At 39.1% G+C, this 122,098-nt stretch overlaps 2 protein-coding genes across 2 annotated transcripts; one reads left to right on the top strand and one right to left on the bottom strand.

Annotated features, from left to right (window-relative positions):
• Positions 1-2,636: 2,636 nt before the first annotated feature.
• LOC140238062 (uncharacterized) lies at positions 2,637-23,683 on the top strand. Its single transcript, XM_072317985.1, has 9 exons — positions 2,637-2,911; positions 15,060-15,133; positions 15,862-16,028; positions 16,562-16,692; positions 17,114-20,107; positions 20,350-20,453; positions 20,977-21,142; positions 21,625-21,752; positions 22,480-23,683. The coding sequence occupies exons 1-9, from the start codon at positions 2,793-2,795 to the stop codon at positions 22,689-22,691; spliced, it is 4,095 nt and encodes a 1,364-aa protein (XP_072174086.1). The 5' UTR covers positions 2,637-2,792; the 3' UTR covers positions 22,692-23,683.
• A 3,976-nt stretch (positions 23,684-27,659) lies between these two features.
• Positions 27,660-74,023, bottom strand: LOC140238178 (uncharacterized). The gene is made up of 8 exons (XM_072318115.1): positions 73,908-74,023; positions 50,528-50,610; positions 41,243-41,540; positions 37,018-39,528; positions 30,350-30,459; positions 29,438-29,615; positions 28,597-28,679; positions 27,660-28,000 (listed from the first exon to the last, which is right to left on the bottom strand). Exons 1-8 carry the CDS (start codon positions 74,021-74,023, stop codon positions 27,660-27,662), a joined length of 3,720 nt encoding a protein of 1,239 aa, XP_072174216.1.
• Positions 74,024-122,098: the final 48,075 nt, after the last annotated feature.

Below are 122,098 nucleotides of genomic sequence, written 5' to 3'. Positions count from 1 at the left end.
GCTAAAACGTATTTCAAACTCATTTATGTTTTTAGATTTATGTTGCTGACATCGCGTATCATTCATGCACAAAAAAGGTCCTGAGTTGGCATGTAATCTCATGTGCCAGAATGCTACTTCCTGATCGCGCATAAGTTATAGCTACATCCGGTTTCTGGATTTGTTTACATCAACCAATTTGTTTAGATCAAGAGGTTGAACAAAAGAAAGGCTAGGGAGATCAGGATGACAAAAATAAGTGACTATCTATTAAAAGTAATGAGAATAATAATGGCAAATTTGCCAGAGATGAGACCCGACGATCGACGCATGTTAGATAGAGACAACGAAGTGAAGAGGGTGGAAAAGAATTTAAGCGGATCGTTGAAATCATACTTGTGAGAATAGGAAAAAGAGGAGGCTTTAAAAGACCATGCATTATGAAAACTCAAACGCTTTATAACTTGGCGTACATGGAGTGGAGTGTGGGTAGTCTGACAAAGGAAGTACTAGTCTGACAAAGGGATACCAATGTTCAAACAAAACTAAATTTTGAGAGTATTTAGAAGAGTGGAAACAATTCCAATAAGCAGCGGCTCGCTAGATGATAAAAATAACAATCATCATCATAATCATCATCATTATTATTCTACCATTTTTTCATTGTTATTGTTATAATCATTCTATTATTATTATTATTATCATTATCATTATTACTATTATTATTATTATTATTATTATTATTATTATCATTATTATTATTATTATTATTATTATTATTATTATTATTATTATTGTTATCATTATTATTATTATTGTTACTGTTATCATCATCACCATGATTTTCATTCTTCTTGTTGTTATGACCATACATGACAACTGGTGTGTCATAATCACTTTTGTCTATATATATTTTTATTTGGGGGGGGGGTAGGGGAGGAGAAGGAATGAATCTTTAGATTTCTTTCGCCCACACTGGATGCTTTTAGAGTCAGACTGTCTGTATTATAGGATGGAGCTTGGTAATAAATGGGTCTCACAGGTCAGCGGGTCGCGAAGTGTTCCTTGGATGAGTATTGCGCCGAGTAACTAAAGAAAATAAACAAATCCGACTGCGATCGCTTATCAATAGACTTTTCTCCCATTGTCTTAAGAGGGGATATTTCCTTCTGTCTCAAGTCACAAGGGTTATTTGAGCAGAGAATAAGTTAATCTTTCCCATTTGTCTATCCTCAAGTATCCTGAGTGGTGTATGAAGCAATCGAATAAGCGTGTATAAAGAGATAATAGCCCCAACAGTCTTCATAAGAAACCAAGGGGAAAAAACGTATATAAACAGTCTTCGATTCATATCCCGCCGAAAAGGAAACGAACACACGGAAGTTGGCTAATGGCCCTCTGAATCGAAGATGCGGTATAAATCACTTTCTTCTCTTGGCCTCAGAATATTGAAGCTTCATGTAAGTGCATGTACAGGCCTATCACGAGACAAGCACGTACTCGTCGCACACGCTCTATAATGTGCTGTCTGCTATTATTAACCCGTTGGGGACTATAGTACTGTATTTGTTAGGGCAGGTGTCCGTGGGAGTCGTGCGTTGAAGCAAAATTTGCTGATCTTCAACGGGTTAAAAGCTTAGGGCAACAGGAACTTGACGAAACCATTTAGACATGTGTAGTGGCTTGATTAGATAGCTATTTGGATATGGGTGCTCCAGAATAGTAAACGCCTCGGTCGTTAGACGCAATTGAAAAACTATATTTGGAAATGAATCATAATTTTTGAATGGCAAAACTACGTGTTAGAACGATGCATATCTTAATATACAAAATGAAATAGCAGCAATTGAGTGAGCAATGAAAGCGTACAGTGCACATTCTGAGCTGGCGGCCGGCCACTTCATGATTAAAATTCTGTACGTAAAGCATCTAAAATTGCGCCCTGTTCATTCCTTTTTCTAAATTTAGAGCGGGTGTTAGAGTCAACAAAAGTCAAACAAAAACGAAAACAAAACAACTAGTGGTTACCAGCGACGACAACAAAAAACGAAATAAAGAATTGCCTATGACAATAACAAGCATCAAATCACTCAAAATCTTTATTTACACTCGTACCATATCTACTTAAACAAAATACAGAAATGATGAATAAAGGCAACAAAAAAGTCAAGATGTTCTAATGAAAGTTAGTTTATTTCCTCATCAATCACCACAAGTCCTGGACTCATTTTAGAGTGCAGTGTTTTGGACATGCACTTTCCTTAACTTTGATAAAACCTACTGATTTTCCTTCATCCTTCACTTGAGGACTTGCCAGCCCATATGCGCTGTCATTCATTGAGAAATAAAACAAAACACACACAAAAAAGGAAACGCACTGAAAGCAACGTAAACCAAAGGAACCCCGAGTACTCAGCGTGAATCTTGCGACATAAGCAAGCATAACGAAACAGAAGAAAAAGAAGAAGAAGAAGAAGAAAGATATTAAAGGGTATCACGAAGGAAGAATGACGACATTGGATTGACCGGAACAGTACATATTGAAAGCGGGTTTCTGATTGGCTGGATAACAGATCTCGGCACTGTCTTTCGCGACGCAGTCGATTATTTTCAGGCAACACCACGTTCGATACGAGCTGGGGTCGCAGCAAACGTTGAGTGCGCATGTCCTGTTGTTCTCAGCCAAACAACGAAATCTTGGCCCATTCGCGGGCTAAATGCTTATGTGATCGACATCACTGGAACATCAGCTGTCGTGCTCCATATCCATCAATCTGGATGCATGCTCCTACATCTGTTATCTAGCTCGCACGATGTCGTCCCGTATCACCATGACAACAACGATCTCCCTCTCCATCTTCTGCATAGCCATCATGATTGATGGCGGTCAGTCACAACTTCAGCGCGGCGCCAAAAATGTTTGTGAATACGAGTAAGTACGATAGATTCGTTTCGTTGCTGTACCAAACTCGTAATTGTCCAAGCATTTTCCCCCTTCAAAGCTATATGGACAATATCATGGCCATGATGATAGCATACAGGCCTAGTGAGCACTAAAATGTTATTTCAAAACTTTAAGACTTGCACATCGCATGACCTTCCACAATTCCAGTTTGAAATGGACATTGAAAAGCACATTAAGGTGCAGGGAGTGAATACCTATAGTTTTGGTTTAACCAGGATCTACTTTCGATACAATCAATAATGACCTCTCACAGCCCGAGGTTTGTGCTATACCTTGCGATCCTATCGGTTACGTTTTTACTGAAGTTCTTGACGTATCTAACATGAGAAAATGAAAAGTAAAGAATGTTTTACTTTCACATAAAAATGGAGATGAGCTTTGGTTAAAGTTCCGCACGAAAATTTACAGTGTCCACTTCTTACCGCCGACACATAATTTTGAGGCAGGTTTAGAGCCGACCCGCCGTAAAATCAGTACGTGTGTTGCTCAGCTGACGGATGTAGTTTCTATATAACCTTCATAATATTTTGTAAATGAACGTTTTCGCGTAGTAAGGGACTTGCTTCACTGTTAGAAATTAGCGCATGCCACAACCAACGCAGCATAATACACGTGGACCTTACAGATTGTATGTTCCTCAGCTACCAAGTACAGAGTTGCAGATTAATTGTCTTTTTCACAAAATAAAGAGCGCGCCACAGAATTTCTCACCGACACTGGCCCCGTCGGTATAGATGAAATGGCCGGTCATGTCGTTCAGTCATGGTATGCGCACCATCTGGAACAGACAATGCACTTTTTCGATGACAATAAAATTGGATTTGCGATGTATTTCATCTATTTGGATGAAGACTCATCATGTAAATAAATGTTTGGATCGATTTCATGCAGACGTGAGACAGTATAGACCAATTCGATTTGGGCACTTTTTTTTCATGGTAATTTCTAACGGCGGGCTTGAAGTACGTCCAACAAGAGATAGTTTATGCACTGACAGCAATTAACGCACCTGGCTCATTGCATAGCCCATTGACAGTGTTTTTCTTCTTCTTTGGAAGCCCCCAGTTATGGCCGCCATAAGTTACAGTGCTCTGAAGTCGGATTCATCTATTACAGTGTATTCGGATCCAGCCAATGAGCTGTCCTTGTAAAATTACAAGCAGTCAACGAACCTGTCAATGACAAAAAACAAAACAAAAAACAAACAAACAATTAAAGAAAACCCTCTATGGATTCTAGAAGCATTTGTAAGGGCAAGGTAGATTGAATGTGTCGACTGTTGTATATTGTATATAAAACAAATCAGTACATAACTGAGGAACTATGAATCAGAGCCAAGGGGAAGTGTAAAGAAAGCACTTCCATTGTAAAAGGGAAAAGTCTCGGTGGCAAAAATGATTTTAAAATGTGAGCAAATCACAGGAGGTAAAGGGAGTCTGAGACAAACCTCTGCCTAGCCACGCCTTCTCACAGCGATCACAGAATAGTAGTTAAGAAGGGGGACGGTGAAAAAAAAAAAAAAAAAAGCTTCGCACTGCCATTCATCCATTTTATTCTAGAGACAACAAAACGGCACATGCATTGTAGATCAAACTGCCAAAAGATGGGTAAATAAGACATTATAGCCGTCATTCTTAGGGTCACCTATATCAAAATAAATGATTCTGTCAGTGATTTTAGTGTGTCTTCATATTGTTTCAATTTAGCAGTAGCAGCAGTATTAACAGCAGCAGTGGTAATTTATCATTGGGAATTTATTACACGCTGGTAGTCCGAGGCTGTCATCCCAGTCAAGCACACTGCTTATTAATGACGTACCTCGAAATATGCTAATGTTTGCACGTATATGGCATTATTTCTTTCATGTACCTGTATAAAGATTATCTCTATTATGCCATAAATGAATTTAGTTATCACTAATTTGTCCATATCACAGTTAGATTGTCGTTGATCCATTGCGTTTTTGTTTTGTTTTGTTTTGTTTTTCATTTGTACAAACAGATAAATAAAACAAACTCAACTGAATTAAACTGACCCGAACAACAATTCTGTATTCATCATCCAGCGATCATAAGTTCCAAGGGCAAATTTTGGTTAGGATTCCTCATTAAGATGTCCGGGATGCTAAAAATCATTAACTGGGTGATAAAATGTCCTTTTTTAAAGATCACGCGCTTTAATATGGGCACCGAGTGAATTTGTGTTGTCTTGACGTCTTTAAACAAGAAGGTGATCGAATAGACAGTTTTTGTAAGGTATTACAACCAATGGATGCCTCTTATTCTATAGCCTAGTGACGAAGTATTTATTCATCTGCTCCCTCCCTTTAAGTTCCAAAGGCAGATATTCACTTAGTTGTTGCTAGGTAGGGCAAGTCTGCGGCAAGCTTTGTGGTTGTTAAGGGCAACTTTTGTGAACAAAGCATGCATTTAAAAATCTGCAGCATTACAGAACCTGACTACCGGTATTCAATGGGAGGAAGAGGAAAGGAAGAATTCGTGAATTTGCGTGCACGTTTAAATCCATGTCTTTTTCATTAACTGCTGCATTTTAATGTACTCGAATTCCACACATACTTCAGACACAGAGCAGATGGTTCTCTGATATGACCAGGTGTTTAGGGCGAGTCGTCAGAATTGAACAAACAGGTGACGATTGTCATGTAAATTGGCATCATAGTGGGGAATGTCCCTTGTAAGTTGTAAAATTCATTCAGGGAGGTGTTAGACCCCGTTTACAGTGCGAGGCTCGGCCGCGGCTCGGCCGCGGCCGAGTCCAGCCTCGCTTCAGTGTAAACGCGCAAAAGGCCAAATGCGAGGCCAAAATTGGCCTCGCATTTGGCCTCGCTCTGGAGGTGGTCTCGGCCGCGGCCGAGCCGCGGCCGAGCCCGGCCTTTTCTCAGTGTAAACGCAAACTGGGCCAAATGCGCGGCCAATTTCGCGGCCAATTTTAGTCTGGCTTCCAAACCCTCTGCCTGTATCTTTCGCTATTCAGGATATTAACCCCCTCAACGTCGAAAACCAGTATAGTTTCAGGTGGTTTTGTCCTGCAAAGGATTCTTTCCTTCGGCAAAGGCCTTTGCCCGAACGGCGACTTCGTCGCCACGGAATTCATTTGGCAAAGGGTCTGAAAACCAGACAATACCAAATTGCATTTGTTTACAAGCAGAGCGCCACTACGACAAAATATTGAAAGGTTTGAATCAAAAGCGCGGCCGAGCCCAGCAGTGTAAACGGACAAAATTGCGAGGCTCGGCCGCGCAATTGAGGCCGGGCTCGGCCGCGGCCGAGCCGCGGCCGAGCCCGGCCCCGCACTGTAAACGGGGTCTTACAGAGATGGAGTGGCAACTCTTCGTAATTCATGCAAACACATGTTTGGGTTCAAGGCGTTACAACGGGATGTCTAGCATTCCATTACGCTTTGAAGTCATGTTCGGCACCGCTCTAGTTGCAAGACGAAGTTCGGAGACGAAGAACGCGTTTCACCTTTCGTTGAAGTACAAGCTTTATTTCATCGCAAAATTTTAAATGAAATACTCGAATTGATTTAGGATAGTTTAGGAAAGAATTCAATATTATTAACATGTATTTCTAGTTTCTTTGTAATTCGCAAATCGAAAGGAAATGAAAATTAGGCCCTCTTAAAAACCTATTTTTTTTTTCTATAATGCGCACATTTCCGCATGTTAATTTTCTATCTGTATAATAAGGGATATTTTGATCTTTCAAATAAAGTACTCCGTTAAAGCGTGTTCCAGCGTGTTTTTAAACCATTTGCTGTTAAAATTGTGAGTTTTACACTGCATTTTGATTCGCTGCTCCAATTCAAGGTACACAAATTCATTGTTGCCATCACATTGAAAGAGAGAGCGAATTGCAGTAGGAGCAAATATTTCTAGATGTGAGAGCGCTAGTCCAGATTATTGATGCTCTCTTTTGTCAAAGCACATGGGTAACACCTGTAGTTGAACGCATAACTTCTCGGCGGTGCCGAGCATGACTTCAAAGAGAGCTTTAGTTGCCTCTCCTTCTCTAGCACCTCCCTGGTTCATTTGCCTTCTCACCACGAGACAAAATGCTGTCATAAGTGATTTGCACCCACCCCCCCCCCCACACACTTTTTTTTTCAATGATATTTTATTGATTTCATTCAAATCATTCATAAATCAACCCATTCTGGGTGTACCATGAACATAAAACGGTACAAATGCCATTCAAAACACAAATCCATTTATCAACTTATACTGCCAATCATCCCTCTTCAACATAACAACTCGATTATAAAACAAGCCTACTGACCATTTCTTCACGAGAAAGTATTGACATGTACAAAAAAATATATATATATTTCTTTGACTATACTGAATCATGTTACTCACACTCACAAGGGTATATAAAAAAAGCAACAAAATTTCGGTCTCACACACACACACACACACACACACAACAACAACAACAACAACAACTTTCGGCCACACACACACATACACAAGCACACATAAAATCAAATTAGCATAACATTCACTGTAAATTCATCATCGCTTTTCAAAGAGGAAATTAATTTCGTACACACTTTGAAAACAGTAAAGCTGTTAGTTCAGGCAGACTGCTACCGGTGAGGTGCCAGGTAAAAATGGCAGAGGTAAAAATGGCAGAGGTAAAAATGGCAGAGGTAAAAATGGCAGGGGTAAAAATGGCAGGGGTAAAAATGGCAGGGGTAAAAATGGCAGAGGTAAAAATGGCAGAGGTAAAAATGGCAGGGGTAAAAATGGCAGGGGTAAAAATGGCAGGGGTAAAAATGGCAGGGGTAAAAATGGCAGAGGTAAAAATGGCAGGGGTAAAAATGGCAGGGGTAGAAATGGCAGAGGAAAAAATGGCAGAGGTAAAAATGGCAGAGGTAAAAATGGCAGGGGTAAAAATGGCAGGGGTAAAAATGGCAGGGGTAAAAATGGCAGAGGTAAAAATGGCAGAGGTAAAAATGGCAGGGGTAAAAATGGCAGAGGAAAAAATGGCAGAGGTAATAATGACAGAGGTAAAAATGGCAGAGGTAAAAATGGCAGAGGTAAAAATGGCAGAAGTAAAATGTCAGAAGTAATGAGAGCGATTTCGTCAGATATAAACGTATGAAGAGGTTTTGAATGATAACCTAGCCAGAGCAAACTGTATTTATCGAATTATCAAATCCAAACTGCAGATTTGAAGAATATTGATTGAATTATGTTTTAAAAAGATTAGAGCACTCTCATTATTCTGAGTTTGATTCAAGTGCAGTGGCGTAATCTGTCTGTGTGCAGAGAAATAATAAACCAGCTAAGAGCAAAGTAAGCCTATGGGAAATTATTTTTATTATTTATTATCATTATTATTATTATTATTATTATTATTATTATTATTATTATTATCATTATTATCATTATTATTATTATTATCTATCATTATTAGGGGGTTCCAACAATGCTGCAAAGCCCTTAAACAGTATAATCCTACGTTGTTTCGCCCAATGAAGTTATCACACACACACACACACACACACACACACACACACACGAACCCACTTTTGGTATAAACATATACGCAGATATACATACTCTCACATACACACTCTTACACAAACGAATTCCGCTTACGTCCAGGCTAGTATATTGTCATTATTTTTCATTTTTTGAACTGTTTAGTGTAAAGAAGTGAAGGAGACATAGTCGAAACAAACCGCTAATTTTTCACCTGTTCAATATTATTTTCTCACATTCAGGTTTCGTAGGAGCCTATTTATCTCACAAGGCCTGATCACCACATATGTAATGTAGAAGTAAAAATACAAAACGCAAAAAACAAACTACAGCAGATGTATCGGCAGACATAAGTAAGCTCTTACAAAATATTTTATTACATTGTTCAAGTATCACATGGCGCAAAAACAAATAAGCTCTTGCAAAATATTTTATTACATTGTTCAAGTATCACATGGCGCAAAAACAAATATCTCGAAGTTTAATGAACACTTTGTGGTCACTTTACAAACTTATGCCTATTAAAACTGGAGACGAACTTTAGCAATAAACTGTTCTAGTGAGAGTAAAAACTGATAGTTTGCCATTTAATTTCTTTCAATCATTGTTGAACGAATCCGCAGGAAGAAAAATGTAAATGTTTGATGCCTTTCAAACTTAGCTGTTGCTCAAAAGTCAGATTCCATTATGTTATCAATATGGTGTGTTGCTAAAGAATGGTAGATTCAGCCACCGAAAATAACGTTGTTCCCTCGTTATACAACAACAGTAAGAAAATCCAATCCAATCCCATCCAGGTAGATTGAAATCACCGCCTATGACGTACCATACGATCGCGATTCAATTTACACAGGGATCGCTGTAAAGCTCTGCAAGACTCTCTTTACATGTGCCGCGGGGAGAAATGTAACACTGCCCTATTTCCGATTAAATTTCTCCCAGTGGTAACAGAAACAGTAAAAGATCCCTGCCAATTTTTCATACCTGCATGTCTGTTGTCAAGCAATTTTATTTTCAGAAGTTTGCACACTTTTTAAAATACTTATTAACATAGTATAGGACCTACCAGATCTAAAGTAAGTTTGATATTTTACTGACAAGATACCTGTAGAGCTGTATAGTGGTTAATATGTCCATTTTCAGGTGTACCGAGGCTCATCTTTTTACTGATATAATTACATTGTTGACTGGCCGAGCATTTTTCAAGTTACATGAGTGTCCCATATTTCTCCCCGTGTCCCATTTCTCCCCGGTCTCCCCCGTGCTTTATTTCAGGAGAAGGCACGAAAAGCGCGTATTGCGAGAAAGGTGTCAGAAACATGAAGAAAAAAAAAAATCTCTGTCACTTTTACCTCGTCCTCTTGCATTTCAACGACTAAATTCTTATCAATGGCATCTTTATCTTTAGCATTTTGACCACCGACATTTCGACCACTGACAACTTTACCGCTGACATTTTTACCACATAATTATTTACCTCTGCCATTTTTACCGCTGCCATTTTTACCTCTGCCATTTTTACCTCTGCCATTTTTACCCTTGCCATTTTTACCTCTGCCATTTTTACCCCTGTCATTTTTACCCCTGCCATTTTTGCCTCTGCCATTTTTACCTCTGCCATTTTTACCCCTGCCATTTTTACCCCTGCCATTTTTACCCCTGCCATTTTTACCTCTGCCATTTTTACCCCTGCCATTTTTACCCCTGCCATTTTTACCCCTGGCATTTTTACCTCTGCCATTTTTACCCCTGGCATTTTTACCTCTGCCATTTTTACCTCTGCCATTTTTACCCCTGCCATTTTTACCTCTGCCATTTTTACCTCTGCCATTTTTACCTCTGCCATTATTACCTCTGCCATTTTTACCTCTGCCATTTTTACCCCTGCCATTTTTACCTCTGCCATTTTTACACCGAACCACCGGTGAACATCAGATCGCCGTAAATTATTGTATGAATTGGCTACTATGATATTGATACAATGAAATTTTAGATGACAATATTGGATCGGTCCATGATTGTTGCCTTATAAAATAGTAAATATTCAAGCCAACAGATTAAGTTTGCATGGACAAATTTCTTTGCTTTTAATTTGACATTCGCAGAGACTCCAACCCCCAATTCTCCCGCCTGAAACCCCTAGCAAACGGGGACTCCAAGTTGACGTGCGCGAAGCGCGAAGTTTCTTTCGGCCGGGGTCCAGGGCCCGCTTAAGGGCTCTGGAAGAGATGCTCTCTCGTGCTATCTAGGGCTTATTTTTCAACATACGATGGCAATAAGTAAGAAATCCTTTCCAATGGGAGATACAGAGCCGGGGGGGGGGGGGTGGGAGAAATTAAAACTCAAGCGGGAGAACGGGAGATTTTGCAAAAATGGGCTTTCGGCGGGAGATCTTCCGTCGAAAGCGGGAGAGTTGGAGTCTCTGCATTCGTGTATTTTGAATAAAACGTGATCAGTATTTTAGTTATCCACTTCATGGCATTACTGTCATGTCGATCGAGGTGTATGAGGAGGAGGAATTGTCAAGAAATTATGATAAGCTCCTAACTCGTCAACAGGGTAAAATGCGGGCTGCCAGCATCTTCCAGTTTAGTGCTGTATGGAACAACGGGACTACAGTATTCGTCGGTGCTGAGATGTAGAATGCAGGATTTTGCTAGCAAAGTAATTACTCGAGTTATCGGGGTCCTTGGAGTCGTCTTTGATAGTGAACTCACGTGCATTCACACACAGCCATGACTCGTGGTACTGTCGTCTGCAAAGCGTTCGCTCTGCGGACATCTGTTTCGCGCGCAGCAGCTGTGCGGTCCTCAATAATCATGATAATACGCTTTTCGCCGAGTCGGGAGTTTGATTTGTACATTTGGTTATGTCCTCGCCCCATGGTCAACTCGTTTCTCGTTTCCAGCATCGTATCTGATTAGTCCGCTCCAAGGCGATTTGGTTCGCACCGAATTGGTGGAAAGCAACCAAGAAAGCTACGCAAAATTTCACTCACGCGGGTTTAAACGGGATATGTGATCTGTTTTCATCCCGTGTTATAGACCACACTAGTTGTTTTCTACTGTGTACATTATTTTTGTGTGGAGATGTGCTAAATCAGCGTTATTTACTCCATTAATATCACACCACTATATTCCTGCTTCAATACATCACTTAGCTCCTCTGAAGTCCAATATGTCTATAATTAGTGACACGTTATGTTTGTTTGACACTACTATTTTCATTGCATCATGAATATCAATCTAACTTTCAATGATTTGATCTTGTTGTTATCATTGATATCCCTTTATCAACATTGTTGTGTTTAATTACTTTCATTGTATGACCTATATACTTTTTTTTTAAAGCTGGGGTCGCGAAAGGGGGTATAGAGGCTGTATACCCCTCACCTTGACTATTAAAAATCAGAAAAACAAGTAACAAGTATATAATTATATATATAAATATATATACGACAAAAACTCACAACTTTCCAAGGAAGGGCGGGGGAGGGGTTACCATTGACTTGACCCCCTCCCATCACACATACATACACACTAAAAAGCCTTTCGCGGCCGCTGCTTAGATTTCAGAACAAACGGCTTTTATCCTATACTGTGTTGTTCCTACTTAGAGCTCAATAATAAGCCAGTTCGGAGTTCCACTTTGCGCATGAGCAGAAACAAGGTCATTCGGACCAACAGGCATGTTGGTTTTTAAATTTACTGGGATAAGCGTCTGTGATGTAATGATTATTCATGTAATCCTTATAAATGCTGCTTGCCAGCACATCCACCTGACAGCAAAAGTGGTATTTGGCAATATCAATAGAAAGAGATTGTCAATACATTCAATGCAAAATAATGATATGGATGCTTTCTCAAGTGTGAATTGACAGATCATTCTGCTCATCTGGTCTACACAAGTTTATTCTTTGTTTGAACAGGGTTGGTGAATCCCATAAATTGTTACGTAAAGATTATGCATTATGTCGCTCTGAAAACGAGTGAGGTGCCCCTAACCAACTGAGAAAAAAAGAAGGTCATTCGTACCAATGTGCCCATGAGCTAACTCCGAACTGGCTTATAGTCTGTCCATTGCGTCACGCAATTGCTTCTTCATTGTACAGTCGCGCATCAAGGCCATGCATGATATGTATTGTAATTATTATACACTCTAGCATAGCACATAACTTCCTCCAAGTTAAAACAAGAACAATAATAACACTGCCAGACGTGTCCAGGATTTCGGCATTGGCTGCTTACTCGTAGAGCACCCCTAAGACAACAACAAAACAATAAACCAAATTAAACAAAACGAAGCAGAATTAAACTAAACTGAACAGCATACTAGCATGTAAATTTACCAGAGGCGGGAACATATTTCCCGTGTCGAGACTTGGCGTGGTCACAAAAAGGTTACTGACTCTGTTCAATGAGTCGGATTCAAGAATATCTGTTCTGGAAAGTGATGCTTATTATCTCTCATCCCTTTAAAGAAAATGTTAAATATTTACGCTTTACCAACCACGCAGAGACCCAGGGTTTATTTTCATACGGCAACGCGCCCATATTCCGCCCTGATCTTGGAGAATAAAACGCGGTAAAAAGTCTTTTCAATCTATCATGTGAGTACTTCCGCGCACTTGATCCGCGGTTTCCTAAGTATGTTTGTATGTTTTGTTTTATTTTCTTGTCTGTCTGCTCGCCCATGCAGCCTGGCCCTTTCGGATGTAATGTCTTGGTAATTATTGATTCGCACATCCTTGCTTTTTATTCGCTTTATTCACACCTCGATGATCGAACTCTCACGTAACAATTGGGTTGTTCGAAGTGTCGCCGACCATTACAATGGGTTATTCCAGACTATATAGCTCTTAAGCTAACTCGGACGGTACAGTAACAGTTTAACATTTTTGTCCGAGAGTTTCCCTCATTGACGATTTTCGGTGTTTTTTTTTTCAGTTGAAATGCCATCCTGATTTCACTTTGATAGATAAACTAACAATCTCCCATACTAACCGGTGGAAGTTCTATTGGATTTAGAATCAAATAAGGCCTACATGTAATAAGAAACTTGTCGAATCAAAAGAAACACACACAAAATCATGTTTTCATGGAAAAGTGAAGCAGAGCATAGGTGTATTATCATAATAATATTGGCATGTTTTTCATATCATATGAAATGTCCCACATGTCTGTTTATTCACATCGATTTATTGTTGAGTTCTAATGATATTAAATAATCAAGACTTTCTGAATAAAGGCTGTATTACTGTGATATGTAGAAAAAATACATAATAAAAATACATACAGTTGATATTCTGTCACTGATCTTATTAAAGGTCATACTCTTCTATCCCCCCCCCCTCTCCCCGTCAGTTCCTGGTTAGAAAACATCACCCGATGTAAGCATGAATGGTTCATAGAAACGCGATCGGATTCCGTGACTATGTCAGGAGATGCGCGTCATTCCACACGGTTGGCTCTCTCGGACCAACACCTGCCGTCATCGTGAACTGAAAGCCGCAAACCGACATGACCCCATGCATCCCCTTTTTGTATTTTTGTTATGATTCCTTACTGACGTGTGACATATTTCTGTGGAGGAAGAAAAAGAGCCATGTTGTGAAAGGCGTGTTAAAAATCTACATTTTTTTTTAGTTGTTCATGGTTGTCTGTTTTTTTAATTGTTCATGGTTGTCAAGATGAAATGACAGGAGAACCAATTAGATTCACAAAGTCACGTCAACCGATGTAAACATCAGACGGAATTATGGTCAACTTGAATACAAATGGAGGAGATTTAAAAAAAATCTCTTGACAGGTTCAGTCGGATCTCCAGGTTCATCCACCTGTATTCACCTGTATAGATGGTGATCTGTTTGTATAATTATGATTCTGCAGCGTTATATATGTTCAAGTTTATGATCACACATTAATAACGAACCTGAAGCCCTGTTTTTACAGACCTTATTATCGCGGCAACGTCTCGACAACGTCCGATGAACACAATTCCTCGCATCGGACAATAAAATGGCAGGAGATTACAAAAGCAAAAAGCAAAAGTTAGCGCTATACCGTCCCAGCAACATTTTGCGGGGACCGTTTTAGCAAGTAGAGTTAAAAAAACGATTACCTGGACGCTACCCGGACGTTGTCGCGGCACCTCTAGTTAGAAAGGCTCTGTTAAAACGGGGCTTTAGAAAAACAATGTATATGCAAGCCCCACGACTTGATCCTAGCTGACCAGATAATTCAAAGTTGACGACTTAAATTGCATGCATTCCAACCTTTTTAACATTTCACGTTTGTTTAATTTATGACATGTTGATGAATCATTTGAAAACAAATGTGCCAGAAGTAATAATTGTGTGGGAGTCTTTGTGTGCGTTGAATAACAGTTATATTTCGCAGTGTGAGTGTGTGCGTGTGTGTCTGCGCTCTATTGTTCAATTAACAGTGTTTTATTGATTAATCAAACGATCAGAGAACAACAATAAGAGTTATTCGATTTGAAGAGAGGCTCTTCTAATTCTTGTGATGATGATGATGATGGTGATGACACTTCGCGTTGCTATGACTACGAAAAAAAAAAAGTCTCTGAACCATTCTCGTTGAACAGGAATCCTGACGGCTCAACCACTCTAGACTGTTGTGCAGGCTGGCTGCTGCAGGGTGACAACCGCTGCACCAAAAGTAAGAGCACATGATTATTACCTTCTCCTTTTGCAAGTATTTTTTACATTTTGTTTAAAGCACATTATAGAAATTTTGATTGCAGAAGTAGGATGGAAACTAACACAGTCACTCAGAAGGATCAATTTTTCTTTTTGATGATGATGATAATAATAACAATAACTGCATTTATGATGATGATGATAATAACAATAATGATAATAACAACATTCTTACACTACAAAAATGATAAGAGTGTTTCATTCATTGTTTTTTTTTTTTTTTTTGATCGCTTGTCCCAATATCAAACGATCCTTCGTAATGTCGAGTTGCAGTAGGGCAGATTAGATATAATTTCGTACATAAATTTCGAGAAGCTAGTGAGAATGTTTGATAAAATTAATCAATAATATTCTCCAAGCCTTTTCCAATCAAGCACAGCTTCATTTACATTCCCTTGTTCTGTCTGATTGTCTCTTGTGTGCCAACAACATGAAATGTGGTATCTCAAATAATTAATTTTTTTTCTTTTATAAACAATTTTCTATTGGATATGGTTACACACTAGTACTATACTGTGTAAAACTGGTGTAATGGTTATCTGTTACATGTATGCGTAGCGTTATAAAACTATACCTTGAAACAAAAATACTGACATGAACTCAGTGAAAACGAAATGGCCCATTCTTTTAAAATTGGATATTCCTCTTTGTCATCTACCTTTTACCTTTTTTTTTTTTTCGTTCTAGAATGTCCCAAAAACACTTGGGGAGTAGGGTGTGCGAATCGCTGTGCATGTCGAAATCGGGGGAAGTGCAACCGGGTCACGGGCTCGTGTGCCTGCACCAAGGGCTGGACGGGAGCGGATTGCACTGAACCATGCAGTAACACCACGTACGGTGTCGGCTGTCGACGGGTGGGTATAATTCTATATTGGCATTTTTCTGATAATTTTGTCAAGAAGAGTGTATTGATTAAAAATGAGCAGGAATAGAATACTGCTGAGATAGAATTGTGCGAGCTTGTTAATTATGATGACTAGCAATGGTATGAACTAAAACCGACCATGCGACTTTGACATTGACAATGATAGTGTGAATCCTGCTCTTGGCCCCAACAGAACAACATACCTAGTCGATGAATGTAGTAAGTATAAACACATAACACGAACTTTAAACCACACATCAGTAAACGTTAATATGTACATCACAGTACAAAATTTGTGATCAGAATTATTGTAACTTAACGTGATTAGTATATGCGCAAGTGCAGCATCAAGAAGGGTAAAATTCAGTGAAGTTTTTTTTTTTTCCATCGACTTAGAAATCAACAACAATACAGCTATTTTGAACTAGTGTTTCAAAAAGAAACAACAACGGTTACAACTCCAGCAGCGAAAACAAAAATGCACACTATCTGCTTTCTCCTTACTAATTTGCTCATTTATAGCGATGTGCCTGCGAAAATGGTGCCTCCTGTAATCGCTTCAACGGTCGATGTTCGTGCACAGCTGGCTGGAGCGGGCGTACGTGTTCTTCTCCGTGCTCCTCCCTGTTTTACGGTCGGGGCTGTTCAAAAAGGTGAGAAAACAACAACAACAACAAAACAAATTGAGACAAGCAGAGGTATATATAGGGAGAATCCAACCATTTTGAGTTTGTATATACTTCGTAGTCTTGTTCAGTTTCTTATTACTTCAGCTACATGCAAGTCATACATGTAGTAATGTCATGGAATTGGCGGAAATAACTTTTCAATATCTTCAGTCTAATACTCCCAACCGATCCTCTAGGTCGTTCTGTGCTTTCCTTAACCTTTTGTACGTTACTTTAGAAAACGTTTTATCAAGGAAACAAATTGCATTGATCCGGAACCCCAAAACTTTCCAACTTCTGAGTTTGTCGGAGAAGATATAAATATTGTTTCTTACACAAGAGAATTCAAGATACATCTATTTAAAGCAAAGAGTAAATCGTTCTTGCAACTCTCTACATCATGCAGATGCCGTTGCCAACACGGGGCAGCGTGTGATCGGTTCAATGGTACCTGCACCTGCCCGGCGGGTTACGCGGGGATATACTGTCAAATTGAGTGTGCGTGTGAGAACAACTCTCCGTGCAGACCGGATGGTTCCTGCGAGTGTGCCGCAGGATTGACAGGAGCCAAATGCGACCAGCCGTGCCCTAGCGGCTCTTACGGTCTCGGCTGCTCGCAGAACTGCAGCTGTGTCAACGGAGGTGTATGCGATCCCATGAATGGGACATGCGCATGTCTGCCCGGCTGGACTGGACGGTCTTGCGAGGATAGATGCAAGGAAGGATACTATGGCGCAGACTGCATGGAAATCTGTCAGTGCGAAAATGGAGGATCTTGCGACCACATCACAGGGTCATGTTCTTGCCCACCGGGATGGTCAGGCAACACTTGTTCCACGAAATGTCCCATTGGACTATTTGGAGTCGAATGTCAAGAAAGTTGTCAATGTTTAAATGGAGCCGAGTGTAATCATGTCGATGGGAGCTGCCTTTGCGATCCTGGATGGCAGGGTAGACGGTGTGAGGCCCCATGTGATACGGGATTCTTCGGAAGTAACTGCAGTGATGAATGTCGATGTGAGCATGGAGGACTCTGCGACGTGAAGAATGGGTCATGCACGTGCCTTGCCGGATGGACGGGCGAAGAATGCGCAGAGAATTGTCCACAAGGGACCTTCGGGGTAGGGTGTACGTCCAATTGCCAGTGTGAAAATGCCCTCTCTTGCGACCCTGTCAGTGGCATCTGTCTCTGTAGTCCGGGATGGATCGGAGCAATGTGTGCCAACAAGTGCCCTCCAGGAACATACGGCGCGCATTGCAACGGAACGTGCCAATGTGAGAACAACGGAAACTGTAGCCACATTGATGGTTCCTGCACATGTACAGAAGGCTTTTCTGGACCGCTTTGCGATTTACGATGTCCAGAAGGATATTTTGGACTGAACTGTCAAGAGGAGTGCGAGTGTAGAAACGGAGGATTGTGTCATCACGTTGACGGCTCATGCGCTTGTTCTCCGGGTTGGGTGGGTACAAACTGTGAGAATCCATGTGCCAAAGGGGTCTATGGCGTCGGCTGCCTGGAGGAATGCCGGTGTCAAAATGGCGCCACGTGTAATATGGTCGACGGTGCATGTACGTGCCAACCGGGCTGGACGGGTGAAGTCTGTTCGGAGCCGTGTCTCAATGGTTACTTTGGAGAAGACTGTCTGAATAGATGTGCGTGTGCAAATGACGCCTCTTGCAATCCTGTCAATGGATCGTGTCAGTGCACGCCGGGATGGATGGGGCCCACATGTAATGAACAGTGCACGACTGACTTCTATGGTGAGAATTGCGTCTCCCCTTGTGAATGCAAAAACAACGCCAGCTGCAATCACGTCAACGGTACCTGCACGTGCCAACCAGGCTATTTGGGCGTATTATGTGACACGAGTTGTTCTCCAGGATTTTTCGGCGATCAGTGCGCGTACCATTGCCAGTGTCGTAATGACGGTATGTGCAATCCTGAGACAGGAGATTGCACATGCACTGCTGGGTGGATAGGTAGTACTTGCGAGCAGGAGTGTCCACACGGTCTGTTTGGTCTCGGGTGCCTTAAGCAGTGCCAGTGTCAAAATGGTGCGAGCTGCAGTCGTTTTGATGGCGCTTGCATGTGCGGACCTGGCTGGCAGGGCGATCTCTGCACCGAAGTCTGTCCTGCAGGGATGTTCGGTTTGGACTGTGCACAGAACTGCCTATGTCAGCATAGTGCTGTGTGCGATGCTGTCGACGGTTCCTGCCTCTGTCAACCAGGATGGCAAGGGACGTTTTGCCAGTTCCCCTGTGATGAGGGCTTTTATGGGAATGATTGCAATATGTCCTGCACGTGTCAAAATGGGGCTTTGTGTGATGTCACGAACGGTAGCTGCAATTGTCTTTCAGGGTGGATGGGTATTTCTTGCGAAGCTCCTTGTAGTGACGGTTTCTTTGGAGAACGCTGCAGTGAAGAGTGTATTTGTGAAAACGGCGCAGAATGCAACCACATTAACGGCTCATGCACTTGCACTCCTGGATGGCTTGGCGTTTTCTGTTCCGAAACGTGTCCAGAAGGATTCTATGGTGTGGACTGTCAAACTCGCTGCTCTTGTAATAATGGAGCGGAATGTCATCACGTTCATGGATGCGTATGTCGACCTGGCTGGGAAGGGACGCGCTGTGACCTCCCCTGCCTTGGAAACACGTTTGGGGATAATTGTTCCCACGTGTGTGACTGTCAAAACGGGGGTAGGTGTCACCACATTCACGGTTGCCTCTGCACACCTGGCTGGGTAGGCTCGAGTTGCAATGTACAATGCCCTGAAGGGAGCTACGGAGAAAGCTGTTCCAGTGAATGCAGTAGATGCACAAACAGCGTATCCTGTCATCACGTGGAAGGGTGCATTTGCAAAGCAGGATGGACTGGGTCCAACTGCTTAGAGAGGTGCCCCAAAGGATGGTTCGGCGTGAACTGCTCCAGTGAATGCAATTGTCACTCGAATGGGAGGTGCGACCCAGAGGTTGGGTGTGTGTGCGACAGGGGATGGCAAGGAGCACAGTGCGATGCCCCGTGTGCAAATGACACTTACGGAGACAACTGTTCCGCCGTTTGCGAGTGCACGGATCATGGTGTGTGCCACCACGTCGACGGTTGCGTTTGCGCCGTTGGTTGGACGAACTCCCGTTGCGAACAGCCATGTGAGAATGATACGTATGGACCAGACTGCGCTCAAACTTGTAGTTGCCTGAATGGTGGCAAGTGTGACCACGTCGTCGGGTGTGTTGACTGTGAAGCCGGGTGGATGGGCGTGCACTGCAGCCAACCATGTCCCGATGATACCTACGGAATCGAATGTTCAGGGGTTTGTCCACTGTGTGCCAATGGGGCCAGGTGTCATCCTGCCTTTGGGATCTGTCTTTGCACACCCGGATTTACAGGAGAAAGGTAGATATCTTGTATCATTCTTTGTTCACTGATTTGTAGTCATGACATTAAGATTGCTGTGATATTGTTTTACACGTGTTGTTATACCTTGTAGTATGCTAGGAGACATCATTTCAATGGTTAAGATCATCGATTTGTAGTGACAACATAAACTTGTTCTTAATTTCAAAAGGAAAACAGAAGTGTAAGGTATTGCAAATTTCAGCATACTTGTTTTAACTTTTCTCATCCTTCTCGTTCAGGTGTGAGGATACCTGCAAAGCTGGATACTTTGGGCAAAATTGCAGTCAACCCTGTCAATGCATAATGCATGATATTTGTGACTCAGTTACCGGAGGGTGTCAAGGTAATGTATATCGTTCTAATCGTATTACGAGGTTTCGAATTACGAGGACTTTTGCAAAGGTGTTCAACTTAAATGCATGTCACATAGTTATGAAACAACATATTTACATGGAATGTACGCAATGTACGTGCATATCACTTTCTAGTTCGTGCAGAATGTAATGAAAAAGAAAATAACTTAATTACGTCCACATCAGGAATAATTTGATTTGGCCAGAGGTACTGTCATAAACCCATTTTCTTTGTCTGAATAATATCATGGAATGCTTATCTTGCCGGTCATATCATTATACAAATGCTTTCTGTTTCTTTGAAAAGAAAACCCTTATCATTATTTGTTGAGAGGCAATAACTGTGCCAGTGAGCAGCAGTAAAGAATGAACAGTATGAGGTATGGATTCTTGAAAAGAAGAAAAAAAATGATCTTAATTATGATGCTTTATATAAACTTATGTCCTCTTCTAATTTGGAAGTGCAGAGGGCGGTTAGCCTTTCGATTCAATTAACAATTAAACCTTCGTCAGATCTCGAAGTGGCAGCGGTGGAGAAGCCAAAGACCAAGGCCGAGTTGGACATCGCAGTTGTGGTTGGTTCTGTGATAGGCAGCGTCATTCTTGCCCTCACTCTGGTCTTGCTCCTCATATACGGGGTCAAAGGTATCCGGACGCTGCCACAGCAAGCGACCTACAGGTGGGTGCCAAGAAATGGACTTGTATGAAGGAATTGTGAATTTAATAGTGTGAATGGAGTAGGCCCTACGTGTGATAATCTGCAGCCAGATCACAAATTTTTCTGTCGAATTTTCACAAGCATTCTATGTAAACTCCATCACTCACAAATGCAGTTATATAACAATATATATATATATATATATATATATACATATACATATACATATATATGTGTGTGTGTGCGTGTGAGTGTGTGTGTGTCGTTATATACATGTATATGTATCTATAGAGCTACGTCCGAATCAAATTTGATATTTTTCACCTTATTCATTATGCTTCACAATGAAACACGGCGTACATATATGTTTCGGTCAGGATCGATCTCTCGCAGTTTACTATATAGATGTAATATACATCACATGATGTTATATGAAAGCATCTTAGATTGATGTGTGACTTTATTATTATCATGTTTGACAATTGTGTTATCCTTGTTTCCAGCGTGCCAAAGGCAACTGCGGCTCGCAAAGTCGGTCGCGACGACGACGACGACGACGAGAATAGTGATGACGTGAGCACTCTCAAGCTTTGTAAGGAACCAAAAGAGATCAACCACAATCAGAATGGTGGTAAGTCTGTGTGTGTGTGTGTGTGTGCGCGCGCGCGCGCGCGGACTTTGTGAAATTTTAGTTTACTGCAGGCCTTCATGTCATACTGTTCTTTCACTTGTCTATTTTCTGTGCGATTGAACAGAAGTTTTTCGGTTTAATCACGTTGATCAAGGTGAATATTTTGCATTCATTACATTGTGAAAATTATGGTGACATCAAACGAAATTCGAATAAAAATATCATCAAAAAGTGTGTGTGTGTGTGTGTGTGTGTGTGTGTATGTGCGTGTGCGTTTATCGTCGTGCATACATAACTACAGCCAATCCAATGTTGACCCTGGGTCAGTCGATGCCATCGAAAGTGACATAACGTGCGAATGATTTACATAATAACATTAAAGTGCACACACACTCTCTTTCCCTCTGTGACTTCGATGTGTGGCTGCAATCGGCATCTTCTTGGCAAAGTAAAGAGCACTTATGCACTTCAAACCACTTTGGAGAACTAACGTCAGTGCTCAAACCTTAATAATTTTATATGCTTATATTTACTATGTTTCACTGGGTGCAAAGGTAGATATTTATGGGTGGTGTTTGTAAGTCCAAATTTATTGTTATTGCAATAATGCCAAAAATTTCGCTTGCCCCTTTGTTGATTAAATTTCATTTTTTTTTGTTTTTTTTTTTTGGTAATCTAACTGTGTCCTCCCCCTTCTCTGTGTTCTGTTGTCCATTTGTCTTATAAGATCTGACATCTGACATGCGGACGTCCACGACAACTCAGCCGAATTTATCGCCCTCTATCGACGACTCGTCACTAGAAGACGAAAATGGCGAATGTGACAAGGAAGTCCTTATCGCGACTGAGGGAGGTCCGGAAAATGAATGTGCGGACGGGGAAAACTGCGTTGTAAACGTTAATGACGATGAAGTGAAGGAGAAAGAATCTAGCTTATAGATACGAAGACTTTTGTTTTGTTTTGTAGAATATGTTAAGAAATTAACGTATACCACAGACGAATAACAATTATGTGATAAGCTACATACTGTACATGTAGTAGATTTATTTGTTTGATTGTTTGTTTTTTTGGACTGTGGCTAATATCATTTCGATCGTTTGACGTATGACAGGGTTGATAGCCTTTAAAGAGCTGCAATCCTAGATACAAGTGATTAAAAGTCGTACTTGTCTTTCATGATTAATTGACAGCAATAACAAGACACAACAAAGGGGCAGGATGTTACCGAAAGACCAAAGACGGCTGCTTAGTATGATTGCGAGGATAGTGTATGTATAATGCATTCAAAGATCTCTCAAAATGGTATTTATATAAAGTGTACTCGAATGGAATTTTGAGCAGCTTTTGCCTTGTCTTCCATTTCGTTTTGGCATACTGAATGGATTCGTCAGTTTTCAGATACAGATACATAACTTTATACTCCCATCCACAGCAAGCACTCATATCAAATTGGTGATTATATTTCCACTCGTCGATTTCTCTTCTCGGATGGTCAGTGTAAGCAGGCGTGATACAATTAACTTCTGCTTGGTGTATATATAAATAATGTCCACGAAGAACATGGTATCCTTGCTCTTGCAAAGAGCGTGAAACTTGAAAAATCTTGAAAACTGATGCTAATGGATGCGATATTTAGCTTAGCTGAAGTGTTATTTTGAAGCTTACTTAATTTACAAAGTACAACGTACACGTATGATTTAATCATCAATCGAATACGGCTTCAGACTGTAGCAACATACAATATGAGAATTTATTGAAGAAAATAGAAATATTATGTAAATAGCTGCCAGTATGCCGAAGAAATATTCCGGTATCGGCACGCGATTTTTGTCGTGAACATTAATTGTTTGATAGCAAGAGTAAACGTGAAGGACGTGTGATGGAAACGCCTTTGTTGTGCATTCCCAATTGTGAACGTGTCAACAATTAAATGCAGATGCCACCAACTTACAGTATACAATTGTAGTTGAAGAAAATAGTGACGCTATTTGAAGCTATGATATCAATATTTTACACACCTGAAATAAGTGAATTTACGACAACACCCACAGGGAGACAACAACGGCCGACAAAAATAAACAAACAAACAAACAAACAAACAAACAAACAAAAACAAAAACAAAAAACAAAAGCAAGAACTCTCCAAGACAGTCACATGTCACAGCTGCATTGTGTGTGTTGGCATCTACGCATCGAAATTTATCATTCCGAGTGATGACCATAACTATGCAATACCATATCGCTGGCATTTTGAGCTGGTGAGCCTTATTCCCTCGTGCGGCTAGGTCGATGAAGTGGGAGAGTGAGTTTCAATATTGATAGTATGTATGTATGTATATTATCTACATATATGCATACATGTATATATATATATATATATATATATATATATATATAATTATATATATATATATATATACACGTATACACTGTATACATACATAGGCCTACATATAACAAAATACTTCTGTGCATTACAGATGTCTCGACATTAGCTGTGGCCTGGGACCAATGTCGTCCCACCACATTGGGCACTTGAGATTCACAATGGAATGTTTTCTTTTATTTCGGGCAACCAGAATGTCAAATTTAGATATTTTAGTTGCCCGATCGAATGCCCATCAGAGAAAAAAAGAAAAGTTATAGTTTCGAGCCCTATATATATATTATATATATATTTATATATATAAAATTATATATATATCATGTATATATATATATACACACATATATATATGTATATATATAATTATATAAATATATATATATATATATATATATATATATATATACACACTCTAAAAACGCAAATGTTGAATCAACATTTAAAAGGGCCGAGGAGTGACGGCATTTTTTGAAGTGTTGCATCCAACTTTTAAAATAACATTTTAAATGTTGAATCTAGCAGGAAAACCAACACTTTGAAAATGTTGTCACTCCTCGGCCCTTTTAAATGCTAATTCAACATTTGTGTTTTTAGAGTGTATATATATATATATATATATATATATATATATATATATATATATATATATATATATATATATATACCTATATATATATATATATATGTATGTGTGTGTGTGTGGTGTGTGTGTGTGTGTGAACATAGTTATTTCAAACTATTGCAATTCATGAAAAATGCACACGCAAGAACATTATTCTTATAAAATATTGCATATTTTATTCAGTGAAAATGTTAAATAAGAATCATATGTACATTATATACACTTATGAATAAGGAAGCCATAATAATATTGTATTCACAGCATTTTCACATGAAATAGAAACATTTCTACTTTTATACCGACGTCTGCATCGTTTCAGCTTGAAGCTTTTGCCTCCCGTTGCAGAGGTCCGTCCCTTTCTTATGGCAATTTCCGTAACTATGAGATGGAATACAGGAAAAAACGAAACAAAACAACACATTTTTTTTTTTTTTTTTTTACGTCCCTCATCTACATTGCACTTTTACACTGAAAGTTCATTTTGAACTTGTGATTATTGCATAATACTGCAAAAAGTTAACATAATGCGTATGATAATACGAGGTATGTTTCTAGCTAGGGCACATCAGCATGGCTACTTAAACTCGTAGATAAGATAATTTTCCGAACTTCAAGTGTAGTTCACATAGTGCACTCTATTTTCTTTCTTAACATTGTTACAATGAGGAAACGTTAATTTTTCTAAAACATTACGTTGACGTTAATACAATATAACAATTTCATTGCTTATTGCTCTCTAGAAACTCTTTGCAATAATATGTTCATCTCATCTAAATCTTACTGTTTTCTTGTAATATTTTGCATAGATAAGATAATTGATGAATTCATTCGTAATAATTTCATGACATTTGATATTTCACATTCGTACGAATGTCATATAACTCAGCCGGAAAATCTATCCTTTACAAATATATAACCATCATTACCCTAAATCTGCCGACAATGCCACATGAATAAATGATGTGGGCAGAGAATGCATGAGTTCACACTTTTTTTTTGCAACATCTCGACGTTTCGAAGCATCAAAAGAGGAATACTCTTCTTGATATGAACATTTTTTCAACGTTACCTAGAAATCTTGTCAAATGGTTTTATGCGCATATTGATATTTTACAGTATCTAGAAGCATTTCTTGACTAAACGTTAGCATTTTTTTTTTGTCCTTTCAGAAGAGGACATGAAGGAAATCGTGTTCAAACAGACAAACAGACAAACAAAATCAGACATACATACACAACAAAATAAACAGTGTGCGCGGCACTGTACCGTTAATGAAAAAAAAAAAACACGTTTTCAGCATCTTTTGAAAACAAATTCCATTGTACCAAAGCTTCAGAACTGCTCTTTTGACATTCATAAAGTCAGCACTTTCTTTTTCACTTACTCAGTGGGGAGCACATACATAATAACGCACAAATTGAATTCTGACTTTATATACTGCTACCGGCGTAGGCGAGTATCAAGCGGCCGGGCGTGGATTCCAAACACGCTTTTTTTTTTCCTTGTTAATTTTGCAGTGACTTACTTTTGAATTCCTCTGCTATCTCTTCAATCTTCTAAAGAGGTGTCCTCGGTCACTACTAGTATCCTTCTTGGGCCAGCCCAAGACAATTTTCGAACAAACCAATCAAACTCTGTTAAAACCTACAGGGTCATGTGGTTGCTTTGCGCGTACATGTCAGGACAAAAACTACCAATAGACCAGGGCCCAGTTTCAAAAAGCTGTTCGTAAAGCCAAGTGGGTTTCCTAATCATTCTTAATTTCAATAGCTGAGGTTGAAAAATAATTTGCAGATGATAACGATTATACTCGTTTTAGTTGCAAGTGTATTTTTGCACCAATGTAGATGAAATATTGACATACTGTCGTACTTTGTACAAACGTAATGATAAAAAAAAAAAAAAGAGCACACAGACTGGCACTTCATATTCCAATCGTTCGTAAAGTCATGCGTAACTTTACGAACAGCTTTATGAAACAGGGCCCAGCACTGTTTCTTCTGACGAAATTGACATGATAGGTTTTATTTCAACAGTGATGGGCCAAAGGCACCAGTTGATTAAAAAAAAATGAAGTAAGATTAAATGCCAACATTGCTTATTACAAATCAGAAAGGTACTTCCTTCTGCTTTCTCTTTGTAGGAAAATCATGGAAACACACGTTACTTGGGATGTTGATAGCAAGTTTGGCATTTTCGTGGTAATACAAAATATCCCCAATAAGCATCTCTTTTTTTTCTTACAAAATATGGGAATTTTATCTTTTATGATTTTGTATCTCGTGAAGATAACTTCGCAAGATTCTTACAACGCGTCGAACTGAGACTTGATGAAAACAAACAAATAAAAACAACAGACACATTAATTTGAATAAAAGACACAGTGACTGGAAAAGTATAAATCCTATAACATTCAGTTTAAAACACTGAATTAGTAACGACATTAAGAATATCGCACCGACAACATAACACTTTAATCTTAATAATAAGGTCATGTATCATATACTGTTGTGCACATTCTAGCAGATGACTGACGAATGGTATTGCCTCATTAGGGAAGTTGTGACAAAAGCAACTGAATCCCTACGAGCAATAGATCATTCTTGTAAACGTTGAGGAAGATTTTTTTTTTTTTTTCTGGGATCGTTTAGTCGCTTGTGAATACGATACGATACGCGTGTTACGACCTCAAACTCGTGTTCTTTGAAACCCTGATTCAATGGGAACTCTTCAGCTGATACATTTATACAACACACCTTATACCAAGGGAAAAAATATTGTATTGCAGACAGGTAGATATATCTTTGTCAAATAGCATGACATTCTCAGTCTTTCTCTCCATTTTTTCCTTCTTTTTTGTGTCATTCAGTGTGACTTCCACGCAAAACAGAGAAGAGCTCATCTTGAAACGTGAACATTGTCCAGAGTAACATCGGGAGGTGGTGCCTGTGGCGTATGCTCTGCGACGTCCGTTGTCGCCTTTGTCTCCGACGACGTCCGGTTCGGTGAGGAGACACTGGTGCGGATCTTGCTCGGGTCGCGGGGGATCGGAACCGGTTTCTTGTGCGTACCGGTAGAGGGCGCACTCTTTCGGACATCGTACTCCTCTTCTTCGAGGCATAGTTTGCCGAAGGAGAAGTTGAAGATGGACGATCCGGTGCGCGACTGCCTATCGGACTTGGCGATCAGTGCTGACATACTCCTCCGTCGCTCCTCGGCTACCCGCGTCGCTAAAGCGCCTATACAAGTGAATAAGCATGAACAGAAACCCACGTTATTAGCCGGGTTATAGTATGCCCCTTATCACACAAAATGAGGCACATAAATATACCTGATATGATTTTTCTTCTATGATTCATCGATTTTGTTAATTGATAATAGACATAGAATAGGAAAACCATTGATCCTATCAATTGAGTATCAATTAACAAAAACTCAGTAGTGGCAATGATGTCTATGATAGCTATCAATCTGAAAGGAACAACAACAACAACAACAACAACAACAACAACAGTAGTATTACAACTCCTGTTAATGATTATGGTAATGGCAACAACGACAGCATTTTAACAACTTGTAAAGAATGAAGAAAGCTTTACACTTGGTGATGATTATTAAACACGATGTACACAGTAACCTACAAGACAAATAATTGGACATTATATTGTACAATAAGCCTATCAAATTCAGATCCTGTCGTGTCGTCGTGACATTTTAACGAAAAGTTACTCAAAATAGTTGAAGCATAAAACACAGAAAACTTTGCGTAATAAAAGAACACGTGGAAAAAGAGCACGCGGAGAAAAAAAAAATAAACGGTATTTCACAAACTCACCGTTTGTTTTGGTTCTGTTTCTGTTGACGTCACCATTTTTCACATTACGCGACATATAAAGTTCATCGTGCCGTTCGCCCGTCCTACGAAGTGGAAGAAAAGGAAGAAAAAAACCAAAACCGTGTAAGTTTGTTTTACAACTGAAAGGATACGCAGGTTATGATGGAAAAGTAGAAGAAATAACTGCGTTCTCAATGGAGTCCGATCGAGTCTAGTTTGCAACAGAATAGCCAAAAGGCGCAGTCAATTTGGCTCACACTCTATCTAACATTACAGCCTATTCTTCTGCCTGAAGTTAGGTTATTGCTTTAATTAACGAGCTACGTATATTTCATAGAATTCTATAAATTGGCACATTGCGCTATTTGTGTATGAAAAGGGGTAAAATAAAGCGTGATTAAATATTCGAAAACACTTTGGAATACTGTAATCCTTCTCTATGTTCACCGATAATTTTCCATATCATCACAAACCGTGATAACAGAATTGTGGAATTAAACATTATTTTCAGGTTCATTCTATCGTATTGTTACTTCCTTACAGGGAGTTATAATCACCAAAGATTTACGGAAATTATTGTCTTTGATGGTCCAGAATTACAAATATTAATCCGCTCGTAGAAATACCCTCATTGCAAGTCTTTCGCCTTCAAACGCAATCTCAGCATCAGTATAGTAATCTGCAAAGAACAACATTCTCTTACTTCCAAAATTAGAGAAGTTTAAATTCTTCCCCTTTGTAACGTAGAAACAAAAATGGGGGACAAATGTCTTTCACAATACTCATCAGGCTGTTCGCGTCTACACCATTTAGGAACAGAATAATAGTTATGTTCACTCACTCGTAGGTCCCGTGGTAAATAACCCGAAATCTGTGAGAAGCAACTAGCGTGAAGACGATCAGAACGATGATAGCTAGAGCGCCCCCAGCGATGATTGCATACATGAAGAAGGGGGTTGGCTTGGTATCCCTCAGCTCCTGCGTGTGGACATCACGGTTTGGATCCTTCGTCAAATTATCTCCCAGCAAGGGTTCTGCAAAGTGGTGTAACCAAAGAGATGAACAATTATTGATATGCATCCATCTTACTACAATATCGGAAATACAATTTAACAGTATTGGAAACCTAAATGGTAATGATGAAAATGGTGATTGTAGAGTGTAGTAGCAATATAAATAATATTGCTGCTATGATTGTTCATATTGCTACTATTATAATTACTATTGATACTAATACTGACATGAAGAAGAAGAACAAGACAAAATACAAACGTAAGAATAAGAGAAGACAAGGAAGGACAAACTGTTACAGTAGAGGAATCAAATAATTTATGGCTTTTAGGAAGGTATGAAGACCACGTTTGGCAAAATAATATGAACATAATGAAAGTGAATTCTTGGAGAAGGGGATAGATGGTAAAGAATGGAAATGCAATGTCCTTTTAAATTGAACTGAATTGAATTGAACACGTCGAAAATGGCTAGCAGTACTACGTTTGGAATGAAGGCACCTAATATTGCCTTCTAGTACAAGTTTGTACGACATTGGCGTTACGGAGAACACGTAGTCATAGAATAACAAGTAACTAGAGGCTACCTGTTCATTATGTCAGGGTACGTATGCATGCCTTTTAAAGTGTGGCCTGGTACTGTATTTATGGAGCGGACCACCGAGGATGCCACGTGAATGATTGTACAATGACTGAACAAAATCTAACTATAGCAACCTAATCCCCAGCTTCACTTCCGAGACACTCACTCTCGCAGGCACCTGTCCGCCCATCGCAGCCCTGACCTACGTCGCAGACGCACTCCTGCTTGCAGTCTTGCCCGTAGTAACCCTGTGGGCAGGCCTTCTGACACCTGAGTGGAATTAAAGGGATTTAAAGAAGAAAAAAAAATATGATAAAGGTAGGTTAATGAAGAAGTCATGATAAGTGTATATACAGCTGTATATCAAATTATGCATACATACATACATACATATATATTTGGAGAGAGAGAGAGAAAAAAAAAAGAGAGTAAAATAGTGTGAAACAGAAGACAAACGCTAAAAAAGAACGGATAAATGTATGTAAACTGTTTTAAATCTATGAGCAATGCCAGACTTATGATACCAGGGGTCATTGTCTATTTTGGTTTTTGCAATAACAGCAAACACATGGATTTATATGAGTCGTGTGAGTCACTGCGTCGAGCATTGCCTGATGTATCAGACGGGGACAATGTGTGTCATTCAGAGCCATGCCAGTAGTTCCGCAAGGCAAATAATAACATATACTTGGATCAACAGATGGTAGACAAAAAAAACAAAAAACAAAGCTTTGAATACGTCTTCGTGACAATTTTTTTTCTTGTTTTATCATCACTCTCTTATTGATCTTTCCACAAGCGATTTAAAGTCGGATACGGGATCGTTTATGGTCACTGAAAACGGAGCAAATTGACTCATGTAGAAATTGACCTTTGTCCCTGTGCGCACTTGTCACAGGTTACCAGTTGTCCGTTTAACCCATCCCCAACATGAGATTCCGAAATCGGATTCTGCACACGAATCGTCAGTGGCTGAAGGCAAAGGGTTAACCCTAAAACGGCCGGGGGGGGGGATGAATCAACTCCCCTCGACATTATTTTTCCACGACCATTCCGCCGCGTGATTTTTTTTTTTTTTTTTGACCGCGCCGCTCGCTGACTTTTTACTTTGAAGTCTCGCACAACTTATGACACCATTTTCCCAAAATCGGGTATACCATTCCGACTCTGCGTGACATCTTATACATTCTTGTCAGACCGAAAATGGCTCAAAAACGTGATTTTGTGTATAAAGTTTATGCAAATGGAGTTTTCTCAACTTATCCAAAAAGATATGATTATTTTCACTTTCAATGGCTGAAATCAATTTATTTTAGCATAATTATGCTTGAAATAGGTTCTGTCATAAATTTGGCGGGAAAAATGACAAAGAAAAAGTAGAAAAACAAAGAAATACATAAGACATTCATAAAACATTACAATATATAAGAAATTAATTTTGAAACCAGATTTTTCTTTTTCAAGTCCATTGTTAGGAATGCTACAAGGAAAATCATCCTCCAAATTTGGGATTCTATAGGAAATTTGTGACCGGCGACAACGGTTTCAGGCAAAAGTCGAGCATTTTGAAAATTCATTTTTTCATTGAATCACATTGCCCATTTCCTAAGCTTTGCATTGATATAAAACACTTGCATTCTTTGGCACCATAAGTGAGCATGGAAAGCGAAATAAAATGCACTTTTTAAGTTATTAGCCTGACAAAATTGCGAGAAAACGGGCTTTGAAGATTTACCGCTTTCTCAAAGCAATGTCCGAGCGGCGATGCGAGGTGAGAATCACCCATCCGTACGATGGTGCCAATCGACGTTAAGCTCCGCCTCTAGCAACCACATCGCCTTCTGATTGGCTCACTGAGAGAGTCAAATTTCCCGGGCACCCTTCCTAGGAGCTCAGCGTATGGAGCCGAAAAACAATGCGGTTCGCTCGGGTTTGTTTTAACCATTACGTCTTTCAATATGGCGGATACGATAACTGCACGTATGGTGTACATGTGTATGGGCGCACGCATTACGCAATGGCATCCACACGCCATGACCATGTGCATGTAACAGGAGCGGGTGGCGAATCCACACATTTACAAATCGCGTTTTCATTGTTGTTGATTTGACTTTATCATTGCAGTCAGTCCGCAGCACGTATGCTAATGAGCCGATCCGGCAAGATTTATTCAGCACTCTCGTTGACGATCTTTGCGTTCGAAAGGTGTCTCGTCGTGCGAGATTTTGCGAGAGTTTGACAGGGCTATGGTTTTCACAGTGTAGCGACTTGTACATACATTCATCATGGCTACAAGTCACGGTAAATTGTTGTCAAGACTTTGATCTTTACTTTGATACTAAATTTGCGTATAGTATCGGTTCTTATCATGACGATATAATCAGTTGAATTTGCGTAAATTTTACCTGCTTTTCACGGAAGATTTTGTCGTCTAAAGTTCCTTTTTGGTTCCTGACCGGATTAAGAAACTGTTGTTTTTGATTTTGGCTTTTTCGTATAGAGGAAACTTAGATGCTCATCATATATTGGAGTCAGGGAGACGCAAGCATGATTTATACTAGTTTTTCCGTTTTGAAATGTCTGTAAAATTCACTCCTAAGCCGGAAGTATGCTCCATACAAAGTGTACAGTGGCGCGAAAGATCTCTCTCATTGGACAGTGTTTGCATTCACCGCGCGCTGTACCACTGCTTCTAGCTTCTAGCTTCTGTCCGAAGCACAGAAATCTACACGCGTGCCTATGCAAGCATGCGCTATGCATGCACGTGGCATGAAACCGTAGCAGCGTAATGACGTAATGCAAGCGCTGAATGCAAGCGCTGTCCACCCAATGAGAGAGCTTACTCTTGAGATTGCACGGTTTCAAGCTGACCAGCCCTGACATCGATGTATATTTACTGGTTCCTGACCGGATTAAGAAACAAATTGTCAAGATATTTACATGGATACAAAGATTAAGAGATGGACTACCAAATAATGTATTTTCATTGAGACGCAAGGTGAATTTGGTATTCTTTTGACGTCTTGAACATGTACTGCACCCATTACTTTTTTCATCATTTTTCAAGCTCAAATTACGCTATGATATTTTTCATTTACAATAATTTGAGTAACATGTGACGATAACTTACATATTTTCCTTGAATTTGATACCAAATTTGTGAATACAAGGTGTATTTTTGTTGCCGAAAGCCCAAGGACAAAATCCCCTTACGCAGCTCATTACGTATGCAAGCCTCGATCGGGCTTGCATACGAGTTGAATAAATACGAGCGAATTATCGGGTGCTGCGGTCTGACTGATTGGCGACCCTTTTCTAGGCAGAAAAATGCCAGTGCTGGCAAAGGTTACGCTTCCCGTGTGTTTTGCTTTTACAAGCCGTGCATATGTTGCCTTGTTCGGTGGTGTTAATTATACAGTATTAAAACAAACAAACATGACTCGTTAGTTTCGTGCGATCTTGATGTGTAGTATTTGAATATAACTGGTTTCATGTGACCTCTCCTTTCCTCTCATCTACCTTCCCTTGAGTCAGTCTGCTGTCATAATTTTTACTACATGTACAAGTAGACTATCGTTTTTTCTTTTCACACGATTATGTCGTGCTAAATGATATTTGTTTCACTTCCGTTGTCAAACATTGCGGTAGAATAGTTTGGATAGAAAGCCAAACGAAGAGCACGCACTACAGAGCGAGAACAATGGAGCATGTAATCATGCATGCGTGGACAAAGCATTCCCAAACACTGCAACTGGTGTCTCCGAAAGCCGAATTATGTAAATGTGTGTGACGCACCAGCCAATCGCATGCGAGACCTTGCGCCATAGCAACGCTGGGGATATTGGCGCGGCGTTCGAAAGAAGCTCGAAACTGACAAGTGCGATCCAACATAGGGTGCTTAAAATTCCATTTTCGATAGGAAAAACGTAGTCTTATGCTATAAAATTTAGTGTAGATGTAGAAAACATATCAAAGATTCGATTTCTGCAAAAAAACCCGAATCGACAAAAATAATGGTAAAGATCTTTGTACCCCACCTAGGAGGAAATTTGCTCTTGCGACTTTTGCCTGGAACCGTTGTCGCGGGTCACATTTACTCTCTGATTTAGAGCAAAATTTATTTCACGCACATATCAGCATTACTAATAAAAACAATGAAAATTTCAATTTCATTTTTTTTTAATATAGTTTGGTAAATGGTAATGTATGTGCCAATTTTCTTGGCGATTGCGCAATCGACGGCCGAAATCTGGAGGGGGAAGGGGTTGATTCAACCCTCCCCCTCCGGGCCACAGAACAGCCAAAAAAGTCCGGCCTGGTTAGGGAATAAAACGCATCCACATTTTCTGTTAGTGTATGCAACTGGTTCAGAGAGGATCGCAAACCATTAGCGCCAAAAATGATCTCTGGCGAGCGGAATTGCGTTTCATACATACCCCGTGTATGTCCGTGTGGGAAAGGTGCAGAGGATGTTAAGTCTAGACGCTTTACTAGCGGAAGACAGAGGTAATCGTTTATGCCCCATGATTACATCGACAATTGTCACGCCCTCCTATACCCTCGTAACAAGGGGATTATTCGGATGAAAGTATATTTTGATTGCAACAGTTCGATAGAATAATGTTCCAATGATTTATTCCTTGCATGTGTTCTTATTCGAAACCATTGTCTGGTTAGCGTCCGTGTTTACGGTGTGTGCAGCACTCTATAATGTCAAGCTTTTTACCTTTCCTATTTCTGTCTCTTTACACTCAACGCACTTTCATCTTTGAATTTTGCTTTTCACTCATTGACCTTCTTTCATACTCGGTGTTTATTATTCAACTAAGCTACACTTTAACTTGGTTAGCAATTGTGATGCTAATGTTAACTTTAATATTGAACGACCTTGTGATGACGGTGAGTGAATTCAAACAAGAGATTACTTAACTGAAAATGTAAAACTCAGATTCATATACCTATAGTATATCTATACATGTACATTATGACATCACTTACCACGGCATTGAGTAGTGTTTAAAGTCTTAGTCTTAACTGAGGCGTCTTGTGCAAGAGTCACGTCAACTTCCAAAGATCTGACATATTGGACTTGACGGTCATATGGCTCTCCTTAAAAAGGAGGAACTACGCCAACGAGATCCCGATATTATCAAACGCACATCGAGGAAGCTGCTTTAAGGGTTACGAGCATCTCCTAACGAATTAGCCGCCCTGGACACGGGGGATGCTGAGGGGGAAGTCGGGGGTTCACTTGGAGATCAACAGGATGATAGGACTTGAGATCAACATCATCCAAGTTGAAATATTATAACTCCGGAGATATCTCCATTGCGTTCTACCAGCAGTTAACTGGCCTTTGCATTACTTGAGGTCAATTCATCGACTGCTATTCATTACCATTATCTTTATTCCTTGTAGAGCCAATTTCCTCCTCTCAAATTCAATTTCACGGGGGCGAGCTTTTCGTCTTTTACCTGGCTCTAACAGACGCATTTTTAATTCATGTGTCATCCGAAGAAGCAAATAATAAGGAAATTGTGTAAACGATATGTGTGTGTGTGTGTGCTAGTGTATGCTTAAAATTTTATTACGGTTTTGCGCTTGATCGAGAGATAAAAATCTAAATCAAAAACTATGCTTCTCAGGTAATATCACTCTGCCACTTATCGTAATTCCAAGCAAATTGAGACATTTCACAGAATTTACTTCAGGTGGAGAGTAGTTATGTTGAGTTTAAGAACCAAATGAAAAAAAAAACAAACACAACAACATTGTACCCTATCTAGGCCACCCTGCAAAAAACAAACAAACAAACAAACAAACAAACAAAAACAAAAACAAATGTCAGTGTCAGTCGATTGTTTAATAGGATCTCTTGTGGATACCTCAAATTAGCTATATTGGTCTTGTGACTAAGATATAGTTTACGTTATCCTCCTTGCTTACTTTGTCCGTAATAATGATTTTATAATGATGATAATAATAATATTACAACCATAATAATGTGTATGATAATAACGGGACATTATTTTATATAATTATAATTATTCAAATCGTATGTGGGGGTTTATTCTGTGCCTCAACGGATGTATATGAACGCCCTTTTCACGATAGATCGGGAGGGGAATCATTATGAAAACGTATTTTTTTATTTATTTCTTTTCTTTTTTTTTTAAAAGAAATTGACAAGTTGAAACTTATGTGTGAAAAGGGAGACGACTTTTAGCAACTCGCAAATCCCGTTCGTACATCTCATGAACAGGGTTACCTTCAGATGTTACGCACGCTACAGTGTCAGTCAATTTGCTTTCTTGTTATCAACACTTTTCTTGATTCTGTCAATTATCAGACGGTCTTCTATTCTGTTTGTAACACAAATCTCGACGTACTTGACCTTCTGCAAAAGTAGATTCTCCTCTTGTATTTGCTGTATTAAGGTGACGGGAAGACGCTATAGGCAGTCACTTTAAATAACAGGATATTCAGAACTTCTTGTCTTCGTTTCATTTTTTTTTTTTTCACAGCCAGCCAGTAAATTCCAATAAAATTTGACAGTAATGGCGATCTTCTGACATGTTTTCAACTTTAGAGTTCCAGTCCGGATGTAGATATTTCGCTCACCTGAAATAACGCCGTGCCATCTGTCTATGTTTATTAATTCGACAAGCAGGTAATATCCGTGACAAAATCAATCAGGAAGTGGAAGCAACCTCGATTAACAGTGGATGATCGTTTCTGTGCGTGCGTGTGTATGCGTGTATAATGTGTGTGTATCTGACGGATTGTTTTGTTATCGATGCTCGTTTTGTTATCGATGCATGGACTTACCGACTGCCGTGATATCCAGGTGTGCAGACGCAGTTTCCCGTTACATGATGACAGACGCCGCCATGTTGACAGTCTGGACATTTCCGTAGGCAGCCAGCGCCGTACCATCCACTGCTACAGGTGACGTTGCAGTGCTTTCCCCGCCAGCCCCGTTCACACTGACAGCCATGGACGTGGTGACACGAACCATGTTCACACTGGCACTCCTCGACGCACCTGGCGCCGAATAAACCGCTGGGACAAGTTTCGTTGCAGAATCTGCCTCTCCAGCCAGGTCCACACTGGCACCCTGTGATGGGATCACACGTGCCATTATTCTGACAGTCACACTTCTCTTCGCACCTCTCACCGAAGAAGCCCTCTGGGCACTGGTTCTGACAGTCTACGCCAGTCCAACCTGGGTGACACACGCAGCCAAGCTCGTGGTGGCATTCCCCATTCCCACCACATCTGCACACTTGAGAACATCCTGTGCCGTAGACCCCTTCAAGGCACATGTTTTCACAACGTTGTCCTTCCCATCCAGGCGGGCAGACACATCCGACTGCTGGATGACACTGCCCGTTGTTACGACACTCACAAACATGTTGACAATTGACCCCATAATGTCCCTGCTCGCAAGATCGACTGCAGTTCTCGCCCTGCCAGCCCGCCTTGCAAATGCATCCGATAACGGGATCGCAAATCCCGCCATTCTGGCAGGCGCACTCTTTAGCGCACTTGTCCCCATAATACCCGGAAGGGCACGTTTCGTTGCATATGGCACCGATTAGTCCGCGCGGACATCTGCATGACCCGGTAAAAGGGTCACAGGTGGCGTTATTGAGGCATGCGCACTGCGCTACGCACCCTTCACCGTAATACCCTGTGGGACATCTGTCTTGGCAGAACTGACCAGTCCACCCCGGTGGACATGAGCAAGATCCATCTACAGGATGACAGCGTCCATTATTTTGACACAAACACCTCTCGCTGCAGAAACTTCCGTAGGAATTTTCTGGACAGACATCTTCGCATGTCCTGCCGGTCCACCCTGGACGGCAGACACAGGTGCCGTCTTGAGGCAAACATCTGGCACCGTTCGCGCATGCGCATGTTTCTGTGCAGTTACTCCCAAACCGACCTGGGGGGCAAGGTGAATCACAACGGGAGCCATACCATCCCTGTAAACAATGACATTGTCCGGTGATTTTATCACAAGGAGCACTATTCTGGCATAAACATACATTCTGACAATCTTGTCCGTAGTACCCTTCATCACATATCATTTCACAATGACCTCCTCTGAATCCAGGTGAGCAGGTGCATGCACCATTTACAGGATCGCATGAACCCCCGTTTTGACAAGTGCACGTTTCAGCGCATCCGACGCCATACGTGCCTTCAGAGCAAGGTAACTCGCAGTGACTGCCTTGGTATCCTGCAGTGCAATAGCAGGTACCGTTTCCAGGATCGCAGGTGGCACCATTGTTGCATTCGCACATCTGCGTGCAGCCGTCACCGAAGAAACCTTGATCGCAAGGGTATTGACACCACTGGCCGACCCATCCGGGAGCACACCTACAGCTGCCATTTCTTGGATCGCACCCTGTTGCGTGTAGACATTCACATCGCTGAGCACACTCGTGCCCGTACGTTCCCGCGGGACAAGTTTCGTTACATTCTAGACCCGTCAGTCCCGGTGGACACTTGCATTCGCCTGTCACGTGGTCACAGCGAGCATCCTGCTCACATGGGCATGGCGATAGACAGCTGTTTCCATAGAAACCTTCATCACAAGCCCTACTGCAGGTTTCCCCAACCCATCCCGGTTGACATTCGCAGGCCCCAGTCACTGGGTCGCAGCGGCCACCGTTTTCACAATGGCAAGTATGCGCACAATTCCGGCCGAAAAAGCCTTCGGGACACGGTTGATCGCATCGTTCCCCTATGAATCCATCGAAGCAATTGCATTCCCCAGTCACGTGATCGCATTCACCATTCTCACACCGACATCTTCCCCCACATTCGTCTCCATAAGAGCCTTCCGGACAGGCCAAGTGACAGAAGCGGCCCGTCCATCCCGGAGTACATTGGCACTGTCCAGTCATGTGGTTGCACTGAGCACCGTGCTGGCAAGTGCAGGCCCGCTTACATCCGGGTCCGTAGCGTCCCGCCTGGCACGGCACGTCGCAATGGCGCCCCATCCAACCGGACCTGCAGTAGCAGGAACCATCGATACTACTGCATCCGGCGCCATTCAAGCAGACGCACTCGTTCACGCATCCCAGTCCGTACCAGCCCCAGGGGCACATCTCCGAACAGTCCCGACCTTTCCATCCCGGTCCGCACGTACAAGTCCCGTTGACGGAGTCGCACTGCCCGTTGTGCAGGCAGGTGCATCGCTGGAGGCAGTTCTCACCGAAGAAGCCCTGAGTGCACCTGGTTTCACATCGGTCTCCCGTCCAGCCGGCTGAGCAGCTACACGTGCCGTTTGTTCCTGTGCAACTACCGCCATTTAGACAGTCGCATCTGCAGAAGATAAAGTTGGTAATATTTCAAAACTTACTACACATTTTTTTTTTTTTTTTGTTTCCAAAATTAAGTCGGGAGGTTTGTTTTCCCCTTTATCGTGTCAGAATTACGTTGATAAAGAAAACCCTTTAGGCAGTTTGTCAGGATAATTTATCCTGCAGCTAAGTCATAAAGTACCACATTAAGATTAGTCATTTATAGTCATTCAACCCCATCCTATGAGGAATGGATGAAAGAATCACCTTGTTGACATATTCTTATGCTTTAGAACTCTCAGTCAACTGAACATAACTCCCTCAGATGCATCACTTTCCCCCAAACAGAAACGGAACAGCAATATATCTCTACCCCCCCCCCCCCTTGGGAACATGGAACACATCATAATGATCGACGTCAATGTTGGTAATGACTAAACTGTAATTGAGAAAGCTCAATTATTCTTCTAGCTTTCCAGCTCTTGCATCACACGACCATTCCTTCCGTTCAAAACCTGGCAGCTGGGATATATACAATATCAAACAAACAAACAAAACAAAAATGGTCACAAGACAACACATTATAGTTATGTGCTATGAGATAGTTCTAGAGTATTCGAATTTAATAGATTCAGAATTGCGTGGCTGGTAAACGAAAAAAAAAATGAGTTACCCTTTCACGCATATTATTTACAGTTAGTTCAACGGGACATTGAACTGATATTAAAATTCATTCATGATCACATTCCAAGGTGATGTGTTCCAATCTGGATACCCCATGAGTTGATTTGCGTCATCTCCGAACCATTCCTATTGAACGTCTGCAGCAATGATGGATTATCTCAGCCGGAGTGCCAAGTCGGTCATTAACATCATTCCTTTACCCTGAATCACTGTTACGAGCTTTCATCGCCAGCCAGAAAGTGACCTTGACACTTGATTAAGTACATCTTCTGCTTAAACCATTGCTTGCAGGAAGCGGACGTGTCACGTTTTAGGTCAATTGGAATAACTTTATATCAATGATATTTTTGACGCATCATGTGATGATAAATGTCGGTGTTTCCACTTGTCCCAGAAATGACGTCCGCTTTAAGTATGATTTGATTACATTATTGTTTGCTTTCGTTCTTGTTTGTCTTTTGTTGTGTATTAAGAAACAAACACTTAACAAAAATATGTTTCTGCCCTTAAATGAGACGTAATGGATTCACATCATGAAAAAAAAACTTCGGGGAATCACTTTTCAGTCTTGGCCAGTGATGGTAAATGGTGGCATGCCTTATAACTTGTCTTCAGTTCTACAAAGGGTCATGACAGCCTGCCCGATTGCGGATATGTGGGTGTGACAGAGAGACATATTTTAGCAGAGTCTGTTGGATCGACTATAAAATCTTACTCGCAGGTATACAGCCGGCTTCGGATAAGCAGTGCACTGAAAACCTGAGGCAATATATTTTAAAGCGTCAACGCGTTAGTAATTTTCATGCATCTTCAGAGCAAAGATGCAAGACTTTTAGGGTCTTATCTACAATGTCTTCGCCTAGTTCTGTTTAATTGCCTGTATGATTTGCTTTATTTTGTCCAGTTCTATGACGGGTATTCCTACTTCGTAGAATGTCAGGGAAGAACTTGACAAGTGAAAAGACGAGACATACAATAATGATTCACGCAAGAAGCTATGACCAAGTAGAGATCAACCGGTATAAAGAATTAAGATAATGTAGTAATTGTACCTGATATCGCAGTTATCCCCGACGTAGCCTTGCGGACACTGCACATCACACCGTTCGCCAGTCCACCCTTGCTGACATCGGCATGATCCCGCCACGCTGTCGCAAGTCGCCGCGGCTGGGCAGCGGCATACTCCCGCGCAGTTCTCGCCGTACCGCCCTTCTTCGCACCGGAGCTCGCACCGCGCTCCAGTCTTTCCCGCGGGACAATTGCAAGTTCCCGACACTCGGTCGCACGTCGCTGAGGGTGGACAATTGCATCTACCTTGACACGCCAGACCCCATGTTCCTCTCCAGCAGGCTACAGAGAACAAAGAATGAGAACGATTAAAGGGAGGGAGAGAAGAGGGAGAGGGGGAAGGGAGAGGGGAAAGGTAGTGAGGGAACGTATAGGAGAGGGAATGGCAGAGACGGGAGATTACTTGCTTTTTTTAACTCGTATTTCAGAGGGGAAGCGTGAAATGAACAATCAAACCCGTTTCGAAGTTGACATCATGACTTAATATTATGATCTTGACTTTATTTTCAATCCCACAAGAATAACAATAACAACCTCAAGATAAACGATATAGTAAAACCATAAAAAAAAAAACCAAACAGACAAAAACTCCTGCATCATTGATGGAAAATGTTAACGTCACAAAGAATTTGAACTTTGAACTCTAAAAAATGATTGAACAGGGCATCTAAGACATGTGTTATAACATTTATTGTGGGAACGCCAGCAAACCGTTGCAAAGTATAAGCAACAACAGTTACACACATTTTGTCAAGCTGGAATGACCGACAAAATAGCCAAATCATGGCACAATCTTTGGCGTAATTACTTAATGAGTGCTAATGGACGAAATTAGACATGCCTCCTTGCAGATCGAATTATCAGCTTTTAAATCCGACATATCCATCCAGCCAAATAACCTCAACAAGGTGACGGAAGGGGAAATGTTGGTCGGTAGGGTTAGATTAGTCACAGACACTCGTGCTTGTGGAGTCCAAAAGATGAAAGATATTCAACATTTCTCTACTTGACTGATGTAAAGCAGGCTATTTTAATAGATTTCCAAGTACAGAGGCTACAGTCGATGGAGAACAAAGGGAGGGAAAAATAGAGTTGCTCAGCTGGAACGCCATGTTTTTTTTATTTATTTTTTATTTATATTTCGGAGACATGTTTAAGGTAAGGTTTTGTTCTACCATGGATACTACGATGATGATGAAGAATCTTATTAATTCTAAGAAGTATTATGATACATGTGTTTGAGAAGTGTGTGTGTGTGTGTGTGTGATAGGTAGAGCTTGCACATTATCAGTATTAAAAATATTTGGGCAACACACATCAACATCAAATGACATTAATATAACGATTGATAAGCAATTCAGTTGAAATCGATATTCTATTGCTTCGGTCATGCGCGAAAAGCTAAAAACAAAGGTGAAAGTGAGTAAGGTGTAGAACATTATTCCATAAAAAAAAAAATAGTGTCTTATTCATCATGCTTGGCACATACCAAGATTTGGTAAGCCTGTTATGACTACGTTATAATGTAGTCTTCGATATGATAACGTTGTGGTGTCATGAGACAGTGTTGGCTCGACGCTGAAACTTGAATCATTCTTACTTCCTATCACCTGAGAATATTCCCAATCTGACCAATAACATGTCTATGGTCACGTGGTATCTGTTCTTTATAGTTTATCTGTCCACTGTGAATTTACATGTAATATAAACCGCCAAGGAGGCTTCATTCTTTTTCTCTGGATTTTGTCAGGTTTTTTTTCTTTTTCTTTTTACTTCACACCTTTGGGCGGTCTTCCATCACCTTTCATCAGCTTGACTGTCTATCCGATTTGAGCGAGAAACGATGACCTCATCGGCCACACACACACACACACACTATAATACAAACATATATCCACACACACATAGCCAAACGACGTGATTTCCAATGCTAAAAAAAAAAAAAAAAAAAAACGAAAAAAAAGAAAAGGTCAATGCATTTTGCAATGTGAGGTTAGCCCAATTTTCATTTTCCGTTTCACTACAATGTGGCTTTGTTCTATGCCTAGTGGAATTTCAGAGAGGAAACGCCTAATTTATTTTCTTAGGACTTACAGCCTGCTTGGTGACTGCATACCTGGGCGAATGCTTCGATCAGACCACCAGGTGGCAGTAGAGGGATGCCCACACACAAAAGAGAGAATACAAATTCACAAAATTGACAACAAACACTTTTTATCAAGGTACGAATGACTCATTGGATTGAACCCGACACAACCACGTTTTTCTCTCTCCCTTCATTTTTTGTTATCATTGCCGGGAACGATTAGGATAATGGTCAACTTACGATTGACCTGTGTTCGGACATGCAGACCTACCGCGTTTTTATGACAAATCATGTGCCACTTGTTGACGATAAGCTAGCTAAGCCCCGCGTGGGGTTAAAAGGGCAAAATGTGGGCTACAATGTCATGAGTCACACGGTCACCCCACTCAACCCTTTAGGACCACAAAAATGAGGCTCAGCTCTTGATTTCTCATCATTATCGCACACCTATGTATCTGGCATGCACACAGCTTTCGCTCTAAAACTAGACAAACGGCTGGGATTCCCCTAAAGCCCTGTCGCTGTACAGAAGTCTGCGCACGGCGGGAAGCCGTGCTTCGCACGACGTCTGGTCGGGCTAGGATCCCCCTGAATAGAACGACACTTCCTCTGGTGTATGTTGTGATGCAATCAAATTGCTGAAAGTTTAGAACAGGAACACCTAACGTATATCATACTCATGTCTTTGTCTCGAAGCGCCGTTTTCAACCTAAATTTTATTTCGGGATTCTCTCCATGCATCCCCACCCAACATAATACACACACAATTTCTCACTATACAACGGATCCTCATGACAGCAAGTGATATTTTGGCATTATCATAATCAGAGAGCAGTCTGGCTCCACATAACAATGATTGATGTGAAAATGCAAGGTTTGGAGTTTTGGTTGATTGAGAAGAACTCAGATATAAGATGTTTCAAAGCAAACCGTTTGAGATTTCGATCACACTATTTCCACGAATCTAAATAACTATGGAGTGGTTTAGAAATAAAGATTTTTGGTTGTGTATGGAAAAGTTTTGTATGGTGCTGTGAACGACTCATAAATTGCGGTATATGTCTAATGCGTTACACGCTTGGCAATATCTCTTCTAATCTTGTCTCAAAACTATGTTTATGTAGTAGCCGACCTTTGTTTTTCTTTATTTCTGTAGTATTTTATGAAAACACGGCGAAAAAATATGGAATCATTAGAAAAGCTCAGTCTTCATGAAATTCCGGGCAAACTCGAGCTCTGAGAGATTCAGACCAGAAGGGCTCCTACGCCCCCATCCCTTTGCTATATTTAGTCCGCCGTCAAATCACCGGCTTGGACTAGGGCTGGAAGGAATAAATCTATAATGTCCTGTCACCGATCGTAAACTGTGATCAATTCGGATGATACGCTATACCCCATCCAAACACGGATCCTCTTTTCCTGTTTGTAGCGTGTCTACGCAAATAATGCCAAACTTGACACGACAACACGACTCCTTTCGTCCGATATTTTGCTCGAAGATCGTTCAGTTCTCATTTTGCTCTCCATCATGTATTCTCCCACGACTTCGCCCCATATAGCTTATACACATGTATCTATATTGACATCAGATAAGATATAGCTGAGGAATGCAAAATGGAGCCGCACCTTGTTTTGACAACGAGAAATTACAGAGAAGGAAAAAAAAAACACCAAGAGGGAATGTTCAGGGGTTCCTCTGGAACTTCCTGTTATCTTCCGTTAATACTTCAGTCGACATCCTGTCACGTGATACACATGGAAGCTATTACTCAAACGCCAATTAAGCAAAATATTATGTGTATTACTGTGCGTGCGTTTTCAAGGGGGCACACTGTAATAATAGCTCACAACGATTCTCTCCTGACTCTAGCGTATACCTGGACCGGTTTGTACGCTGCGCCTTGGGCACCCGCCACCCGCCCTTCCATTGATCTCAAGGATACATAGCACAAGCAATGGAGGAAAGGAGCAAGGATTTTGGGAGAATCGTGCCATTTTCTCCATGACCAAATCCATTCGGCTGTGTGGGTGTACTTTCCACACTGATTAGAAATGACATGACATTTCTTGTGTACGTCCTCGGTGGTAGAAGAAAATTAACAGACGACTTTGCAGAGAGTCAACATAGAAGGTCTCACCCCTACTACCAAACAACTTTGTTTGACAACTTTACCATCACTGCTGGAAGCCGTGCTGTGTTTTACATCTCTTCATTGGAAGACATAGCAATGCAATGTTACCAATGGCAACTGCGAAAAATGGTCTCCTCATAAAACATAGACCTGATAGCTACAGGGGCCATATTTGGGCATTACTGAAAAAGTCGAAAAGAGACCAGCATAATGAGACTAACACTGTAAAGGCCTAACTGGCTTATTCATTATCTCGATCGTTTTGATTATCAAACACGCAAAGGCCTACTATCAACATTTAAAGACATCCCATAAAAGGAATTCCAACACATAAACCATCTTTGCCATTGGGAGCAGTGATATAAAATGTTCGAGTTATCACATTTGATGCATGTGTAGGTCAGTTGTGTCACAAAACATCCTACCATATAAAAATGTTGCAATAAACCCTGAAATATAAGGAGATGTCACTATTTTTTATCACTAAATCTTTTACTGTAGATTGTTTATTCTAGAAACAATGTTATTGTAACTATTGTTCACATTTTGTTAATTTAACAATGCTTAACATTGATTATACTGATAACATTTTTGCATTGCTTGTTTCTATCTGTAAATCACATTTTAGAACTATTTCGAAGCACATGAGGAATTTTGCAAATGATAAATAATACTGGTTTTAGAGAACAAGCAAGATGCTCCTTGAAATACACGACACCTATTTTTAAGGGCTTGTGTGTGCATGTGTGTATGTGTTTTCTCAAAACTCCCTCCCTCCCTCGTCCTTCTCCAAACGTTAAGGTATGTGTTGATGCTTCGCTTTATCTTTGCATTCATGTGGATTATGTAACGTTGAGCCCATTGGAAGCCATTTTTATCTGATGGCGTTGGGTGTTTCATCGCTAGTCCTCGAAGGTGATCTTATCTCGCGGTTGGCGGGAGAGAAAAGTGCTGGGGCCAGACATTTTCTTAGCTGCTCCGTTGCGTGTGATGCGAACCGCCAAGAATGCAGACGACCGTGAATGGGGGATTTCCTTATCACCGAATGGCGGCGCATCACCATCAGCACTCACTTTTAGCGCCTAGTGCAACACTTTGCCATACTGAGCGCGTACACACACACACACACGTATAATGGATATACATTAGGGTGACGCTAAAGCCAAAAATCATTAATCTAAAAAAAAAAAAAAAAATCATGGGCACATTTAGCGTGGAAGAAAATGCACAACAATAAAGAGCACGCCACATTGGTTATACAGAAACACACACACAAAAAAACCAAACCAAAGCAAGTTAGCAAGGACAACAGACTATCAGTTTGTTTAATTTTCACTACATCTAACACATCGGCAATAATCTAGCCCTATCACGAGAGTAGCCTATTATGTTTCTTTATGAAAGCATGACCATACTTGAGTTGAGTTTGTAGACTTTGTGTCTGTGTGCAAAGGGCTATTAGATAACTTTTACGATAAATTAAACGCTTGTTAGGAAGCCACAGTTATGACTCCATATTGTTTTCTTCCAATTACCTCCACTAATCATAGATAGGAATAACACTCAATACTGAGAAGGGTAAGAAAGAATTATTCATCATAGCTTTTCATCACAGTCTCCCGAAATATTAGTCATTTGTTCGGGAACAATCATTAGAAGAACCACATAAAATCGTGTTGCGAAACGAGCGCTTAATTTCTCATTACCAGGCATGAAAGGATAATTAGTTGTTTTCACGCATTGCCTTGAAAGAGAGGTTTCGTTCTCTCCAGCATTAATGTGGCCCAGACTACTACAGAATATCCAAGAACAGTCAATTATTATGGGTTCTCGGCATACCATATGTAACTGATAACGTTACGGCCACATCTGCATTTGCAGTCAACTCCAAAAGTGGCTCAAATTGGCGGAAGCGCAATCTGTAATTTTTTCTCGTCAATCAAGATAGCAGATGGTAGTCGATAATGACCGCCATACGTGAACCTCCCGCGCAAAAAAGAGGAATAAAACCCATAATGCATCATGCTGATGACGTAATGACGTAATGGATTCTGAACCACTGATTTTTTTCTCACTCGCATGCACACACACACAAACGCGCGCGCGCACACACACACACACACACACAAATAAATAAATAAACATACAAACAAAGAGACATGCACTAACAAGGAAACATGACAGAGAAAAAAAAGAAAGCAAGAACTATAAAAATACACTTGATAGATTCGCCACTAATTAGATAATTATACGGGTAAGCAATCTAGGCTATAATTAAACGATTTTTTTCTTTTTCTTCTTCTTCTTGGCGGGGGTTTTAATTTTGTTCAAGTTTCTAATGTCAATGCCATTGTCATTACGCGTTTATCGCATTTCATATAATGAAAGTGAAAGAGTCGAAAACGAAGCACGGGGTAGATTATCTCCTAATATTACTTGGTTTGATCCAAGAATATGGATTTCTTGTTTTTTTCTTTTCTTCTTCCTCTTCTTCATTCTGTCTTTTTTTTTTTGGGGGGGGGGGGGCAGATCTTTGATGGAAGCCCTTGGACAAGAACTGTTGGCCATGGGAAAGCGATTAGCATTCTGTCTGCGTGAACGAATTTCCTCGAAGCGCCTTCTCACAAGAAGGGACTGACGCATCTTTCACAGTCAGTTAGTCAGATGTGAGATGTCGCCACGGAACGAATGCATTTCTTTGTAGGGTTGCCGACGATAATCATCATGAGGCAGTCCCCGTTTGTTCTTAGACTGTTTCCCCTGCTATTGCTTCATCAAATCACAACGCACTTGTATTCATCTCATGGAAATGAAACTATTATGTATTTATCAATTCGAGTAGTACATAACATATTACCTAAATCTGTGATTTAATAGTCGTATATTGACCGTCTTTTATCAATTCAATCAGGATGGTGGAAAGAGACCTTTCCACCTCACTGATTCAACGTCTATAGTGTCATAAAATTAATATGAGATAAACATTCCTTGGACAGCAGTAACCAAGCATCCAGTAAATCTACTCCCTAAACAAAAATTAACGAAGAGATAATTTTGATGACTGGAAATGCTCAAGAACCTATTAATATTGCATTTTTTTTTTCCTGAGCGAGACTAAATGAAGGAAGTGGAAACGGAAATGTTTTCACTGGATATCCACGTTTACATTATAGCCACAACATGGCTAGATTCCTTGATCTTTCATTCTCATAGCACAGGCATCATGCGACATATTTCATTCCTCATTGCCTCTTATCCTTATTCATTTGTTGTTGTTGTTGTTGTTTTTTTAATTTGAAAACCGGGTATATCTGTCCATATATCGATACGTATGCGTATGTATACATAATACTTGTATGTCTGTATAATGAATTGCGATAAATTATATGAATTGATACACATGCTGGCATATTTTTTTTTTTTTTCCATGGTGTTCCCGCCGTCGAAACAGCGACTTTGTAGATTACCCAAAAATGTTCGCTACATTAGTGAGACAGGAAGAGGTACAAGAAAGAATTATAGACCTAAAGCCCCCGTTCCACTATCACGATTTGGACCCCGATCTGTCCCGATCTAGCAGATCGGGAGAGAGCGGCAAAAGCGTACGGGGATCGGAAGCATCGTAGCAGCAGCGTGTGGAGGTCGGGGTTGGAGCGGGCATTTTTTTCAGATCGGGAAGAAATTTTGAACCGGTTCAAAATTTCTTCCCGATCTCCCCGATCAAAACTGACATATTTTTAATCGTGGCATACGGCAAGCGGGGAGAGCGTAGTGACAGCGTAAACGCAGCGGGGAGAGCGTAGTGACGGCGTAAACGCAGCGGGATGAGCGTAACAAAGTCTTTCTGAGCGTAGTAACATCGGCACAAGAACGGGAAGTAATTTTAGCTGTAATTTTCGAAGAAGAAGAAGAGATGAAGAAAAAGAAGAGAAGAAAACAGCGAAGCAGCTACCCAAAAGGCGAAGAAAGAGAGACTGCACGTGGTGCTGAAAGAGGAGGAAGAGGACATAGCAGAATTTTGAGGAATATGAAATCATCTACAATTGGAGGAAGCAAGGACATCAAGAAAAAGCCTTGGAAAAGTCAGCACGTCTTTGTTTATACAATATGTATTGTGCATGCAAAAGTACCGTGAGTTGAGGAGCCTCTTCGGGGTCCACAGTATATTTCTTCGGTTCTGCATGCTAATAAGTTGACTGACTGCAGACCGACAGTCGAATCGGGGTACATCGGGGCACATCGGGCACTTTTCAGCTCTCTGAACGGGGTAACAGCGTGATAAGATCGTATAGATCGTTCAGAGCGTAGATACAGCGTGCACTGATCGGATAACATCGGCAACATCGCACTGACAGCGTAGCTACATCGTTCTAAAGCGTACCGGCAGCGGCAGAGATCGTTATGTCTCATTCCCGATCATCGTAGTATGAGCGTAGCAAGCACTTGGTAGTCGTAACTGCAGCGTACTTAGAGCGTTCTAACATCGTACTGTGTCCAGATCGGCTCAGGTTTTACCCGATCCTTCCCGACCTGAGAAAATTGTCAAATCGTAGCGAGAACGGCATAGTGGAACGGGGGCTTTAGTTATGTTACGCCTAAACCTTCATCTTGCATCCTCATTATACCTTAGCGTATCGATGTGCCTGTGTGTGTAGGGTCCTATATGAGAGTGTGTGTGTAAAATTATAATACCGATCGTTATGGTGTGTGTGTATCTATGTGTGTGCGTGTGTGTGCAAATTATGTATGCAAATTGCATCCACTGGGCTCTTTTCCATAAACCTTCAATGTCCTTCCGTCACGACCTCCCCTCCCTCCCCCATGCACTTCGCCTGACCAGTTATACATGTAATGCAGACACGAACTTGCACTCCAGCGTTCATGACGTGACCGCCCTGTTTTCGTCTTCATCAGTTCCCCGTATCCAGCTCTTCCATTTAGCATGATGACAACAGCACATGGTGCAATCCAAATTGGTATCTGTGCTTAGATCATAAAAGATATGTCTGCATGAAACACAGTGTGGCCTGTATGCTGTATGGTTTACTCACGTTTTGGGCATTCGCTCCCTCGCTGTCGCCACCCGGGACAGCATCCATGAACGATCTCTTGTCGGCCGTCGGAACTATTGCGGCTTCAAAGGGTGAAAACAAAATGAATGGAGACAAAGAGTTATTGGTTAACATATAGAGCTGGGAGGAGGGATGATGGGGATGATACGATATCAATTCAAACTTGATACTGAGTCATATTCAAACACAATGTGTACGCATTACAAGATAAACATGTACATGCTGTAGGTGTCAGATGTTTGGTACGTTTGGTACACGTAGTCACTATTTATGCCTTTAATGAACTGATACGCTCATCTCATGTTCATTATTCACTTTTTGTATGGCAGTTTCAAACTGTATGGCCCGTCGGATTGTTAACTTGGATCGGTTTGTGTAATAAATGACTGAACCTGTAATCGCAATATAAAGTTAAAAAAAAATCGTGTCCAATAGTTACTGAAAAGTTGACGAAATCAAAATCAATGATATAATACACGTACACTTCAAGACTTCCGTGAGTAATCTTGTTAAAAAGTATTGAGAATTCTATGAAAATCCTCTGTTATTATTATACAAACCTTTAGAGTCCACGACAGCATAGAAGAAGAAGAAAAAAAAAGAAAAAGAAAAAGAGGGAAGAGCACTTGGTCACAACTAGACACGATTTAGCGCTCAAATAAATGAAATAATATACAGCGACCAAAAATGAATAGATCATTCAGTTTCATTGTGAGTCACCTGGCTGTGAAATCTTATTAGTGTCTCTCTGACCAAAGCAGCAATCGAAAGGTTTCGTGTGTTGTTATTGTTAGGCAGACAAACAACAGGAAACCATGCTCGACGCTGGCAAACAGGTACAATGCGAAGTTCTGCTACCAATGTCAATTTCAGCTCATTGCGGAACATTTCCGTATTGTTTCAAGGTCTGCGTGGAAGGGATGTCGTTGGTGGCGGTAGTCATGCAGTCAAGGTTAAGTAAACACTCCTTTTTTCTTTTCTTTTTTTCATCTCCTTTCTGTTTGTCGCCAACGCTGTCGCTTTGGGCCACTTTCCGTGTTTTTTTTTTCCTTCCTTTTACTGCATTTGTACAAAACTTTGCAGTACACATCTCGTGGATACAACAAACTGTCACCTGCTCAATGAACCCTTGTGCGGATTAGTAACATGATGTAAAGTGTACAAGGGCATTGGGGACGCAGGTTGTTTTTGTTGATCATTACCCCTACTGAATCACTTAATAGTGGGTGTTTATTTAGGCAAAAGTCGATAAAGGGTTATTTGTCAATCAGTTACAACATTACGTCATCTAAAGTTTGCGTATCATGTGGTTGCGACCCATCGTTTTATGATACCATGTTGCATTTTGAATGGAATGAATTTCTCAACTTATGGGGTGCCCTATACCATTCTGCTCTATTTGTATGATTTGACTTTATTCATTCAAATCTATTAAAAAAAAGCAGTGGAATTTGACTTTAAAAGGACTTGTGTCGATTTTGTAATTGATACTTTTAATAATGAGATTGCCATCATCCTGAAGATGATAATGATATCGACGATATAATTGGTAATCCCACACCAACCATTGTCGCTTGTCAGACCTTATCTTAAGCGGAATTTCTGTCTATAAATTACTAATTTCCTCGTGTTTTCTTCTTGAGAAGGAAAAAAATGATACCGCAAAGTGTTTTTCTTTATTATGAAACATGAAGCTGATATCAAACAATGTATAACCTTGGGGATCTTTTGTGGTGTTCTTGTGGGACAATGGCGAGTCCCAGCATGGTTGGGGGGGAAAGTTCAGGGAAGTTTGAGAAGCGTTCATTCTTTGCCGATTGTGTCTTGACAGTCAGGTGGTCGGCGAAAGGGACGCACATCATGAGCTCGACACCCACGAGTCATACAGCCCACGAGTCATGAAGCTCAACATCAACTAAACTAGGCCCACGAGTTATGCGGTCCACGAGTTAGACATTAAGCAAATTGCCCAGATGAGCTCGAGTGTCAAGCTCATGGGTTTGATTTGCATGTTTTACTTAGTGTCTATAGATGGTTAATGGCCCTCTTTCACTTGATGCTACGTGACTCGAGGACATTTTTTTTTTCAATGTCTAGCTCGCGGGCCGTATGACTCGTGGGGGTGTCGAGCTCGTGGGATGATCCCGGTGAATGGTTATTGGACGACGTTGACATCTTACAAGGGCCGATGGTTTAAACAGTTAAAATCTGACAGGAAGAGTGCGGCCTCTTCTGATGTATTTTGACCCATGATGAGGATACGAAGGCTAATTAAGGAGGAATAACTTGTAGACAGTCTCAGGTATTCGCGCAAAGAAAGATCAAAAGAAAAATGAAGACAAAAGAAGGGCAGGTATCAGTGGGACGCTGTGCCACGGATTCTGCCCCCGATAGAGCGTAAACTATTTCGAATCCTGAAAATAATCTCTCTGTCACAGCAGAGTTAAGATTGATTGATACGTATTTTTTTTTAATTCTCTTCTCTCTCTTGATGACGAGTAATGACGGTCAATGGCAAGGTTTGGCCTTGGTGAGCTAAATCTGTCTACATCACCTTAAGTGGCTCTTCCCCTTCCCTAATTTCTTTCCCTTGCTGTTTTGCTTTGTTTTCTCGTGTGTTCTTGTCAGTGCCTGATCATGAACCAGGTGCGCGCACGCATACACCACACTCGCTCACCCACCCACTCACTCACACACCATCTATAATTGTATCTATCCATCTATCTATGCGTTTATCTGCCTATTATATTTGCTTCTCTTCCGCCGAACAGAAATGAAACATTGTCCCCACACCTGAGTAATACACGTCATGATTAGTCACAGAAGAATATAAATGTTATCATGCACGCAATACCAGATTCCATGTAGACCATCTCTCCTCTAGCTCTTTCTCTCTTCGTTTCAGCTTTGTTAAAGTGCCGCATCTTGATCTCCTGTCTATCAAATTCTACACCTGTCTGACAATCAGTGTCATTCTCTTGAACGTGAGGTAATAAGGAAGTACATGTACGTGACGATTCCACAGCAGTGAGTCTGACATCAACAAAAGAAGAGGGAGAATTCTCTAGTCCATGTTGTAGGTATACCTGTTGCAGGTCTTGCAGATCCGTAATAAAGCGTTTAAGAAATAGACCAGATAAACCTACGTATTATACACATATTGCCTCTTTAGGTGAATATGCAATATAAATGTATAATATAACACTTGACATCCCCGCGGGAGTTATATTTGCCCCGTTAGATTATATTTTCCCGAAGCGGGTATATAGCGATAAGGACAAATATGGTCTCGAGGAGAAAATAAAACTCCCCAGGGATTGTCTAGTGTTACATTGCAACGATAGACAAGGCAATATTAATTTGTTATATTATATGGACTTCGTAAACACATCACTTCATTCTAACCCTATTGTTAGCCAGTCAAAGTCTGAAATCATAATATTGCCTGACGTGACGTCAGTGCAGGCAATATAACGATTTCGATCCTTGCAGCATTTGTCACGTGATTGCATTATGACCAATAATCGAACAGTATTTTATGTGGATCACTCAAATTCAGACCTAAAACAACCTACCCTACTCCTGATTTGCAGATTATTGAACTTCAAAACCAACCAGCCAGCCAGCCAAACAAACAAACAAACAAACCCACCAACCTCCATTTGTTCTACCACACATCTGAAAATATTTGCATTTAAGGATACCTTCTCCCTTAAAACTTGTTTAAAATCGAATTGTATACATATTGCACTACAGTATTTGCAAACAAACCAGCCAACTATTGCAAGGACATAATATTATAAATACATGATGGATCATTTAATCATCTTTTGAAACATAACGTAGATTGCTGTCACGACATAATTTCCACTTCCGATACTATAGATATGAAAACTGTCTAGCGATCACATCCTTGTCTTCTCTTGTTTTCGCCCAGCAAAGTTTGTACAACAGGGGCAGTGTTTCACCGCATGGGATCCACTGACGTCACCACGAAGGTTGTTGACTATGTTTATCGCAAACAAAAATATCGATTTTGAGCTCTTCATTAAAGCCTGCATAGAAACACGGTTGACATCGTAGGATCACTAGAAACCAAAAGTGTAATAAGGCCCCGGCTTTACAAACCGACATTCTATTATGATCCCTCAGTACTTCCTATTCGCATTTTTGGTTTCCTCGTAGTATCAGTATTTCCATCCGTTGTACGTTCTTAAAAGTTTGCGGGCTTCACATATAACCTCATTCTAGGTCATCTAATTCTTTTTTCTCCTTATTTTATCTTTTAAGGGGGAAAACTTTAATTGGATTGAACTGAATGGAATTGAATTGGATTGAAAATATCAAAATCATCAAAATACACTTCTTAACATTGACACTAGCTGTAAAAGTAAATGCGATAATGCATGAAGAAGTAAATAACAAAAAAAGGTTAAAAATCTCTTTCAGTAAACTACAGAACCAAAGCTGTAATAAGCCTTGCTCTAACCCTTTAAATTGTGTGTTAACGCAGTATTTTGGGCTGATGTGTTTGTATTGTTACAAGGCATATTATGTTCAGAGGCCGTTGTCCAAGTCAAGCGTTTTGCTTATTGATAACGGTCTCCTCCACCTGTACACTTAAAGATCTGAAATAATATTTATGTATTATTTCACATGATTATATATTTGTAATGCGACATTTAGTTTATATTTTCATGACTTGTAAATAATATGTTCGATATTGTTATACTTATCTTCTGTTTTATACAAGTGGAGAAATAAAACTTACTGAAACTGAAACTGAAAACTGTATGTGTGCTTCCGTCTTCACATCTGTGATCACCGACACTGTTTTCGGATCTTTTATCAATTCAAAGGATGTTTCATCAATTCAAAATTTCACTTGGTGGAAGCATCCATCTTTACCGATTTGTCTGTCATGCCGCTCCAGCAGATATTGTAATGGCAAAGTTTGTTCTATTCTCTGCCGATTAAACCTTTTTCGAGTCAGGGACTCTGGACAGTGTGTGCAACATTTAAGGATTTTTCTGAGCCAATTAGCACTCTAAGCACACAAAGTGTTCAGAAAACAGTCCAAGAGACATAATTACGTACCAACTAAATAAAAAACTGCGCTCAAAACGAAACTGCGCTTTACAATGACAATTACAAGATGCCATATATCCTATCAGCAAAGAGTTAACAGCTTTTTGCCCTGAGCAAATGGTGGTGTCTATTATAGCCCTGGCATATTCGACCACCCGAGAAAAAGGAAAGAAGTTAAAAGAAAAAGGATGGTTCTTAATGTTTTATTTGGCTCGGCACACACGCGGGTTCAAGTCAACTGCATGTCTGCATCGGTAGTGCTGCGCTCTGTTGATGGACATTTCGATTAAGTGCTGTCCCTTTGAGACATGAGAAGGTGCTTAAGGATGAACCATTCAAGTCCGCCTAGAGGAAGGTCCTTTCAGGTCTGCTTGTGACTGGCATGACAAGTTGAACTTCAAAGGATATTCACCCAGACTACCTCATCCGCTGTCATCAGTGCATCTAAATACACCCCCTCCTTTTCTAGTTTTATTCCCCTCTGCTGGGGTCATACTGGATATGCAGCGAGCAAAATTGATGCGATTCCCACCTGGAATATCCCAACATAGTACAGTGAGAGTCTTTGTTCTTGACATTTTTCACTGCGGACAAGGATAAGTCTGCGTGGTATATTACAGTATATACAGACCGACGGAGGCGGTTTTGCGAAAACCTCTCAGCCACGCAGATGTGTTAATCAGCATTGGTCGTCTCGTGATTATACACCGGAGCCGCGGGGCCGAGCCGGGCGGGTGCAGCCCGGCCAGCACAGGAACGAGAATCCCTGTGAATCGCATCAGGTAGAGCCAAGCTACTCTTCGTGGTTACTGAACAGGAAGACAGCGGCAGATCAGGTGCAAGTGACTTTACAGCACCCAGGCGGCGCACCCTATAACCCCCTTCAATTTCAAGTGCACGCTGACAATAGATCCACACAATAAAGATATTTTACTGATAGGGAACCTAGTTATGTGATGTTTGTTGAACTATTTTGAGAATAAATTCAAAAGACCAGATGTCTTTCGAGACTTCGAATTTTCGAATTTTAGACTTCGAAATCACATTGCTCAACATGGCATGCTGCCTCGACGCTACATGCATGAAACAGAGGAAATCAGTCTGAAATAACCAAACAAACAGACATACAAACAAACAAACAAACAAACAAACAAACAAACAAACACCCAAGGAAAGATAACACAATACATAAAAGCACCGATGTCAAGCAATTGAAATCGTGGCCCGCGGGGCCATCAAATTTCCAGAAAGGTTGTCTTCTGGTAGCCCGATTGGGTGACTAGAATTCGAAATGTTTGATACGTTTCCTTTTATTTCGGACCAACGTGCAATTTTTGAAATCTTAAGTGATAGTGTCTCGAAAACGTAACCAGAAAAGAAGTTAGCGTCGGGCTCTATTATTGCATTGACAAGATTGACAAGACTTGCCTTTTTCTTTCATCATGACTTGTGTTGGTTGAAATCTGAAAGTGGTGTCTGGAGCAACAATCCATGACGTGCATTGTGGTTCTTTGTCTAGTCACCAAGATGAGTCAAAATAGTTTCATAATGACTTCACATGCTGCAGGCCAGCTTTCTTATTTCTCTTCATATTGTCCATATGCACTTTTCTGTCACTCCTACAGGGTGTTGAAAAGTTTCGGTGTGTTTTTTTTTTACCCCACGTTACACATTACATCGCACATGACAACATGAATGCTAACTTCATAATAGGTATATGGGGATTAAATTGTGGAGGGTGAAATAAATAATTATCACTCAATATTTTCTACAATAAAGGAAGAAAATAAGCACAAAATAAATGCGCGAATCGATTAAAAGCTAATCAATGCTTCTATCTGCGCTGACCAAATAGTGTTTGTCTTTAGGCAGATTCGTCGGTCTGACCATGGAGGTAGTTCTCTTTTCTACCTCCATGGTCTGACCAAGGAGGTACTAGTACCTCCTTGGTCTGACCATGGAGGTAGAAAAGAGATTACCTCCATGGTCTGACCAAGGAGGTACCAATTTTGACCAGGAAGGTGGGAGCTCACACCTCCCTGGTCTGACATCATGATATATGTGTTTCTGTGTGTGTGTGTGTCTGTGTGTGTGTGCGTGCGTGTGCTCGTGTGTGTGCGTGCGTGTGCTCGTGTGTGTGTGTGTGTGTGTGTGTGTGTGTGTGTTTTATATTTTTAGGACTGCGGGAGGAAGATTCATATTTTTGTGCAATTATGATATACGATTTCTAAAGTTTAATGTACCATTGTTTTATTTAGAAATTTTGAGGGCATGGCAAGAAATGGAGAATAACCGGAATTATCAAGAAGGCAAGATTAATCCAATTTTTTTTGATAATAAGGATTATTTGTGTAAAGGGAAAATGATTTTTTTGTGAAAATTTATATAGGAAGAATATTTATTTAGTGAAGCAAATTATGGAAAGAGATCGTATGAGATCAGCAGTATATTTTCACAGGTTAGGATTAGATAGTGAAAATATAGTTAAAGTTTGGGAAATAGGGGAGGTTGTTGTAAGAAGCCAGAAATTTGAGGGAAATATGTATGATTTTTATTCTGTTGATAAAGAGGAATATAATATTTCTTTGAAAATTTTTGAGAATGTAATTTTATTGAAAGATGTTTTATTTAGAAAGGTGTATGAACTCTTTGTTACAAATTTACAGCAATTGTATGTTTTACGAATGAAAGATGGCCAAAATGATTATTTGTTTTCGAAAAAGGAAATTACACATATATTTTTAAGACCAAGAATGACAACACTTCTAACAAAACTTAGGGAATTTCAGTATAAATTATTAAATGGAGTTGTTTATACAAAGGAAAATCTTTTTGAGTTTGGTTTCGTTGCAAATAACCGGTGTTCTTTTTGTGAGCAATCGGTAGAAACATATAAACATTTATTTTGGGATTGTGTGTATGTTAAGAATTTGTGGCAGGAAGTGATAGATAGGTTTGAGATGGCAGATCTTCGAAATATAGAGTGGAGAGACGTTCATTTTGGTGTTACGGGAAGGGATCCAAAAGTAAAATTTTATAATACAATAATTTTTATTTTGAAATATATCATTTTTAGATCTAGGTCGGAGGGAAAAATTCCTACTTTGGAGGAAATTTGTAAAAGAATAATAAGTTTTCGGGATGAAGAAAAAGAAATTGCTATAAAAAGAAATAAGTTGGGATTACATTTGCTGAAATGGGAAAATGTTTCTGAATTTGGAAGTCGTTTTCATTAGGAAGGAAGGTGGTATCGCTTCGGGTGTGTTTTGTGTGTGAGGTGTATGTGTGTATGTGCGTTTTTGGTGTTGGTGTGTATGTGTGTTGGTGTTTGGGGTGTATGTGTGTGGTGGTTGTGGATATATGTGTTTGGGGTTGTGGTGGGGGTGTGGGATAGGTTTGAGTGCATCGGGGTTGGTGGGGGATGGGGATTTAATTTCAATGAAATGATTTCATTCTAGTTTTGTATAACGTATTTTTGTTGCTTTTTATGTATATACAGTACCCTTGACCTTTACATACTCGATTTATAATCGAGTTGTTATGTTGAAGAGAGATGATGGGCAGTATAAGTATACCATAGTCAAAGATACATATATATATATATATATATACATTTTTTTTTTGTATATGTCAATACTTTCTCGTGAAGAAATGGTCAGTAGGATTGATTTATAATCGAGTTGTTATGTCTGAAGGGAGATGATGGGCAGTATAAGTTGGTAATGGATTTGTCTTTTGAATGGCATTTGTACCGTTTTTATGTTCATGTTACACCCAGAATGGGTTGATTTATGATTAATTTGAATGAAATCAATAAAATATCATTGAAAAACAAAAAAGTGTGTGTTTGTGTGCGCGCGTGCGTGTGCTTGTGTGTGTGTGTGTGTGAATGTGCGCTCACATGAGTTAGTATTTTGATAAGAATAGATCATCATGAAAAACAGAAAAAAAACAAAACCTGACTAACCTTCTATGCTACGACAAACTGTGCATGCAAACCCAACTAGTAATCTAAAGCTTGCAAAGGTATACCTTCGTTGGAGCCTCTGCGATAAGCGTTCCATCTGTTTCGTTGCAACCTTGAATCATATCGTGCATTTTGCAATTTTGGGGCGCAAAAGGGATTTTTTATTTTGTATTGTTTCGTTCTGGTTGGGATTATTTTTGCGAGAGTGACATCGGACCCACCGTGTGGCCAAGCCAACACCCACAGGGCTGAGTATCGTCTCCCACTGAAGTTTTCCCCCAAAAAACTACCACTCAAGTTTGTTATTTTGGAGAAGAAACATGCCTGCCAAATGTCAGATGACCACTTCAACCCTGTTTTTTTTTATTTCGTCTAAAACCTTGAATGAAGATACATAATGAACTAGCAGATTGTTACGATGATACTTTTTTCACAGCAGATTTCCTATCATGTACATTGTATTGTTAATTGATGACACAGTAAATCATGCTAATATCAATCCTTAAGAGCGTGCGTGTATGTCTGTATGTGCGTTATGGTTATTAATATATATATAGCCTATAATGTGCATTGTATGCTTTAGATTATTAAAGAGATACATTGTCCTTTACACTTTGACAGACTCAATAGGTGTTGATCATTAATTTCATTCTGTTATAAGGCCATTGATGCGGGGGTGAAAAAAGAATAAAAGATTACAAAACAGGAAAACGTATCCATAATAATAAAAAAAAATGAGCGTGCGGGTGCTGATCTATTTCATTCACAACACAATGAATCACACCACAGTCTATCGTGAATGTGAAATCAAGTCATTTATTCCCCCCCCCCCCCCAAAAAAAAAAAAAAAATTTGATGGTTTTACCTGACTGGTATCGGTTAGAGCTTACATCAGTAAATTGTATTAAGTATATATATATATATATATATATATATATATATATATATATATATATATATATTTTTTTTTTTTTTTTTTTTTTTTTTTTTTTTTTTGGGCAGAATGGCTGTGATAAAGAGAGCTGTCCTCGTGACACGAAATACTGAAGGGATTCAAAACTGATGAGGAATTTCTTCTCTTTGTCATCATACTTGATCATAGATGCACAATTATTGTTATGTGAATATTATATCTTGGTAGAGGTGGCTGATTCTTGTCCTGATTTTTTGAAACTCTGAGCTGGAAACCGATGACCGGTAAGTCGATGCATGAAAAACAAAAGAGTGACGCTTTCTCTGGTCGTCTCCATTTAGCTTTACTACAATAATTTATTATCACAAGGCGGAAGGGTCATGTTAGGTTAAAGAATGTTCTTTAGACAGGACGGTACAATTACAAGTAATGTACCCTTGCCAAATTGGTTACGCAATACTTTATAGGCTTGATTGATGACGCCAGAAGATATCGTGCAATTATTGCGCGAAATATTTCAACAAGAACGATGACGTGGCATTCAAACGTTAAAGAGATGAATACTTTTGGTCGAAATGGGAGATTTAGATGTTAACTTCTTTGCGAGGTGATTAGAAACCACTTATATGAAATCTTAACAATCATGCAGGTCTAAGAGGAATTCAAAGTTTACTTGACGAAAATCGGTTGTGCACTGGCTTAGATATCCAAAAGCATGTGAAACAAAATGATCCTCATAAAAGGTGGGTCCCACCCTTTTATTAGGATTTCTTTGTTTTTTGACATCTCAGACATTTCAAACACAGTTTTCATCAAATAAACATCAAATAAACTATAAACAGAATATGAAATGAAATGAAATAAAATGAAAGTCCTCCTAGAATATTCATGATCGTTAGTATTCCATATAAGTGGTTTCTAACTAACTCGCAAAAAGTTGAAATCTGAATCGCCACCTCAACAAAAGCTATACCATCCCTTCAAGTTCTTGGGTTTTTCTTTTGTGGTTGATTTAATTTGCCTACTACAAAAACAAAGAGAGAAAGGTGAATTCAGCCTGTGAGAGTATAAAAGCGTCAAAATTTCTTCCGTGCGTATAAGTTCCATATCCACCATACACATTGTTATAGTCGGCTAAATTTGTCGTTTTGGCCTCGATCTAGCGAGTGTCAAACGTGATAATGTAACAGTGAACTTGGCCCGTCATTCACGGCAACGGTAGATTCTCTTAGACCAAAAACCTGCCAGAATAGGCACATTGTCAATCTCCTTTATAGCTGCCCTGCATCACTTGTGCATGGTGGCGTTTGATATGACAGTTGTTTTTGGAACAACCTGTGATGTGGCATCAGATTTGCATTGATGATATTTATGGTCTTGTAACAAAATGCTGTGAAGAACACGCGCACACTCACGCATGCACACAAACATTCAGAAACGCTTGTTGCTTCCCCTATTCCAAAGAGTAACATGTAGGCCTTATATGCCTGAGTTCTTGGGTAGAAAGAAAAACACAGCATCATGTAAACAACAACAACAACAAAAAAGATCAATGTAACAAAGTCATTAAGATCGCAACTGCTGATCTGTAAATTAATTTACAGATCAGCAGTTGCGATCTTAACAAATTTAATTTGTAGAGGGGACAAAGTGAAGAAACTCGCATCTGAACCTTCACCCCTCTGAATAATATCTTTCTTTCAAAGTCATTTACGTTGTACTTTGTGTCGGAAAGGAGCCGCGCAATGACAAATAAACACGCGATTGGCGCGAAAACAATGAGTACGAAGATAGCCAACCTTTCCTAAAGCGAAAAGACAGGTACAAGGTAACCTCATGGCCGAGTTCAGGTCTTTGTTCCGTTTTATTGAATAATTTACTTCGAATTGAATGATACTCGTGTATATTTTTTTCCCCGTCAGCAAAGCAACAGCACTTGTTTAGCGGCTGTTTCGTTCAACTGGTACCCCACATTACAGTCATGTCATGTTGTTGTGTTTCTCCTGTTTTGTTCCGTCCTGTTTTGAACAATTTTGGGTTTAGCATTTTGAATACTCTCATAGATTCTTTGAGTGGTTCACGATGTACAAGCATGCTTTTTAGTGGACCTCTCAGTTCTTTTTTTTCCCTCTAAACATAAATTTCCCCCTTTCCGGTATGCACTTATCATCTTCATTTGTTAACTATCATTAAGTTTCACAGTCAAATGCATAGTTAAGATCATTTATAATTATTTTATACTATGTCTTGTTGAAATAAAAAAAAAAGCAGAATGAATGAATAAATTGAGTGAACGATTGCCGTTATATTATTAGGTGTTGGGTGGTTTTCATATTGAAAAGCGTTATTGATCATTGATCAGAAAGCAAAGACATTTAAGAAATCAAAGGGACGGTACGGTCTCAGTTTAGATGGGGCTACAGGTTTTCAAAGTTTTTTGATGATGATTCTTTGAGATAATGAAAAACCTCTCATGAAATATGAAATAGCATTTCTAAGAAAAAAAAAATCAAAGTTTATTTGATTGATATTGGTTTTGAAATGGCTGAGATATCCAAAACAAAGCAATCCCAATAAAAGTTTATTGGAATCGCTTTGCTTTCGGCCCTACTTTGTTTTTGGATATCTCAACCATTTCAAAACCAATTTTTCAATAAATGGACTTTGAATTCCTCTCAGAATTGAATGCCCTTTAACATGATTCTATCGAGTGGTTCCTGGGTATCTTACAAAAAGTTAAAGGCTGAATCCTCACCTCAGCCAATACTATACCATCCCTTTAAACCCGCTGTCGACGTGTTATTGCTTGCAAATCTTCATTCTTGCCAGACTTGCTACGTGAACAAACGTATGTGACAAATATTATGAGTTCGCATAAAATGTGTATGTGCATGTGTCTGAATCATGAATTCGCCAACTCTCGGCCCCGCCAGGAAATAATGCGCAGAATAAGTCGATCAAGGCAAAGGTGAAATTTAATTGGACGGCTTAATCAATTTGTCGGTAAAAACCCCCACTCTATGATTATAGTGTTATCAACGTGGGTATATCTTGGTCTCAACATGGAACCTTGTCCAGACATTGGCTGAGAAGAACAAAAAGATATGTGATCAGGCTCCTTGATGACGAACAAAGTGAGGGAAGAGATTAGTCCAGAAATGTAACGATCAATATGGAACTTCCCGAACCATCCACACTTCTCACTATTATGTGAGACTTCAGTGTATAGGTATTTGAATCCATGGTTATTGAGGTTGATCACCGCACCTTAAAAAGGAGTCGAAACTCAAATTGGCAGTACGACTTCTGGATCAGCTTGTGTCAGCCAGGCGGGAAATGCATTTTAATGGACTATTTGAAAAAAAAGATTTCGCCTTATCACGCTATCAAGTTGCACCTGACAAAACCGATTAAAAGAATCAAAGCGTAGCGGATATAATTCGATTAGACTCATTACAGTTCATCCCCCGAATGTATTCGCTAATCGCACATACTCCGTCACGTAATTGTCTGGTCTGCTATACAGCAAGGCTAGCCAGCTCTTGTGTTTTCAAAAACACATGAATCACATTTTGCTGCGTCCACAAAAGGCAAGACTTTCATGGACATTTTCAGTTTGTAGGCCTTATACTGTGAGCAGCAACTCTTGAAACGGCAAGGACATGCTTGCCGAAACGTCAAGAGCGGGTTTATAGGCCCTTTTCAGGGCCACATACATACCCAAGAAAGAATACATGGTGCACCGTTAAGCCTTTTACCACCCAACGTAGACCTACTTGCATGTTCCAAATATTAAAAAAAAAAACAAAAAACACAATGGTTTTGCTAACGGAACAAGAAAAAAATAATGTAAAAACCCTCCAAAATATCAAATATAATTAAAAAATAGAGACCACTTTAAAAGGGGAAAAGACTGACATTCATTAAAGATTAGATGAATAATATTTGAGCCTTGAACGCGATAGAAACAACATGGATACGTGATAAAGAACATAATTTATGAATGAAAAGATAAACAGTTTACTTGTTGTTACACCAAGGCAACATTCTCTGTTTCGCTTGAGGCAGAGACTCCAACCCCAAGCACCTTCTGATCTGGAGATTCTCCCGCCCGAAACCCCTAGCAAACGGGAGACTCCAAGTTGATGTGTGCGAAGCGCGAAGTTCCTAAGGTTCTAGATGTTCTCTGGTGCTATGTAAGGCTTATTTTTTCAACATACATAGCAATAAGTAAGAAATCCTTTCCACCGGGACTCGGCGGGAGACACAGAGCCAGGACGGGAGAAATCAAATCTCAAACGGGAGAACGGGAGATTTTGCAAAAATGGGCTTTCGGCGGGAGATCTCCCGTCGAAAACGGGAGAGTTGGAGTCTCTGTTGAGGATTTTACGAGCGAGACATATGAAGGCTTAGTTGTTCCATTCCCGTTCAAATACAATGACTTCATTCATAGTCACGGTGTTTTCCACGCTTTTCGCAGTCTGCTGTTTGTATGTTTAAAGATGCTACTGGATACCGTAGTTTCCGTACTATAATCTCTGCGCGATCCGTATTTGTTGACATTTGCCCGTAATGAAGTGTCAAAACATAACAAACAAAAAGGCACACACAATGAGAAGCCCCAAGTAAAGCGGGTGTCTGTCATCACATCAATACCTCCTGACCAATATTCATACCTTGGATCTCACTTGGTCGAAATGAAAGTCGTCCTGTCATATCATTATACGCATTCGGTTGCCTGTTGATCCAATTATACGGACTGATCTCTAGGACCAGGCTTGGTTGATACAAAAAGATGATTAAAAATCGAATGATGTGACAAAAGCAAATAAAGTGTATTAATGCTTGTTTATTACTGAATCACATAACATGGTATAGGCAAGGGATAAAAAAATGCTACCATCTCTTTTCTCTTCTTTCTTTTCTTCGCTCTTCCTTCCCCTACATAATCTTTTTTTTTTTTAAAGAATAATCTATACGTTGATATCATGTATCAGTAGACACTAGATAATTTTAAATCGCAGTATCATAAATATTTCAAAGAACAGACCATGTTTCCTATTTGCATTGTGCATGTGTGGTTGTTAATAACGCAAGTCAGCAGCGGGATGTACAAGTCTCGAGTGATATATATATATATATATATATATATATATATATATATATATATATATATATATATATATATATATATATATATATATATATATATATATATATATATATATATATATATATATATATATATATATATATATATTTATATATATATATATATATAATACAAAGTACATTATATCTGGGTTTTTTTTCCAGCAATGGAATCGTGGGCAGTGGATCAAGCTCCACAGACGTTTGTCCATAGCGTCAGCAGATGACGTCGATAGCCCGATGGACTCTAGTGAAGGCCTGTACGTCGTTTTAACGGACTTCTAGAGAGCCTATCGTTTGCTTTGCGTTGTATTGTGTCGGTATTTTTTCTTTTGTTTCCCTTGTGAGGTTAACGGTGACGTTAATAACCGTCGAGTTGTCATGATATGTTTCAGCGGGGAGCCTTTGTGCTCCCGGGTGTTTGTGTAGCTTCGGTTTTCCTATCTCCACCCTGCGTGATGAATAGTAGATAATCCGCCAGATCAAAGCAGGGGTGGAAGGGGGGGGGGGAAGGTGGGGGTAGTATTGGGCAGAGATGGATGATTCCCGACAAGGGGGGCATCCCCTATCGGACATGAGTACATGCGACAATGAGTCTCCAACTGGTCGTAGCATGAGGTGCCAAAAAGCGTTGAGGTGCTAACCTGCACTGCTTTATTTAACCCATGTGTGCTTGAGTGCCGATTGGCACATAAAAACTCTAAAGCCTCGTACACCCTGTCCAAAATCCCTCGCACAGAAAAGGGTTAACTTTCTACCATGGTTGTGAAAGTCAGAAAAAAAAAAATCACCGACTTTTATTCACACCTCACGATGACACACAGAGTCATGAGAGAATTCGGCAGTGTTTTGTGACACACCAACATCCAACGTTCCCTTTGCACCGGTAACACTACCCGTGCCAACCACTGAAAAGCTCGGGGGCGACTATCTAATATTGCAACAGACGTTGATGCTTCTTTCACAGCATGTATTCAGCCTATGTTCATTTCCTTTATGCCCTACAGGATTGCGTCGGAAATTGTGATTCACCAAGCAGGTTTCAAGTAAAACTTGCATTCAAATCTCAAGCAGAAAATAAAAAGATACCCATCCACCACAGCCCCATTATTCTGCATTGTTTTGTGCTCGTTTCGTTACATTTGCCGACAGGCGGTGCAAAGCCTGCGATTTCTGTCGTCAACAACGTCAACAACATCAACAACAGTAGCAATAGTAACAACATTATTAAATGTGGCATGAATGATTATGCTCATGAAGTACCTATAGTACTATACTAACTCTCGCTTCGCATCTTAGCGTGCATCCTCTTTCTTGTTTCTTTATTTTGTCTGTCGGGTTTCTTCTTCTTTCTTTCTTTTTTTGTTTTTGTTGTTCATTTTGTTCAGGCTTTCCTTTTTGCAATAAAAAATATCACAACAATGTCAAATTAATCTGATACAGTCTAAAATACATTCAAATGTTCTGTATCACGATATGTATCAGCCGATTCAAAGCAAACGGAGATACTTGTGGCATGATACGATGGTTTATTCTCTTTACATAAAACAAAAGTATGTTAATATGCCATTAACACTATTGTACTACATGATATTCGGCCTGTTTTTTTTTTTTTTTTTTAAGATTGTAGTGTGTGTTCTTGCGCCTTTGGTTTGTTTTGTCTGGTCTTTGGTAATATTTAGTGTTTCCATTGAAGGCTATTTTTTCTTCTTTTTTTCTTCTTTTCCCTCGTTTTCTGTGTATACGATTCTAGAATTATTGGTGTTAACGTGTGTTGGAGACTATAGTCCAAAAAAGGATCAGACGCCTGGTAGTTTTACCATCATTGAATGCTATCAAACTTTTGTTTTGTGATGTCAAAAATGTATTTGTCATATGACCTGTGAAAAAGCACGATGTTTTTCGATCTGATCAATAAAATCCAGAAATACAAAAAATATTCGGCCTGATAGACAAATTGCTATATTACGAAACAGTACATCTCTGTCTCCCTTTCTATATGGACATTTTCTCGTATTTTTATCTCTCTACGTATTCTCTCTTTCCTCCCTTTCACTCATCTCCTAGAACAGGCCATGCATAATCAAAAACAAAAACAAAATAAAAAAGAAACAACTTGAATGTGTATGTGTGTGTGTGTGTGTGTGTGTGTGTGTGCCAGGCGCAGTGAAAGCTTAAATTGCCCTCATGGTTTTACGAAATAATGTTAATTTTGAGATAGTTTTGATTTGAAACTGACTCAAACACTTCCCTCCTCAGCCGTACAGAGACATCAACCATCTCAAAAAGAAAAGTGCAACGAACCTGATGATCGTTTTGAGTTATTAAAAGTTGTGACGCTGAGGTATCGGATGTTTGCTCATTAGGGGTTCTTGATTTAAAACATTGGATTTTGAAACTGCAGTGGTTCGTGTCCAATTATGGGGGGGGGGGGGTTGCTAATTACGGTATCTCACTCCAGTGAGCCTCATTGCATTCGAGCGATGGAAAATACACGTGAGTCACCATCACATGTTGATTTCATGACATGACAACTAATCTATGTAACTCTGTTGCTCAATTTCCACATTTACTGGATATCTGATTGTCTTTGCAACATTATTATTATAGTTTATGCGATCATCGTCTTCACGGAAAACGTCTTCATGAGCACAATATGCCACATCACAAGAAATATAATCGAATCAAACACTTGCATGCTAGGAGCTTTAAAAAAAATCGATCATCGTGCTATTTGTGTTCGGCCAATTTTCAGTCTATGTTTATCAAGTTATGAACTTGTTTACTTTTTTTTTTTGCTTTTTGTTGTTATTGTTGTTATTATTTTACCTGCTTGCACGATGATGTCAAAATATATACATAAAAGAGAAAACTCATAATTATGTGAGGACCCTAAATAGGAGACATACGTTAAATAGGGCAGCAGCCGAGCTTGACACGCAATATCGCCAGTATCCCAAGCTTAGAAACAGACAAAAATCCTCGATGGCTTCTGTCTATTTCGGTCGTGCTTTACCCAACCCTTCCTTCCGTCCCCCCTTTTTTTCTCATTTTACTCATTTCCCCCAAGCATTTTTGCTAGCCTCGTTCTTGCTCTTCTGTCTTCGTCTGTCCGTTTGTCTGTCTATCTATCTCTCGCTCTCTCGTTGGAACTTCATTGTTTCCAATTTTCCTTCATTTATTTATTGTTTATCTGATATGTATTGCATTTTGAGCTTCAACAATGTACCCCTCTTTCTTAATCAGTCGAATGTGTATTATCAATATTTTCAGTTCATTTATTATCTATCTGACAAAGTTAGATGCTATCTGTTTATATCACATGACGCTATACTTTCTACTTCGGTAAACAAAAAATAATATACGCAGGAAAGATATACCTACAATGTAATTACTTTTGTTACTTGTGTCCAGATAATGTTACTTTTTACTGCAGTACCAGTTTCTGATATTGCCTTTGTACTTTTTGAATGGTAATGAATAAACACCGTGTGTGTTTGTGTAAGAGAGATTGTATTTACATGCATGGATTCGTTTGTGGGGTTAAGACAGAGAGAGAGAGAGAGAGAGAGGGAGAGAGAGAGGGAGAGGGAAAGAGTATCGGCTATGGAGTGATTGCCTACATTTTGTCATGCTTCTGGGCTATGAAATAGTGTGGTATTTCCCGTAAATCATTCTGTGTATTCTTGTGTGTATGTTTGTATTTATACATTGACAGAGAAAGAAGAAAAAAAAATAGAGTTCTATGACAACCCCTCCCAAAAACAACAACAAATTAACAAACAAACAAACAGGCATGGAAGTAGATAAAGACTTTCTCAACCACCGACCTCATTTAGTATACCTACAGATTTGCATAAAATGGCAGTATAGGTGTAAGAGCCCCTGGAATTGAAAACAAAACTTAGACTGCTTGGAAATCTGGAAATATCCTGGATTTCCAGGAATCACCTCCCCCTAATCTCATGAAAGATATTAATCGTCGCATGTACAATGCGAGTAAATGACTAAGACTGCGATGTGTCCTTTCAAATGAATAATTGTCCTAATCTAAATGTGTCATTCAGATACTGGTATTCCCTCGGAAAGGAGAAGAAGTGAAACTGATCAGAGTAGTGAATGATCGGTCAAACTTTAACCCTGAAGAATAATCACAGAGATCGCTAGCTATACAAGGGCCAACAGGATACAGCCGTTACAACGCCTACAGAGACAGATATCAATTAAAGCTCAATCAACGGTCGTACAGACGAGGCCGAGGGTTGTCCGATAAGTGGCATTGTCAGTTGTGACGTCATAAGCACTTCGTCACCGACTGAGAGAAACAAAGACGGTAGTCAATTCAAACGGTGATAAGTCATTTTCACCGGTGAAAGCGATTTGTTCTTAATCAGATCTATTCTTCTTCATTTGATCTGCAATAAAATGCCTTTCGAGGTAGGCATTGATACACACGTGTTGATTCAACTCATATTGACCATTTGAATCGATGGCCAAAACTAGTAGTGAAATCCTCTGTAGAATAAGAAAGGGAAAATATGACTGAAATTCGAAATAAGAGTAAATATAGAGCAACGAGGATGCTACCGAAAAAAAAAGAAGTATTAGTTTTGATTACATGACATGAAAATGTTGACGATATTGTCATCGGAGTGACATTAAAGTGTCTTCATAATATTACACTGCACCGGCAAATAAGTTTTGCTGATGGTGAGTTAAGATGATATGACAACTTCACTATTTACACTTTCATTTACCTTTTGCTAGCACTTCGATTCTCGGTATAGTATGGTTTTTAGTTTCTTCCATTTTTTTTTTTGCCAATTCCTCAGAGTGGGAATTATAGCGTCTCCAATGAACGAGATGTAGGTAAAGGAGCGAGATTTTGACAGTTCGAGAGGGTTTCTGTCGGCGACTTATCCAAATCATTTAGCATCCCCCTTCCTACCCCTCTCGGGCATGCTTCAAAAATGTGACAGAGTGGGGAAGGGGAATGCGTAAAAAGAATAACTTTCTTGATACATCTTATATGGAGACAACAAAGGCTTTAGAACTAAAAGTAAATGGGGCCGATTAGAAAGGCACTGGAGTTGCTAACTACAAGGGCATAAACCAACGCAACACCAGCTAGGCATCCTCCATGTTACAGGTGAATTCATCGAACCGAAGGGGTAGGGTCCGGCTGGGAAAGGGGAATGGCGGGAAATGGACTATTTCCTCCCTGCCGTTCCCGCCTCATACTTTCTAACCAATAACTCGTGCACGTCCATTTTCCTGTGACGCGCTTACTTTTCTTTTCTTTTCTTTTGCGTTTCTCGTTTGTTTTGTTTCGCGATAAATTTAATCCCAAGTTACAAAATATTCGAAAGCGTAATTTCCAGTAAAATCTCCAGTGACTGCGTGCAGATGAAGGACAGATGAATATTTCTCGGAGAAAATGTATTGAATCTCTGCAAACAGATGTACAGATTTGTAATTTGCTTTAAAAAGTTTTTTTTTATTCAAATTTTAATATCAATTTCAACTTATTTTTATATTTCTAAATGTCTGACAAATACAAAAAACTTGCAAAGTACAAACAATAAGCGACCCCGTCACCTGGTTTTGATTTAAAAAAAAATCAATCAACAAGTAAGTGGTTTTACGCCACTAGTCTTTGTGGACACCCCCCCCCCCCCTCCGTCTAAATGATAAATATGCCCGCATTGATGATAACAAAAGAAAAATGATACGACGCAAAATAAGCTAGGATTGTGGTATGTGGTGTGGATTGTATCATGCAAGCATTTTTATCAATAAAGATCGTAACGTTCCCGAAATAAGACCATTCTGTTGGTTAGTGTCTCGAGTGGAAACGAATGGTTATCAAAAGTTTCCGAGGTCATCCGATGTATTACCGACAGAAATGGAAACAGGCCAGCATTGAATGTGCCAGCCTGCCCTCAAAGTGGACTGAGTACTCAGTCTGTTTTGCCCTCCACAACCATCCTCCACTTCCCTTTGTATAATGCCTGAAATGATTACAAAATGGGAGATTATAAATTTTGCTTCGTGCTGTTTCACGTTGGTTCAATGTCTTTGAGCACAGGATGTAAATACTTCCTCGTCAAACAGTCAATCATATTACCTACCCAGCTCCCCTCTCTCTCCCTCTCTGTCTGTCTGTCTGTCTCTCTTTCTCTCTCACAAGCACACACACACACACACACACATACACACACACAAACGGAAACATGTTGTCTGCTACACTCGATGTATACAGGCGCCGAAACTAAAGAAGCGCTGGACAAAATATTAACTTAACACATTGTAAGTGGGCCCGTCAACAAGCTACTGCACCCGAATAATATGTTTGTAGTATTCTAGCTCTTTCAATAGATGGATAGAGAGGAGGAGAGAGAGTGAAGGAAAAAAAAAAAACCAACAACAACAACAACCGGAGTAACCTTACACTAATCTTCTGCTCACCAAGGCGCCGCTGCTCTAGCTTATTCAATTAATTCATAAGTGGGTTAACGTTAAGGGCGTAATTTAGTGTATCGAATTTGAAAAGTCCTCCCAATTATATCTATTGTGTGGATGAGTATCGTGTTTGGAAGGATCTGAATGACGTTGGACTAATTAACAAATGAGTTCAATTCGTGAAGGCAGTTCCAAATATTATGCCTTCATCTAGTCTGTTGAATAGTGCGGTATGCCCCCCCCCCCCATTGTCACTGTCCGTCATCCCCGCAGCTTGTATATTCTTTTTATTCTTCCTTGTAATTACTTACTATGTTACAGAGCTTTAATTTCCATTAATATTTATAGGTTTTGTTATCTATCATTCTTTATTTTCTTTTTTTTTAATTTGAAACCAATTGTGTCACAACAAGGCAATAATCTGATAATTTACTTTCTTAAAAAAAAAAAAAATATTATCCCATCTTCCCGTTGCTTTCCGGAAAAAAAAAAAATCCAAAAACAAAAACTAACTTGCTCTCCCCTTTGCCGGCACAGACCTCTACGGACAAATGATATAAATTATGACGTTTCAACCGAATAAATAGATAAACAAACAAGGAAACATAGAACACAACATCAAACCCGAATCGAACCCGAAGTAAAAGAAGAAAAGTCATTCAACGATGTTCATTCATTAGCAAACAACGCTTTTTATTTTATTTTTCTGTTTTGTAAAAAAAGGTCAGAAAAACCCAAATCTAATTGGTTTCGGCATTTAAGAGGTTTTAGGTCGAGAGGAAGTCCTTCTCTAGGGTCCTTGAAAATCGGATTCGCGATAAACCGGTTGACATTAATGGTAATCGCGGTTATACCTTTCGTCAATTGTAGCCCTCAATACTTCCACAATTGGGGGGGGGGGGGGGTGGAGGCAGGGGATCATCAAAGTCGTAGTTTTTTGGCTCATTGACGGTCCATCGTCCCAGTTAACGAAACCCTGATTTATTGTCACGTGGTATTCCAATGTTTTCCTGTCTGATCAGGCTTGTTTACATCACAGAGGATGTGAAAAACCGCAAAAACTAAAAAAAAACAAAAACAAACAAACAAACAAAAACACTACAAACAGAAAAATGACGACATTTAATTTTGTATACTTAAAACCAAATCACAATTGATATACATGCAAACAAACCAAGAAAGTGGAGATTTAGTAATATCATATGCGATGCGATTCTAGGGAAAGTTGCCATCCACGAAAACAACTTTTGAGAAGACTTTGTAAAATCGAGGGAACGACAGCTACTACTATGCATGATGATGCAAGCATCTGATATGCACGCATCACAATTTGCTTCTTGTCTAGTTTTACCACAACTCAAGCGATTGTCGCGCAAAATTCCATCTTCAACCTCGACCACTCGAGACCACCAATTCGGTTGAAATCGACAAAATCCAGAAACTCAATTGAAAATGTATGAAATTATATTAAAAAAAAAACGGTAAAAAGAAGAGACATAATGATGACGATGGAAGAAGCCTCGAGAGAAGTTGCACCTGTAGATAGCAACCATGGTTGGCACAGATACACAGACATCGACGCAAATATAATGGAGGGTCTATACAGTGTAGGTATGTATATATTTAGAGAGAGGCTGGAGAGGGAGAGATAGATAGATATCTAGATAGGTAGGCGGAGAGACTGATGGGGGTGAGAGGGGGAGATAAAATGAAGAGAACATACTGAGCGGTGATGTGGAGGAGGAAGATATAAAGTAAAAATATCCTTCCATACTCACTGAAACTCGCATACGTTGATCCCGGTCGGCGAGAGGCTTCCGACGCCGTAAGCTCCCCCGGCTTGAAGAAGGAGAACCGCTGACAGCGCGATAAGGAAGGACAGTATTCCCGCCATTGACATAGCTGGCAATTATTGGGGTCACTCACAGAGAAGCCAGCTGGAAATTACTGTTCAGTTTCAAAGACTTAAATACCTGAAGGCTGCAGATAGCAGAATATGTTTAATCCTATCCGCGCATTATCACGAGAAGAAGTGACAATGTATGTATCCGTGAAGGTGAGAATGGTATTTTTGTTATGACCCAAATCCTTCAAGCGGGCTTTCTTGTAAATTCAACCAGTGCTCGAGTAGTAGCATGAAAGTGCACACAACAGCGGAACCCGCGCGCTTCGGATGTCAACCGTAGGACTGTGCGAGAGTACCCCCGAAAGTCCGTCGACCGTGTAGAAGAGATTGCGTTCAATGTACGAAAGCGTGGGCCCGAGTGCTCAGTCGGCGCTGATTGGTCAAGATCCGGTGTTGGCTTCAGCGGTGCTCAGTGGTTGAAAGTTTTCGCAGGTATGCGGCTAGCCGGTATTGGCTGCTGCAACAGTAGACGTGTGCTATCTATGCTCAGCCACGTAGTTTCTCTTTTGCTATTCCTTTTCAATCGGTTCCTTATCACAATAGAAGTGGGTCAAAATTTGTAAACTATCTGAGAGGTACTTTAAACAGTAAAGTGAATTTATTGATAAGCTGTGATACGTGAAGTATATAAGCCAGTTCGGAGTTAGCTCATGGGCACATTGGTCCGAATGACCTTTCTTTTTCTCAGTCGGTTAGGGGCATTTCACTCGTTTTAGAGCAACATAATGCGTAAGCTTTACATAACAATTTATGGAATTCGTTGATCCTGTTCAAACAAAGAATGAACTTGCGTAGACCAGATGACCAGAATGATCCATCAGATAACACTTGGGAAAGCATCTTTCATTATTTTGCACTGAATGTATTAACAATCTCTTTCTATTGATATTGCCAAATACCACTTTTGCTGCCAGGTGGATGTGCTGGCAAGCAGCATTTATAAGTATTCATGAATAATCATTACATTACAGATGCTTATCCCAGTGAAATTAAAAACCAATATGCCTGTTGGTCCGAATGACCTTGTTTCTGCTCATGCGCAAAGTGGAACTCCGAACTGGCTTATTGATATCGACATAATAATGAGTATCATGAGTATGATAGTATGAGTAATAATAGTATGAGTTAGCAGTTTTCAGTCTCATCTTGCCAAACCGACTTATTACTGTACTCGGTGCTCCGCAGAGGCAACCGGTTACAAAACATGGCCTTTTGCAAAAATTGTAGGTTTGAGTCTGAATCAACTATGGATAGTCCAGCAACCACCTCTCTCTCTCTCTCTCTCTCTCTCTCTCTCTCTCTCTCTCTCTGCATATTATCAGTGTGTGCTTCCCCATAATGTGGAAATATGATATGCATTATGATATTGACACAACATGACAATTCAGCAATCACCTTTTTTGCCTTTGCTTTAAGAAATATTTCTTAAGACCTTAAATTATAATTTTTTTCTTCCATTGGTTTTGACAGGTATAACATCAATTCTACTGTATGTCACATCATTTTGAGCAAACTGTCTCTTCTATCTCTCGGAAAGAATGTCCTTCAATACAGCTCTCCGCGATACGTGTGAACTGTGATGCCCTTTGCAATCTTATCATCCAAATCAGTGGCGGATCCAGAGGGGGCGCACGGGGCACGCACCCCCTCTTAGTCTTATTTTTTATTTTGGTTAAAACAAAAGAACTGAAAAGAAAAAAAAATAGGGGGAGGGGGCATGTGCCCCATTTTAATTTTGTAAAGACGCCTCCCCTTTACGGAATTCCTGGATCCGCCCTTGCAAATGACGTATATGACATATATGGCATGTCTTGATAGAGATAATGATTCAACTTGTGTATTAATTCGTATATTAAAAAAAGGGGGGGGGCTGTGGCACATCACGTGACAGACAACCTATCATGAGCTCTGCCGATAGGGGGTCATAAGTGCATGGTTCACCGACATAAAGCTTTGTAGATATGTATTGGAAAGAAAGAAGATGCCTGCATCAACTTGCTAGATATACCTTGTACTCATAAAGTTATACCTTATGTATCCCCACCCCCCCCCCCCCCAAAGGTAAGAAGATACAATCGGACTTTCAGCAACGATAGCTTTAACTACTAGTAATCAATCACAATGCAATTTTAAGGTATAAAACTACAACTAAAACTAAAACTAAAACTATAAAACTATAATTACCTATACATCTTACAGAAACCCCATCCGATTTGCTTCAGTGGGCAAAGACAAATGAGGATCTCTGTAGAGCATTCAGGAATCCATTCCCTCCAAGTTTTCTCCGTTGTGCTCACAGTTCCAAGAGCATCCAATTGATGAACTTGGAAGTAACGGACCCATGGCATGCTTTGCGGTGATCCACATTTCTCTGTGACCATTAATCAAATTGAATGGTGGTTGTTTGTTTTTTTTTTTTTGTTGCAAAAATGTAGGTAAGAAGTTTAAGTTTTATTTCCTGAAATAGCAGTTAGATTGTATAATCGTTTTGAAAGTTATCAATGTGGGCATCCGATTATTTTTGGTACTGTTTTGTTTGTATGTATGCTTGTTTGTGGTTGTTGTTGTTTTTTTTTTTTTGGGGGGGGGGTGGGGTGGGGGTAGACATACTGTACTGGCATACGTAGTTCTAAGATTTTTGGGCCAGTATGGTTACATATTATTACATATTATTATCATTTTGGTTAACACCACTTTTTGGAGGGGGGGGGTGGATTTGTCGCTGTGTATGTTTGTCTTTCATTTTAATTCATGATACAACAATGTACGTGTTTTAGTGATTTATTTAACGAGTTATTTGTCATAAAGCTTTGATGTCATAAAGTAACAATTAGTGCCCACAGAAACAGTGGGATGGCCAAAGTTTCGGAAGAATGGTTTGCAATTTTTTTTTCCGAGACACAAAGGATCACCCACAATACTCTGTTCATAGTACTCTCATGCAATACGTATAAAAACCACTCTTGCTATTCCAGTGCGAAACCCAATAATTATGCCCATATACACACTCGTGACAAATCGCAGTCATATAATTTTTTTTTTTTTTTTTTTTGTAACAACCGTACTGCGCCGGATACGAGAGTGGGAAGGGGCTGAGAGGTGATAATATACCCAGACTGAGTCGAGACGGAGGGAAGCTCCTAAAAATGTTCCACTGGCTGACGGGGCTTCCCCCTGAACTGAGATTTCTAACAGCTTCTGAGAGAGATAAAGAGAGGAGGGGGGGGGGGGAGGAGGAGGAGGAGGAGGGGGAGGAGGAGGAGGAGGGGGAGGGGAGAGGGTAAGGTGGGGGTAGAGGGGGGGGGGGAGGAGAGAGGGCCAAAAGAGAGATAGAGAGGGAGAAAGATTTGAAAGTGATCATGATCTGACCGTCTCTCATAACTGCTTAATGATTGCTAAGGTTAAACTTCTCCCTCTCTCCTTTTTTGTATGTATGTATGTATGTATGTATGCAATTTATCCTTCCTTGAGAATTAAAAAAATGACAAAGAGAAAAAAAAAAGCTGATTTTTTCCCCATTTTGTATTTAATTTGTCATACTGAAGTAGGAATTACATATTTATCAGACATTTCAAATGAATTAAACAAAATTTAAAATGCCTTCCAAGAGACTGTCTTCAGTGACTTCAGAATCTCCCAGTGAAGGGATTAAAACAGTCAAACATGTCTGTAGCGGCCACTCAAGGGAAACGAAAAATAGATGCCCTCGAGCATTTTTGTGTTTTTTTTTCATTTTCAAAAATTTTAACAGGTGTTAACAAACAAAGAAAGAATGAGGAAGAAATCGTCTTCACTTAATGCAATTAAGTCTGCATAGAAGTAGATGCCTACATTACTTTTGTGTAACTTTGGGAGGCGATCAACATAAAGAAACTAAATAAATTAAAGCAGATACTACGGTGTATGTCTACGACCTACACCATGTGCGCCGACCATGTGTACTGAATTATGACAAACAAAGTTAAGTAAGTCCAACAAATAAGAAATATACAGGACTGACATGCTATTGATTGTTTGAATGCTCCGGCATCAGAGGTTACTGTACTTTTCCCCGTAAGCTGTTGCTGTTTTTTCACGTCCCCCTTCATCCTTCGTTCATGAGCAACGGCGGTTTTCTCAAGATTGCATTTAAACAAATAATCAACAACAGTCATACGCATATCGACATACACAATCCTTTCTTGTGTATTCTTCAGACGTTCTACTGAGAGCCCCCTACATCAGGTCCGTGCCAACCGTACAGGTTGACGACATGGACGCAGCTGACCCTAGCCCGTGTAGTGATACACTAAATACTTCACCTGTTCTGCTAATTGCCGGGTTCAGTCTGCATAGATTGGTTGTTGAATGGTCGCGCAAACGTGTGATGGGTTTTAGACAATTTCTATGGGCTTATGCCCGCGGTCTTAAAAAAAAAATAGTTTTTTGACCTTCCTAATGAATTGTTCATGAAGTTTGCTAGTGAGTAACGAGAAAATAGTGGAAGCCTATGTACTGATGTTTTTTTTTTTTTTTAATCTCCTTCCCATATAACTTATTTTGTGTAACTAAGTGGGGGGGGGGGGTAATTTCTGCTTCCTTCTTTTCCTTCAAAACTTGCGGACCATATTATATTGCAATGACTAATTAAAACAAACAATATTTTTAAAATTTAAATGTCTGCAATAGGACAGGCGGGTTGAAAAAAAAAAAAACAATAACCACAAAGGAAAAGTTATCATAAAAAAGAAATGATAGATCGAGCCTGGTGTAAATTTGATGATATGGCGTTTTCGTAATATCTGTAACTTGAATTGATATGTCTCAAACGCGAGAGAGTGATATGAGCGAATGACACTGCATAGGAAAACGCTGATCATTCTAGCACAGAGCAATTGAAACAATGTAATTATATTGCTTGTAGTCCAGTCCCTGCCTGTATGTTTTTTGTGAATATTGGTAATGATGATAATCATCGCCTTCTTTATCCAGGGCAGCCCCTTCCATGTTCCCACTGCTCTATCAGAGCCCCCTGCAAATATTATATCATTACCCTAACGTTTGCAAAGGTACAAATTTATACCCCTGGGTCGAGAGGGACATGGTGGGTGATAATAATCATCTTGACCAAGGATGTAGGCATTTGACCGGATTCGAACTCGGGGAACCATGGAAAGTCACGAGTCCTATCCCCTATTTGTTTGTTTGTTTGTTTGCTTGTTTGTTTGTTTGTTTTGGTTTTTCTTTCGCATCTTACCCCACATCCTCGATCTATGTTAAGCAGCTGCTTGTGATCGCGTTCTCCTGTGTTTCTTTTCTTACAATGATTAGGCCTACTACATACATTTTTCCCAAATTCATTAACTCAAAACTCCATTTTTCTCTATTTCTTCTCTTAATTTTTGGTTGTCGTAATGACATAACATATTTTGAATGAATATCAAATCATTATGTAGCTGATTTACAATCGTTATCTCTACGATATCCTTTGAATTCTTTGTAATTATATTACGCTAAACCTTATGCATCGACTAAGGTTATGCTGAAAATGTGTGTACAAAGTATGTATTCTTTTGTCACGTGTGATTTTAAAAAGCAGGAGTAAAACCAACCAACCAAAAAACAAAAAACAAAGAAAGAAAACTGGAGAGTCAGGAAAAAAAAAATGTGATGGGGAATATTTTCAGGACAAACTCTAGTGTCAGGTGATTATTAATAGACCCACACCAAGGTAAATGGGATTCGGCAAAGTAGTATATGTTAGAGCATGGACCTAGGTGACTCAATGTTTTGAGTGAACACAATTTTCGAGCAAAATGATCATGATGATATAGGCTGGTGAGCAACTGACTTGACACCTCTCGGACTCGAGGATCTTGACTAGACTAATATTGTGCAGAGTTGTCAAGCCACGTGGCTGAAAGAAAACACGAAGTGTAGTCTACTTGGCCTACTCACATAGTTATCTACAAAATTTATTTTAATTTACAAACGAGTTGACAATGCTGATTTGCTCAAAGACAGACAATGAATATACGAACAAAGAAAGCCAATGTTTTTATTAGTGAACTTTTTCTCTTTTTCTTTTCCTTTGCGAAGGTTCCACTCAGCCCTACAAACAAAAAAGTAACATACGTAATGTAAATGTAGAGAACGGTTTTTGTTGTGGTTGTAGTTGCTGGTAAGTTCTATATTAGAAGCCCCCTCTCAACCTTACGAACAAAACAAAAAAATATTAGCATAAGTACTATGAAGTCGGAATGTCTCGTGGGAACCAGTACTCCTTTGGAACCGGTTGGTGAATGTACTAAAGAGGGCGCTCTAATAGAAAACCTTTGGCAAACATTGGGCAGACGGTACCGCGCAGGGAAATAAGATTAAATTAAATTAGTGTTGTTGTTGTTGTTGTTGTTGTTGTTGTTGTTGTTGTTATCAGATGAAGGAAGAAGAAAGAAGAAGAAGAAAAAAAAAAAACATTGTTAAATTGACGGAAACAAAAAGATTTGCTATTAAAGGGAACCCAAACCCAATGAGAAATGTGGATTGAGTGAAAGCAGCAACATTAGTAAAACACATTAGTGAAAGTTTTGAGGAAAATCGGACAGTCAATGCAAAAGATATGAATTTTTTAAATTTTGGTGTTGGAACTGCTGGATGAGGAGACTACTAGACGTTATGATGTCACGTGTGGACATCAATATAAAAAATATAAAAGGAATTCCACAAAAATTACCAAAAAAAAAATTGACAAAATTACACATTCCATCAACTGGATACTGACAAGGGTAGTGAATTTTCTTTCTTCCCGGTGTTGTTTATCCCCCTCGAGGTTTATACATTAATTGCGTGGAGAGAAAATAAAAGTACAATCAGAGCCATCCTTCGACCCACCTTGTATTATCATTATCATTATCATTATACTTCTTTTTAAGGGGGGGGGGGGGTAGACGTGTGTGTTTCTCGAGGAGGGAGGACGAAGATTATTTGTAATAATGATTATTTCCAACCATTTCCAACAATTACAAATTATTGTATTATATTGTATTATATACAATTACAAAAATTGTATTTTTGTTCATAGTTTGATTGTTTCACTGCATTGTTGTATCATAATGTGTATTCAAATGTGAGCTGTAATCATATGTGTTGGACATGAAATAAAACGAAACGAATATAAAACATTTTGTAGGCCTACATGCCACGTTATTCGAAAGTTTGTTCCTGACACAGTTTCGTGCATATTTTAGACTCGATCAAATACTGCATTCACTCTGCTGCAAAAATACCGGATCATACTGTGGATTTATATCACTTCAAAGAAAATACTTACAAACTTGCTTCTTCTTTTTAATGAAAATAAAATCTTTTCTTTTTCTTTATTTCCCCTGCATGCACGAATATCAAGGAAATAAATGAATTACACCAAGACCATGTTATTCACTAAACCATACCGAATAAAAGCAATTATCCACATCTTCATGTGTTCACCTTTACGCTCACACACATTAATTTATCTTATCACTCACTAGTTTAAATAATGAATAATTTTATCATTATGGAAGCAAAACGATATAACCAGTAAAAACGACATGAAGCATAGTTACAGCAATAACAGCAATTACTGAGGCATATTTTAGCAAGTGTGATACGTTGGGATGATTATTGAATTACTTTCTAAAAAATACTGGCCAATGCACGTCAGGCTCATAAACGTTTTATATCATATACATACATATTTTGCACACGTCAGAGCTAATTTCAACGCCGTGCCCGATCTAGATAAGCGTAGTTTACTGTTTACAGAACATCGCCCATGATTTGCAGCGTACTGTAGGAGAGTTACAATAATCATATTAAGTGAACGTCACACAGTTATGACTGTCTAGGTTGTCGAACAACTGCCTATTTGTCTAATAAAAAAAAATGATATTCAATTTCAATTCATTTTCATATTTCTCAATGAAAAAATACATCAAATATAACAAAGTAAAAAGTGATGATACATAATATCCAGCTAGGAATGGGATGCAAAATGAATTATTGTAAACATACAGAACATGGTGGTTGGTCTATGAAAGTTTGAATCCAAGTATAATCCAAAAAGAAATATAATTATAGTATGATAAAACCCGGCTTGTTAAGCGTAAGTCCCAGTATTGAACCGAGTGTAAAATTCTTCACTTCATTAAAAGATTTAAAGTATGAATTCTTCTAAGGTAAACATCCCTTATTTTATTATATCATTTCATTATCATTATGCAAAACGATAATGATAAATCACATAGCATTTTTGTTCTCTTTACAGATCAATTAGTGTTAATTTTGATGTCCAAGACGTTGCCAGTCGTAAAACCTAAAGTCACATCTTAATTATTTGACGTCAATATTGACGGACTTCGATTGGAACAGTGTGGTTCATTTAATTTTCATTTGATTGCATTTCTTTAGAAATAAAGTGATTATTCAAGATGGAGACAAGTGCAGCATGGAAGTCGCAGGGATATGAATAAAAAACTGACTTACAAAAATTACATGGTTCAAATACCGTTCTTATACTACTGCTTTACATTATTTTAGTTTTGCCATAGAATACAGAAAATGTTTCTCCTGAACATTTGTCATCATCGAAGCACTCAGAAACGAAACAATTCCTATTTTAAGATCATAATCATGTAACTGAAGAGAAATTAGAAAAAAAGGACTTTGTCTTTTGATCTGATGGATAAGAAACATAATTCCTTGATCTTTACTGAGGCTGAAAGAGAGTAGTATGATAACGATACAGATAATCTCCTTGGACCATGCTGTACAGATTTGTTGGTTTTTTTTTTTTCTCCCAATTCTAAACGATGATTAAAAGTGAATGATGCCCAAGAATGCATGCTTATCGAGTGAGAATGCAGCAATATGAGGAAAACACATTATTCATTGGAAGTTTGAGGAAAATCAGACGCTTCGTTGAAAGGTTAAGATTTTTTAATGTTTCAGTGCAACCACGATGGAAGAGAATACTATAGTTCGTGACGTTACGTATTGGACATGACATATAGAAAATGAAAAGAAAATTCCACATTTTTTTTTTCAGTATGAAAAATACACAATTCCTTGACTTGATAATGACACATTATCAACAATAAGTGCTCTTTCATTATGCTAGAAAGGGGAATATTATGTGGAATTTTCTTTGTATATAATATTTTCTATACATGACGTCGCAAAGTCTCCTCATCTAGCGATGGCAGCACCAAAACTGTTAAAAATCATAAGTTTTTACTGGATTGTCTGACTTTCCTCAAACTTTCACTGACGTCTTCTAATAACATTGTCGCATTCACTCAATCCACGTGAATATTACAGTTTCATTTACCTTTAACGGGTTCCAATTGAGTATATTTCCATACTTTTAAATCTGATTTCAATACTCAATCAATTTAGAATGTACGGGTCAGCACTATAACGTGTTGTTGCTATTGTTAGGCAAGCGTCACACCATCCTCCTGATTGTCAGGAACATCATTTGAACAAAATCTGCCAGTATAGGTATGCTTACTTCAGGATTCAAATAATTTGTTAACAGACCTATTCCAGGGGACGTACGATTGCAATTTGGCAGTTTCTCGAATAATGTAATTAGGTCCATTAAATGAGTGAACAGATATAAGACGAAAGACAACAACAACAACACAAATATACACACAAACGAAGTACTAACCACCAATGGAAAATAGTTTACTTTGCTGTTTCAACTGTTGAAGCAGCAACTTCTCCTGACAAACATGTAAGACTGACAATAATAACGGTAACCAAATTAATAATAAGGACACGGATGATGATGATGATGATGATGATGATGATGATAATGATTCTTATCATCATTATCATTAGTAATAATAGCTTTAATAATAAAAATCATAATAACCTTACTGCTTTCAACAATAGTGTCCATGATAATGGTAACTATAATAATAATAATGAACAACAACAATGATGAAAATATTTACAATACGATGCTGATACGACAAACTTTTCGTGGGGAAAACAAAATAAATATAGAAATTGACATCACGACAAGTATTTGATTTATCTGATTAACATAAACTACAACGTCAGTAGAGACAGTCTGTATCTTGTGATCGACTTGGTAGCAAAGAGAGAATGGTTCTCGCCATCGATATGATAGCTGGTTGAAATTGATGGGGTCTTTTTGAGGAACGACTTCAAAGAATGCACACGAGTAATCTTACTGAGGTTAAATTGATAACTTAAAAACATTTTGAAGTACACATGATAAGTTATCAAGACAATAGATCGGTAATCGAAATACAAAACGTAAAAGTGAAAGGCAAATAACTATCAAACATACGATTGAATTATCATTTGTGACGGCACGAAACTTTTAAAAAGTGACAAGTATAAATCTGAGAAACATTTCAACAATTGTCTACCTACTTTGATTCCAATTGCAATTATTCGCTGCACTGGCACTCTGCATTACTGCCTGCCCCTACTGGAAAGAACACAGTGTCCCACAGTGTGTTCACAGTGTGTTCACATTGTCGACTAAGTGAAAACGCTCGAATTTAACAGTGTGAAGATGATTTCACACTGTGGTGTGGTTTTCACAGAGTGTTCACGTAGTAATGCTTTGTTTAACACTGTGAATTGATGACTCACATAAGTGACATTGCGTTCACACTGTTAAAACGCTCGAATTTAACGAGAATACTGCAGCAGTAACAAATTAAAAAGAAAAAAAAAAAGAACAGGAGAATAGGGATAACACGAGCAAACATTGCCTATATAGAATCATCCCTCAAAAGGAAATACGAATGAAATTGAAAGAACCAGTTATCAATAAGTAACAAATAATTCAGAATAGAAGTGTAGGCCTGGTGCTTCAGACTTGCTGTCAACCTACGAGAGTGGCAGTTTCAATGGATTCAATACAGAATGAAATAATACATTATTAACTTTATTTTTTGTATTAAAACAAGCCTTGATAAAATAACTATCTTTTATGTCTGATTTTGGTGAAATACTGACATACCTATCATCAACACTCCACCAGAAAAAAAGAAAGAGAGTTCATTCGAGTAGACTCCTCTTTGAATAGTATCGGTGTCCTATAGTGCTCGTTAATGCTGGAGCAGGCTAAAGTAAGACGCTCATCATCTGTTGTCTCTAGAAGTCGATCCCAAGTTGCCAATTTGCAGCGGGGTGTATACCGAGACGACGTCTCTGTTGCCAACGTTCAGCAAGGTATACCGAGGGTTTGCCTCTGTCTCTAACGTGTCAATTTCGTAGACACTGTCTCGTTGTAATAATGCCGATTGAGCCTGGGCGCCAATCTCCGAAGGAGCTATGTTCTGGTACTGCTCTTCAGCTTCCTCTCCTATTTCGGACGTAGAGGGGGCATCAACACACGCCGTCTTCCCACTGACGGTGGGGATTATTTCATATTGGAAACTGCTCTCGTATGTACTGATGTCGTCTGTGAGGTTAGTCAAGCAGAAGAAGAAGAAATAAACAAAGCAAACAGGGATACACATAATACACTATTTATGTGTTTTATTCACATTTGAAACCGAGATACATTTCGCACGCATTTAGATTAGTTTTAACCTATGTCGCAGGAGAAATGTATAAACATAGAGTTTCACCCTAACGCAAAGAAATGCTACACAAGTGGGTAAGTACTGGAAAGAAGCGCCACAAGTATGCAGTAATACTGAACCAACGCAAACATGTGTAGTTAATATATTTACTACCTTTGAGCCAGTTAAAAACTGTGATATCCTGCAATCAGATTTACTGCGCATGACAAGCAGATAAAAACCGGCGATGAATACAACTTTATTGCTTAATTCCACTCAGATTTAATTTCCATTAACATATAATTTTTTTTTTCAAATGTATAAAATGTTCACAAAAGTCAATGTAAAACCAAGAATACATACGAACATTTAAGGGTAAAAACGAAATTTGAAAAAAAAAAAAATGCATGATTTGTATCAAACTGTTTGACCAAAGTCATTATGCATTAAATTTTGTTATTGGAAGAGAGAGAGAGTAATTTTAAAGACAGTCTTGTTGTCTGCCGTAATGTGGCGATGTGAGCCACTCAATTAATTAGAAGTAAAAACAAAACAAGTATAACAAAGGGAGCACAAATAAGCGCGCGCGCATTAAACACACACACACACAATCGAAATGACAAAAACAACAACAACAATCACTAACAGTTGACAATACAATTATGAGAAAACCCTCACCACCTCACCTTTTGTTATTCGGACCATTCTTGGATATTCTCTTTGCAATCTGAAAAATGATAAGAACAAAACAGCAACACAAAAATAGGTGACAAAGACAAAACTAAAGACGTGTGGTTGTTGCGTGCCGTGCGTGTGATGACTGTTCACAAAGAGGTTTTCACATTTTATTATTATTTTTTTTACGAATGTTTGAACATTGATTTTGCCTCCTTTACTATAATTCCGTAAGGAGTTACCATACTGGCACATTGTAACAGCATTTTAATACGGGATCTATTTTCTAAAGCTCTCCTAATCTCTCTTTCTCTCTTTAAATTCTGTTTCTTCTCCATCTTCAACGCCTTATCAACGATGGTACACTTCTCCGACCTAGCAATGTTGTTTACCTGTTTGTCGTTTGTCATTGTTTAATCTTTGCAAATGAACATTATTTTGGTATGACAAAGCAATTCCAATATGACTCATCCGTCAGTGTCACCTTGATTTATTTTTGTCCTCTCTTGTACGAAGTTCAGGCTACACCTGTATCAATTAAACAGGCAAAAATCTTCTACAGTGTTCCGAATTCAACTCCAGTTTCTTTGTTGTTGTTTTTTAAAAATTATTATTATATTGGTAAAACGTTTGTATCTACTGAGACGATTGATTATAAGTTCAAAAGGATAGTTTTCAACTTTGAAAACAGTCCGACCTCTGTCATCCAGCCATGTCGGGACTGGCGATTTCAATATTGCAATTTATTTTCATATTTCTCAATGAAAAAACAAAAATACATCAAATATGACAAAGTTTGGACGGATGTGTAAGAAACGATGTTTGCGTACATATGTAATAACCATAGGTCTTATTTATCCAGGGCAGTCTCTTCAGTGTTGCCACTGCTCTACCTGAGGGCCTTGGCATTATTATTACCCCAGTGTTGCCGGATATCATTTATACACCTGGGTCGAGAGGGACATTGTGGGTAAAACATCTTGTCCAAGGACGTAAGCACTGGGCGGGAATCGAACTCGGGTCCTCCGATCGGGAGTCGGAAGTCTTATCCACTATGCCACAGCACCCACACTGAAAAATGGGGGCCATTCCACTAGACCGATACCCATAAGTCATACAGCCCACGAGTTCGACATTGAACACAGGTCCATGAGTAATACAGCTCACGAGTCATGCAGCCCATGAGTTCGATACTAGGCAAATAAAGCCCACGAGTTCGATACTAGGCAAAAACAGCCCACGAGTTCGACAGGTACAACACGGAGTTTAGTGTGTCGGTCTCGTGGGCCTCGTTAGCTTAGTGTCGAACTAATGGGCTGTATGACTCGTGAGCTGTATAACCCATGGGCTGTATGACTTATGAGCTGTATGATTCGTGGGCTATATGACTCATAGGTGTCGGTCTCATGACGTGCACCCTGTAAGATGTAGCTGCCAATCCAGTGGTAGCTAGGTAGGAAGCGTACACAACAACAGTTGTGAAATCTATGCTAGCCTACTTAAAATTATGATCAGATTTTTCTTGAAATTGAAGCATTTAAAAGTGAAATTCATACAATCTATAACATACTTAGCTCAGGAAAATTATAAATAAATTGTGTGAGTTTTGTAGGAGTTTTAATTGAGTTTGAAATCACAATTCGTTTCGTCTCACTTTGTAAACACCTCCGGATGATAGAGAAGTCTGGATGAGAGATGGGTGCACGTCACGAGTTCGACACCCACGAATCACACAGCACTCGTCATACAGCCCATGAGTCATACAGCCCACGAGGTGTTCAGTCATACAGCACATGAGTTCGACACTAAGCAAAGTACAGGGTCAACGAGTCCGACACATGTTAAGCACCGTGTTCTAATGTCGAACTCGTGTGTTGTTTTACCTAACGTCAAACTCATGGACTTTATATTTTGTCTGTTGTCGGACTAGTGGGATACGCGACTCATAGACCTTTTTTTTTTTTCAATGTCAAACTCTTGGGCTGTATGACTCGTAGGTGTTGGTCTCGTGGGGTAACCTCTAAGTGATGGCCTATCTGACATTAGTTGCGAACTTCGTACCTCCTTTTGTATAGCGTCCATCCAACGAATCCAACGATGACCACTATTGCCAGCAGTGCTACTATTCCCGCCATCTCTGCCGGGTGAGCCGCAGCCCAGATGTCTCCTCGAGATTTCTTCATAACGGACACGCCGCCCTCATTCGGTGACCCCAGGTGAGGAAGTCTTGGGCTTTCGCCGAAACTCACGCCCTTGTCGGCGCCACCCCGACCTTGTCCGTGACTTCCTGTTCTCCCTGCTGTTGCCGTTAAAATGGCAGAAATGAAAAGAAATTTTGTGTATAATCATTAAAACAATACACTCGGTTTCACCTTCGCTGCGATGGCACCATGTACATTATGTGTGAATGTGTGTGTCTTTCGGGGGGGGGGGGGGGGGAGGGGGAGGTAGATCCTACAGTAATTGTGATCGGGATAGGTCCATGCATGGTTCAGGTTAGCTAGCAGCTAGACGCAACGATGATTCACGCGTGTAAAGTTCTGAAACACAAGGCAGATCGGGGACAAGGGGTTATGAGACACATGCCAAGCCAGCAGCGTCAGGAGAATGTGACCTATACCACGATTTCCTTGCTTGACTTATTGACGCATTATCTTAAGATATCACTGTCGCTAAGGCACTGCGAGTATAGCCTTGCGTCGAAGAACACTGTCAGTGAGAGCAGTCGTAAAATGTCATCTTCGTTATCTCTAGTACTTTATACTGACCTAAAACTGTGACAATGAAAGAAGCGAGTCTGTAGTGTCGTCACCTTTGCATGCCGAAGATCTAAGAATGGATAAACACGTAGCCACTGTTAAATGTCGAGACAAAATTAATATCGTACAGGCCCGTACTTAGAAGTAAGAAGCTTGGGAGTTGTCCAAACCATACATATTAAAGATCAACATTATGAAGGGAGGGAAGCGCCTGAGAGGCCAATGAGAAATTTGAGTTTGTTTGTTTGTTTTTTTTTTTCGTTATGTGAAATAATCCGAAAACAGGGTATCGGGTACACTCAAGTTACTTATAACTGTGGAGAATGACTTTAATTTGGCTGTTAAGTCCAGCGCTATTTTGAATTCCAAATCAATGTATTTGATGAAGATACAATTTTTATCGACAAGTATGTTACAAATCACCCAAACGAACATGTTGCTTTGATTTCAGGATCTGTTTGATTTTAGCAACAATAATATTTCGTACCTAGAGTGTCTTCCGTGACTTTCTATCGTAACCTGCAGAGGTTATAGGTTCACGTCGTGGGTTCGACACTTACGAATCATAGGGCCTACGAGTCATACAGCCCATGAGTCACACAGCCTACGAGACTCACAAGGCCCATGAGTCAAACAGTCTCTGAGTTCGACACTAAGCAAATGAGGCCCATGAGGTCGACACTAAGCAAACAAGGCTTAGTGTCAAACTCGTGGACCTTGTTTGCCTATTCCCGAAGTCGTTGGTCTTGATTGCCTATTGTCGCACTCATGGGCCTGATTTACTCATACTGAGTCATAGACCCCTCCCCCTTTTTTTTTTCCAAATGTCGAACTCGTGGGCCGTATGACTCGTGGGTGTTAGACTCGAGGGATGACCCCGTCGCTATCGGGTCGCCTGCATTAGTGTGTACATGTATGTATCATGTACATAATGTATCATAGCGTTAAAAAGTCATGAATAATATGTAATATAAAACGTAATTCGATTAATATAGTATAACATATGTGTCAACATTTTGAGATGTTCATAAGATCATGCGCAAAATTCGTTCGTCTCATGGTAAAACAAGCAGCTCATATCGCCAATTACGAAAGGAAATATTAGAATGAGATTTGAATAAAATTGCATTTGGAATATTTGAAAGCATTCTTTCGTTCTACAAGTCTATAGATGTCTGACGTAACTGCACGTCAAAATATTAAACTTGACTTTCAATATCAAGGAAAAGATCTTGATCACAACAATTATTCCGATCTAAAAACGTTCGGTTGCATGACATAATTTATGTCTGGAGTGGGACAGAATGATAGCTCTTGTGGGGGCGCTCTTTAGGTCCCTGGCTACAATCACGGGCACCTGTCCAAATGAGCTGGTGAATGGCCTGAATACATTCACCCTGGAATCTCATCAGCTGTGCTTGGGTATCGCGTCGAACAGAACTTATCGTCTACAGTTACTTTTTTCTTGACGCCAGTTGGACGGCATTTAATTCTGTAATTGGCGCACGTGCAGAATAATATTCATTGACCGGAAACACTATACTGTCGAAATAGACCGATTTACTGACATACTCAAATTCTTATGCCACTGATTCCAAGCATGGACGTGCACTGATAGGGGTCCCAATGTAAATTTAGAATCAAATTATTTCATTCACCCTCACCTGATCCATGCATACATTAGTTGGAATACTTGTTTTAGTTGTTGCTATTTTGGACCTCAAGCAAACTTAATGGTTGTTTATAAATAAGAATTATTATAACCTTTGTTAGTATACAAACCATGCGTATCAAATGAATAATCCACTATGTTCACCATCCGGTCTGGTGTAATATTGGTTGGTATGCTTCCAGGTCATAATGAGAGGAAAAGATGTGAATACAATTATCAATCCGACTTGTTACTCACAAGGCTCCGGCTGTTGTTCTGCTGATTTTCGCCTGAAAGACATACATCACGTGACAACCCAGTTGGCTCAATCACACAGGAGTCACATTTTAACAAGCTCAGGCTGCACTTGTCAGGTGATCTTACGCTAGCACATCAACTTTCATTCTGAACCCCCGTTCGAAGTACTATAGGTATCCGGTGTGTATAATGCCTTAATAGGTGTTGTCTAGTCATGTATAGTAATCTTTTCTCCCTCTCCTTTCTCCATGGATTGATATGTTTACTAACTGAAGTATTCATTTTTTTTCAGTCTGGAGAGGAATTATAGTAAATTGGCGTGCATATTTATTTAGATCGTTGGACAGTGTTAGAAAACTGAATTCGTTGCAACGTCGCGTCGCCGGTACATAAATAGGGAGCTTTAGATTTTGACGCGCGGACGTTCAGAGGGGAAAAAACATGTCCTGAGCATGCGTAGACGCGCGCGTCAAGTCGATCTATTTTTAGTTTGCGTCGCCTGAGTTTTTCACTACGCGTACTGGGCTATTTTTACGTCCGCATAGTTTGCAACGTAGAGAACTACTGTATGCACCGATCATATGGGGGCGCCATTTTATTTTTTATACGTTGCGTCCCAGCGTAATCTACAGCTACTTTTCTAGAACGTCCAGCGCAAGCGTCGTCTCAAACGTCCGCGCGTCAAAATCTAAAGCTCCCTAATATCTCACCTGGATTCTCGGCTCCTCTGGTTCTGGGGCTGCCCCTTGCACTCTTGGTTCCCGAGCTGCCGGGGCCACCTGGCTCGAAAGGCAGAAGAGTAGCCGCAGCCGGTCCGTCTGTTCAAACCAAAACGAGTCCGACAATAGCAAAAACGAAGCCATTACAACAGATTGATTAGGATGCTAAAAATGGTCAGGCCTCTAGTCGAAGACAATTTACCGCTAAGATGATTTTCATCATTCTCCATTGTGACGCTTCCAAGTTTCCTATTAGCAATAATGTGCCCTGATGAAATAATTAGCACCAGTGCTGCATGTGATATAGTGCTCTAATGGAATGATTAGCACCAGTACAGCAATAATGTGCACGAGTGGATCGATAATTAGCACCAGTGCAGCATGGAATAATTAGAACAGGCCCAGCACGTTAAGAAGTAAATTAAATACTCAAAATATACAAATAAAGGTCCTTGAGCTCACTTGTTTTCCAGGACATTCACCTCCGGAAATCAGACACTATTCGATTTTTTGATCGTGAACACTCTCGTGTTTCAAACATTGAAGAAAATATTAAATAGGCGGATGATACTTTTTCATCACTAACTGACATTATCCAAAATAATGTCCATTGTTTGTATTGTCAAATAAACAACGCAACACCGCTTAAAACGTCTAGTTATGATTTGTTTAAAGACCTCGTTGTTAAGACTAAACTCAATGAAAACCTGCATTCATGCATAATGGGTTCCGCTCGCAGAGGTAAACAAAGTATTATAACCTTCATATCTATAATCAAGCAACATCAATTTTGACAATCATCAAACCATGACAAGGAGAACAAAAAATAATCTGTGTGGGTTGAAGGTAATCAAAAAGAATACTTGTCCTCTCTTTGTAAGCATGTAGAATTGGCTTTTAAATTCGAGTTCCTGCAATCTTTTTGACCGATGCCCCTCCCTCCCCCCCCCCCCCCCCCCCGTCGTGCCATTTGTTCTTTGCTCGGTATGTACATCACTGTATTGGGTGTATACAGTACATACAGAAATGCAAGGCAGAGCAGACGCATAGCATGGACCTGTATTGTTAGCTCCATGGGATGCGCATAGAGCAGACAAAATATTATGATGTTTACGGTTGAACGTAGTGTATTTTGCAAGGGAGATGACTGTGTGCATTTCTGCGGCACCATCTTCTCTTCCAGGCGCCACTTTTGTGGTCAGAGTCTTTTTGACACATCCTGAAGAGTGTTATTCAACCGCCTTACGTCGTCAAGACAAACACACGCATGCACATACCCACAAATCATAATGTTGCGGTCATGCAATGATTTTAAGTGTTAACATCAGACTCCTTTATAGCAAAAAAGAAGAAGAAGAAGACATAAACAACAAAAAGACAAGAGAAATAATGATAATAGAAGGATAAAGGTTAATAGTTAACGAAAAAACAAAAATCAAAAACAATGAACAGATATATACATGTATACTTATTTTGAAATCATTAGCCGGGCAAATAGAGAACCCCCCCCCCTCAAAAAAAAAAAAGTTCCCCATGTTTCCAAAGTAAAATAAAAATAAAAAACAAAAACAAAATCAAACAAACAAAACATCAATTAGAAAGAAAAATATCAAAATTTAAAAGAGAGAGCGAGAGAAAAAAAAACCCAAGGTATTTTATCTTATTTGCTTCTCACATTCACAGCTAATAAGGACAGGTATACACAGTAACATCAATCCCGTACGCCGCCCTACGCTTCTGGATGAGTTTGCAACGGGGTAATTTGTCGGCAAAGTTTAGGAAGAGATGCACCCATGTTACATTAAGTACGGACATTACCCCAACGGCCAGTGGAAGGTAGCGAACTCGCCTGCAAATTATCAAAAAATCCCTTACTCATGTAATTACAGATGCTCATGATCTGCGTGCAGGACTGAAAACTCTTGGGCGACTTCTGAGAGTATAAGTTTTATCCACCAACTCGCCGTCTCGAAATGGCTAGAAACAATATTAATTAAAACAAAATATCAGAAAGAGTCATATTTTTATTTCTACATTCAAAATTAGCATCAAGCGAGCCAGGATGGGTGGTGGTAAAGTGCAATGTATTATTTGTATTTGACATGATTTTTTTATTTTTATTTTTTTTTTTTGGCTCTCTCTCCATTTGTTTTATCTATTCTGGTTTTGGGGGACTTTTTTTCTGTTTATTTGCGACATAAATCTTTCAGCGTCTGCGCGGGAAACATTACTATCCCCTAGAATAGTAAATGGGCAATGACCCAGGGGAGGCGGGGGTATAGGGCCTTATATGACAGCATACTGGATGCACATGGATACTTTTCCCACTTGAGTTACACCTGTGCACTCATTGTTGATGACTCAACACTGCATTTCCGTTTATGGAAAAGTTATAAATGTTCCTCTTGTAACAAACAGAGGTTCATAATGATTATGTTGCTCAGTTTTACCTCGGTCCAATCCCGCGGAAATGAAAACTGACATGAGGTGGGGACAAATCATCATTGTTATATAGCTGGTGACTGTTAAAGGTGTTGTTTACCATTGGGAGCAGTGATTTAAGAACTGTTCGAGTTATCACATTTGATATATATATGACTGTGCAGGTCAATGTATCACGAAACATCTTACCATATGAAAAAAAATCGCAATAAGGCCGAACATATAAGGAGATATAATTATCTTTCTCAATAAACCACGACTGTATAAACGGTTTATTCTAGAAACAGTGTTATTATAACTATTGTTAACATTTTTTATATCTAAACGATACTTAACATTAATTATACTGATTAGCATTTTTACATTGGGTGATGACTCAATATTACATTTCCGTTTATGAAAAAGTTATAAATGTTCCCATTGTGACAAACAGAGGTTTATGTTGCTCAGTTTTACCTCGATCCAATCCCGCGGAAATGAAAACTGACATGACGTGGGGAAAAAGGAAAATCATCATTGTTATATATAGCTGGTGACTGTTAAAGGTATTGTTAACCATTGGGAGCAGTGATTTAAGAAATATTCGAGTTATAACATTTGATACGTATGACTGTGCAGGTTAATTGTATCACGAAACATCTTACCATATGAAAAAAAAAAAAAAAAATTGGCAATAAGGCCGAACATGATAAGGAGATATAACTGTCGGTCTCAATAAATCACAAATGTAGACGGTATATTCTAAAAACAGTGTTATTATAATCACATTTGGTATAATAATTTAACAATCATTAACATTGATTATGCTGATTAACATTTTTACATTGGTTGTTTCTATCCGTAACTCACATTTTAGAGCTATTTCGAAGCACTAGAAAGCTGGGTTTTTGTTTCATATATCTACAAATGTTAAATAATGCCTTTAACAGCGTGTGATCCAGGCTGGACAATGGAAGAGGAAGGGGGTGGGGGGGGGCGGTGGGAGTTTATGTGTGTGTGTGTGTGTGTGTGTATGTGTGTGTGGGAGGGGAGGGGATATATTACCTGGTATTGCAGCGGGCACGCAGTGGCCTTCCATGGGCTTCCATCCGGGACAGCAACCCATGTCTAGCTTGTAGATTAGCTTCGTCGCGTCTCGGTAAGCCGTGTGGTACACGACTCTGAACGAAATGATCAAAATAACGATAATGAATAGCTCTGCTTGTTCATAAAAGACTGGAGAGTAGGCCAACATAGATGATGCGACCGGTGATACGTATAAAATAGGGAGAGATTCTATAACAACAACAAAAAAGTTTTGATGAGAAATTGTTAAAAAAAATAGACAGAAAATCCCAAACCAAAAACTACATGCTGGGGTATGGAGGGAAACTCTATCCTGTACGGTTGTGTAAAAACTAAAGGATGTTCTAAAAACAGTGGCTGAGTCTGAAAAGTTGAAGAAGAAGATAAAAAGCAGTGTGTTCCAACTAGCGTGCCAATAATAAGGGGGGACTCTCACAGCAGGCACAGCGATGGAAGTGCGTGACTAAACGGGTTGCATCCTGCCTCGGGGGACACACTCTTTTCGTCTTACTATTCCCGCGTATACATCCCGTCAGTATTCAGCACAAAAATAATGATAGCTTCAACACAAAGAGATACATAATTATACATGAGAAACCCTTCACTGAAGTAGAACTGTACTGTGGTTGACTGCTTAAAAATATATAATGCTACCTTAGCAGCCAAGTACAAAACAGATTTTATAATGTAATCTTAACCCTTACAGTGCCAGGGAAGGTAGACAGTGCATGTGTACATGGATGCTGTTCGTTATTCCGAAGGTTCGTTATTCCGAAGGTTCGCTAATCCGAAACACACAAATTCCCTATACCTAGAGGTTCGTTAATCCGAAAATGAAAAAGGGTTCGTTAATCCGAACATTTGTGGCGTTATTCCGAAGGTGCGTTAATCCGAAAATGAAATAGGGTTCGTTATTCCGAAGGTTCGTTAATCCGAAATGAAATAGGGTCCGTAACGATCCTGACCTTCGGAATAACGAGCTTTGTGTCATTTTCGGATTCACGAACCTTCGGAATAACGAACCTTATTTCATTTTCGGATTGATGAACTTTCGGAATAACAAACCTTATCACATTTTCGGATTAACGAACTTTCGGAATAACGAATCTTCGGAATAACGAACCTTCGAAATAACGAACCTTCGGACTAAAGAACGTTCGGAACAACGAACCTTCGGAATAACGAACTGTAACCGTGTACATACAACGCTATGGGGTTTTCTGTGCCCATCGGCACTCAGAGCACGCAAAAGGTTGGATAGGCGTCATGATACTGTCCCGAAATTGAGCACAAAATTAATGGACACACGATAATGGAGATGTTCAAATTTGGCTTTGATCGTATAAACTTCAGGTCATTGATGAGGACATTTCAAATCATTGTATGAAGTTTCTCAGGATCCGGCACCAACTTCGGCAGCTTTGGATAACAATCATAATAATAATGATAAAAAATAGCCTGAAGATTTTGCGAAGGTTCATCTTTACACTAAAGATTAACATCTTCGTGTTGTCTTCTAGCGTGGTTCGGGTGTCATGTGATCAGCCTTTTGTAGGCATCGTATTTGCATCGGCTGTTAATTGGCTTTTAACCACGTTCGGGGCCAACTTCGTGGGAAATTGAAAATTCCATAGTTGTATGGCCAACTTGTGTCAATTTTTGGACAGTGCGACGTCACCCTCAAAGTCGTTGCCAATATACCTGTAGGAGGAACATCGTGAGGTGCAAAACCAGTCGCAGCAGGTGGCAGTGCGCTTGGTGGTAGACTCGATGAAAGTCTCTCGTATTGTGATCCAGGAGCTGGTTGGTGGACGAGAAAAACAAATTTGGACGAAAGTTAAGTTAAGTGCCTAACACCGTATTGTCACTACCTCACAAGAGAGCTGAGTGCACCACTACATCTTTACTCGATAGAGTGATCAGTGCGATCAAGGGGAATAGAGTCACAACCGTCTAATTTCCTTTGCTAGGTGTTCGATGCCGCCACTCAAACATGATTTGAAGCATTTGCCAAACAGGATCTGCCGCACAGATAGGAAGACAATTGACTCGTGTCTTATTGCATAATCACTAGTCACTTTCTAGGGGAGATACATGTATGTCCTTGTGGTGGTAATTACGGTACTTTTCGCCATCCCTACTTATAAAAGATAGGTGATATAAAAGGGTAGAGACACGGGGATGTGCGAAAGAAATTGCGTTTAAACAAAAAATGCAAATTACTCGACTGGGCATGCCCGAGCACTAATCTGATATATATCAATATAGATTAATATTTCACTGCAAAAACATCATAGATATTAAATCTAACACCGATCAAGTGTCAATAGAGGACCACACCCACAGGTGTAGAAAGTATGTTGTGATGGTGTTGAAAAGTGTTCACCTGGCACTTCGTGGTGTTAATTTGACACTGTAACCAGCTGGTGATATTTTTGACACTGCGCTGGTGTTAATTCAACAATGAAACCGCATGATATTGATTTGATATTGCTGTTGTTAATGTCAACGGTATAACACCCGTCCGTCTTCAATAGGAGACCACACCAACTGGTGCTACTGTGGTTGAAATGTGTTCACACCTTCTTTTTTTAAAAATCAAGTACTTAATCGGAAACTCTTGATCGTCTTGTTGAAGTTCAAAATCAACAAGAGGAACAGTATAAGAAACTATTTAAAAAAAATGAAATGACACCCGGAGGTGTTAATCTAACACCATAAATGAGCACCGGAAATTTAATACCAGCTCAGTGTTTCATATTTAATACCGGACTTTTTGCAGCATTTATTTTTTTTTTTATTTCTGAGAATTAGGTAGAAAAGTGATAAAACCGGATTTCCAGGATGGTACATTTTTAAACACTTTCACATGATACAGCTCTAATTTAAACTTTTGCACAAAGGACGGGATTGACTTTGTTTTATAATAATATGTTTAATTATCAAATGAGATTTCGTTTTATTTAATAAATAAGCAAGCAAAATATAGTCAACATGATGCTAAGATTCAAAATGAATCTTCAGATCGCTCAGCAACACGACGGCATGCAACATCGATCATCAAAGGCACAAAAGCACCTTTTGGATTTTTTTATACATCAATAGACAACTAACAAAAATAATTACAGCCAGTTGGAACTATAACTCTTAAAAATCCTTGGTCACGTGCGACTCGAAGTTTTCATACATTATTGATTTTCTAGAACAGTTGCTCCGATCATGCAATAAATCACAATAACGGTTTGTCTTCTGCTTTCCCCTCTTCTTCTTCTTCTTCTTCTTCTTCTTCTTCTTCTTCTTCTTTTCTTCTTCTTCTTCTTCTTCTTCTTCTTCTTCTTCTTCTTCTTCTTCTTCTTCTTCTTCTTCATCATCATCACCATCTTCTTCTTCTTCCGTTGTTATTTTGTTACAGTCTACCAAATAGCATTCTCAGTAACTAATCGCAAATATCATTACTACATTTGCAAAAGTATGACAATTAAGATCATTAATAAGATCATTACTATTATGAGTAATAGACGATGTAGTAGCAGAAGCATTCTTTTTTTTTTAACTGTTACTACCAGCATTACTCTTTCTAATATGACTGCATCTACCTTTAACAATGGACATCAAGACCGCAGGCTATTACAACAAATGAAAAAAAAAAATATCTGTATGGATTGAGACAATTGGCAAAAACAAACAAACAAACAAATAAAACGGGAAAGACATGTTGATGCAACTCCCCCCCCCCCCGTCCCATCATTATCATTATCATCATCACTATCATTATCATTATCATTATCATTATCATTATCATTATCATCATCATTATTATTATCATTATCATTATCATTATCATTATTATTATCATTATCATCATCATTATTATTATCATTATCATTATCATTATCATCATCATTATTATTATCATTATCATTATCATTACTATTATTATTATCATTATCATTATCATCATCATCACAATCATCAATATCATCACTGACTTACTTTTGTTGTCATGTGAACATGTATAAAGACAATTTCTTCTCTGACAGAAATAACAACAAAGAAAAAAATCGATCACTAAACAACCAAACATCAAAGTCAAAAACAACAGAAAAGAAAGCACAACCTTTATGTAGATGGATAAACAATAGCAGAGCCAAACATTTACAATAGAATCGCGTGTAATAAAGTCAGCTAAATCTAAGGCCTTGCATTAGATGCCGAGAGTAGCCGTTATCCCAAATTGGTTTCACCTCAATGTGACGTCTGCCTTTTCTCCACTGTGAAGGATATCAAGCCCAGACAGTATTATGAGTCACTCACGTTGAAAATCATGAAATCGGGAAGCGAATGCAAACAATATTGTGCGATGGGATGTGAGTCGTATAATTTGGCATCCTTGTAAATTCACTCTCAGTTTGAATGTTCTTTTATTCCTTACAAAAGAGAACAGGAAAGAAAAAATAATCACTCGGTTTTTTTTTTCAGGCTATTACGTAATAATCATGTATGCAAGTAAAGATAATTCATTTTGCCAATGGGCATAGACAACTTCTCTATGCGAGGAAGTTTTATCTCTCAACATTTGCGCTATATGGATATTTATACATTGATACTTTGTCATGGACCAATGTGTTTCCTTCTTTCCCCATGACTCATTTTCACTCTACTTGTCATATTTGTCTTAAAGGGATAGTATAGTTTTGGTTGAGACCTAATTTCAGGTTTCTAACATTTTTTTGGTGAGATAATGAGAAACCTCTTATGAAATATGAAAGAGCATGTAATTCTATGAGGAATTCAACGTTTATTTGATGGAAAATTGGTTTTGAAATGACTGAGATATATATAAAAAAAGAGCGATTGTAATAAAGTGTGTGTGGGTCCCACACTTTATTATACGATCGCTTTGTTTTACTTTGTTTTTGGATGATTCAGTCATGCCAAACCCGATTTTCATCTAATAAACTTTGAATTCCTCTCAGAATGGTATGCTCTGTACTATATCATAAGTGTTTTCTTGGTATCTTGCAAAAAAGTTAAAAGCCCAATTCTCATCTCCTCCAATACTGTACCATCCCTTTAAATCTTTAATCTTCGAATGTTCTTTGGATCTTCCCTGCTAGAAAGAACACAGTGTCCCACAGTGTGTTCTTAATAAAGTCGACTATGTGAAAACGCTCGAATTAAACAGTGTAAAGAAGATTTCACACTGTGGTGTGGTTTTCATAGAGTGTTCACACATAGTAATGCTTTGTTTCACACTGTGAATTGACCACTCACATTGAATTCACAATGTTAAAACGCTCGAATCTTACAGTGTGAAGAGATGAACACAGGTTCACAATGTGTTCACACTGTGGTTCTCACACTGTGTTCTTTCCAGCAGGCTTGTTGCAGAATTGTTAGTTGTCTACGGTAAGCTGTTTGGAGAAATGTTACGCAAGAACAACATTCGCACGTTTGGTATGTGTAGCCAAAAATAACCTTGCCAAAGCTTGTAGAAAACTTCAGTGAAAAAAAAAAAAGGGGAAAAATGAAAAATGAGAAACAAAGAAGGAAAATGAAAAAAAAAAACAGAAAATTGAAAATAAGAACTAAAAACAAATACGATAAGTCCCTTCCCTCTTCAATTCTCCTCTTTCTAGGCTCTTCTCCTGCCAAGCAACGATCCGGATAAGGACTACATACACATGGTATCACCGCAAACCTTTCTCCCTCAAACGAATGTAGAAACGAGTGTAGATATGAAACTTTAAGAAAATAAAAAAGGATAGGAGTGGAGCGTTTGGTTATCAGTTTGTTTGAACTTCTCTTTTAATCTCAACTCTGCATTGGCGCCAGATCGTTGAATATCAAATCTCAAAATGCAAAAGATTCCTCGTGTGAGAGGGGGATACCTCCAGACCCTCCTACTCCCTCCCACTCACCTTTCGCTTCCCCTTTCCTTGCTCCGTCACTGGGCTTAGGTATTCGATTTTCAAATAATTCAAGCAGTAAATGAGAAAATCACATTCATTGTTACAGAATTCAGTTTGCATTTGTTTTCTCTTTGCCTTTTTGATCGTCTTACTTTCTGTTATTATTGTAAACTTTCCAAATATTTCATCCAGTGCACCATGATCGTCGAGTTTTAGTTCTAAAATGCAAAACACTCCTTCCCAAACCCTCCCGAATTTACGGGTTACACTCACGATGCATGGAACATGTTCTGTCTATACCATGTTTTATCTAATTGCATGATTAAGTTGTGCTCGGATCAGATTTAGAAACATGGGGGCACCGCAACCATTCCAACCACTCAGCTTATCGAAGGAAGTTATTCCTCAATTAGTATTTCCGATAGAAAGCGACTCGTTTTTTGAACATGAAATAGTAGAGCCTGGCTTTAAACTGAACGGGTTGCTGCTGAACTTTTCGTTATGTTCAGCCTTGCCGCGAACGATAAGCAAGCTTAAACTTATAAAATGTACATAAAGAAAGTGAAACATCACAAATGGGGCTGATTATTAGGCATTGCAGAAACAAACGAAGGAGTCGCTCTGAATATTACTGACAACATCATAAAAAGAATGGAATCTTCATTCTGAAGGCATTGTAAATGTCTTTTGATAAATCATCATCCGTAACTGACACTTCAAAACATTTCTTCCTGTCGACATTGGTAGAGACAATACAGCTCGAGTGCATTGGAATACACGTGTGTGTGGGGGGGGGGGGGGCGGCTTGCTTGCTTTTACTTCGTATTGTTTATAAGGTATAGAAACCAACTTGTTGAGTACATCCCACAACACGAGCAAAATGGTTTCCCCACAGATAAAGACATGTGTGCGTACGATTGTGTATGGTTGTGTGTGTGTGTGTGTGTGTGTGTGTGTGTGTGTCTGAGCGTGCTCTTCCTGCTTGTCGCAGCCAATGTTCCTATGGCAAACTTTTGATGAGTTTAATGAACAGCTGTCCTTTAAAAACACACATCTACACATACACACACGCACCCTGAGCGAGACATTAAAAACTGAAGAGTTTAGAAACTGTCAGTTTCATAATAAACACTCTAGTATAAAATGGTAGTGACAGAAATGTCAATATTTGCCTGATGAATTATGGTATGCATTATGATTGCACAAAACTTCATTTCATCACCCAATGCATTTACTTTTATAAAAATAAGTTTAAGCTATTTTCTTTCCTTTTCATTTTCAGAGGTGCATTTTTAATGCGCCACTCAATTTGCTTAAATAAATGAATGGAAATCTCAAAGAAAAATACCACTTCGTCTGTACTCACCTGATTGTATTCCAGCACCATCCGGGACCTTGTGCCACTCCATGTGACGTCATCACTCTAGATACGATGAGCAGGAAACACCACCATATTTGTTGCTGAAAGTCCATGATGGATGGCAAGCTCACACTACCCCTAGGGCTCCATTCTCCGTCTGATGGATGTCAGCGACTGACATGAAAAGACATCCACAACAATAAACAAACCACTTAACGTGCAGTAACAGCGCGATTTGTTTTTGTGTCTGTTTTATCTACATCTATGGTTACATTTTTCTATTTTTTTTTATTTTATTTCTAATCTGACAACTTATACAAGCTTGGATTTAATGTACAGTATTTCGTAGAAGAAAAAAAAAAAGCAAACAAAATTGTATATAGGTACCTTATTGAGACCTTATTAAAATGCCAAAGATCAAAAGATCAAAAATAAAAAGAACAGCATAACTTGGTTGTCCTCATATCAAAGCAGTGATGGGGGGGGGGGGGGAATCTGAAAGTAACTGTCATAAAAAAATAAACAAACAAAAAACAAACAAACAAAACCCTACTAACCAAGCACTGCGTTTTACATGACAAAAATAAACAAACAAAAGGAACACAAAACGAATGATGAGACCTGGTCCTCTTCGTGGATCACGCCAGAATGCTAAAATCAGGCAATTGTTATAAAAAGGTTACATTACGTTTCCTAGAGCTGTTACCAGTGTATAAGAGGTCATTGTACTTCCCCGCCTTCTGCAGTATTAGAGGTAATTGCACTTCCTCTGAATAAATGAAAAAAAAAAGATGAAGAATAAATCCATCACAAAAGTGTAATATAGGGCTTAGGTTACCTTATTATCTGATAACTGGGACTTAAATCCTGTTACATGCCATTTTATTTTCTATGACTGTTGCGTTACACTACACCTTTACATAGTTGCGCTCTTAAAAAAAAGGTGGGAAATGAATAAAAACAAAACAAAAAAACACACACACATACACACACACTCGCACACACACACACACACAGTCCAAAATGTATTCACTCACTATCACACAGAGGATGAACTTCTTTCACTCACTCATAATGACGTAACTCAACTTTTTATTTCACATTTTAATATCAGAAGCTTAAATAAAAACTTTGATCAATTTCTTTCTCTTGTGAGCACGTTGAAAACCGAATATAATATTATCGGGCTCAGTGAAACTTGGTTAAAGGAGACATCACCCTCTTCGCTGCTTACAATAGACGGCTTTAGACTCATAACAAATAACAGAACATGGAAGAAAGGAGGAGGAGTCGGATTTTATGTGTCACAGAATTTAGATTGTGTTTTTTTGGAAAAATATAGCGTGATGTCAGAAGTTTTTGAGAGTGTATTTATTGAGGTCAAAACCTTAAATAAAGGTAATATTATAATTGGAGAGATTTATCGACCACCCAGCTCAAACCCTGCTGAATTTTTAGAGTCATTTTGCGGCCTTATTTCAAGCAGTTATTTTGATAGTAAGACATGTTTTGTCATGGGTGACTTTAACCTCAATCTTTTAAATTACAACGATAATCTTATGTGCGCAGATTTTCTGAACCTTATGTTGTCGAAATCATTCATTCCCCTTACAAGAAAACCGACTCGAATAACCGATGATGTATCTACTCTTATTGATAACATTTTTGTAAATGACTTATTTTCTGACATCACATCTGGCATAATAGTTTCTGACGTCACTGATCATTTTCCAACCTATGCCCTTGTGTCAAATTTTATGACTGCTAATGTTTCTCACACCCACAATCCGGGTATTCGTGTAATGTCTGAATCTAACCTTAATAAACTTAGGGAGAAATTAAGTTCAGAAGATTGGTCCACTGTATACTCTCAAAGCGATACTGATTTAGCATTTGAAAATTTTATGAATATTTTGACCACTAACTATGAATCTAGTGTTCCTCTTCAAAGACCTCACCATTCAAATTATAAAAAAGTACCTCGACAACCATGGGTAACAAAATCTCTACTCAAGTCCATTAACCGCAAGAATAGTCTTTTTCATAAATATCGCAAAGATCCATGCCCTCAAAATAAATCAAGATATACTCGATATCGGAATATATTGACATCCTTAATACGTGTTGCTAAGCGGAATTATTTTTCGCGACAGTTTGTTAAATATAAACACGATGTGAAGAGTACGTGGAAGGTGATTAACGAGACACTCAAATACAAAACCAATACTGATCTTCCCAAATATATTTCGGCGGACGGCCGGCAGATTAACGATCCGGTTAGCATGGCGGAATCTTTTAATAATTATTTCGCAAGTCTTGGTCTACATCTTGCCAGTAAAATCCCGAAATCCCCAACTGAATATCATAGATATTTAGGTAATAGGAATCCTCAATCAATATTTTTTGAACCTATTGTTGAAGAAGAAATTGTTGATATCGTCAAGAATCTAAACGATAAAAAAAGTTCAGGATATGATGGAATTACAAATTTTCTTTTAAAAAATGTTTTGAATCAAATCATTTCTCCTTTAACATACATTTTTAATCAATCTCTAGTTAATGGTAAAGTCCCCAATAAAATGAAAGTTGCAAAAGTTGTCCCTATCTTTAAGAAGGGACAGAAAGATTTGGTGAATAATTACCGACCAATTTCTCTATTGACTTCGATCTCTAAAATCCTTGAAAGGTTAGTTTACACGCGATTATTGAAATTTCTCACAAATCATAATATTTTATCAGATTCTCAGTTTGGTTTCAGAAAACATTATAATACAACCCATGCTTTACTCACTTTTATAGACAAGGTAGCTCATGCCATAGATAATTTTGAGCATACAATTGGAGTTTTTCTTGATTTCTCTAAAGCTTTTGATACGATAGATCACGAAATTTTATTTTCTAAACTGTATCATTATGGAATTCGCGGGCCACCTCTCGAATGGTTTAAGAGTTACTTAACTGATAGAAAGCAATTTGTTAACATTAACGGCTATGATTCGCAGTTAAAACTTATTTCATGTGGAGTCCCACAGGGCTCCCTCTTGGGCCCACTTTTATTTATTTTATACATAAATGACCTTCAAAAATCATCGCCAATTTTATCATTTATTTGTTTTGCTGATGACACAAGTTTGTTTTTTTCTCATCGAGACCCTAATACATTAATTGATATGATGAATACTGAGCTTAGGTCTGTGCAATCCTGGATTTATGCCAACAAATTATCCCTGAATATAGAAAAAACTTATTATATGGTATTCAGTAATTCTTTGAATGTTGTCCCACATGAGATCAAAATAAATGATATATGTTTAACGCAGGTCAATAACGCAAAGTTTTTAGGGCTTTGGATTGACCGAGAATTATCCTGGAAAACTCATATCAATTTTGTAAGTAAAATTTTGTCCAGAAATATTGGAATTTTAAACAAGCTTAAACATCTGTTCCCTGTTTATATTTTGCAGAGTATATATTCTTCTTTAATATCTCCACACTTTAATTATGGAATTTTGGCGTGGGGAAATGCAATCAATTTACTATTAGATTCCCTTCTTCGTATTCAAAAGCGTGCAATAAGAATTATAAACCACGCCGGATATTTTGCTCACACCAACTGTTTTTTTTCATCAAAACAGAATTCTGAAAATTCCAGACCTATTTCATTATAATCTTGGAATGTTCATGTATAAACTAACAACTAATGAGTTACCATCCGTTTTTATTCACATGTTCAAAAGAAATCGCTCTATTCATTGCTACCCCACTCGTCAGAGTGACGCTTATCACCTTCCCCGTACTCGCACTATTTTTGCAAAGAAAACAATTATGTTTACTGGACCCAGATACTGGAATGACCTCCCTCAAGATATTACTTCTTCCTTATCCTTATTCACCTTCAAACGCAAACTAAAACGGCTATTACTTAGTGGATACACACTACCCGGCTCTTAGCAACATTTTTTTTTAATACCCCCAGTCTTTTGTCTTTGTCTGCAGCTCCAAGTTATTTGACGATACCGTTATAGCACTTTTTGTGTGAGTGTGTGTGTGTAAACACGGCGAAATATGTACAGTCTCGTTTAAGCGATACTAAAGTATTCATGTGGTTCGATAGTTCGTTTTTAATACTGATTTTGCACTGGTACAATTTAAGTTGGTCGAGATAAACATGTCCGTTCTCCGTATAATTTCACGCCTATAAACTCGGGAACCTACAGTTTTTACAAGCATCTTTGCTTTTATGTAGGCCCCATCATATTTCTGACATTTATTTGTGATATCCTCAGATGAACATGACCATTTATATTTGTGTGTAATGTTTGTTTGTCTTTTTTTTTTCTTCAAACATAAGATATGGTTGTATATGTTTTGTACTTTTGTTTTATTGTCAATCATTTTGTAATCCCATCACTGAGAAATGGAAATATGAAATAAACTTGAAACTAAACTTGAAACATAAATACACGTTGCACAAGTTTGCAAACCCAAAACGTGCTTAATCCACTTTAGACAAAGTGGAGATTGAAAAAGAGAGTTGTTGTTTTTTCACATATTTGCAATTTCTCTAGTGCTGAGTTATTGTAGGACAAGATATATTTGTATCAAATGATCGCTAAACAACCCTTTCACAAAAAAAAAAGTATAGCTTCCACAATATTTTTTTTTTTTTATAATATCGATTTGATTTTTTTTTTTCATTTTGTGGATCTATCTGACTTTGGAAACAAACATGGATTTAGAACATTTTGGAAACAAACAATGAACATCCTGATCAGTATGGAAATCTCGTGAACACAAAATCTTGAGTATCCCTTTGGAGATTTTTTTATCATATACGTAGGTCAGGAATGAACCATGATGAGCAGATGAGATGATTAGATTTTAGGTGAAAGCTATCAAAGGTCAAAGATCAATGACTTTGTCTAAATATGTTATTTTGCACACTTTTATCTTATTATCCCAAGAACCCCTCGGTGGATTTTCATCAAACTTGGTGTACGACTGCACAATAAGAAATATATGAATCAGTAAGATTTCGGGCGAGATTTGCCGAAAGGTAAAAGGTCAATGGTCAATGAACTCTGCAAAAATATACAATTTAACCTTTTTCATCCCGTTATCACAAGAACCCCTAGATGGATTTTCATCAAACTTGGTACATGAGTGCACAATAAAAAGCTTATGAACCAAAAAAATTTTGGGCGAAATCCGCTCGAAAGGTAAAAGGGCAAAGGTCAATGAACTTTGCCTAATATCGTATCTGTCTATTTAACACATCTCAAAAACCTCTGCATTGATTTTCATCAAACTTGGTACAAGGGCGCACAATGAGCAGTATAATATGAACCAATAAAATTTAGGGCGAGATTTGCTGAAGATCAAAGGTCAAAGGTCATTGAAATTTGTCTAGATATTGACTTTTTTACCTTGTTAACGCGATGTCGTAAGAATCCCCGGGTAAATATCAATCAAACTTGTTACAGGGGTGCATCATGACAAGTAAATGAAGTGGTTACATTTGGGAGGAGATCCATTTGAGGTCAGAGGTCAAAGATGAAACTAAGTTTGCCTAATGATGTTCAACTTTGGTAGGGATATTTCTATTCATATGGAGGGATTAGACTTAGGGATTAAAACGACCATGGTCTTAAGGTACTAAAAGCATTATGTACATTGTAGGAATAGTGTGTACTTTTGATCTATTTAAACTTAAGAAAATGCTTTAGTTAACAATTATTTCAGTGTACTAAAAGTATTACTGCTACAGTGAGATGACTGAGTGAAGAAAGAAATTGAAAGTGATTAGTATCCCCGCTTTTATAATACTTCTGTACTAGTAAACCGCCGAGAATAATAAACAGTAACGAATGTGCCTTTACCACGGTGACATACAGGAAAAAACGAAAACAGATCTGCAAGCCTTTTGCCTGATTTTGAAGACATAATGCACTATTACCATGGCAACGTACTTTCCAGAACTGTTGAAACGTGTGAATTGTACAGCCTTACATCAAGCGTTTTTTTTTTTTTTTTATGCGTGCCAATTTTCTTTGAATAGTTTGAAGACTGGAAAAATAGTTCGATATTCAGGTCTTTTACCTGATTTGGGGATATAATGTACTGTTGCCATGACAACATACTTTTTGCAGCTGTTGAATCTGTGTCCTGAAGATCTTCATACTGAACTCAAAATGACTGCCAAGTTCCATATGAATCGTTTGAAAACTGTAGAAGTAATTCCATTTGCAATCTTTTGTATTTTTATTTTGGAGCTATAATGTGCTGTAGGCCTACCACAACAACGCATTTCTGCTGCTGTTGAAAAATGTGTCTGGTGCACCAGATTTCATATTAATCACCTGAAAAATGTAGAAATAGCATTCGATTTGAAATACTTTTACGTGATTTTGAGGATAATGTGCTGTTACCATGGCAACGCACTTCCTGTAGTTGTTTCAAACTTGTTATGCACAGCTTTACATAGAGCAGTGTGCATGCACACACACTCCACCCGGGTCAGTCAAGGATAGGTCATCATGCTGCTTGCTGATTGGTCAGTGGGGGAAGGGGTTGTCCTACTGGATTTTTAACAGTACGTTTTGGAAACAAACAGAAATTGATTTGGCACGTTTTAGAAACAAAAATGTTCATGTTTCTAAATTGGAATTCATTGAATTGAAAGTCTGAGATTGTGGGCATGGTGATAAAGCATAGATTACACCAAAAAGTGAAAAATGATGAAAAGTAGTTTTGGAAACGAACTCTTTGTTTGTTACGAAACTAGAGGAAGAAATTATTAACTTTTAGGACAGTGCTGTAAGTTAAACGGTAGAGAGTGATTTAATGAAGTTTGGCCGAATTGGCTTGGAAAAGTTTCAGCAACGCCACGAGCAGGACGAGTTCGTAAGATGTGTAAGGAAATGCAAACCATCAAGTCATAAGTGTTTCTGTTTAAGTCAAGGTTTTCTGGATATTGTACAAAGCCCTGGTTGATTTCAGAATCTCTAAGAAAATTGATTACATCTCCTTGATAGTGCATGTTTGTTTCTCTCCCGTCTGTGACAGGCGGCCATGGCGCCACTGAAAAAAAAAATGGTCACGTAATCCGATATGCTGTATAATGGTTATGACAGAGATTGGGTCCACCTTGGTCTATTATATGAATATAATACATGTGTGACCTATGTCTGGATTAAATATGCGATTAAGTTAGATCACTCTAGGAGTACTGTATTTGTGGTTGCATGGACTTACGCAACAGAGAAGGTGAGAAAGTACAGAATTGTGTCTTCAATCCTTTTAGAAGGTGTTTATTATTTATAGGTCGCGGCAGATGAGAAAGGTAAGACTCATTAAAGGCAGGCCTCATGGGAGGGCGGATGAGTCACTTCTCGCATCGTGACTGTCACGAAGACAACATTTTACTGTGCAACAAGTGGACAAATGTGTCATCATGATATCGGAGACAGATAACGTTACATCGTGATCCAATGGAAGCAGCACAAGTCATCTTGCGGTGAGTGCACTGGCCGATTGAACCCCCAGAGTGGCATGGCTCTCCGCGTAGGGGAAAATTGCCTTTTCTTCGGCTTCACATTTGGCACCATCAGCCTAATTATAATCGTCACATAAAAGAGGTTTATTCGGATTTCTTCTTATTTTTTTTTTCAAGATGGCCATCTTAATAAGTTTAAAATCATAACATTATCATAAAATTACTAATCCAAACTTGGGTTCCTAACCCATAAGAATGATGTTGTACTTGCAGTAATGCATTAAGCTGTTTAAAACCTGAAATCATACTGCACGGATTCACGTAGAATTCTGAAGGCTTATTTCAGAAATACTGCTCATTAGCAATATTTTGTATAACACACCAACGAATCGGACAATCCGTTGGAATTCAGTGCCGCCATGGCTGGATGAAAAGATTTCAACAGATTGTGAAATCAGCGTTCCTCTTTTTCTTTTTTTAAAGGAAAGGTATGCATCTTCTCGACTTGTTCGTAACACAGTCATGTTAAGGGTAATGTTGTTCTCCCTATATTCTGAAAGAGGTGAGTCAGTTGCTCTTTCCTTCGGTTTTTCCTAGAAATATTATGGCAATGAGTTGAATTCTGTTTATATTTTCTTTCCATCGTTGTCCTTCAGTGGCGTCACAAGCTGATGAAGTCTTCTCATCCAGCGATGGCGGCAATGAAACTTAAAAAAACCCCACAACAATAATAAATAGCTTTTGGACGGATAGTCCGATTTTCCTCAAACTTTCACTGATGTATTTTACTAATATTACTGCATTCATTCAATCCACACCTATTTGGGTAAACTTGTCCTTTAAGGGAGTATCGAATCGATGAATAGCTTAGCTCAGTGTGTGCGCAAGCTAAAAGGGAAAGCGGGGTGACAAAATGCATTGATGGAAACCAAAGTCGCCAAAGATTCGGCCTAACGTACAACAGGTGACTTTTCCTGCCGAATATTATACTGTAAGGTGACCGCACGGTGACCTCTTCGGTGAGTCGTATATACTATGTCTCACCTGTAGTAGTCGTGGCGCTGTGTCATGACAGAAATGTCACCATGAATTTCGCGCCTAAAAAATAAAGAAGAAGAAGAGAAAAAGTATGGAAAACAAACAAAGAAAGAGCACAGTCCCGATGACATCAGATGCGCCCTTCTATAAACTTCACTTCACAGTCCAGCCCTGTTCTCCTGACACCGTCCGCTCTACTTTCTGGTGTCCAGGTCAGCACGTGGCTTTATCGTATACACATCGCTGATCCATTGGGAAGTGAGCGCTGATGGTGAACAAGTAAAATGATCACTCTCTGTCACAATTAGAGCGTGTCTTCTCACTGAAATGCCTCAAGCAAGTGTGCATATGACGTTCAGTTGAAAAGAAAAAAGTTACGGGTCCCGCCATGCCAGCGCAGAAAAAAAGAGAAGAAAAGAAAAAGAAAAGAAAAGAGGAAAGTTTGGCACGATTTACCCTTCTGCTCTCTGTTATTTCCCTCCTTCAACCCCCCTCTTATGATCCAAAAAACAATGGACCCTTTGGTGGACATGAACACAATAGGATTGACCCAGGGTTGGTGACGCTTTGTCTATGTTGCGTGGGGTCTTAGCCAGGATCCCCACAAGATGCAGACCGTGTATAAATGACTTACGATTATCGCACTGTTTTGTATCAACAAACGAATATCTTCTTGGGTAATCACTTTTTATAACTTTAATCTAACGCGTATCAACGCCTCCACAGGAAAAAAAAAAAGAAAAAGAAGGAAAAAGATCCAAGCATCGTTCATGATATTGCATCAGTTTAAATACCTGTAATCATTATAGCTACACGGAGCAACATTGTAGAATGTGAAATCCCGCCTCACGTTACAGCAATGCACAATTACCCAAATAATCATTTGTAACTGAGTACTCTCACTTTAAGTATGTGCGTTTTGTTGTTGGTGTGGTTGCATATCTGAAGTTTGGTCTAATAATGGTATAAGCACCCTTGGCGTTTACGCACATACTAATTGATGATAATAATTATTACTACGGTAAGCATTTATTTGTTTGTGATAAGTGTGCGAGTATGTATGAAGGCCATACTGTTTACAGGTGTGTGTATGTGTATGTATATTATGTACGCGTATACGTATGCGTGTGTGTATGGGGGGGGGTGTATGTATGTATGTGTGTGTATGTGTATGTATGTGTAAATCTATGTGCGTAAGGGCGTGTATTCACGACTGTCACTGTCATGCCTAGCCATTTTAAATGGAACGAAACTAGATTACGTGACCTTGCAGAGCTGCCAATTTGATTTATCATTCCCGACGGCATGACACCATTGGCAGGACGCCCTACTATTGAATGACCTTTAACCCCTTCTGTCCCAATGAGTAAAAATGCGTGCACAGATTTCACACGCATACCTATGGACAGGAAATAAACGTAGCATGGAGAGGGTTAAATCTCAGTGCGTGTTTTTAAGGTACGCCATGCGAGGGGCAGGCACACATGCACAATAAAGAGAGATATCATGTCAACGAGTACGTCCCAACAAACAAGTGAACATGCACAGACAGACAACAAAATTGCACACACGTACACCTATAGAGACGTCATTGAATATACATGTACTGTATACTATAAAAATCAACATAAACACATCAATTGTTTGAATTCAAAAGCTTTCACGTCTCTGAAGTCCACCATTTTACCGGTTCTGGAGTTCGGTTCTTGCAGCTGTTTCAGTGATAGTAAGTTGCGATTATTCCGGTCGCTATGGTGATAATCGGGAAAGCAAACCAAGCGCTGAAGTTATATACTTCTGTGGTATATTATCAAATTGGGATACATAATAAAGAGTTTGGTTGCAAAAAGGATTGAGTGTCATTTTTAAACATTTAAATGTAAAGTCATTGTCAGATAGAGCAAAACGAAACGTTTCCACTGATAACTCGAGTGTCACATAATAAGAACTACTCTTGATGTTATGATTAAGAATGTCTAATCTTCCTTATTACTCCACTTTTTGAACAACTTTAATCGCAAAAATCTTAAATCCACAAGATTGGAGTAAATTCAATTTGCAATCAGACTCTTCAAATATTGCAACCCTCTCACACAAAACAGGAATTGGTGTTGTTTCTTACGTAACATTGGCATACTGGTGTTTGCTTTTGTTTGTTTGTTTGTTTGTTTTTATGTGCAACCTGATATGTATACATAGCAGGTTGCAAAATATATACTGAAAGGAAACACAACAGAACCGATTAGATATTACATCAAGCCAAATTATAATGTCATGCTGTAAAATGAAACGCAATTTTGCCTTGCCTTGTTACTGAGATATCATGTCCACTCAAATATGTTTTATTCTCAGAGCTTATAGGAAAACCTATTCCTAAAACAAACTAAAAACTGAAACTGAAACTAAGTTAATTACTCTTCCGATGTCTTAAAAAGTAAAATGTTGTAACATTATTTTTCATTATTGACTATCGTAACATCAAAATATGTGGTAGTGTTCTTATCGTCAGGAAGCGACACATGGAATTAAGAAAATTTTTGCAAAATAAAATTTTGAACGGACTGCCCATTTTCTTCAAACTCTTACTGCTCAAGTGGTAAAAATAATCTTTCTGCGCTCATTGCAGGAATACGCACACACTTCCCCTTTTGAATACCGAAATGGAAAATCTAGAGATCATCGTCATGATAACCTTTCAAATCATTATCAAAATTCCTCACCAGAGGATTTTTTTTTTTTTTTCTGCAGAAATTGCTTCACTGCAGTTTGATGCAAAATTGCTTAATATTTGCTTCGGACGAAATTTGATGATATTAAACGGGAAAAAGGGAGAGGAGATAATAGGGTGAAATAAGAGTAAGCAGAATGCAGAATACCCATAGATATTATGATATTTGTCATGAAATTATTTTGAATAATTTCTATTATTATGTTATCCTTATTGGAAATCGAACAGTATGCCTGAAAAGAATTGGGACCGTATCAGACAGAACTTTCGCATTCCCGCAACAAAATTAGCTCACTCCCGATAGGAATGTCCCATGCCGCGTGTAAGAATAGTTTTTTTTTTGTTTTTTTTTTTTCAGATGAAGAGTCTTTGGTGAAGAAAGCTAGGTGATAGTATCTCGAGCACGTATAAGCCCTTCCTTTTGCCTTCCCTTTTCGTGGGGAACGCCCCTTTATGGGCACATGAAGGTTACTTGTTTTGTTCTTGATTGCTTGGGTTTTTTCCAAAAATAGTATAAAACCGGACAGAACATGAAGTTTTCATGGCTAAATTTATTTATATATGTCATAATTCATCTTATCATTGTTTATGCTGGTCATTGTGAATTCACCTTGCTACTGATGATGAACTTACTAATATTCGGATAAATGGAAGTAAAGCTACCATGATCCAGTGCCCAGTCTCTCCTAGTGTTTCATTGTTTAACCGATTACTTCCCTTTAAAATCTGAGTGATTATTTTAAATGCCATGAGTAAGCCGTGTCCGTGGAAATTGGGAGGCTGTTGAAGAGGCCGCAGGGGGCGCCCTAGTCGAATCTCATTCATGGGTTTAGGGGAAACAATCTCCATTGTCATCTGTACAACATTTTTACTTCATCAGGGCCCTAAATTACTTGCGCTGTCATTTTGTCATAGATGGTTCCTCTGGTTTGGCATCTCTGGTTTGAAATCTCAAATCTCACATCACGAAAACGTAGAGAGGGTGCGCACGCACGCATGAAAATCAGTTTATGAACTGATAATGAGCGATGAGCGAACACCATCTGAACATGACCTAGCGCTTTCGATTCGGTCGATCAATGTCACCTGTAATCTCCCACAGGAATAAGGTTAGAAAAGACGCCCTAAAATGGCGATAAAGCATCGGTTGATAGGAAGACACGGATGTGGCGCCCTGTACAGAAAGCGACATTTGGTTGACTTCAAGTAACCTCGGTCTTTCCTTGGTAAAGAAAGAGAGAAAAAAAATATGCTAATGCTAGGATCTGAGCAAGGAAGAGATAGTCAGACTGACGAAATAGAAAGAAATATTATATAAAAAGACATAATAGATAGAAATATAGAAAGAGGAAAAGAAAGAATACTGTAGAAAGAGAGAGGAAGAGAGACTCTAATTTGATACTGCTCTACTCTCAGGCCTGTCTATTTGAAAAGATGACCACGATAGGGTCAGTTATCAAAAGAATAAAAACATAAAAAAACCCTCCTAACAAACAAACAAACAAACAAACAAACAAAAACTCGGTCAAGGTGTTATAATCCTATAAACCGCGTGTATATTGCCTTCAACTATCGTCAGAAGTAAAACTGTATTTGGCTTTCGACACTGTAGGTTTTTCATACCACTGTCAATCCTCTGACGTAAGCGGAGCATCCCGACTGACTTTCCATTAAGTCGCTACCGCGTTGCCATGGCGACAGCGACGGTGTTATTTACCGCGTTTGGAATCGGGGTCCCGAGGCAGGCTTATTGTCTCAGAACTCGTGACGGAGAAGGAGGCCGAAACCCCCGAACAGATTTCGCGAGTATTCGCCAACTTCCCGCTCGCGGGGGGAAACGCAACCAATTATCACTGACCTGTTAAACTTCCGCGCACTGTTCCGGGAATAATTCCATAAATAAATAGCTGCCAATATTATTAGATACACAGGGGGTCACGTGATGTGTTTCACTTCGTCATTGTCGTTTTTATTTTTGTTGTTATTGCTCTGCTGGTATCGTCGTTGTTGTTTTTCGGGATGCGTGTGGTCGAGGGGGGAACTCCATCTCAAGGCATGAAGACGATTGCACACCACAACAGAATCTGCATACCTCATGTAGTCACAAATCCATAAAGGGATCGTCATAATTGTACTTTTGGGTGAGATCGAGCTTCCAATTTCCCACTTTTTAGTGAGATAATGAAAAACCTCTTATGAAACGTGAAAGCATACGAGTCTTATGGAATTCCAAGTTTATTTGATGAAAATTGGTTTGAAATGGCTGAGATACTAAAAACCAAAGAGGTCCTAATGTGGGACCATCTTATATCAAGACCACTTTGTTTTACTTTGGAGACATTTTCAAAAGAAACTTTCTTCAATTTAATAAACTTTGAATTCCTCTGAGTTATATGCCCTTTAGTACTTCATAAATGGTGTCTAATTATTTTGCAAAAAGTTGAAATCTGAGGCCTCCATTTCAACCAAAACTTTACCACCCCTTTAATGCAATGAGCACACCCCTTTAATGCAATGAGCACAATGACAATGCTCTGTATCTCACGAGAGCGAGAGAGAGAGAGAGAGAGAGAGAGAGAGAGAGAGAGAGAGATGGGGGATGGAGGGGAGGGGAGGGGCATGGGAGTTATCCGGACAGTAAGGAACCCTCCTTTTCTCTACTCGCACTACATCTCATCTTCTAAGACTTACGCTTAGAAATAACGGCTGAAAGCTACATGTACATGGGGTTTCGCAGCAATTGCAGTGCTTTTACTTGATAAAAGGTTCAATACGTAGGCCTACATGTACTTGCTGTCTTTTGCCATCTTCCCCCATTTTTTCTCAACCAGTCCTCCGGTGCCTATAATGAAATCTGTAAATCCACAAAGACAGCACGTCAGGGCTATGAAGGTTGAATCCCCCTGTCACTCACTGAAAAACTGAAATAGATAAACTTCACATGCACTTAATTAGCGGTACATGTTATGATCCGAGAATAGGAGTGTTATGTTTTGTCAAGGACTTGCCAATTTTCGCAAATTGAGTTTATCAACATTCACTGGAACACCTCAGCAGGTTTTGAACCCTTGAATGGAAAGCAATACAAAAATAGTTAATGACTACCGGTGGAAAAGGCAGCGACGAAAAGCGCCAAAAGTATTGGATTAGGATAACACGATGTGTGTTTACTATTTCCTGCGAAAAGATGAATCTTGCCGAATCCACCTTCAAGCTTCCTCAGACAATGTATCAAAGAGTATACTTAACCCTTTGCCTACCACATTAATCGTCAAAAGTATGTGTGGGAAATGTGTACACTTTTTTGACTCATCGGGCACAGAAAAGATTAAATATTTTAGAAGAAGCAGCACTGCTGAATATACTTTGCCAAGAAGATACGCAGGTCCATTACAATTCGAACGTCAAGTATGATGATAATCGTACGCAGGTAAATGTCTTCGAGACAACTTGCTTTACCCTTTACTGGCTTTATTAAAGTTACAAAGTTGGCAATAAAACTCAAACCGTTCACTATGTAGCATGTAATTTCGATAGTGTCGAGTCATGCGTCTAACCCCATAGCTTCTTCAAAAATTGGGTTTGATCGATACAATTGTTCGATAAAATGCAGAGAAACAAACAAAGAAAGCTCTATAACCACTCGTGTCACCAGTGTATAACCAAACTCACCTGTTACTTCAACTGCGATGAAGATCTCGCGCAGAACCAAGGGCGTTTCATCAGTCCTGGAAAACACCAGCGATATAACCATCTAGTAATACCGATAGTGGATGAGATGATACGCTGAGGTTATTCCAGAATCTCAGTAGAGCTTGCTTAAGGGTAAGGTGGTGTATGTGTCACCTAGCACCCCCAGCGATTTGCGCGTCTTACAAGGAATCGACTCCAGCGAGGCGAAGGTGTTAAACAGGCTCGAGAAGAGGTTAACCACAAGGGCACAATTGCGCAGATCACGTTCCTCCTACTGTTGATGATGTAGCGCTAATCAATTTGGAACGTGCTGCGCCGTACTCCCAACGTTCAAAGTGTAGGTATAGGTATGTCTAAAAGTTTCAAGTAATGCAAGAGGCTGCTTGCGACGAGAAGATCGAATCCGAAACAACCCAGATTTGTCATCGACGTGACGTGGGACAACTCTATGTGCTGCGTCGGCTACTGGCACAAAGGAGCGCTCGCTGTATCGTAATAATGCAAACTTCGTTTGAGAGCAGTTTGGGTTTCTCACCTCTGGAATAGATTAGACTCGGGAGAGGAGAGGTTTCAGATAGATTTGCAACTTTTGTCTTCTTCTACTCGTCATGGTATGCAGCACGAATGTGAATGCGCGACTGCGACAGAAGCGCTCGAGCTCATTCAGCTTCCTCGGCAGGGCTGGCGAAGGTTTGAGTTTGATCCAGAGAAAAGCTCAGCCTCGCTGAGGTAGGAGAGGCACCCCCGTTCCCTACTTCTGTTGCAAGCTAGTCTGTGTATTCAGCCCAAATTGTCACACAGCGCGACATGAAGTTTTCTTACAGGCGTAAACTTAGTGGGAGGGTGTCTTCGTTCAACTTTCTTGACGCAAGAGTCTACTGGCTGTGTAATTGTTATATTCTATATGACTTTTAGTTAGTTTTGAAAGAACAATGAACAAACATATATTTAATTCAATACTTTGTTTTCCATCTCACACTTAATCCCCCCCCCCAAAAAAAAAAAAAAACGAAACAAAACACAGAAATGAAATGAAAAAAAAAAAAAGGATCGGAGGGGTGGAAGTGGAATGATTGGCTGATATGATTCAGAGCTTGAATTACACTGTTGCATCGGCAACATGGACCAAGAGAAATGTATCGGGAAATGAGTTATTCTACTCTTAACTTGGTATTTCCCTCACTGGATACTCAAATGAATAACGCTAGAGTTTGCTCAAATACGGTGTCTTCGCATATGCCTGGATGTTCAAGGCAAGTATCCCGATGCGTTTGCAACTACATTCATATAACTAGAGTATTGTTATTATTATTTTGATAATGTGATTCAATGGATAGACCTATGATAGAATAGATTGGAAAAAAAAAAACAGGCCAACAAAGCTTATTAAATATCTACCAGAAATGTGTACGTTTTTATTTTCTATTTATTTGTGCGACACCATTTTCTTCATTTAAAAATACAACAGAATATAAAAAAAAAAAATTACTTAACTGTCACAAATGAACATAATAATCAAACAATAGATATATATTCTAAAACATAAAAAAACAAAAGTAACAACAGCGGAAGACATTTGATACGAGAAATTGTAGGGAAAACAGCACTTTACTATAACCGTCTAGGCATAGCTCAACAAGCTAACACAGGATATTACGTTATGGTACGATACAGACCACTGTAAGCAGAACTTGACAGTGCATGTGATCACTCTAAACAGAAGACAAATATTTGTTAGGAAATAAGATTATTCTTTAAAAAGCAATACTAGTAAAGAGAAGTGTATGAGATAGATAAGGGGTACAGGCGAAATGAAGTGTAAAGAACTATGGTATACCAACACTATATACAGCGTCATATCGTAAGACTCGGTCAGAGCCGCAGTGGATACAGAATAGCGAGAATCACCTATACTTATAAGATGACCACTACTCACAGTTAAGGGGAAGTGGATCAGGGTGGATTATTGTCACATGTCCAACTTTGACCACGCGTATGGCCAGAGTCTGTCCATCAACGGCCATTGTCTCAGTGTCTCACCTATTCTTGGCATCTGATGACTTCATAATCCGCTCACCTGTTAAAGACTGAGGCTCCCCTAAACCTTTCCGTGAATAATAAAATGCTTAGGGAGCGCTCAAGAGAATATTAATACAATTTCTCATATTTTTTTTTTTTTTAATACAAAGGTCAAGCCATGGAAGCCTATTGTCATGCTATAGAGCTAAACTCTGTGGTAAAGCCGTCTCGGAAGTCGTTTTTTTATTTTTATTTTATTAGTATAGGCCCTTTTATGATTCCAATGTATGAGATAAAAATGAACTATTGGTCCTCCAACGTCGCTTTTACGTGTGAGTACCACCAAAACTTAGGTCCAAATGTATTTGAGTTCAAAGTAGTGTTTTTATGCAGTTTTTTAATGTTTACTATGATTATCAGAGGGAAAAATACTTATAACATCTTGAAATACAAAGAAATTATTACGATGACACACTGACAGAAAAAAAATAAAAAAGAGAATCCTACCATACTGCAATGTAATTGTATTGTAATGTATTTTCTATGGTTTGCAATGATAAATTGACCATTATGTATACTTTTCAGAGGGCGTCATTACAAAATCAAACTTCCTTTTATGATGGCATTCTCGTGCACTTGTTCGTTATAATTTGATCGAATAATCAATTATTTTCCAATCGTTCGTGTATTACGGGCACTAAAATTTACGCACACCTTACGATTGGTATATTTAATGTGCAGTGCATTATCATTTTTGGACAATTCATTGTAACTTTATATTCAATTTGTAAAAAAAAATGAAGATATCAAATCCAATCGAATCAAACTTTCAGCAAGGGGACATCTACAGACTGTAGGATAATAACATTTCGTATTTTTAAATTCTTTGTACATTCAACATATCAAATTCAATTGTATCACATAGCTATATTTCAGCCGTATTATCTCTCTCTCTCTCTCTCTCTCTCTTCGGACTCTCATCAAGATTTCGCGATTTATTTCTGTCAATCGATGAAAACAAAAAGCCAGGAGAAATCGCACTTTGATTTCATTAGCGGAATTGGTAAGTGGGAGCATGAACTCAACCTCAAGAGAAATGCTCTCCCTCTACAATTTGATTTAAACAAAACACTAGAGCAAAAGCAAATTGCTAAATTGCAAGTTGCTAAAGTGCAGTGTTTCTATAATTATTTTTTTTACATTACATTTTTATCAGTTAAAGTCGCATAGAGTACGCAGCCTTAGAGGATTCCATGACTTTTATTCTAGTCTCTCTTTCACTTGCACGAACCTTCACTGAATTAAAAAAAAAAAATATTTATAACAAATTAAAGGAGAACAAAACCCTAGCCATTACATCACGTTGTGTTAAGATTGTAACGACTTTTGTTGTCGTTATGGCCTAGTATAAAAGTGAAGGAAGCTGCAGTTCACTGATACACACACACACACACACCCATACGCACACACAAACACACACACACACACGCACACACAAATGGTACTATTTATTTATATGCACAGGACAACTGTCCGAGGCATGACGTCATCGCCGGGTTAAAGTTGAATAATATATAATGTGATTGTCTAATGGTTAAAAAAAAAAAAATACTGTTTCGTGGAAAAATTCCTTTTTTTTTATTTCATGATCGATTTTAGGGAGATTCTCCTAGTTTGATTTGGTTTTTTTTTTCAATTTTCTTAAGTCCAATTCATGGTGTCAATTGAATTAAGCTGTGAATATAGAGTAGCATCTCCCTGTACAAAACTAGACAACTCTCCAATCCAAACCAACTCACACTATCGATGTTGGCGCTATACATGGAAATTCATTAATGTTTCATACTATGTACATCGAAGCATATCAATAAAATATGACCAACAACATCATCTTTCCATCACTGCAACAATACTCACAATACACATTATACTCACAAACAACCCCATGTATGTATATGGAACAACAAGCAATTCAAGTTACGAATGTTCTATGAACATACAAGTGTATACCGATATTTTCTTTATTACTTTATACATTTTATAGTCAAAATATTTTGTCGAAAACAACCGAAGATGATTATTATTTACACGACATTATTTTACGGCAGTCATCAGCAGTCGACCAGTTATATCTACCATGATTTTCGCTATTTCAGTTAATTTGGAAGCTTTCATATTCTTTCGAGAGAAATCCATTTTACTTGCCACAATAGATCTATGAGACTTTCACGATGTGAACAAGAATATACTAAGGCAAGTAAGAAGAGAAAGCTCTACGAAAGAGATACATCAAGAAGTACTTTTTTTTATAGTTTTGTTCACCCTCTATAATAGTGCTTTTCGCTTTTCGGCACTCTCCCCCCCCCCCCCCCCCTCTCTCTCTCTCTCTCTCTCCCCCTCCTTCTCTCTCCTTCTCTCTCGCTCTCTTTCTCTCTCCCTCTCTTTTATTTATTTCTTAGTGCAAGTTAAAGTTTGGAATATATCATTAAGTTTATGCAATATATTATATCTCTAATGAAACGATTAACTATAAAGCTAAAGAGTCTCCTCTCTTTTGTTTGCTTTGTTTGTTTGTTTGTTTTTATAGAAGGAGCTGTCGAAAAAATAGTATAGGCCTATTTAATTATTGATTTCCGCTGCCTTAAGTAATAGACAACGGATGGTGGGATGGATCCC

Source organism: Diadema setosum, chromosome 14 (genome assembly GCF_964275005.1).
Source record: "Diadema setosum chromosome 14, eeDiaSeto1, whole genome shotgun sequence".
Taxonomy (NCBI): domain Eukaryota; kingdom Metazoa; phylum Echinodermata; class Echinoidea; order Diadematoida; family Diadematidae; genus Diadema; species Diadema setosum.
Note: the sequence above shows the minus strand (reverse complement) of the source record. Positions and strands in the feature narration are given on the sequence as shown.

Coding starts and splice junctions, on each gene's coding strand:
- LOC140238062 (XM_072317985.1), top strand. CDS start 2,793: ATGTCGTCCCGTATCACCATGACAACAACGATCTCCCTCTCCATCTTC. Junction 2,912..15,059: donor AAAAATGTTTGTGAATACGA/GTAAGTACGATA, acceptor CTCGTTGAACAG/GAATCCTGACGGCTCAACCA. Junction 15,134..15,861: donor TGACAACCGCTGCACCAAAA/GTAAGAGCACAT, acceptor TTTTCGTTCTAG/AATGTCCCAAAAACACTTGG.
- LOC140238178 (XM_072318115.1), bottom strand. CDS start 74,023: ATGGCGGGAATACTGTCCTTCCTTATCGCGCTGTCAGCGGTTCTCCTT. Junction 29,616..30,349: donor AGGTGCCTGCGAGAGTGAGT/GTCTCGGAAGTG, acceptor CCTTGCTGGGAG/ATAATTTGACGAAGGATCCA. Junction 28,680..29,437: donor ATTTACCACGGGACCTACGA/GTGAGTGAACAT, acceptor TCCACTTCGTAG/GACGGGCGAACGGCACGATG.